Source organism: Microtus oregoni, unplaced genomic scaffold (assembly GCF_018167655.1).
Source record: "Microtus oregoni isolate MIOR12 unplaced genomic scaffold, Mior012 000053F_ref0000044, whole genome shotgun sequence".
Taxonomy (NCBI): Eukaryota; Metazoa; Chordata; class Mammalia; order Rodentia; family Cricetidae; genus Microtus; species Microtus oregoni.
The window spans coordinates 14,048,085-14,169,980 of record NW_024543829.1 but is presented as its reverse complement, the minus strand read 5'-3'; the positions used below and the strand labels follow the sequence as shown (position 1 = coordinate 14,169,980).

Genomic DNA, 121,896 nt, shown 5'->3' with positions numbered 1-121,896 from the left:
ATTGGGGAGGCTGAGGCAGGATAGATCGAGTTCAAGGTTACACGATGAGCCTCCATCTGGGGGGAGGGGGGGACCGGAGAAAGGGAGACTTGAAGAAGAGCGATTAAAGGTAAGATTTGGTTGACAGATTCGAGGCAGAGCTTCTCTGTGTATTCCTGGCTGTCCTAGAATTCACTCTGTAGACCAGGCTGTCCACAAACTCAAAGATTCCCACCTGCCTCTGTTTCCCAAGTGCTGGGATTAAAGGCATGTGCCACCACCCCTCGACACAAGATCTTTTAAACTCCACATGTGAACATCATCAAATGGTCTTCTGTCCAGGAAATGCTTGGGTTAAAGGAGAAGCGTCTTTCCCGCCCGGTTTCTCAGAACCGAGAGTGTGCTAGTGTACTACTAGGCACCAGAAAGCACTCCACAATCTTACCCCACCCGTGCCAGACATACCCAATAGAGGAACACTGAGTAGAGGATCGCGGTCTGGCCCACCCACAACCCATGCAGCAGTTGTAAGCTTTTAAAGCGTCTTCAGCTCCATGAAGACTGGACTACTCAGAGTTGCTGTGACTCTCCATGTAAGGAAGACAGTGGCAGTGAAGGACTGGATAAGAACCAAGGCCTGGAGAGATGGAACAGCCGCCGTTAAGGGTACTGGCTGCTCTTCCAGAGACAGGGTTTGATTCTCAGCAACATATGGCAGCTCACACCTGTCTGCAACTCCATTTCCAGGGGACCTGACATCCATGGCAAAACACCAATACATACTTAAAACAAAAAACAAATAAAAGAACCAAGACCTGTTGTTCAACTTAGAGAGCCTAAGCTTGTTTAGGCTCAGTAGCTGAGCTGCACCTTTCAGAGCACAAAGGCAGCCCTAGGCCAGCAGCTTCATTAGAGAATAAGCTAGAACACCTGAGGAGTTAACCAAAGACATCTTATTAAATATATGAGTGCACTGCATGTACACCTGCAGGCCAGAAGAGGGCAGCAGATCCTACTACAGATGGCTGTGAGCCACCACGTGGGTGCTGGGAGTTGAACTAGGTCCTCTTGAAGAGCAGCCACTGCTGCTGGGGCTAGAGACTAAAGGCTTGGATAGAAAAGGACATGGGGTAGGATTCACATGGGTCATCAGCAGTAATGGAGGAGGAAGGAGCTCCAGCAAGAGGTGGTCTGAACCAGTTCTGTGGTATAGCAACTACTACCAAAAAAGAACAAATATTAACGCCACCAAATCGTTTCAAGGTGTTTCAATGTTGTGGCAACCTTGTGACATGCAGACAGGTCAGGCAGGCTGTACTCTGGAGAGAAACTGTGTTCTCCTTCAATGATCTCCGTGCAGGTCTGGCTGGGCCACCATCAAGCATACCGTCATGAAAGCCGTCCTGGATCCCCACTTCTGGTCTCGGCGATCAACAACTCTGAACACATCAGTTCTTCTCAAACAGTTTAATAGCAAATAAACAAAGGAAGGTACCACACTTGGCAGATACAAAATGACTTTTTGTCCGTGTGTCTGTGCAATTAAAACAGATTTAGGTTCCCCAGTGGGACAAAAGGAAAAACACACAAAAAAGGGAAGGAGAGTCCTTTTAAACACATACTCCCTTGCTCCAAACTTTTAACAACTTTTTTTTTCATTTTATAATCCACTACACAAACTGTGATTAGGTAAGAAAAGCGACAAGGGCTCTTCTTGTCCTTTTTTTTTTTTTAAACCATTAAAGCAAAATCCATAATTTTCTACAGAGTACAACACAAGTTCACACACACACACAAAAAAAAGACATCTTTTGTAAATCAAACAGGAAAAAAGGAAAGCTCAAACAAGGTCAAGGAAAAGCATTTCTACGGCTGAATCACGACTTTGAGTTGATTGAATCCCGTTGTTGCTGCAGAACAGACTGTGCGTTTGGTCATAGTGGCAATTTTTTTCTCTTCACATTGTGAAATCACTTTACATTGTTTTCTAGTAGAAAAGGCAAAAAACTGTACAAAACCCCTAGTGTTAAATACAACGTTTGTACCAATAAAAAACTCACACAGGTTTGTCTCCAAAATGTAAAGTTTCTTTTTTTTTTCTTTTTAAATTATTCACAAAAAGCAGCTGGAAATCAGAAAGGCAGCTGCCGCTCCAGGGTCTCAAATCCATTAAAACCACTACAGAACAATTAAAACAATCAGAGAGAAAAGGAAAAAGAAACAATGTCCAACATTTGGCATTTGGTTTTATCCACAGGTTTTCCCAGAGCTCCTCTTGGAATTGAAAGCAAAATACATTGGCAAACACAGCTTCTCAGTACACAGGAAGGGGAGCCTCAGCGCCTCCTGCCGACAGAGGCGGCTCTGTGCAATCAGACTGTGGGACACAGCAGGCTCTCTCAGGCTAGGTTTAGGGCTCTAGCTTCAGTCCACCCCACACCACCACTTCCAGGACATTCAGGAGCCTATCTACAGGGTCCTCCACTTCCAGGACATTCAGGAGCCTATCTACAGGGTCCTCCACTTCCAGGACATTCAGGAGCCTATCTACAGGGGTCCTCCACTTGGCTGCCTTTTCTTCCAGTAAGATGGCCTCGAGCATAATATATTGGGCAACCTGTGGGGGGTCACAGAGCAGAAATTCTGCCAGAGCCCCTTCCTCATCACCTGGGCGTGGTTGATGCTAGTCAGTGCTTCAATAACCCACCCCTCCCCACCCCACCCTTGCTGCACCTTGCCACCCTTCCCTGGACTCTCCCTGCCGCCTCTGCTCCTCATAGACCTATCCTTGTACTCATCCTCTTCTATTCACATTCTTCCAAGTCCCCAAGACCCTGAGGCTGGATGGTGCTACAAGAGAAGAGGGTACGTTTCCCTTAGGAAACTAAAGAACTGGCTGGCCTGGCACCCGGGGCCAGTAGCTACTTGGCTCTTCACCCAATTTAAAAACAATTCTTGCCTTTACCCCAACTTTACTAGCTAAGTAAGAGCAGAGCTATAGTGAAGAGTCAGTGTGGGTGGTTGGTGCCCAGGGCTGTAAACAGTGTGAAGACTGTAGTATTTATTGTGCTTGTCACCTAGGAAAAGGGCAGGCAGGTGTATTGCCATTCTGTGTGGTTAGGAGCACAGCACCCTCCCTCCTCAGTGATTTAGCCTTGATGTGCTAAGCCTCCTGCCTACCCACAGCCACCTTTGGTTCTGCTTCTGCCTCTCTGGCCCCCCTGTACTCCCTGAGCAGAGCAGCCAGCCTCCTGGATGCCCCACTGAGACCTGGAGGCCATAAAGAGTGACAGTCTAAGTGCACAGGCAAACACACTCTAAGGGCAATAGAGGAGAAAGTTGCCACTTCAAAATAAAACAATACAATTGAGAAAAAAAAATATCAACCCCATAACAATTTAAAACATCTTCTTTGAAACCCCTTTAAATCAGTCAGTTTTTGCACAAACTATAGAAAACAGAGAGGTGAAGGTGATATATACGAAGGTGTGAAGAAACAGCAGGAAACATGCACGACTTGGTTTTTCTGGGCATAATCTTAGAAGGAAAGGAAAAATTCAAAACAAAAAGGCAAAAGCAATATAACTCCCCCCCCACACACAATTTCCAAGTATCACATTTTGCTGTGGAGACTGTAGGAATAAGCATGGATGAGAGCTGACTGAGGGGAGGGGCGGGGCAAAGGGACCCTAGGGCTCCTGCAGGGCAGCTTCAGGAAGAGCCACAAAAGGAAAACAAAAGGCTAGCTAGCTGGGGTCTAAACCTCAGCCTCAGTGAAAAGGTAATGAATGGGATGAGGGTATTTCAGGTGTTTTCTGCAGTTTAGAACTCAGAAAAACAAAAATTAATTAATAATAAACACATGCGGTCTCCTCAAGCCCCAAAACTATATCAGCAAAATGTGTTCAGGAGCCTCAAAGATTTTAGTGACATCGTTTTATTTCATTGTTCAAGTTGTCTTTAAAACTAAGCACACAGAGGAACAAAGCCTGGAAGCGGACTGGCTGTGTGTTCACAGAAATACAAACACCACACGGCATGTGCTAGCAGGGCTGCTCTGAGACAGTTACAAAGAATTGGAATCACAAAATCAAGTGGTTATCTTATGAAGTTCTAGAAAAATAGATTTTTTTATATTCAAATGCAGTTTAAATATTTTCCCTTCAGCAGTCGTTCTAGCAAAACCAATTTTGGCAGCACAAAAGGGGGGAAAAAGAAAGAAAAAAGAAAAAACAAAGAAAGAAACAAACATAATAAAATACACATCAGCATCAAAGGTCAACACAAGGTCAAAGGTGAGAGTTCAAGCATCAGAGAAGCTGAAGAGACAGGGATTTGGACGATGTACTTGACGCCACATCGACATGCTTTAGGCACAACGATGAACAAACGGCAGGAATCTAGAAAAAAAAACAAACCAGAAAGAGGGAGATCCACTGAGTTACACAGAGCAATACATCCAAACAGAGAGAGAACAGGACACTCACTGTGTGCAGCCCTGAAATGAGGAGGCAGGGAAGGGTAGGGGTAGGGAATGACAGGGACTTTTGCACATGCTAACAATGGACACAGGGAAAAGTTCAAAAGGACATGGAGGACACCAAGAGAACATCCAACTGCCAGAGACAAAAGGGAGCCTTAAGGCTTGGATTCCCTGCAAAGCACCTAACCCATCAAGACAGGGTGAGCAGGGCCTCAGCCTCTTTCCCACTACCTGGCAAGAACCGAGGGGAGAGGAAATAAAAGATGCTGACTAGAGTGGAAAGGAGATTATTGAGGGGAGAAGGACAGAGTTTCTTGCTCAGTCTTGGGATGACTCTTTGTTCCCAGAAATCCAAGCCCTAAGCTTCCACATAGGCCCTGGCCACTCATGTGGAACCCAGGAGACAGTGGTCAGGCTGCAGTGAAGGCAAATCAATGGCATGATATAATCCAAGACACAAACTACAGCAGAAAACACACTGGAAGAGAAACTTCCACACAACAGAAATGGATTGCTAAAGACTTCACTTCAGTCTCCACTGAGCTGAGCCCTTTCACATCAAGACTTAAAGGGAGGGGAGCAGCTTCTTCAACAAAACCATCTTTGGCCTGGGGAGAGAACTGTGCTCAAGGGCAGTGCTACCGCTGTGCTCATGTACTGGGCAAAGGGGGAGAGGGAAGCGCATGGTCTCACTAACCGGCTGCCTGAGCACACCATGGCTCTGCTGGGGCAAATGCTCCTTTTAGAGCCACAAGCAGGTATGGAATCTGGGGTCTGTTCCAAAGGTGAGGGTCGCTTGCACCTTTGCCTCTAAAATCATTAGTAAGGTGGTTTCCTAAGATACTAGAGCACGGGACAAATCCATGGACAAATGGTGAAATGGAAGGAAAGTGAGAGAAGCGGAAGGAAGGTGGTGTTCTGGTCCACGAAGAAGACAGAACAGATGGTTAGGGAGCACAGCACTGGCAGCACCCTATGCAACACAGCTCTCGCCTCTGCCGATTCACAGCATTAATGTTAGCCTTCCCCTTGGACAGGTTACCTGGGCTGCAAATGGTCACAGAAAGTCAGTAGTTTCAATCATACACAGCACCCCGTGTGTACAACAATCACATTCTGGATTCTACAAAATCCTGGCCTTTTCCAGAGATATAATTTAGGTAATAAATATTCTCCACCCTGGAGCTGTATAAAACCTCTATAAAAATAGAAACGACATTCTTGGTTCCAGCTGGTTGGGATTTAGAACAGTGCCTGCCCAACCTAGCATTTTTCTTTTTTTTTTCCTTTTTAAATTTTTGTATTTTTATTTTTTATTTTTTGCATTTATTTAAAAAAATCCCATCATTACCCTGGAAGCCTTTAGAACAATTTTATCTTGAAACACAGGACACTTTTCTCCCATTGCGCAGAATTCAAGTTTATGTGGTTCAGTTTAAGAAGTGTATTATTTCATGTCTGTTAAGAGGACAACAGACCCAACTTCAATGGGATAATCCAACACTAACAACTACTTGTACAACAGCAGGATGGTCAATCCCTGTATGCTACCTACAGGGACAGCATGACAAGCAGAAGTGTCTCCATCTGACTAAAAAACAGGCTAGCTCCTTTCTTCTAATCTCTGCTGTTAGGAGTCAAGACTTAACTTGTGAGGTTTAAGCTTTCAAGGAGCCAGGAACCCAAGCCCTGGCTGTGGATGACAGTCACATGCTTCTGGGGCTGCCTCTATTCAGACGCACATTCCCAACAGCATTTCCTGGAGCAGCAGCAGGGCCCAGAGGCTGTGGGACACTGGCAAACACTGGAGTTAAGACTGGTGAAAGGCAGCAGGGAACTAACTCTAAGCATGACGACAAAATGAACATGGGCTAATACTGAGGTAAAAGAACACTACAGGGCCTGTAAACGACCTGTACGCTCTTCTGTCGCCAAAGGCAGAGGGTGGGCTAGAGTGGCTAGAAGAGGCTTCTCAGACCTCTGGGGAAATACAACCTCTGGGATACCTTCCATCAGAGGCAGGAGTGCACTTCTGCACCTTCTTGAATACTAGGCTCTGCTCAAATACAGCATCCTGGCTTGAAGAGACCTTGACTCAGGTACATCAAGAAGCAGGTCCCTCCTCCCTCAATCAGAAGGCTTCTGATTGCTCTGCCTGTGAACACCCTTGTTGGCTAGATGCTGCAAGTGCTTCTTAGATCTGCCCTCATGAGAAAATTGTGGCTGGGGAAGGAGGCAATATTCCTTGTGATGAACTTCCACAGACTTTCTTCAAAATAAACTGCTGGAAATGGGCAATTGTCTAACTTCACACTGAAATAAACTAAAAATGACCTCTTTGGCTGCTTCCCCCAAACAACCACCAGCCAGGCAGGACAGTGCAGTAACAATGGTAGGCTGGGATGGCTAGTAATGGGTATCTCCATGTTATTTGCATATTTCAGGCTAAATTAAGAAGTACTTTATTTCCTAAGACTTGCTGACCCCATTTTAGGAAAGGGCAGAAGACATCCAGGACAGAAGAAAAAAAAAAAAAAAAAAAAAACCATAGGTGGCATAAGCTTAGCATTTCCACAGAAAGCAGCGACTTATGAAGGGGTCTAGATCCCAAGCCACCTCCCCACTCTGCCCTGTAGCTCATTAGACTGTACTCATCCTTGCACTCAGGTAGAGAGATTTGGGGAATCAATTTTCTGTTCTGCTCAGTCCTCTCTCAGTGGTTGGGGCACATTCTGATCATCTTTTAAACCATTTCCCCCTTCCTCTGGGTGGATTGGTATTGGTCCTTCTCAATATACTGGTTACAAACACGGCAAACTTTAAATAAAAGGAAAAGAAACAAACAAAACAAAACAAAACAAAACAAAAAAACCCCTCAGGATATGGCACCTAAACTCCAAAGTAAAACACTGGAAACCAAAGCACAAACTTGTCCTCTGTACGAAGCGACACTCCCACAGAAGGCAGTAGCTGAGTCTTCAGGGCAAGCTGTGCCTGCGAGAGTGGCAGGGATCAGGGTCCAGGGCTGTCAACACACAGCCTTAGGGCTTCGAATGATTAAGGGTGCTCCTCCCCCACTTACCAGAAGATCTTCTCACTCCAGTCTCAGAGGGGAGCACGCTCAGTAGGGCTTGCTGTCATTCTTCGAACGTTTGAGCTGCACTTTAAGCCTCTTCATTCCAATCTGAAAGCCGTTCATGGACTGGATGGCAGCTTGAGCTGAGACAGGATTGTCGTAACTCACAAAACCTGTGTGCCCAAATAGAAGCCTAGGTGAGGGACTTAAGAGTCTCAGCCCTCCTTATCCAAGACGTTAACTTATGTATTTAGTCTCAAGTCCCAATGGCACCCCACCTCTGGACCAGTGCTGTGAGCAGAAATCACCACCTCTATGATAGATAAAAGCCCAGAAACCCCAGCAGCACAGACATTAAGGGCCTCATTGAATAAATGGGCCCTCCTGAGACCGAGAAGCTTCTGTAAAGCAAAGGACACTGTCACTAAGACACAAAGGCAACCCACTGACTGGGAGAAGATCTTCACCAACCCCGCATCAGACAAAGGTCTGATCTCCAAAATATATAAAGAACTCAAGAAACTAGACCGTAAAAATCTAATCAACCCAATTATAAAATGGGGCACTGAGCTGAACAGAGAATTCTCAACAGAAGAAGTTCAAATGGCCAAAAGACACTTGGTCATGCTCAACTTCCTTAGCAATCAGGGAAATGCAAATCAAGACAACTTTAAGATACCATCTTACACCTGTCAGAATGGCTAAAATAAAAAACACCAATGATAGCCTTTGCTGGAGAGGTTGTGGAGAAAGAGGTACACTCATCCATTGCTGGTGGGAATGCAAATTTGTGCAACCACTTTGGAAAGCAGTGTGGCGGTTTCTCAGGAAATTCGGGATCAACCTACCCCTGGACCCAGCAATACCACTCTTGGGAATATACCCAAGAGAGGCCTTATCATACAACAAAAGTATATGCTCTACTATGTTCATAGCAGCATTGTTTGTAATAGCCAGAACCTGGAAACAACCTAGATGCCCTTCAATGGAAGAATGGATGAAGAAAGTATGGAATGTATACATATTAGAGTACTACTCAGCAGTAAAAAACAAGGACTTCTTGAATTTTGCATACAAATGGATGGAAATAGAAAACACTATCCTGAGTGAGGTAAGCCAGACCCAAAAAGAGGAACATGGGATGTACTCACTCATATTTGGTTTCTATCCATAAACAAAGAACATTGAGCCTATAATTAGTGATCCTAGAGAAGCTAAATAAGAAGGAGAACCCAAAGAAAAACATATAGGCATCCTCCTGAATATTAACCTTCATCAGGAGATGAAAGGAGACAGAGACAGAGACCCACATTGGAGCACCGGACAGAAATCTCAAGGTCCAAATCAGGAGCAGATGAAGAGAGAGTACGAGCATGGAACTCAGGACCGCGAGGGGTGCACCCACACACTGAGACAATGGGGATGTTCTATCGGGAACTCACCAAGGCCAGCTGGCCTGGGTCTGAAAAAACCTGGGATAAAACCGGACTCGCTGAACACAGCGGACAATGAGGTCTACTGAGAACTCAAGAACAATGGCAATGGGTTTTTGATCCTACTGCACGTACTGGCTTTGTGGGAGCCTAGGCAGTTTGGATGCTCACCTTACTAGACCTGGATGGAGGTGGGTGGTCCTTGGACTTCCCACAGGGCAGGGAACCCTGATAGCTCTATGGGCTGACGAGGGAGGGGAACTTGATTGGGAGAGGGGGAGGGAAATGGGAGGCGGTGGCGGGGAAGAGACAGAAATCTTTAATAAATAAATAAACAGAAAAGAAAAAGAAATTCTCAAAGAACCAATAACATTTAAAAAAAATAAACACCAAACAAAATTTAGCAGTACTCAAAAAAAAAAAAAAAAAAGTGAAGCTCAGAAAGAGGTCATGAGATCTGCTGAGGTCAAACTCAAACTCAGCTTTCTCTGAATTTGTCAGCAGCTTTCTTTCTCAGTGGCAAAACACTTAATTCCACCTGACACCAAAAGAGAAACCAACATACCAAAACACTTGCTCAAGTTTGTCTGCTTGTCTATGAAAACCTTGGCAGACACGACATTCCCAAAGGGCATAAACATCTGCAGCAGGTCCTGGTCTCCAAACTCCTGGGGCAGGTGATAGATGAACAGGTTGGCTCCCTCTGGACCTTTAAATATCCGTTGATTGAAAGAGGATCGGTGTTAAGTACACTTATCAGCCAAAGCCAATGGTCTCTCATTCCCATCCATACTAACGCTAGCAAAATCAACAAATTTATTCTTTGAAGGGAACTAAACAGATTCTCTAAATAAAAGGCAGGAAACCTTGCAGTAACTCTAAATCAGATTTCTTCACTTGCCTATAGCCACGTGTCAACTCCACGTGAATTTAAGATGTCCTTTGTTTTTTTAATTTGTTTTTTGAGACATGATTTTTCTGTGTAACAGCTCTAACTATCCTCAAATTCATAGAGATCCGCCTGCCTCTGCCTTCCAAGTATCAGGGTCAAAGCTGTTGTGTTCAAGATAGGCAGTCTTATTTCATTATGTAGCTCTAGCGTCCTGGAACTATGTAGACCAGGTTGCTAGCCTCAGACTCACAAGAGTTCTGCTTGCCTTTGCCTCAAGTGCTGGGATTAAAGGCGTGAGCCACTGTTCTTGGTTCATGAAAGGATGTTAAAGTCCCACCTTGTCAGAGAGGGTATACAGGGGTTAGAAAGAAGGTGGATCTGCACGTACGGTAGCAAAACAGAACTCACAAGGGAATTAGGAAAAGGTGTATAATGGGTTATATAGTCAAAACAAGTTTCAGTCTGTAATCCTACAACTCAGGAGGCTGAGACAGGAGGATCTTAACAAATTCAAGGTCTGCCTGGGCTCCATAGTAAGACTACTCTGCCTCAAAAGCAAAAACAAATAGGCAACAACAAAAATTAGATTTCAAAGCCAGGAGATAGTGTTGTATGCTTTGAACCCCAGCACTCAGGAGGCAGAAGCCAGCCAGAGTGAGTTCTAGTACAGCCAGGGCTGTTACACAGAGAAACCCTATCTCGAAATTAATTAATTAATTAGTTAGGTTTCAGAACTGTGCCTGGATACTAAATTTTTTTACAAATGTTCTCCCAGTATGGTAGCACTTCCAGCACTGTATAAACTCAAACTCATAGAGTGAATTTTGAATTTAACCATACCCAAACTGTATCCCAATAAAAAGAAAAGACATTTTAAAAATGTGCCTGTGCTTAGCCCTGAACTCATAGCAGAGTACATTTCACTCACAATGTGATTTTCTAATCAAGAGTGACTAAAACAATAAATGACAACCAGCCTTCTCCAGCCGTGTACGACTCCTAGTGGTTATCAAACACATGGCCCTTTATTGCCATTTCTGTGCCACTGTACTTTCTCCTACACATATACTTGGTTTGCTTTCTCACATCCTCTGGGTCCCGAACACTAGTTCACACACTAAAGCCAGAAGGCTACTTGTTGTTTTGACATTAGTGCCTAAATCTTATCAAGTTGTAGTTACAGAAACCCAGTCAACCCCGAATACTAAGGTGTTAGCAGGAACACTGTAGAAACTGTCTCCTAAAGGACACATTTTTCACTCCATCCAACCTACCAACATGTCAGTATCACATCTCAGTATCTCATGTATTAATCAGAAGGAAAAATGTCAAATAATACACCTAAAAGAGATGTGTACTTAGACAATCCTCTGATATATTCATAACCCAGAGAAGACTTCCTAACCAAAGAAGATTCTTTTTTTTTTTTTTTTTTTTTTGTTTTGTTTTTTGAGAGAGGATTTCTCTGTGGTTTTGGAGCCTGTCCTGGAATTAGCTCTTGTAGACCAGGCTGGTCTCGAACTCACAGAGATCCGCCTGCCTCTGCCTCCCGAGTGCTGGGATTAAAGGCGTGCGCCACCACCGCCCGGCCTAAAGAAGATTCTTGACAAAAGACCAGATGCAATAATTACAATGTCTGTTTATTTCTTTGTTTAAAAACTGAGCTTCATCCTAAAAGGATCCATAGGAATTCTGATCCACAACTCCACCCACTAATTGCAAAAGCATTGCAATTCACATTCTTTCTTGGTCTGTTCCTGGCCTTGGCTGGGAAAGTGTTAATCTGGCCACCTATATTCTGTTGCCCCAGACTTCACCTTCCAGTTCTGGTGCACTCACCTTCCTTCTGGCTTCCAGCAGCACCGATACTCTGCTGGGTCAATAAATTCTGGTTGTACAGAGTGGGGAGTGCTGCCGCAGCATATTGCTGGATACCAGAATATGCCTGAGTGAGGGCCTCCATGGTGCTCCCAGTGCCATTGGAAAGGCCACTGCTGCCGAGACCACCATTCAATGCAGCCATTCCTTTGTTGGAGGAAGAACAAGGTTAATATACTGGAAGGATTCAATGGATGCTGGAGACAAATATATTTAAGTTACTAAAAAATGGACCCCTCCCATGGTTGTAGGAGGTCCTTCTGTTTATGTGTTGCTTTCATTGGTTAATGAACAAAGAAATAGCTTTGTGCCCATGATAAGGCAGAACTTAGGTAGGTGGAGAAAACAGAACTGAATGCTGGGAGGAAGAAAGCAGAGAAAGAAGTTATGGAGCCGCCAGAGACAGACATGCCGAATCTTTCCTGGTAGGCCACAAACTCGTAGTGATATACAGACTAATAGAAATGGTTTAAATCAAGATGTGAGAGTTAGCCAGTAAGAGGCTAGAGATAATGGGCCAAGCAGTATTTTAATTAATACAATTTCTGTGTGGTTATTTCGGGGCTATGCTAGCTGGGCCACATAAGCAGCCTCTCCATGCAATATCTCCCCGCAAAGTTTGTCCTTTCATCTCCCTCTTAACTTCCACAGACCGAGACTAGTCGTGTGACTGGTTCCATTTCAAGATGCTTCACTGCTCTCCTCGTTACTGTTTTCTAGCATACAGAAGGACTGACAACATTTACAAATGCCTATGTCCATTTTTTTATTGTTGGCTATTCTATCTCTTCTTCATACAAAGTTGGAATATGGTAAAGTCAGCCCCAGATTGAGTAAATGCTAGCATTAAAATAGTATCCAACATTTACTGAACATATTCTGTGTGCCAGGCACTGAACTAATTGTGTTCATCTGCCCTTTACTATGCTCTCATTTGCTTGTTTATTCATTCATTAACTTTTTCTTTTCTTTTCTTTTTTTTTTTTTTGTTTTCGAGACAGGGCTCCCTTTGTGTAGCCCTGGATGTCCTGGAACTCACTCTGTAGACTAGGCTGGCTTTGAACACACAGAGATCCACCTGCCTCTGCCTCCCAAGTGCTGGAATTAAAGGTGTGCGCCACCAACACCAACTGACTCATTTAACATCACCTTCATAAAGTGTTAGTTTGCATTTTAAAATTTTGTGTGGGGGCACTAGAGGGATGGCTCAGAGGTTAAGGGCATTGACCGCTCTTCCAGAGGTCCTGAGTTCAATTCCCAGCAACCACATGGTGGCTCACAACCATCTGTAATGAGATCTGGTGCCCTCTTTTGGCCTGCAGGCATACATGGAGGCTGAACACTGTGTACATAATAAATAAATAAATAAATAAATAAATAAATCTTTAAAATGAAATTTTGTGTGGGTATTTTGTCTGTACATATGTGTATGCACCACAAGTATGCAGCGTCCATTAGGTCAAAAGGGTATCAGATTCTCTGGAATTAGAGTTACATACAGTTGTGAAACCAATCATGTGGGTGCTGGGAATCAAACTCAGGTCCTCTGGAATAGCAGCTAGTGCTCTTAAACAGCCGAGCCCTCTCTCCAGCTGCTCGTTCAACAACTTTTATTTTCTTTTTTGGTTTTTCAAGACAGAATTCCTCTATGTAGCCCTAACTGTCCTGGAAGTCACGCTGTAGAGCAGGCAGGCCCCAAACTCATAGAGGTCGGTCTGCCTCTGTCACACAAGCACTGGGGTTAAAGGCACATGTCACTTCTTAAGCACCCTCCACAGTATTCTATTACTCCCACATCATGGGTGAGAAAATGACTACTAGAAGGTGGCCCAAGGTTACAACCAGCTAAGTAGCAGAGTCTGGATCTCCCTCAGAGATAACAAAACCCTGATTATTTCTAACACCGGTACTGGGTTAGTTTATGATGTGCCATTTATAAAAGAAGCCAGATGACAGCCAGGGGCTGCCCATTACCTGCCAGAGAGCCCACGTTGAGGCCAGCTGTTGCTCCAGCTAATGTCTGCAGCGCTCCAAGTGAGGCTATGGGGTTGACAGAGTTACTGCTGCTGGAGCTTGGTGAAGACCCTGCTATTAGAAATCCAGGAGTTAAATCAACACTTGCCTTCTCTTGCCAACAAGAACCAAAGCACAAGAATGATCCAATCACTGAATCACTGAAACGACACCTGAGGGTGGCTCATGGGTAAAGGTGCTTGGCCACCAACCCTGAGTTCCATTCCTAGGCACACCAAGTGGGAAGAATCACCTGCTACAAGTTGTCCTCTGCTACACAGGTAATGTGGCATGTGCATATTCTCGCACTCACAAATAAACACATATACACGTGCATGTGTAGTATCATTCAATTTTTTATTTTACTTAAAATTGTATAGATGTGTAATATATACATGAGAATATAGACATGCAGAGGCTAGAAGTTTTATTCTCTGGAGTTAGAGACTGCTTTGAGTTGTCTACTGTGAGTGCTAAGAAGAAGGTCAGGTCTGATGACCAGTACATGCTGTTAACCACTGAACCACCACCTCTCCTGACTGAGTAATTTAAAAATTCTTAATGAAGAGCAAAAACAAACAAAAAAAGTCTAAAAAGGGCGTGATCCACAAATCTTTAATCTTAGCACTTGGGCAGCAGAGAGAGAAGGATCTCTTTCAAGTTCAATGCCACCTCGGTCTACACACCAAGTCTAAGACAGCCAGGACTCACACAGACAGACAGAGACACTGTCTCAAAAATAAAACAGGGGTTGGGTAGAGGAAGACACCAAGACGAAGAGCTCTGAATCTTCATTCCTAATACAATCCAACTGGATATTTGTTAATTCCTTTCTAAGATGCCATGCCCCTGCCCTTAGTCTCTGACTTCAGAGATCTGTCCAAGGAACACAATGCTCCCTATTGCCCCTTACCTGAACTGGTGAGGACGCTGAGGGGACTGCTGGATGTAGTGAGGGCATTGGTACCACTTGGTGTATTCTGAGCTGCACTAGCTGCAGCAGCTAGTGCAGCCAAATTCTGTAGCTGCATTGCATTTAACCCTGCAATATCCAGAAAAAGACATCAGCCAGCAGAGTAGGTGGCCAACATTAACTTCAGCAATGCCTGAAAATGGTCCCAGACAAAGAGGAACTATTCTTTGTAAGAATATACTTATTTTCTATATTTTCCATAATATACTATATAACTTCAAAAGATCTAGCTGTCATTCAGTAAGAAACTTTAAAATGCTGGGGTTCTAATTCAGTGGTATAGCACAAGTTACCACACATGAGGCCTTGGGTTCTCTCCCCAGCAGGGAGAAATGGAGAAAAATTTATAGCCACTTCCTTAGAGAAGAGCTTGCTAATCCAATAGCAATAGCACTTCAAATGAACAATAATACTGAGGTAGGCAAAACCGAATGAGGAGTAAACCTGTGATCTATTACAGGGCCAGGAGCTCAAAGGAACAGTGCCAAAAGCTATAGTAAATAAGTCCCTCTTACACACACACAGGTGGGAACAGATCTAGAAAGCTCCATGCTAGTAACAATAAGAACAGTAACAAGAGAATGAATAAAGAAAACACTTCTACTTTAACAGTAAATTAATCATCAGAAGAAGGTAGAAAAAAAATGTGAGGAAAAGAATTCTAAGTAAAACCTTGGTAATAGCAAGAACAAATTTGACTACATAGAAAAACCCTGTCTCGAAAAAAACTAAAAAAAGTCCAAAAATTTGAATTGTGTTGTGGATTTTGTAAAAAGTCTTACTAGAGGATGGACATATATCAGGACAGGAAACTGAAAGTAAAAACACCATACATTACAACTTAATTTCCCCAAAACAGAAAACTAAATTCCCTAGGACAAAACCAATCACTACTAAAACTTCAAAATGCACATCATTAAACATGCCCCTCTCTCTTATCATATATGCTTAGTTCTACCCCACTGCACAGGCACAGGCTGCTGTGGGACTACTCACATTCTGCTATTTTGCTATAAACCATGTTATTTATAATTTACATTTTCCATGCATCTTTTTTTTCAACACAGGGTTTCATGTATCTTAAGAGCAACAATAACAACAGCATGAATTCAGAAACACAAAAGCTCCTGAGTTCTAGCAGCGTTGATAAAGTTTTATACAAAGTCAATGAATGTTACTTTATCATATAGGGCTCCTGAGAGGTTTGTCTGCATCTGAATGGCCTAACCCTGGATGGTCCCTAAGGGTTCTTGGTCAATTTCCTTCCCCAACAGTGACTTAGAATAAAATCTACCAGACAACAAAAGAGCAATGCAGCATCAACTAACTAACAACAGGGCTACATAATAGAGACAAGAAATTTTGAGTGCTAAGATAGTTACCATATGTAATGAGTGAAAAAGTTTTGGCAGATATGGTGCAAAACTCAGACTGAGGCAGCTGTAGGTTGGCCCGTGCACTGTTGCTCCTCTGCAGCAGTGAAACACTTACCTCCCATTGGGTGAAGGCTGCTCAGGGTGTTGAGGTTCCCAGAGGAGGCAGTCTGCTGAAGGAGCTGCAAATAAAGCTAGACATTACACCAAAAAACAGAACAAGAGTGAGAGTGAGGGCTGGTTCTGCATCTGGGATAACTCTACAGCACAGCACAGCACAGCAAAGCAAGAGTGCAGAGGTCCCCAGAGAGAAGAAAGTAAGACAAGATCCCAAGCCAACAGACAGAAATACAAGGCTGATGACTACACCTGACAAGGGCACACAAGCTAAAGCCCGAATCCAGGAGACTGTTCACTGGAGAGTGAGTTAAGCTTAAGTCTCTGGGCAGCAGAATACAGCACAGCAAAGAACAAAAGAAACAGAGAGAAATAAACTAGAACTAAGCATCAGCACACCTCATGGCTTATAGGCTATTTTCTAGTTTCTTTCTCTCCCATGCTCTCCAAGTGAGGCCAACACAACATGTTCTTTAGGTTACAACCATTACGTTTATTTTATTATTATGTTGTTTGCTTGAGACAGGTTCAGACTATGTAGCCTTGGCTGGTTTCAAACTCATTATGTAGACCAGGCTAGCCCAAAATTTAGAGATCCACCCGTCTTTCTCAGTGTTGGGATTAAAGGTATACAAAACTACATCCAGCTTTCCACTTAACTAGTCTCAGTTATCAAACCGTATTGCATTGCAGTATTTCTGGCGCGTGCATGTATGTGTGGAGTCGAGACGGCCTTTCTTTTATGTAGCTCTGGCTGTCCTAGATCTCACTATAAAGACCAGGTTGGCCTCAAACTCAGAGAGCTGTCTCTCTGTTCCCTAGTGCTGGAATTAAAGGCATGCACAACCACATCTGGCAAGAAGTCATTTTCAAAGCATTATTCTGGTGGAAAACTGCAGTATCTCTCAACTTATAAATAATGTTTCCAGTACTAAGAAATAATTCAATCTACTGGAATATACACAACAATCTTTTACCTTTTTCCTATCTACTTTTTGTTTTGTTTTTTGAGACAGGGTTTCTCTGTAGCTTTGGAGCCTGTCCTAAAACTCACTCTGTAGACCAGGCTGGTCTTGAACTCACAGAGATCCGCCTGCCTTTGCCTCCCGAGTGCTGGGATTAAAGGCATGTGCCACAACCACCTGGCTTTCATATCTAATTTTAAAGATATACTAGTTAGAATAAATTAGTAGTTTGGAAATTTTAGAAATATGGAAACCAATGATTATCAAGTTAACTAGAACTCAATATGGGCCAACAGAAATATTATCTTTTCGGTTTCCATACAGAATCAGTATTTGAAAGAATGACTGCCATTAGTTATGCCTTTATGTGCACTTCCAAACTATCCACACAGAGTTAAGGTTTCACCATTTACAGCTTCAGAGAAGACCTTCTCTTTCTCTCTGAGACAAGATTTCAGTATGGCCAGGAACTCACTGTACATCACATGGTGGTGACCTAGAACTCATGATCTTCCTGCCATGGGCTCCCAAACACTGAACTATAGCCATGTGCTAATATGTCAAAGATGTCCTTTCCTTTGTGTCTCACAATTCTAATAATTCCCTGTGAGATTAAAGATGTCCTTTCCTTTGTGTCTCACAATTCTAATAATTCCCTGTGAGATTATTATTCACTATAATCTAAATAATAGATTAGCTGGATCTACTTTTAGACTCTATAACTAAGTCATTAACAGAGAAATCAATTAATTTACAATTTGGCAAATGCAACAAATACGTACCTACATTTCTCATTTAATAGTATCCATTTTATTTTTTTTTTTTTTTTATTTATTTATTATGTATACAATATTCTGTCTGTGTGTATGTCTGCAGGCCAGAAGAGGGCACCAGACCTCAGATGGTTGTGAGCCATCATGTGGTTGCTGGGAATTGAACTCAGGACCTTTGGAAGAGCAGGCAATGCTCTTAACCCCTGAGCCATCTCTCCAGCCCAATAGTATCCATTTTAATCTCGGGATCTTTCAGTCTGCTCAAAGATACATTTATCATGCTTTTAGGGAAGACTCATTAAAGACTGATGAGCTGAGTGGTGGTGGCGCATGCCTTTAATCCCAGCACAGTTATCTCTGAGATCCACATGATCCTGGTCTACAGAGGGAGTTTCAGGACAACCAGAGTTACTATATAGAGATACCCTGGTCTTGATAATCCAAAAAAAGGGGGGTGGGGGATGGTACCTACTACATCTTGTAGAGAGAGACACGGAAAATGATAGTGAACGGTGAAGTTTTTTTTTTTATGGATATCTCTTGGAGGCAGGGAAACAAGAGACATTTATAAATATTTATATTAAAATCATACTTTCACTTTAATTGTAGGAAAATCCTCAAGATTAAACCATAATGGAGACAGGTATGACTTAAATGACACTGCCTAAACTTCTACACAGAATCTCTACATGCCAAGTTGCAAATGACAGTTAGCTAGAGACAGCAGAAGAAACAGCTGGGAGCTTGCACAGTCTGCAGAAAGCAAACCACACAACTCACTGCTAAGTACTGGGGCCCCAGAGTGTTCAGACCAGCCAGGTTTCCCCACACAGATGCTGCGCTGATCTGCTGCATCTGCTGCTGGAGCTGCTGGGCCATTCTCTTCTGTTCTTTGTCCTTCTGGGTGTCAGCAAACTTGACCACCATGGGTGATGAGCAACCCTATGAAAACATCGAAACCAAACGGTCAAATTCCTTCTTTAGGGGCAAGGGAAATGGCGCAGTGAGTAAAAAATGACTTATTGCCAAGCCTGATGACCTGAATTTGATCCTTGAAACCCACAGAGTGGAAGGGAAACCAACCCCTACAAATTGTCCTGACTTCTATATGCATGCTGTAGATGGACAGGAACACATAGTGACGGACACATGGACACACACACACAGAAAATTAAAACAACAAAATTTTCTCTGGGGTTGGGGGAGGAAGTCATCCTTTTGGTTGATATGAAGGGTGCCTTATAATTTATACCACCCTCACTTTTTTGATAGATAACAATGGCAAAAGATTATTTCAAATAATCATTTTCTGTTTACTATTTTTAAAACAGGGAGGTCTTACCATGTTCCTACAATTGGTTCTTAGCTACTGGGTTCCAACTGTTCCTGTCTTAGCCTGAATCACTAACCTATAAGCATTCATCATATCTGGCTCTAATCTTTTAAAAGATTTACTTTTCTATATGTATGAGTGTTTTCCCTACGGTATTTATGTGCACCACACGCATTTATGGTGCCCAAGGAGGCTAGAAGAGGGTGTTGAATACCCTTGCAACTAAAGTTACAGATGGTTATGAGCTACCATGTGGATGCTGGGAATCAAACACAAGTCCTCTGCAAGATCATTAAGTATTCCAGACCACTGAGCTCCATGATCTTAAACTTAATATTTCAGACCTTAAGGTAGATTGATTATGTTTTGAGTTTCAGGGTGATCTGGTGTTGTACATGTTGCTAGACTTCGATAGGTTTGTCAGGCAAGGGATTTTCCTGGTAAAGGATTTTTCTCCTTCTCCAGCTGTCTGCTCCTTACCTCCATGGTTTGTGCTTGGTGCATTGCTTTGATAGCTGTCTGTGCCATGGTTCTTGTTGTAAAAGTCACAAATGCACAACCTGGCAAGGAAATAATCAATATTCATTTAGAGATTTATCTATCAGACATTGACTAAACGTTTAACTTATTGTGCATTAACTACCATGTTAGCAATCAAGTTTAATTATACTTTACAGGGTTTCACAAACTGGCACTAAGTGCTACCAAGTAACCACAAATAGGAAAGCATGATTGAAGGAGAAGAATCCCAGTTCATGCTAAACAGCAAATCCAAGGAGAAAATGGTTCCACTTTGGACATCAATATCCTCAGCAGTCAAGAGAAATTGAGAAGACAGAACTCCTTAAACAGGACTAGGAGAATACAAGAGTGACCAACTGGTTTGGGCATGGTGGCACACACCTTTAATGCCAGCTCTCTGGAGGGAAGAGACAAGTCTGAGGTCAGCCTGGTCTACAAAACAAAGCAAGTTCCAGGACAACCATCAAGGTTACACAGAGAAACTCTGTCTCCAAAAACAACAACAGGAAAGAATAGAGGAAAACAAAAGGGAGCAACAGGTGAGAGGAAAGACAAGGCCAATCTCATCTTCCATGCTGGTTCCATCTATCTGTCATTCACCAGTCCATTTAAATCAGAGACTGTAATTTAAGGCAAGAATCTTTTTTAAAAGCTATAAAAATGTACCACCTCGGCTTAAGCCATCAGGTCCCCGCAATATCCGGCATTCTTCAATCTGTCCAAATGAAGAGAACATGACTCGGATGTCATTTTCAGTACACTTCTTGGAAATCATACCAATAAACAGCTTCCTGTCTTCCACAGCTAAAAGAGTAAAACACAAAAGTCTTGGATATCATCACTAAAAGGCAGGTAGTATAGAGTCAAGAGCAAAGGGGCTGGAATCCTGGCCATGTCGCATATCATCCACCTCATAGATTTCTTTTCCCTCGTCTGTTTCCCCCCTCCCTCCTTCCCTTTCCTCCCTACCCCCCCCCCTCTTGTTTTGAGACAGGGTTTCTCTTTGCAGCCCTGGCTGTCCTGAAATTCACTCTGCATACGAGGCTGGGTGCAATTTCACAGAGATCACCCTGCCTCTGCCTCCCAAGTGCTGGGATTAAAGGTGTGCACTGTGCCACCACTACCCAGATCATCTTACAGATTCTAAGACACATTTCTTCCTCCCATAATTTCATATCAATGGCATAAAACTATATAACCTGATATAGTTATATACATACTATGTAACAACAATGGTAACTTAAATTATACATATATGGAAGCATTTGCATAAAATATGGAGAATTTGTGCTCTTGTTCAAGTTATTTCACCAATCTGTTTGATTAATAATAGAAAGATAGCCAGGTTACCTCAAAGGCTAATCTTGTAGGTATAAAAATGCAAAAGTTTCTTGCATTTTGTCATGTGTGCTTCCTTCTAGCAATACCAGGAGAAAGTTTTCACACTTGATGTGACCAGGGAACAGAAGTCTCTTCAGTGGGAACTTCCTACTTTTCCGACATTTAAAATTCTCCCTTAAACTGTGAATGTCAAGGATTAATGTCTGTTTGCCTGCCTCCCCCCCACACCTCTTTTTTGAAACAGACTCTCTCTATGTAGCCCTGGATGTCCTGGAACTTGCTATATCAACTAGGCTGGCTTCAAACTCAGAGACCCTCCTGCCTCTGTTTCCTGAGTGCTGGGTCATTTGTGTTTCTAACTGAAACTCTTGAGAATTCAAAATTAACATTCTAGCCTCTGAGCTTTTTACAGCATTGTTCTGTTGTATTTTGACTAAATAAACCTTAATGACCCATTTGCCATCCAATTTTAAGTGTATTCTACTGAGAAATCTGCATAATTTCCACAATTTCACTCAAGAAGGCACCAAGCATAGCTGTCTGTCAGTAACCCCTGAGACAGTCTGCCATTTTCTATGTATGTTTTTCCAAGCTGTTTTGGGACAAAGCCTCTGAGCTTTCCCGCTGAACTTTTTGTTTAACTCATGAACTAGTCAGACTTTCATTTTCTTGAAGCGTTCAGTTGTGCGAGTGAAACAAGGATTATTTGTAGAGCTTTCTGACCACCATCAACTTCAATTTTACTGGCTGTCATTATAATTTACTTCTGCAGATGACGTTTTAAGTTTGAGTTCATCCCCAGCTCCAAAGTAGCCTGTTGCTGGACTGCAGAATCCTGGCAACTGTACTGACCGTGGCCTTGTCCCTACTCAGCTCAGGAAGTTCTGTCCTAAAGCATTAGCAAGTCTCCTTTCCAACTGCTTCACTTTCCTTTTAAACCCTGTCCATAAGAATCCTAGGTTTTCTGTTTGTGAATCTGACTGTTTTTGAGATATAGTACCATGTGGCCCAACCTGGCCTCAAACTCCTAAATAATTCAAACTACATTGTATACTCCTGCACCTGGCTAATTCATCCTACTATGCAATATTTCTATTAACTCTATTTTTTCTCACTTATTTATCATAATTGAGACAAAGGAGACTTGTTGTTTTGTTTTTCATCAACAACAGCCCTGACTGTCCTAATTTGCTCTATAAACCAGGTTGGCCTCAAACTCAAGAGATTTATCTGCCCCTGCCTCCCAAGCGCCATGATTAAAAGTGTGTACTTCCACTACCACCCAGCTCAAAGGAGACTTTTATAGGACAATCCATTAAAAATATCTTAAGAATAGCCAACAGGGAAGAAAAAAAAAAAGAAACCTCATGTAGAACAGCCTTGATGTGCTTACTTACCGTTGTTCTTTTCACTGTCAGCAGGTTTCATCTGTATAGGGTGATGCATCTAAAAAGGAAACCCACTGGTATTATTCTCTAAACCCATTAGCACCTTCCTAAAATAAAAAGACTCTAAAGGGTATACCAAAACAACAGCCTTTAGAATTCTCTGAACTCATAGCTGCCCAATGATCTTACTTACAAAATACAAGAATAGACAGAACGTGAATCATAAACTTAAAATATGCAAGACTGTTGGCAGTGAGGACAACTTTTGGTTGATCTCTGAAATGTTCCCTTTATAGTCTCCTTTTCACAGCAATTACCTTTTCTCCAAATGCTTTCCACTTGGTGCTTGACAGGCACAAGCATGTCCTATGCACAAAAATGGAAACAATGCCATTTTTACTTTTAAGAGCCTCTTACCCCAGGGAGGACCTTCATGTTGTGAAGAGCATTCTGAGCTTCTAATGCAGCTTTACGGGTGTAAAATGTAACAAAACAGCACCCTGAATAAAAAAGATTTTACAAAATCAAATCAGTGCCTTGAAAACAGACAATTCTTACCACATTTCTATCACACTACTGCAGAACTTCAAGAGAGAAAAGAGTTTATTAAAACTCAAGAGGAGGAAAAGGGCATTATCTTTTTTTTTCTTTATTTTTCGAAGCAAGGTCTCTGTGTAGCCCTGGAACTCACTCTGCGGAGCAGGTTGACCTCAAATTCAGAAATCCACCTGCTTTTATACCCCAGTGATAAGATTAAAGGTGTGCACCATCCCATCAAAGGGCCAAATGCACCTGCTGCTGTGATCTCTTGAAGAGTCTAACTTTTCTTTCCATATCTATTTTGTAAGCTACTACCAACATATTCCCTACATTAAGCCTTTCTCAGTTGATCAACTATCTTGTTTTTTTGTAAATTTTTATTTATTTATTATGTATACAACATTCCTTCCATACCTGCCTGCATGCCAGAAGAGGGCACCAGATCTCATTATAGATGGTTGTTTAGCCCCATGTGGTTGCTGGGAATTGAACTCAGGACCTTTGGAAGAGCAGTCAATGCTCTTAACCTCTGAGCCATCTCTCCAGCCCCCGATCAACTATCTTGTAAGGCGTTCTGTAGCATCTTACTCTAGTCAAAAACCTCACGTGCTAATTTACTTACTATTTCAAGCATTCCATTCCTAGAATAAATGAGACATATCTGAGCACCTTACAAATCATCTTTTTGGATTAAAAAATATAGCTTAAAAAAAGAACGCCTTCCCCCATGCAACCACAGAAATACCCTGACAACGAGCAGATATATAGTATAATATAGGAATTAAAAATAACACCCAACTTGGAGTGATTGTGCCTTTGATCCCAACACTCAGAAAACAGAAGAAGGAGTTCTTGAGGTCAAGGCCAGCCTGATTTACACAGCAAGTTCCAGGTCAGTCAGAACTAACACAGAGAGACCCAGTTTTAAAACAAACAAACAAACAAATAGCTGGGTGGTGGTAGTGCATGCCTTTAATTCCAGCACTCGAGAAACAGAGGTGGGCGGATCTCTGCTAGTTTGAGGCCAGTCTTGTTTAGAGGGAGTTCCAGGACAGCTAGGGCTGTTACAGAGAAACTTATTTCAAAAAATAACAACAAACACAAGAGCCAAAAAAAACAAAACAAAACACCGGCAAAAACAAAAACATTGAAGCCCAGTTATTTGCACTGCATTAAACTCCTAGAAACCCTGGCCAGCAAGCCTGCTCAATGAGTAAAGTGCTTGCTGGTAAAGGCACTCCTGCCAAGTCTAACCTTAGCGTTTAATGTCTGTGACTCCCATAATGGAGAGAATCTAATTTCAACTTGCCACTGACCACCACATATATGAACTATAATAAAAATAAAAACATCTCACCTTTGCTCTGAGGAGGGTTTTGGCTCCTATCCCTTAGGATGTTGATTTCATAGACAGCACCATACTGTTCAAAAAGCTCCCTCAAGTCCTTCTCAGACCAGGTCCTGGGAACCTGGCCCACAAACATCTTGATAGCATCAAGATCTGGTTGGTCTGGGTGGTCCAGGGTGCCGTTCATTTTCTTTGAGCTGCATGAGATAAAGGGATAGGTTATATATATTGTGTACCAGAAGGGTTTTTTTCCCCCCTAAAGATTTGAGTACTTTCTGAAAATAGAAGGAGAAAATCGACTTCATTTACCACTTTCATTTAATTTATCTGAATTCTAGTTTGTCCACTTTACTAGATATCAAACTAAATTTGCCATTCTGATTAAGACATACTGAGCTTTAAAAAAACTGGCAATGCCACTTTTGCCTTGTCTACCATATAAAAATTCTCAGAACTGAAAAAGTGAAGCTCCCGAAGATAGACCAAGCTTAATAATATTTGAGTACAGCTAAATATAATAAATTTAGTTTTTCTTAAATCTTATTATTTGCTTATGTGTGATATGGATATCCACAAGTCACAGCATATGTGCAGAGGTTGGAGGATTACTTTTTGGAGTCAGTTCTATCCTTTCACTTTTATGTGGGTTCTTGGTTCTAGGCTTATGGGGCAAGTAATTTACCTGCTGGGGTTTCTAAATGTCTGTATAGCAACAAAAGACTAACGATTCCAGGTAAGATTCAGGACTCTAACATAAAGACACAGCTATTATACCTGGGTGTAGTGGAGCATACTCATACTCCTGACATTTGGGAGGTGAAGACAGGAATACCAGGAATACAGAAGAATGTGTTTGAAAACAACAAAAAAGGGATGGCTATCACTTCCTATGATTGATTATACAATTACCATAGAATCAAGCTATCCTCTTTTTTGTTTTTCGAGACAGTTTCTTTGTGTAGTCCTACTAATCCTGGAACTCACTCTTTAGACCAGGCTGGCCTCAAACTCACAGAGATCTGCTTGCCTCTGACTTCCAAGTACTGGGATTAAAGCGTGAGCCATCACCGCCTGGCCAAGCTATCCTCTTAAAAAGTTATTTTGGGTGCCAGGACAGGCTCCAAAGCCACAGAGAAACCCTGTCTCGAAAAACCAAAAAAAAAAAAAAAAAGTTATTTTGGAAACAAACAGGGAGACGACTCAGAGGTAAAATGCAAGTACAAGGATAGAGTGTGGAATTTTAGCATCCATAGAAGCCTGGCATACCAACCCTGGGAACAGACAAGAGGCTCCTGCGGACTTGCCTGCCTAGCCAAGTCTAGCCTAACTGATAAGCTATAGGTTCAGTGAGAGACACCATCTCAAAATAAATGAATGAATGAATGAATGATTGCAGTCAGGAATGGGAGAGCACACCTTTCATCCCAGCACTTGGGATCTACACAGAAAGCTCTTGGTCAGTCAAGGCTATTTTGTAAAGGTCTCAATAAATTAATTAAATTGGAAAATAAATCATGAAGTAGAGAGTGGTATAAAAAATACCCGCTGGCCCTCACACTTCCATACATGGGTATGGGTATATATATACCACATACATGCTGAAAAACTGCTCTGGAATAAACTGTCTTATTTGCTTTCTTTTATGACGTCAATTTAAAACTGATGGTGGAGGCTTGTGTATATACCTGTATTCTGTCCAGCACTAGGAAAACTGAGGCAGTCATGAAAGCAAGGCTACAGAGAAAAATCAAAAGAGGACAGGACAAAAGGAAGTGCAAAGAAGACAAAGAATAATAACGAGTTTTTAGTTTTTTAACCTTACTGTCCCAAAAGAAACCAGGCTTTCATGATTAAAAAAAGCTACCATTAAGCAGTAAATGACAGGTGTCACTCCTTACAACATGACCCTAAACACTTTATCAGCTTTAGTAGCGTTTTATTAAAATGTTGCTAATCATAATGTTTCTATTCCAGAGAAGAATAACAGAATGCCAATGGTATTCAGGATAGGTTTCAATAATAAGCTAATGGCTCTTTCTGCAGAGACAAAGGCTTATTCATTTATATTACATTAGAAGCTGCGACTCAATGGGCTTGTCCTAAGCATGGTTAATATACACAAATTACAACTTATCTAAAACTAGTAGAAACTCAGGATTCTAGACAAACCCCTTTCTGTCCAAATACTCTACCTCATCCTCATTTTGGGGGGAGGGATATATACTGGGAGGACTGATTCTAATTACATGCTAGGCAAGTCCTCTGCTATTAGACTGTATGTCTTCTTGTTACTTTTAGCCAGTCTCACTAAGTAAGTTGCCCAGGATAGCCCTGCACTTACTCAGTACAACAGTGGTCAACAACCTGTGAGTCATGACCGCTGGTGGGAGGAGGAGGTGTTAAACAACCCTTTCACAGGGGTTGCCTAAGACCATCGGAAAACACAAATATTTACATTACAATTCATAACAGTAGCAAAATTAGTTATGAAATAACAATGAAAACAATTTTATGGCTGGGGGTCACCACAACATGAGGAACTGTATTAAAAGGTTGCAGCATTAGGAGGATTGAGAACCACTGCTGTAGAGCATGGCTGGCCATGAACACTTTGACTCCCTAGTGCCTGAAACTATGTATGGGCCATAAAGGACCAGTTTCAAATTCTTCTCTATTTCTTCAAGTGTACCCCCCCCCCATAAACCAATCTTTCCCTTTTGTATACCAACTAAGCACCCCAGGAACTGTCTAGGTCAGTGCTATGTGAGCCACAGCTTAGAGATCCACAGGCAACTTTCACACTTAATCTTTAAGAATTCCCTTTTCACAGAAATCGGATTAAGCCATTATAGATCTATTAAAATTGATAAATACAAAATAAGTTAATGTATTATCTATTTCCATGATGGGGTTTCTCTGCATAGCCCTGGCTGTCCTGAAACTTACTCTATAGACCAGGCTAGCCTCAAACTCAACAGATTCACCTACCTCTGCCTCCTGAGTGCTGGCATTAAAGGTGTGCATCACCACTGCCCAGCCGCATTTAATTTTTCAAAGATTTTTTTTTTTACTATAATTTACAATGGAGCGAAGGATAGGCAGTCCACCACTTTGAAAGGCACTATCTAGGTGCTTCAAACTTTCAGAGAGGATCTACAGCAATCATGAACTACAATCATTTACTGACTTATTCCTGCTTCCAATAAACACCAGGCACTTAACTTATATAGAGCAATACACTGTTAGACATGGTAAACATTGGTAAATAAAAGCATGGTATAACAAATAAAAAGTAACTGTACATGTCTGAAAATGCCAAAATAAAACCCATCATTTTATGCTAATTTGGAAACAAAAAATCTTTATTTTTATTTATTTTAATACATAAATTAAGATTTATTTTTGTTCCATGTATGGATGCTCCAGGAAGGCAAAAGATATAGGTGCGAGGAACTTAACTTGGGTCCTCTGGAGGGCGGCAAACTCTCTTAACCTCTCTAACCCTAACAAGAATTTTTTTTTCGCCGGGCGGTGGTGGCGCAGGCCTTTAGTCCCAGCACTTGGGAGGCAGAGGCAGGCGGATCTCTGTGAGTTCGAGACCAGCCTGGTCTACAAGAGCTAGTTCCAGGACAGGCTCCAAAACCACAGAGAAACCCTGTCTCGAAAAACCAAAAAAAAAAAAAAAAAAGATCCAGTCACTAACTAGAGTGCCTGCTGTGCAAGCATGGAGCCCTGAGTTCAGATCCTAATACCCATGTAAAAAGATGGACATGGATCACTTCTTTATGATGAAGCACTTCTGTGACCCCCAACCCTGGAGGACAGACAGATGGATTCCAAGGTTCACTAATCTTGTCAGTCTAGCTGAATGAACTTTAGATTCTGCAAGAGACTTTCTCTCCAAGAATAAGGTGAAGAAATAGAGGAAGACATCTTAACATCAACTCTGTCCTCCACATGCACGCACACAGGTAGATAACGCACACTCGCACGATCAATCACAACCATGCACGCACGCGCACAGACACACGCGCGCACACACACACACACACACACGCACACACACAGCCCAACAATTTTCAAAAGATTTCATTATTCATTTTGTCACTCACCTGTCATTATTAGTTGATTTCACTTTGCGGATAACACAAACAGAAAAAATTTTCAGACAACAATCCATTTACCTTTTTAAGCAAGCATAAACCCACACCATATTCAAAATTTAACCATCATCCAGTCTCAACAAGTCCCCCAGATTATATAAATACAGTGCTATGGAAAAGGGGGAAGAGAAATACATGCAAATTTCAAGGACTTTAGAAAAAGCAGTCCATATTATGTCCCAGGTGTTTCTCTAAAGAGAACAAGACAGAAAATGTGTATGATATGTGGAAATAATTTTAACATGGATAGTGACTTGTCACTAGGTGCTAGAAAAAGCTATCAACAAAAGTTTCTAAGTCAACATCCTTTAACAGCATAACTAACAATATAATATTGTGAAGTAGTTGTCTTCCCAAAGGTTTGAGAAAATGTTATGGTTTTATTTTGCAATTATCTCCTTCCAGATGCTCCTCTCAGAAAACAGCTACCCACACAAATCAAAACAACACCAACACCACCATTATATTGGTTCTATGGAAGACTGAGCAACAATCTGCCTTGGAGAATAATACTAAACAAGTGAAAATACTAGACAGTCAACAAATCATTTAGCAAATCTCCTGAACTCCTGATTCCTTTTCTGTAGCCTGAAGCTCCCAATTGCTGGGATTACAGATACATACTACCACTCTCTTGCTATTCTAAATCTTAAATTAAAAAATTATATTTTTCTCTTAAAAAATATGAGGCAGGACAGGTGGCGTAGCTGCTTGCCTTTAAAACCAGCACTCACAAGGCAAAGGCAGGCGCCTGTGAGTTCAGGGCCAGCCTGGTCTTCAGAACAAGTTCCAGGATAGCAGAACTATGTAAAGAAACCCTGTCTTAAAAAAAAAAAATAATTATTATTTAAAAAAGTAAAACAATGCCAGACGGTGGTTGCACTTACATTTAATCCCAGCACTAGGGAGACAGAAGCAGGTGGATCTCAGTGAGTTCAATGCCAGCCTGGTCTAGTTCCAGGACAGTCAGGACTGAAACCCTGAGGGGGCACCAAATCAAACCAAATCAACAAACAAAACAAAAAACCTGGCAAGTCAGCTGAGAATGTGCACATCTGTAGCCCCACATTACTGGGCAAGCAGAGGTAGGTGCATTTTGAGTTTGAAGTCAACCTGGGCTATATAGTCAGACAGTCTCAAAAATAAAATGAGCCAGGCATGGTGGGTGGTACATGTCTTTAAAGCTAGCAGAGACAGGGGCAGGCAGATGTCTGAGTTCAAGGCTAGCCTCATCCACACAAAGAGTGCCAGGCAAACCAGGGCTACAGGGCTACAAAGTAGACCCCAAACACACACTCACTCCTCTCTCTCTCTCTCTCTCTCTCTCTCTCTCTCTGTGTGTGTGTGTGTGTGTGTGAAGAAAAAGTAAATTGGGGTAGAGAGAGAACATGAAACCAGGGAAGAAAAACAGCCAGTCAAGGGTTCCAATGTAGACAATTTGGAGAACTGCTTTTCTGTACAGTAGCATCCTGAGAAACAGAGAAGGTAGGAGAGCTAGAGGTTTAGGCCAACCCTTGGAGAACACCACCTTTCTTTCCTTTTGTTTGGTTTTCTGAGACAGGGTTTCTTTTTAACTTTGGAGCCTGTCCTGGAACTAGCTCTTGTAGACCAGGCTGGCCTCAAACTCCAGAGGTCCGCCTGCCTCTGCCTCCAGTCTGCGCCACTACCACCTGGGTGACAATACCGTGTTCTGAAGTGTAAGCAAATGAAAAGAGCTAGAAGAAGACTTCACCATGACCAGAGAAGAACCCAGGACACTGAGCAGAACAGGAATTGAATCTGAGCTCCCTGGAGCATTCAGGGCTCCTCACCACTTCTGTGTTGTAAAATTTTTTGAATCACATTCCCAGACAAAATTATTTTAGTCACAAATCACTGACTTAACCTCTGGTTTAAAGTATTGCTTTAGTGAAGAATTCAAGAGGTGGCAAGCCTTTATCCTGGGGCTGGGAATGTAGATCAGAGGTAGAGTACTTATCCAGTATGTACAAAGTCCTGGGTTTTAGTTCCAACACCTGCATGAACTCCCACAAACACCACTCACATGTCATCATAACCTCCATTCCGTAGTAGTATATTATTCATATGAAAGTAGATCTAAGGACATGGAAATAAAAGCTACTCATTGATGTCTGATCTAGTACCTCCCCAATAACAAAAGAATATTCAGTCCAATTATCTTCAGAAAGCAAGTTCTGGCCTATTTCAACTGAGTACCTCATCTGTACTATAGGGGCAACAAGTCAAAGCACTTAGCTTTTTTTTTTTTAAACAAAGCTTTGGTGAAGATGGGTCACAAAAACAGATGCAAATGACTTTAGTTTAAAAAACAAAACACTAAAACAAACAAACAAACAAACAAACTAGGGGGCTGGAGAGGTGGCTCAGAGGTTAAGAACACCTATTGTCTTCTGGAGGTCCTAAGTTCAGTTCCCAGCAACCATATATGGTGGCTCACAACCATTAGAGCTGGTGCCCTCTTCTGGCATGTGTATACATAATAAATAAATTAAAAAAAAAAACACTAACAATACACTCTGATTAATTCAAAATACCCGCATTTAACTTCAAACTTTTGCTTCAAACTTCAATATACATTAAAAACTAGACATCACACTTAAAATATAGTCTTGGATATTAACATAAAAACTAATCAGGATTTTTAAGTTCCAGGTGGTGTCATGCAATGGTGCTCTCCCAGAGTTTGTAGAATGGTGGACTGGTTCAACCCCTTCAAAGATAAGAAACCTGGGCTGAGGTTGGTAGTTCAGTTGGTGGAGTACTCGGAAACCCTGGGTCTGATTTCAGGGCTGTACAAACTGCAAACAAAGGCATCTGGCAATCATCACAAAGCTCAGAAGGCAAAGGCAGGAGAACCTATGTTCAGCAGCCTTACCTACACAGAAAGTTAAGAGGCCAGTCTGGGATACACACGAGGCCCTATGGAAAGGAAAGGAAAAAGGAAAGAGGTTGAATGGAGGGAGTGTAGCTCAGAACACTTGTCTGCTCAGCAAGCTAATTTCTAGCACAAAGAGAAAAGGCCGAAGAACAGGGGGAAGGGAACTGAATATTCAACAGGCAGTAGCAAAGCACGCGCGCGTGCGCGCGCGCGCACACACACACACACACCCTTCTAGAATGCAAAGATAATGAGCCACAAACTCCCAATTTTAACTAGTAATTTTAATTGAGATATGGGCATGCTTGGTGTGCCGAATCTCAGTAGTCATACTTAACTGTCCTTTTAACTACTGCTAAAATAACATTTTGATAATAAAGAACTGTCATAAAAAGACATCTAAATTACTATTTGAAGAACAATAGAGAAGGCTTATAATCCATTTCAAAAGAGCAATATGGCTAACTTAGAGACTCTCAAAACTATCTCAGAAAGTACCTGGCTATTACTCCCATCTGTGGGGGTGTGAGCTGAACAGTGAGCCTAACTTCAAAGATCCACACTAATATCTTTCACTGGGAATGTTCTCCCACTAACATTCTTGGCTTTCTACAAAGGTGCATTTACTTGATGTTCTAAGGTATTTTGAACTTGGTTAAAGTGATGAAACCAGGGAAAATGGTTAAGGTAACTGAAATAATACAGAATTCAGATTTTGATGGAAATCAGGGGTTGGGAATGGGACCCTTCTCTAGAAAGTTCAGAACTCATGTTTCCTACAGCCCCAATTCAGGGCCAGGCTAACAATTTGGCTAGCTAACAAGATCTTATATTTTTGCACCCACAATTTATTTGAGCAAACTGCCAATAAAAATTGATCTAATTTTGTTTTACCATGGTTTTTTTTTTGGTGAGGATAACCTAGTATTACTGAAATTACATGCTGAACTATATTTTCAATTAGTGAGGAAGTAGGAGGAGAAAATTAAGGTTCAGAATTATATTTCACAGGTCAATACACTATATAACACTATATATACAACACTAAGCAATGACCATACAGAAGCTTCAGAGTATGGCAATTAAAAACTAGCAAGGCATGTTGGCACATGTGTATTAACCTAGTACCTCAGTAGCAAAAGCAGAACATTATAAGGTCAATCTGAGCTATATAGGGAGATCCTGTCTCAAAAAATAGAACAGGAGCTGAGGATGATACAGTGCTTGCCTAATATACTCAAAGCCCTGGGTTCTATGTCTGCCAAAACTGAGCCTCAAGGCTCATGCCTGCAATCCCAACACCCAGGAAGTTACAGTTAGCAGGAAGGTCAGGAGTTCAAGGTAATTCTTCGGCTACATAGGGAGTTCCAGACCAGGCTGGGTTACATGAAACCCTGTCTCAAAAAAAATAAAAATAAGTAAATAATCAAATAAAAATAAACAAAACAACAAATAACAAAATACTCGATTCCCAAAGGATTATTTAATATTGCATACCCAACCCAAGCAATAGCCACCTTGGAATCTGTTACATGAGTAAACACTATTGTTTAAAGAGATTAGAGCCAGCACACTTGAACTGATGTTGCTAATCATACATCAAGTGTACCTTCATGCAAAGAATTCAGTTACATCCGGGAGGCAATCAACAGTTATGAGAATTAGACTAAATAATTAAGAAAATTAAATATGGGTTTTCTAATTTATTCTTTCTTTTAAGGGACCGGTTTCACCAAATAATAGCAATAAAACAGCCCAGTTCCCTCTGTTTATGATAAAAATTAGACAACAAAAATACTTACACAGGACTGGAATTCAAAGAGCAATGATCCACCATCATTTCTGGAAGGAAATCCAACTTAAACGCAGCCATCACCTCACTCTCCCCTTCAGAAGCCAATGATAATAACTTGCTGCACTTGTCTGATCCACAAATACACACAGCTTTAGCTTCCTGGGCCCCACAAAAAACACAAAGTGGAAATGGAGCTCAGGGAAACCAGTAGTAAGTGCCACAGAAAGAGGCAGGTCTGGGGAAGGGGCAGGGAAAGGGAGTATTGGACTAAAATGGGGATGCGACCATGTGAAGGGAGGCTCAGCCCAGCACACAATGAAAGTGCTGATGCACCAGGCTTGTTTTGTGTGATTTTTCCCTGGCGAAGCAGTACTAAGTGCACTGTCAGATAAATAGTGTGTCGGATTCATGAAGATAGTGTAGCCAACAAAGCAGAAGAAGTACTCTTGTTTCACATCCTCCAAAGTCCTCCCTGTAAATCAGTATTCATGATCCCACAAAACTAAAATTACCCGAAGGAAAAAGCAAACAGGCAAAACAAAATGACAAACAACAACAGCAACAAAGTAACCAACCAAGAAAAACAAAAAACAACTCACCACACTTTATGTGGTCCAAATATGGTTTTTAAAGAATTGGGTTGTTGGCCTTGGTTTTAAACTTAGTTTCCATGTGTCAAAGATAGCAATGAGCACAGTTCTTGAGTCCAAATTAACCCTATAACAGTCGCAAAAGGAACAGTAAGGCCAACAGAAGCAGACCAGAAACAAGCTGTTGTCAAACTGGCCATGTAAACCCTGTTTTTCACCAAACTACTTTTGAGGGAGTAGCCCTGTTCTCTTAAATAGTGTTGAGGGTAAAGTGATAAATCAGTTGCTCATCCGACAAGTCTTTAAAAAAACTCTGGTTCAGTATCACTTATTAGGGGGGGCACAGGCAAAATTTCTTTACTAATTCTCAATCTTAACTTGCCAGAAGTGAAAATAGAAATATTCTGTCTCATTCTTTTATATAAATAAATTAATCTATCTATCTATCTATCTATCTATCTATCTATCCCATCCATCCTCTGTCTGTCTGTCTGTCAAGACAGGGTTTCTCTGTATAGCTACCTACCTACCTACCCACCTACCTACCAGTTTTTCATGACAGGGTTTCTCTGCATAGCTTTGAACCCTGTCCTGGAACTCGCTCTGTGGGGGGGGCTCAAACTCAGAGATCCGTCTGCCTCTGCCTCCCGAGTGCTGGAATTAATCGTGTGCACCACCACCGCCTGCCTCTGTCTCATTCTTAATAGAATACTAGTAGATAAATTTTTTTTTCAGTTTTCTTCTGACCTTTTTTTTTTTTTTTAGATGGGGGTCTCACTATATCACTCTGGGTATCTATCCTGGAACTCACTAGGTAGACTGAGCTAGTCTCAAACTCAGAGATCCACCTGTCTCTGCATACACCACTACTCCCAGCATCTGTTAGCCTTCCTAATGAAACAAACAAAAAAAGGTGGTAATAATGAAAAAGAACTCCGTCTATTCAAGATACAAATTCAAAACAGAGGGGAAAAGAAATAGCAATGCAGGATTACTCTCTTCATTCTCTTACCCTCCTTCAGGCCTAGGGTGTAATAGTCCAATGGAAAACCTAGCTAGCATGTGTAACAACGTGGGTTCAATCCCTAGTTACAACAGGTGAAAACACTGCTGCTCAAACCAAGACTGATGAATGCACACATTTTTTATCATTAGGGCTGTCACTTCAAGTTCAGTTCAAGACACAGGAAACTTTGGAAAAATGTTATATTCAGCTTATAAAAGAAGTAAAAGGAAGTGGGACTGGTGTTACATTCCTGTAATCCCACCACTTGGAAAATAAAGGCAGAATGATCAGTACAAGGTGAGCCTCTGCTGCATAGCAAATTTCAAAGACAGCTAGGAATACAAAAGACCCGAGTGTCTCAAACAAACAGTCAAAAATAAACTGCTAAACCATAAAAGAAAGGACAGCTTGTGACAAGGTAACTTAAAATTTCCAGTCTGTTAACAATGGCTAATATCTACACCTGCTTTCTTAGGAAAGTGGGAGTTAAGTCTTCTCTCAAAGTCCATAGAGAACTACTACACTTCTACAACTGTTAACAGAGAATAATTTTTCTATTTGTCAAAAACTTGGGATATGAAGGTCAACTTTGGAAATGGAAATAGCAGAAACACTCTTCCAATTCCATTAAGAAGGAAGCACAAGTAAACATCTACTGAGAAAAGAATACAATTAATCCACAGTCTAGTTCACCAGTCATGTCAGATTGGATAGGACTGCTTGAGTAACTGGCAGGCTGTCCAATTTCTTCTTATAACATTCCTCATGCTATAAAACTTATGTGGCCCAAGAAATAATTTTGCAAGTCAAAGATCAAATTAGACTTTTTAGTTTGAGAATTCATTTAAATAGGAATCAAGTTATAAGGAATCCTACTGGTTGTTGCTATATTCCTATAATTCATTAGAGACATACAAATTCTAATTATGTCTTTACATTAATTAGAATCATAGTATCTATTAAAGGTAGGAGTATTAAACATTAGGCACTGACCAATGTATGAAAAGATACATACTCTTTACAATACTTTCATTAAGCCACTGTCTAAGAAAAACTGATTCCGGTCCCCCAAAATAGAACTCTTATTCAAAAGAATCCGGAGAACCCATTTAATGGAAGTTTTTATAAAGAAAACAGGGAGTGGAGGGCCTATAAGTCCTATACTTATATTAGAACTCACTTTTATGGGGCTAGAGAGATGGATCAGTGGTTAAGAGCACTGGCTGCTCTTCCAGGAGGGGGAATTCGTTTCCCAGCAACCACTTGGTGGCTCACAACTGTCTGTGACTCCAGTTCCAGAGAACCCGACATACAGACATATATGAAGGCAGAAACACCAATGCATATAAAACAAAAATAAATTATTAAAATTCATTTTGATATATAAAGTACTATTGCTTCAAAAACCTCTAATATGGAAATGCTATTCCATAGAGAAGTGTCTCTTTTAGGCAGGTCGCAAGTGTTACCTAAGTAAATTAAATTCAGTGAATTTGTGGGAAAAGAAAACAGAGAGATAATTTATAATTTATTGTTTTAAAGGATTGTAACAATAAGTGATAATAGAAATGATATGAATGCAAAAATACAGAAATTAAAAACTAAACATCAGCTGTTCACAGAAAATTGCTCTTAATTTTAAAAATCTTTATTTAGATATGCATGCATTAGAGATAAGGAGGTGGCAAAAATGGTTTAACTCGGGGTTTGCTGTTAAGAGAAGGTTTTAACTTTTCCTCTGTTTGCATCCTGATTCTTTCACTCTGGATATCTTATTTCCTCTTCCTTCTGTTTATATAAGTTTGTTTTGGTCTTAAATATTTTCTACCTCTTCTTTTTTTCGGGGGGGGGTCCTTATTCTTTGAGAAAGATTTCTCTTTGTAGCCCTGGCTTTCCTTAAACCCAGGGATCCATCTGCTTTCCACCCCCCCAAGTGGTAGTAAAGGTGCACACTGTTACGGTTTTTTGTCTCTTTAAGAGACAAACCACACCCACTCCCGATGACCCCTGCCCCCCCCCCCCCCCCCGCCGCCATCTTAGACCCTCTAAGGTGAGCCCGTGCGTGCCTGTGTGTGTCTCTCAGGCCCTTCTCTGACTCTCTCCTCTTCTCTTCTCCTTCTCCCCACCTCCTCTAAGTAATAAATATTTAATTCTATTCTGTACGATGTGTCTGTCCATGTCCCTTCTACCCACCGCTGGGAAACAGCACTGGGCAGTCCTGCCTGGATCTTGCAACCGCTCTGGGAACTGGCAGCCATCTCTGTCTGAGACTGGCTGCTCCCAGAGCCTGCTGCCTGCCTACTGCCACCAGGGACCCACCAACATTTTTAAAAAATCATAAAACACACAACCATGCTAGCTTTCCACTTTTTTTCTTTTAAAGTTAACAATGACCTAGCTGGGTGGTGGTGGCAGCAGCGCATGCCTTTAATCCCAACAGAGGCAGAGGCATGCGGATCTCTGTGAGTTCCAGGCTAGCTACCTACAGATGAAGGAGTTCTAGGACAGCCAGGACTACACAGAAAAACCCTGTTTTGAAAAACAGAAAGGGGGGGGGGTTACCACAGTAAACAAGAACAATACAGGTAAGGAAAACAAGACACTACAAAACAGCACACTCTGCATTTAAAGTATGCAAATGAATACATTTAGCATGAAAATGTAAAACTGAATTAGTAGAGAATTATAGTAAAAAAGCATGGCTGAGCAAAAATCGCCTAGGAGGCAAGTCCAAATGGCCATCTTTTACTTATTTATTAATTTTTTTTTCATTTTATTTTATGTGAAATTTGCCTACATGTATTGTGTGCCCCCACATGAATGCTTGGTGTCCATAAAGGTCAGAGGGGACATTGGATCCCTGGAACTAGAGTTATGGATGGTTGTGAACCACCATGTAGGTGCTGGGTATTGAACCCAGGTCCTCTGTAAAGCAACAAAGCCTGAAGTTTGGTTATGTGAGAATAGAAGAGATTATGAACTGACACTGCAGTCTAAAAAAAAAACCCCACCAACTTACATCATTAAAATTAAAGCTATATAAGGAAAACTGAAAGTGAAAATATTTACAAAATAGCCACAGGTCAGACTACTAAGTGAACTGTATATGCCTGACTCTCCACTAACTGCTGATCGTTAGATGACAAGAGAGATTCCGAAAAGTAACCAGCCAGAAGAGCTTAAACTTTTAACTTAAAAAATTTAAACTAGGGGGCTAGAGAGATGGCTCAGAGGTTAAGAGCATTGCCTGCTCTTCCAAAGGTCCTGAGTTCAATTCCCAGCAACCACATGGTGGCTCACGACCATCTGTAGAGGGGTCTGGTGCCCTCTTCTGGCCTGCAGGCATACACACAGACAGAATATTGTATACATAATAAATAAATATAAAAAAATTTAAACTAGAAAGAATTTCCATTTTAAAACTAGAGTACTTCTGTACCTGGAAAGAGGGCCTAGTGGCTTAAGAGTACTTGGGAAATGCTCTTCCAAAACACTGCTGATTGGTTCCCAGCATCCCTGTCTGGCAGGGGACTCAATGCCCTCTTCTGATCTCAGTACTTATATGCACATATTCACACACATCATCATTTTTTGAGTACTTTTAAAATAATAGAACACCGAACCCAGTACCTTACATATTTAAAAAATGCTGACCTGAGTCGTCAATTACCTCAGTGGCATCATACATTATTTTATTATTATTATTTTGCAAAATCGTGAGACTTTAGACCAAAAGTCTTTTAAGTTTGCAACAAAAGTCAGTTCTGAAGAGGAGTTGTGTGTTAAGTGAAAAAGAAAAACATTTTAAAAATTGCTTTAAATCTAAAAAGAAAGCAAATTTGGATGTATAAACTAATCTGCATGTAAATTCTCTATATAATATACTGAGAAAATATGACAAGGCAGAAGTAAGACTAACCAGAATTTATTTGTCTTTAATCATTTCTCTCCTTTTTGCTCAGTGCCAAGTACAAAGACTAACAGAAAGATCCTATTCTGAGATTAAATCTCTTGGATGGGCATTCTCTCTCTGTCTCCCCTCCCTCCCTGACTGCTCAAGAACTTGCTCTGTAGACCAGGCTAGCCTCTAACTTACAGAGATCCGCTGCACGTCGGGATCAAAGGATGTGCCACCATGCCTGGCTCAAAGCTCATTTTAAACATCAGCTGAAAGTTGGAGAATTAAAGTACTAAGTGGCTGAAAAGATATGTCACCAAATCGCACAACAAATAACAAGACCTGAAAGTTGAATTTCAGTACATTTAGGTAATCAGAACAGTCACCAGAATAATCATTTTTGTTTTCTTTTTGTGCTCATGACAGCATCTTCGGCATTCAGGACTGGCCTAAAAACTATGCCTGTGAGAATGACCTTGAACTTCTGACCTTCCTGCCCTCATCTCCCCAGTATCAGGATTACAAGTGTGCACAACCATGTTTAGTTTATGAAGTGATTGGGATAGAAACAACAGCTTCACATACTCTAAGTCCTCTGTCAACTGAGCTATATCTCTAGCCATCCCACATGGTATGGGACAGGAGGCTACAGAAAAGCTAAAGGATATAAGTCTCTGCAATTACTACCACGTTATTAATGTGGAGAGGACACTATCATTTCCCCCAAAGCAATTTTCCTGAATAGGTAGGTGTCAGGCATAAACCTTTTAAAGTTCCTGACTTTGTAAATGCATCTTGATGGTGCTAGGGTGGTGATGAACCACTAAAACCAAAATAATCAGAAGGTGGGGAAATAACTGCAAAAAAGAGGAACCACAAAACCAATTTGCCTTATTTTTAAGCGTTATTGAATAATCTTCCAAGTGGAGTCTGGTTTTCTAACAGCCCCAATTCCTACAAGATCCCATTGATAACCCCTTCCAGTTGGACTTTTGTCACCTATAGTCAGGGCACTGCTCAAAGTCATCAAGGACAATGTCTACCTGAAAAATCTAAGAATTTTGAAAGATCAAGCTAGACCTAGAACTATGAGACCTACCTTCTCTGAAAACTGGCTCTGCTTTGTTTTACTTTGCTTAATGTTATGTGGTTGAGTGTTCTTATGTGTGTGTACGCCATGAAGATGCTTGGTTCTGAAGGAAGCCAAGAGGGTGTCAGAGCTTCTGCAAAAGCAACAGGTGCTCTTAATCACTCTTCTTAACTAGCATAAAATTTATATATATATCTCCTGCCTGTAGGCCAGAAGAGGGCCCAGATCTCATTATAGGAGGTTGTGAGCCACCATGTGGTTGCTGGGAATTGAACTCAGGACCTCTGGAAGAGCAGTCAGTCAGTGCTCTTAACCGCTGAGCCATTTCTCCAGCCTCGACTAAGTATTTCTTTAAAAACAAAATTGAAATAGGGTTAATATATTATTCAGGCTGACCTCTAACTTACAATCCTCCTGCCTCAGCCTCCTAAATAGCTAAGATTAACAGTATGCTCTAAGTATCATATCAACTTAGTTTCCAATATTGGCAATAAAGTAATGATGTTTCCAATAATTATAAAAGCAAAACTTGTTCATACTAAAAGCAGCAGCAACAACAACAAAAACTTGTAAACAAGGCATGAGGGAACACAACTTTAATCCCAGCACTTCGGAAGCAGAGGCAAGCAAATCTGTGAGTTCTAGACTAGCCTTAGTTAGCTATACAGTGAGTTCCAGAACAGTCAAGCGTTATGTAGAGAGACCCTGTCTTGAACAAAAGAAAACAACAACAATAACAAAAAACTTGTAAAAAGCATTTATTTGAACCTGCCTATAAGCATCAAAACCTAGGGAGGAAAGCAGGACCTGGTGGCTCACACCTTTAATTCTAGCACTTGGTAGAAATATTGACTTAAATTCAAGAGCAGCTTGAGCTACAAAGTGAGAAAGACTCAAAAAAACAAAACATTATTCAAAGGGATCTGGGAATTTAGTTCAGTGGTAAACACAGGTCCAGCAAAAGCAAAGCCTGAGCCCCTAGTACCAGAGAGAAAGTCACTAACAAGAAAGGAACTCCCATTAACTAAATTCACAGCACTTCATTCAATCTTTTTTTTTCTTTTTCTTTTTTTTTTTTAAAGATTTATTTATTATGTATACAACATTCTCCCTCGATGTATGCCCGCATGCCAGAGGAGGGCATGAGATTTCAGTACAGATGGTTGTGAGCCACCATGTGGTTGCTGGGAATTGAACTCAGGACCTCTGGAAGAGCAGCCAGTGCTCTTAACCTCTGAGCCATCTCTCCAGCCCACTTCATTCAATCTTATACAGCATCATCGTTTAGGGTAGAACATCTCTAAGAATTCAGGTGTTATGGAAGATTATCTGCATGTTTTGCTTTGAAATGTAACCACAATAAAGGAGGTCCCAACTTTTATTGAGTTGATGAGTCTAGAGAGGACTAAGGAGTAGCAGTTACCCTGAAGAGTAGGGACCAAGTTAAATTCCCATTGCTAATGATGTTATATGGGATGTAAAGAATATGTAAGGGCCAGGGGTCATCGTTCCCCAAACTGAGAGAAACCACTTTAGAACACTACTAACCATGTAACTTACTCTACTGTCTCATACAGTATCCCTGATTAACTTTAGAACACTACTAACCATGTAATTTACTCTACTGTCTCATACAGTATCCCTGATTAACTTTAGAACACTACTAACCATGTAACTTACTCTACTGTCTCATACAGTATCCCTGATTAACTTTAGAACACTACTAACCATGTAACTTACTCTACTGTCTCATAAAGTATCCCTGATTAACTTTGAACTCACTATGCAGCCTAGGATGACCTCCAAATCTTGCCTCAGCTTCCCAAATGCGTCAAACACAGGCATCATGCCTGGCTCGTATATGACTAATTTTTAACAGGCATTACTTCTTCCACATTATACTAGGTATGAGACTTCTCAAACCACATGCTAGTCAGGAAATCTCTAGGACACCAAGAGCAAAAGGAAAGCCTGGCTTGTTAAGGCCCAAATATGAAAGTGTGAGGGACTTATAACAGGACCCAAGACCAAGCGCAATCAAAACACCCCACCAATTTTTAGCTGGAAGAAAGATAATAGAAAAGTCTTGCAAAAAACACTCTCCTTGGGGGCTGGAGAGATGGCTCAGAGGTTAAGAGCATTGCCTGCTCTTCCAAAGGTCCTGAGTTCAATTCCCAGCAACCACATGGTGGCTCACAACCATCTGTGATGAGGTCTGGTGCCCTCTTCTGGCCTTCACGCATACACACAGACAGAATATTGTATACATAATAAATCAATAAATATTTAAAAAAAAACACTCTCCTTTTCTGTTCCCTGTGGGTATCTACCTGTACACACATGTGCAAACAGACAGGCAATGATATGTCCAAACACACATACACACACACACACGAGAAAAATTCCTTCCTGGGCCAGTAAAATGGCTCACTGGGTAAAAGCACTACTCATGTAAGCCTAACAATCTGAGTTTTATCCCTAGAACTCATTAAGAAAAGTCAGTGAGACAGATGGCCAAGACTGGAAAATTACTGCGGACAACTGTTCCCACAAAGTTGTGTGTTGACAAGCCTGGAGTTCAAATGACAATGCCTCAACAAGATGGACAGTGAGAAATGATCCCCAAGAGCTGTTCTCTGACTTCACTATACAACTCCATTTGGCACTGAGGAACACTAAGTGAAAAGGGGAAGCAAATGTTCTTTTTCTATGATTTTCCTGTCTCCATGAGCAGCATTCTCAGTACTGGGCAAAGGAAAATGGTGGCTGCAGCAACTTGCATACAGTGGCTAAACTGAGGTATATCTCCTTCTGGGGAGAATGAGGCAATATCATTTTTCTATCATTCTAGTTTGAACACAGGGTTCCACAGTATGGAAGAAGGGAAGGCTCTAGAGAGGGTTCCTCTAAAAACAAAGGACTCTACCATCTGACTTCTCCATAACACCCTGCATCAGTCACTCAAATCTGGCGTGTTCTAAGGCTTCCAAGTCCTCTTTAATTTCACTGTCTTGCCAGAAAGCCAAACCTACTGAGTCACTACTGCTCTTCTCTCCAATGCATTTTTATTTCCGCCCACTTGTGAAGCTCATCAGGACTACACCATATGTTAGTATCATGTAGGCAGACTATGAATTTTTTTTTTCAAAACAGTCACAGTTGTTTTTAAAACTACCATATAATCCTAATTGCTGATGACAATATTCAGAATTATTATCATGCGCCCTCCCAGAAATGGCTTTATAATCATTTTTCAATATGGTCAGAGAATTTCTTCTTTTGTATGCATGCATTCATTCATTCATTCGGCAGGATAATGCTATGCAGATAAGGCATATGAGATTCTCCTGCCTCAGCCTTCCAAAGAGGCTGGAATTATGTGCTAAACTGTGTTGGCTTCACAATTCTTTTTCTCAAATGCAATTTCTTCAGATTTGCAATTCTTCAAATGCAACTTAAGAACCAATCTGGGTGAGTGAGCACTCAATTTCAAGACAGTCTAAGGCTATAAAGAACCTGTCAGAAACAACAGCAACAAAAGGGGGCTGGGGGAGGAGGTAACTGCTTTCATTTATCAGCGAGCAGGTCACTTCTAAGACAACAATCTAAAAACACACTCCAAGTATCTCTTTCTACATTATTTTTTGAAAAGTGAGTCCAATTATCTATGTGAGTTTGTGGTCAACCTGGTCTACAGAGAAAGTTTCAGGACTACAAGAGCTACACAGAGAAAACCTGTCTTGACTGAGGGGAGCAAAAAAAAGTACTGGGGTGCTGAAATGGCTCAGCAGTTAAGACCACTCACTGGCTTCTCTTCAAGAGAACCCAAGTTCAATTCCCAGCACTCACATGGCAACTCATGATTGTCTGTAACTCCAGTTCTAACACCCTCACGCAAACATCTACAGCGGCCAAAACATCAATGCACATAAAATAAAAATAAAAAATTTTCCCCCCACAAAAGTGGGTTCTGTTGTGTGTTTACTTGAGACTGGGTTATGCTACTCTGTCCAGACTGGCCTGAACTTGACACTCCTGACTGACTTCTTAACTCAAGATCTTCTTGCCTCAGCCTCCCAAGTGGTGAAATCAGTCATGAACTACCACACCTGGCTATTTGGTTTTTTTTTTTTAATCATCATCTCCTGAGACAGGGTTGCCCTGGCTATCATGGAACTCATTTTTTTTTAAGATTTATTTATTTATTTTGTTTACAGTGTTCTGTCTGCATGTATGCCTGCAGGCCAGAAGAGGGCACCAGATTTCATTACAGATGGTTGTGAGCCACCATGTGGTTGCTGGGAATTGAACTCAGGACCTCTGGAAAAATAATCAGTACTCTTAACCTCTGGGCCATCTCTCCAGCCCTGGAACTCACTCTTGTAGACCAGGCAGGCATCTAACTCAGGGATCAGCATGCTCTGCCTCCAGAGAGCTGGGATTAAAGGTGTGTGCCACCACCACCCGGTTTAAAATACCTGATTCTTATTTACCTGTCTAAAATCATTATTTGTGGTAACTGTTTATCATATCCTGGGTATTTTTGTTATTCTCCATGGCAATTACATGATCATACACAAATTCCTGTAGTATCACTTCTTTTGAACAGATCCCTCTGTTATCCTGATAAAATTCAGTTTTGAACCAGGCATTCCATTCCATGACCTTTCATCATGAATGCATCTGCAAGAGATGTATATAGTGCAGGGGGAAACTAAAGAAGGAAGGGGCTGGAGATACAGCTCAATTAGCACAGCACCAAACTACCATGCACAAAGCCCTGTCACTCCATAAACTCAACATGGTGACACATACTTATGACCCCATCACAAGAGAGACAGAATTAGAGGTAGGATCAAGGGTTGAAGGCCATCTTTGACTACATAATGAAAAGAAAAGAACCCCACTACATATGTATTGCAAATCTATGGTGCATCCTACCCCAGTGGTATAATCAAGGCTCTTTATTTTCCAGTTTGGGGGCTAACTTTGTGAACACTATTTTTTTTAAAATGTTTATTATTACTGAAAGAAGAAGCTACATGCCATGCACAAGTTTGGAAGTAGATGACAATTTTGGAGTTGGTTCTCTCTTTCCACTTTTACATGGGTTCCAGGAGGGATCAAACTCATTAGTCAGGCTTTTGTTACAAAATGTCTTTACTCACTGAACTATTTATCTCACCAGCCTCTTCTCTTTTTGAATATACTCACATATTCCAGCTTGCCTTTTACTCGCTATATATTATACCATGACCATGCATGCACTTCTTACTCTTCTATCCCTACCTCCTAAGTGCTGGAAGTATGGTCATTTGGCAAATGCTAAGCTTATGGGGTGCTAAGCAACTCCAGGGTTTCTTGAATGCTGGCTAAACACTCTACCGACAGAGCTACATCCCTACGTCCCCAGTAGTTTTGTGAAACTGTTAAACATTTTTGTTGGTGTTTGTTGAGACAAGGTTTCTCTGTGTAGCCTTGATTGTACTGGAACTCATTCTGTAGACTAGCCTGGCCTTGAAGTCAGGGGCTCCCTGTCTCTGCCTCCCAAATGCTGGGATTAAAGGCATTTGTCACCAAGGCCTAGCTTATTAAACATCTTTTTGTATTTTCTCATGTGAAAATGGTTACAGCTAGGGGGTGGTATACAGCTTTCCCAGCACAAGAGGCAGAGACTGGTGGATCTCCGCGAATTTGAGACCAGGTTGGTCTACAGAGCATGTTCCGAGACAACCAAGGCTACACAGAGAAATCCTGTCTTGCAAACAAACCAACAAAAAACGGAAAAGGGGGGGGGGAGGCAGGCTACAAACAGTATCTACAAGATGTTTGTTACAGAAAGACAATTATCACATGTACTTACTCATAGGTGGTTTTTAAACATAAAGCAAAGAAAACCAACCTAGAAACCACAATCCCAGAGAACTTTGACAACAATGAGGATACTAAGAGAGACTTACATAGACCTAATCTACATGGGAAGTAGAAAAAGACAAGATCTCCTGAGTAAATTGGGAGCATGGGGACCTTGGGGGAGGGCTGAAGTGGGGAGGGGAGAGACAGGGAGGGAGAAGAGAGAAATGTAGTGCTCAATAAAAATCACTTAAAAAAGATTCGAATGCACAACATGGAAAGAACTCAAATAAGCATTTGATACGGTTATTGTGGATGCTAAATTTGGTGTCTATGGAACATTAAGTTTCAGAAAGCTTTAATCTTTAGCAAGATGGTTATATCTCTTCAAAATGGTTACCTGAATAGAAAAAGGATACAAATAAGCAAATGTACCTCTATTTGTAGGAGATATGATTTTATACTTAAAAGACCCTAACTAAAGACTCCACTAGAAAACTCTTGGATCTGCTGTACACTTAGCAAAGTTAACAGGATACAAAACTCAACATAAAAAAAAAAAAAGCCCACAGTGTGAGGGTGTAGAGATGGCTCAACAGTCAAGCCCTGGCTGCTCTGCCAGAGGACCTGGGTTTAATTCCCAGCACCCACATGGTGGCCCACAACTATCTATGTAATTCTAGTTAAGGGTATAACACCTTCTTCTGGCCTCTCCAGGCATTGCATGCATGCAATGGTACAGGCATACATGCAGCCAAAACATTCAAACATATAAAATTAAAAATAAAATATCAGGTTCATGTATTGAGACATGAGAGAGAGGTAAGAAGGCAATGTTTAACTAATAGAACAGCCTCCAACTGGGCCTGTTAGCATCTAGGTATACAGTGTTTCGCATTATTCAATATTTGATCACAGGTCCCAAGTACATTTCTTTTAATTTTTTTTTTTAAGCTGGGTGGTTGGTGGCATGTGCTTTAACCGTAGCACTCGAGAGGCAGACATAACACAACAACACCAATCTATGTGAGTTTGAGGCCACCCTAGTTCCAGGACAGCCAGGAATACAGAAAGAAACCCTGTCCTGAATGCCCCCATTAGTGAATAATAAAACTTTTTATTTCATGAGTGTTTTGTCTCCAAGTAAATGTGTGCACCACGTGTATGCCCGTGAAGGTCAGAAAAGGGCATTAGATCCTCTGGTTGTGAGCTGCTACTGGGTGCTGGGAAATGAACCAGGTCCTCTGGAAAAGAAGCCAGTTCTCTTAATCACAGAGCCACTTCACTAGCCCAATTTCTCTTCTTCCTTGAAATTTATTTTTTAAAGATTTATTATGTATGCAGTGTTCTGTCTACATGTATGCCTGCAGTCCAGAAGAGGGCACCAGATCTTATAACAAATGGCTGTGAGCCACACAAGTGGTTGCTGGGAATTGAACTCAGGACCTCTGAAAGAAAGGGCAGTGCTCTTAACCGCTAAGCCATCTCTCCAGCTCCCTTTGAAATTTATTCTTCCCCTTCTCATCATCATATCAAAATAAATTTGTGGAAGCTTTCAAAGTGGATACACATAAATAAGGCCTGGAACTGGGCATGGTGGCACATGTGTTTAATCCCAGCACAGGAGGCAGAGGTAGGAAGATCTCTTAAATTCAAGTCCAGCCTGGTTTACAGAGTGAGTTCCAGGAGAGCCAGTACTACAGAGAAACCTTATTTTGAAAAAGCAAAATAATAACAGTAGTAATGAGAGTGGAAATTTATAAAACTCTTATTGTTTTGTTTTTCGAGACAGGGTTTCTCTGTCCTGGAACTAGCTCTATAGACCAGGCTGTTGCGCCACCACCGCCCAACATAAAATTATTAAAATACCAAAAACAGGTTGGGTGGTGGTGGCGCACACCTTTAACCCCAGCACTCAGGAGGCAGAGGCAGGTGGATTTGTGAGTTCGAGGCCAGCCTGGTCTACAAGAGCTAGTTCCAGGACAGCTAGGGCTGTTGTTACAGAGAAACTCTGTCTCGAAAAACCCAAAAAGACCAAAAACAAAGAGAAAACTATAACATAAACATGCTTCCATAATATCAGCTGCTAAAGCTGAGCTGTAAAAACCAAGCATTGCGAGTTGGGGGCCAGACTGGTCTACATGATAAATTCAAGGACAGCCAGGGTGACACAAGACCCTGTCTCAAACAACACAAACAACAAAGAGCTGTCACAGAGTTTAATCTTTAACACGAGCCCCCCTACATAGTAGTTCGTGGCATAATTGAGAAAACAATACAACAGGAAAATTTGATGGGCACTAAAAATGGCAAAGGGGGCGATTAAGCAAACACACTGCTACAGTCAGTATTTTAGAATGTCATGCGGAATACAGGACCCATGAGAGAGTCCCTACCAGACATAGTCTTCAAAGACAGAATATATCACTGATTAGCCAAAGAATTCTGCACCTAACTCAAGCCAGCTGCAGATAGAAGTTGCCCCAGTAAAGCTGTTTTTCCAGCATTTAAAGTCTTCATCTCTGAAGGAGCCAGTTATAACCACGTACAGCAAACTTTCTTGTTCCCCTCAGCTGACAAGTTCTGCCCCCAGCTCTACAGACTGTGACTCACAAGGATGAGGTGGGGGAAGAAAGTAAAAGGAATCAGTAAAACAACTTCACTTTAGATAAGATGATCAAGATTGAAATCGCCAATTAAGTTAAATAATTCATTAAAACAACAGAACAAGCCAACAAAGTCTTTAAAACTGTATCAACATTAGTAGCTTGGAAAACTGCCTGAAAGCTACAGATCATGTCCCCCTTTCCCTAAATAGGTGTGATATCACAAGGCCTTACAAGGCCTGTTAGGAAAAACTTTGCAAAGCACTGTGAATCCAGAACAGCAGAGGCAGCTGCAAAACCAGAAATAACCAGGCATTCTCCACAGCTCTTCTCAGCAAAAGGCCAAATAAGAGTCCTACTGTGCCACTCTCAAAGAGAGGAACACACACTCTTCAGAGACCTGGTTTTTCAGCCTTATATTCCATTTACATCAGAAAGTATGTTCAGTCCCACCTTTAAGACTGGTCTCTGTGATCTGTCTAAGGCACTTCTTCAGTGAGCCATGTTTCCAAGGTAATGTAGACTTCCTGACGCTAAACTCACCAGCCTGGCACCTGCTCTTCAAGAGGTTTTTTGCAAACTACAGCTCTGTCCTCCCCGCAGGCCCACATTCCTCAGTTCTCTACTGACAAATCTACAGAAACCAAACAAAAAAGGACAAACAAGTCAGTCACCTTTTACTTAAAAACCTTAGTCTTCCACAAAAAGCATACACAGACAGATAGACGCAGGTTAAGAACACAAACCAAGCCCTGGCTGAATCCTGAGCAGGTCTGAGGCAATGCGGATGCACAGGATAACTGCACTGCCTAGCTAGTGGGCTGCTCCTGCTGTTGCTGTACAAATATAGAAAGCTGCAAAGTGGAGCAGCAGCTTCCGCAGAGCGGCCTCTGCTCTGCACTCAGAGGGAGGAGCAGGGAACTGAGCAGCTCTACCCATACATGGTTGCTGAAAGGAGGACATTACTGAAAGGGTAATTACCTCTCACACATGCATTCTGTTCACACACCAGATAAAAACAAAATAAAAAAAAAAGGCAGAATCAGAGCTGGGTAGTGGTGGGGGTGCACTGCAGTGGCATTTCATTTGTATTTTAATAAATAAAGCAGACAGCCACCGGCTCTTACCACGACCTCAGTCCGAAAATGGTGATCCTGCCTCCAGGAAACCTCAGAATGAGACTGAGGCGAAAGCTGTCTCCTCCCGTTTTATAATCCTCTCTAGATCTGGGATTAAGCACGTGCACCTGGACTACTGCAGGGCTTCTAGGGTAAACTAGTGCGGCTGCTGGGATTAAAGGTGTGTGTCCTTGCTGCCTGGTCTATAAGGCTGGCCAGTGTGGCTGTTTTACTTTTCTGATCTTCAGGCAAGCTTTATTTATTAAAATACAAATGAAATGTCACTGCAGTGCACACTTTTACCCACAGTGCTCAGGAGACAGAGGCAGGCTTGCTCTGTAGATCAGGCTGGCCTTGAACTCAAAGACCTCCCTGTGCTGGAATTAAAGGCACGTGACACCACCAGTCAGGCATGACCTTTTTTTTCCGAGACAGGGTTTCTCCTTAGCTTTTGGTTCCTGTCCTGGAACTAGCTCTTGTAGACCAGGCGGGCCTCAAACTCACAGAGATCCACCTGCCTCTGCCTCCCGAGTGCTGGGATTAAAGGCGTGCACCACCACGGCCCGGCTTCTTAGGCATGACTTTTTTTGCATGATTTTTTTTTTAAAGTTTGAAAGAAATTTTAGACCATGACTTACTGAGTAGGATGATTCATCCTAAAGGGTTTACATATGCTAAAATATAAACCTCTGGATAATCCTTTATCAAATCCATTTAAATAAATAAAGTTTCTCACTTCTGCCCCCCACCTTAAGCATGTCATGTATCCGAGGCTACTATCCACTTGCTATGTGTAACTAAGGCTGGCCCTGACTTTCTGGTTTTTCCTACCTCTATCTTCTACTATGTCTTGCTCAGTTTTCTACTTCTACTCCTAACCTTAAATCAAAGAAGTAAAGTGGGAAAAGTGACCCATGCCTTTAATTCTATCTCTCAGAAGGCAAAAAGGATTGCTCAGAGTTTAGCAAGGCTAGCACAGGTTACAGAGTAAGATTCTGTCTCAAAGTCAAAAGAAGTAACACAAGACACACAGTGAGAGAGGAAAACCAAGACTAAAATAGAGACCTTACTAAAAACAAAGAAATTATTCTATTATGAGCAAGAAGAGCAATCTACAGAAAGAGGGTATAGACTCTATACCTCAACTGATGAAAACTATTAGCAGGGCATACGTACATACCTGCAATCTCAGCACTTGGGAAGCTGAGGCAGAAAGAGCAGGAATTCACAACCAGCCTTACCTAGACATGGAATTTGGGGCCAGCCTGGGCTCTTTAGACCCTATCTCCAGAAAAAAGGGACATCTTAAAACAAATACAAGGATAGGCATGGTGGCACAAGCCTTTAATCCCAGTACTCTAGAAGCAGAGGCAGGTAGTTTGAGGCCAGCCTGATCTACATAGCAAGCTCCAGAAAAGCCAGAACTAAATAGAGAGACCCTGTCAGAACCAAAACCAAAGCTGGGCATGGTGGCACATGCCTTTAATCTCAAGATTCAGAAGGCAGAGGCCCATCTGATCTACATGGTGAGTACAGGCCACCTGGAATCACATAATGTGGACCTACAAAACAAAACAAAACAAAACAAAAAAATGGCAAAACAAAACAAGACTAGCCTCTGTCTAAAACAGTAAGAGAAAAATGGGGAAAAAAAACACTTAGCAACTTAAGCCTTAACATTTTTGAGTTCTCATAGCAACCTAAGTCAATATGCTGAACAAACTGTATATAAAGCATATAACTGGAGACTTAGCTAGTAAATTCAAAATATGGCATATGTGCAATGTGGGCGACATTATTCTAAGAACTTTAAAATCTTCTAACTTTTATTTTGTAGCCCCAAAGATGGTATAATAGTCAACTATGGAGAAGGTACAAGCCCAAGTAAGAGGTGCAAAGAATATAAAAAGCGAAGAGATGAAAGACAAGAAAATTCACACTTCAGAAAAATAAATTCCAAATACGGTTCTCTTTCCCACTGTGAATCAACCTGTAAATGGAGGCTATAGTCAAGATTGCTAGTGGGGATGTGCCTTCATGTGGGCCCACTGGAAGAAGGCTTTAACAAAGACCAGAAAATATGGCAAAGACGGCTGACCCCACGGTAGTCTAGAGAAAATGGTGTTTTCTTTTCTCTTTTTTCCTAGCTTACAGCATATGGATGTTTAGAATTCAAACACTATCAGCTGGGCCTGGTGATAGAACACTGAATTCAATCCCCAGTACAGAAAAAAAAAAAAAAGGGGGGGGGGAACAGCCAGTTCCAGAGCTAAAAAGAAAGAACAGATGTGTGGGATTAGAAGGATCAAACTTGGGCTGGAGAAATGGCTCAGTGGTTAAGAGCACTGGCTGCTCTTCCGGAGGTCCTGAGTTCAATTCCCAGCAACCACATGGTGGCTCACAACCATCTGTAATGAGATCTGGCGCCCTCTTCATGCAGGCAGAATGTTGTATACATAATAAATAAATAAAATCTTTAAAAAAAAAAAAAGGATGGATCAAACTTTAAGAACAATGCAGCAGGGCTGGAGAAACAGTTTGCAGGAAAGAGCACTGGATGCTCTTTCAGAGGATCAGGGTTCAATTCCCAGTACTAACAAACATCTGTAACTTCAATTAACTCCAGTTCCGGAGATTCCAATGTCCTCTTCTGGCTTCCACAGACACTGTACACACAGCACACAGACAAGCAAAACAAACATTCTACACATAAAAAAAAAATGAGGCCCCAAATTCAATCCTCAGTACCCCCATTACCACTGAAGAACAACTTAGACTACAATGGCAGGAGTCAAGAGATGACAAGCACATCCTGTATTGCTAAGAAACCTATTAGAGTCAAAACGCTCAGTCCACCTACCTGCTCACAAGAACTCAATGAGAGGTAGACATGGTAAAGCACATCTGCCATCATTTATAATCACAGCATCATCCACAGATAGCACAGACAGGAAGACACACAAGTGTTCTAGGTCAGCCTGGAATGCATAGCAAGTCTGTCTCAAAAAGCAAAACAAAGCAAAAAGCCAGGGCTGGTTCAGGTGGCTTGACAGATAAAACAAACAAACAAACAAACAAAAGACACTTGCCACAAAAGCCTGAGGACCTGAATAAGATTCCAGGTCACTACTACCTGGTGGAAGAAGAAAACTGTCCTCTAGTCTCCCTTCAGCACGCACACACTTACACATACATACACACAAATAAATGTAATAAAAAGAGGTACATATATAGTTCCAGGTCAGCTAACTAGGGAGATTTTATGTCCAAAAGAAAATCCACTGGTCAAATAAGACTAATGATAGATATTTTAGAATTAGGGAAAGGAACACTTCAGGAAAAGGCTAGATTTAAGGTTCACAACCAACAATTAATGTATCCGATTATACCCTGAATACAAGAAAAGTGCTATGGTTTTCAACTTCCAAAATCTTAAAAGTTCAAAAGGCCAGACGTGACAGCACTTACCTATAATCTCTGCACTTGAGAGAGGAAAACATGGGGATCATGAACTCAAGGTCAGCCCTGGCTACAGAGCAAGTTTAAAGATATCTTGGGCTGGGCTGGAGAGATGGCTCAGCGGTTAAGAGCACTGCCTGCTCTTCCAAAGGTCCTGAGTTCAATTCCCAGCAACCACATGGTGGCTCACAACCATCTGTAATGAGATCTGGTGCCCTCTTCTGGCCTGCAGGCATACATGCAGACAGAATATTGTATACATAATAAATATATATAAAAAAATAGCTTGGGCTACAAGAGATTCTTTAAAAAAAAAATAGACAGTAGAAAACAAAATCCTGGATCAAACTCCAGAGCTGGATCTGCTGACACATGCACCTATAGCCCAATCAGTATTCTTGAAGCAGAAACAGGGGCATCCTAAATTGGAGGTTAACTGGGCTACATAAACAAGACTCTATATGTTTTTTATGGACAAACACTCTTAACTATTGATGTGCAGTCCTAGCCTCACTACATTTTCAGTACAGCAATCTCTATTCTATTGAAGACGGCAAAAAGCTGCCAACAGCATTTTCACTTTGGCTTTCTGTAAGACAAAAATAAATGCATGTTTGTATTTGCTTAAGTTACAAGATATAAATAACCTTGAATTTTTGTTTGTTTTTTGAGACAGGTTTCTCTGTGTAACAGCCATGGCTGTCCCGGAATTAGCTTTGTAGAACAGCCTGGCCTCAAACTCAGAGATCCACCTACAAGGCATGAGCCACCACCACCTGGTCAAACTCCATTTTCTAAATAAATGTACCTACTTTAGTTTTAATTTTTTTATTCCTGGGGGAGGAGGTTCATGTATGTCAGGCTGACCTCAAACTTCCTATGTAACTGGAGTTGACCTTCAATTTCTTATCCTCCTGCCTCAGCCTCCCACATACTAGAATTTCAGCTATATATCACAATATCCATCTAAATGTGCTCATATTTTAAACAAAGATAAAAGCGGTCAAACACATCACAAAAATAGAACAATTTGCCTGTTTGGTTTCTGATTCTGCATTAGCTATATTTCAGATCCAGGAGTAGTAATAGATACCTTTAGTCCCAGCATGCAAGAAGCAAAGGCAGGTAGGTCTTGGTGAGTTCAAAGCCAGGCTACACGGGGCATTCCAAACCAGAGAGAACCACACAGTGTGGGGTAAGTCTATAATTTTGACATTAAGGAGGGTACAGAGCAGGAAAAGGAATAAAGGCCCACCTCTACTATGTAGTAAGTTTGAAGACAGACTGGGCAACATGAAACTGGCTTAAGAAAAAACAAAACACTAAAGGCCTTTTTTAGAGAGTGTGCTCTTTAGTTCACAGTCATTTCACCTTATTAAGTTTATTAGAAAGTACATTAAGCTCAATATAGCATTTGTTCTCACATATTCCTCCCGAGCACTTATTAAAGAACTTATTCCAAATATGGCATTATCTTTTCAAAGTTGTAGGGTTTAGGCATGACATAACTCAATTCGTCTTACAGAAATTACCTGTCTTCTCAAGACTGACAAGCATGACTTGAGTAGAGATAAACTGTCTTAATTTAAAAAAATTTTTTTTGAGAATTATTCTGATCTACAGAGAAAAAAAAAAACAACCCAAAGCATCTAGCTTTAAGAAACACACACAAACGGACTTCCCTTACAACTCCAGCAGTAAGCACAGCAAGGTGGCTCAATGGGTAAAGGGAAAAGGGACTAGTCACTAAGGCTGACAACCTAAGAAGGAATCTATACTGTTGAAGGAAAGAACTCTCCCCAAGTTAGCCTGTGACCTCCATACTGACAACCATCATATGTGTACATGGCACATACATGCAAAAAGGTTCTACGCATGATCTCTCAGGTCTTTCTAACCTCCAAAACTGAGATTTCAGTATTAAAAGTAGAGCTAATGAATGGACAGAAAGCATACACTAGAAGGGAAACTCAAAAAAAAAGGTTGGCTGAAATTCTGCCTCTATGTGAACCTAAGTATGGCATTTCATTTTCCTCATCTTATTTCCTCAGTTGCAAACTGAAAGGAAAAAAAAATCTCTAAGATTTCTAACCCTCCTTTGCCACTCACCCAGTTCCCATTGATGCACCTTACCGCAATTAGGCAGCCTTTTAAAGCTTTTAGTTAACAGAACAAATAAATTAAACCCTTAAATTTCTTTTCTATTCCTGGTACACTGCAAATATGCAACATTATTTTATCAGTAGTTAATGCCATACAGTGCTTGATACTGGCTTTTCTTTGAACCTCAGTGACAGCTACACAGTGACAAGTTGTAAGCAAGGAGGTTGTTACCATGGAGACTCACTAGGATTCCTGGGGGTGGATCCAGCAGGCTTTTTTCTTATGTGAAAGCATTTTTTGATGTTCTCGATCTAGCAATTCAGAATGCTGATCTAACTTTTCTTCAGCACACGCATTTAAGTATTACCACATAACACACAATTCTGAATAAATACTTAATAAAATTATCATTAGCTCTTTCTTGAAAGACTCAAATATATTCAAGACTTAATCCTCCTCTGTTCATAAAAACAAACTAGGTGAAAGCCGGGCGGTGGTGGCACACGCCTTTAATCCCAGCACTCGGGAGGCAGAGGCAGGCAGATCTCTGTGAGTTCGAGACCAGCCTGGTCTACAAGAGCTAGTTCCAGGACAGGCTCCAAAACCACAGAGAAACCCTGTCTCGAAAACACACACACACACACACACACACACAACAAACTAGGTGTAGTGTGGTGCCACACTGCTGTAATGTAATCCTAGCACTAAAAAGGCTGATCCAGAATTACTTCCAGTTTACCTAGGTTATATAGCAAGATCCTAACCCAACTCCCCCAAACCCATCTCTTAAAAAAAAAAAAAAAGCCAGTCAGTGGTGGTGCACACTTTTAATTCCAGCACTCAGGAGGCAGAGACAGACAGATATCTGTGAGTTCGAGGCAAACCTGGTCTACAGAGCAAGTCCCAACACAGGCTCCAAAAGCTACAAAGAAACTCTGTCTCGAAACCGTCCCCTAAAAAAGTTAAACTGACATTTCAATATTTTCTGTTTTCATTTCTTTCCACACAAGCACAGTATCTATAAGTATTGGTATTATAATTAAGAGTTTAAAGTTCAACTTCAAGAGACTTCAGTTTTCCTTTATTATTGTTAGAAACATTTTCAGTCTGACAGATATTGTAGATACTGCTGATGTACATAATCCCAGTATTTGAGATTTATGTTACAGGAGTCTCAAAAAAAGAAGGATGGGGTTAAAAGACTGGAGAGGTGGCTAGGAGGTTAACAGCACTTGAGGCTCTTGCAGAGGACCTGGGTTTGGTTCCCAGCACCAACAAGAAGGCTCATAAGCCTCTGTAACTCTAGTTCCCAAGAATCTAATACCCTGTTCTGGCCTCCACAAACACTGCACTCACATAAGGTTCAGATACATACAGAGACAGAACATACATACAGGCAGAACTTTCATACACACAAAATAAAATTTCAAATACATTATAAAAATAAAACTCATAGATCTGTAACAAAACTGACTACACTACTGGGGACTGGAGAGATAGCTCAGTGGTTAAGAGGTCTGACTGCTCTTCTAAAGAACCCGAGTTCAATTCCCAGCACCTACATGGCAGTTCACTACTGTCTGTAATTCCAAGATCTGACAATCCCACATAGACATAAATGCAAGCAAAACACCAATGCACATAAGAAACAAATTATTAAAAAAAAAACAAAACTGTTAGCCGGGCGATGGTGGTGCATGCCTTTAATCCCAGCACTCGGGAGGCAGAGGCAGGTGGATCTCTGTGAGTTCAAGACCAGCCTGGTCTACAGAGCTAGTTCCAGGACAGGCTCCAAAGCCACAGAGAAACCCTTTCTCGAAAAACAAAAAAACAAAAACAAAACAAAAAAAAAACTGTTATGAAACATAGAGGTTTATGTTCAAATTCCAAGACTGCCTTCCAAATTGCTATGATAAACAATGGTGATAAAATCAGCAAGATTAAAATGCCACTCTCAACCAATATGCACTGAAATTCAGCTCCCAGAAGATCCATTCCTTTGGGCTGTTTTAGTTTTTGTAGTACTAGGAATTAAACCTAAAGATCTGTGTACGTTAGGCACACATTTTATCAGTTACATCCCTAGCCCATACTCATTTAATATTTGTATTTATTTACTGTGTATAGGTGTTTTGCCTACATGCATGTACATGCACAACATGCATGCCTGGTGTCAGAAGGCAGCAGAGGATCCCCTACAACTGGAGTTACAAGGGTACGAATCACTCAGGGAATGTTAAAAACTGAACTTGAGTCCCAGCACACTAAGCCATGCCTCCAACCCTCTTGTTAAAATTTTTAAGCAGTCTTAACTTTTCTAGCTATCCTTGAACTTGTGATCCTCATGCCTCAGCCTCCTAAACAGATGGAATTACAGAAGTGACATTATACCCAGACTGCTAAAAGATATCTTTGTTTTTTTTTTTTTTTTCAAGATAGTGTTTCTCTTTGTAACAGCTCTGGGTGTTCTGGAACTTGTGGACCATGCCGGCCTCAAACTCACAGTGCCGCCTGCCTCTGCTTCCCAAGAGACTAAAGGATTAACTTTAGACGATATCTTAACAGATCAGAGGTTGAAGAAATGGCTCAGCAGTGAAAAGTACTGGCTGCTCTTCCAGAGGACCCTGGTTTGATTCCCAGCACCCACATATCAACTAACAATAGTCTGAGTCTGTGACTCTGGTTCTAGGAAATCTAATGCCCTCTTCTAGTCTCTGAAGATACCCAGATGCACGTGGTACAAAGACAAACTCATAAACAAAACATTCATATGCACAAAAATTTTAAGTGGGAAGGTAGTAGAGCACCATCCTTTAATCCCAGTACTCAGGAGGCAGAGGCAGGTGGATCTCAGCTAGAGCCCAGCCTGGTCTACAAAGTGAGTTTCAAGACAGCCAGGGCAACACAGAGAAAACTTTGTATCAAGAAAAGGAAGGAAGGAAAATCTGCTCTATGAATGTAGTTTATTCAGAAGAACACAGTGCTCAGAATTCTAAAAAAAAAAAAAAAAATTGATAATTTGTAAGCTTCCTAGAACACTTAAGTTTTTCTACAGATGTCTCATCCCACAGCAGTTACACCAGACAATGAACTTAAATAATTTAAAAAAAAGCAGGGTGTGATGACACACATCTTTAATCTTAGCGTTTAGGAAGCAGAGGCAGGTGGATTTCTGAGCTCCAGGACATCCAGGGCCACACAATGAGACTCTCTCAGAATTACAGTAACAGTTCAAAGCAGTGAGATTTCACAGCAACAATCTGGAACAGCAAATCCACAAGGACATGAAAGCTAGAAAAGCACGGTGAAAAAATGTTCAAGAAGGGGCTGGAGAGATGGCTCAGAGGTTAAGAGCATTGCCTGCTCTTCCAAACGTCCTGAGTTCAATTCCCAGCAACCACATGGTGGCTCACAACCATCTGTAATGAGGTCTGGTGCCCTCCTCTGGCCTGCACCACAGATAGAATATTGTATACATAATAAATAAATAAATATTTAAAAAAAAAATGTTCAAGAAGCCAAGCAGTGGGGCTGGAGAGATTCCTCAGTGGTTAAGAACATTGGCAGTTCTTCCAGAGGTCATGAGTTCAATTCCCAGCAACCACATGGTGGCTTATAACCATCTGTAATGAGATCTGGTGCCCTGTGTGCAGGCATACAGGCAGACAGAACATCATATAAGTAATAAATAAATCTAAGAAAAAAAAAAAAAGGCCAAGCGGTGGTGGCACATGCCTTTAATCCCAGCACTCGGGAGGCGGAAGCAGGCAGATCTCTGTGAGTTCGAGACCAGCCTGTTCTACAAGAGCTAGTTCCAGGACAGGCTCCAAAGCTACAGAGAAACCCTGTCTCAAAAAACAAAACAAGAAAGAAAAAAAACGTTCAAAAAATACCCATATGTTCTTAAAAGCCTATCACTGATTTCAAATAGTAATTAATAATTTTAAAGACTAAATATAAGTATTACCAAGATATGCTAAAAACCAAAAAAGCTTGCTTTATTGTATAAATGTCAGCCGAGCAGTGATGGCACACACCTTTAATTCCAGCACCAGGAAGGTGGATCTCTAGGTTGGAGACCACCCTGATCTACAAAGTGAGTTCCAGAACAGCCAGGGCTGCAGAGAAACAAACCAATAAAAGAGACTGGGGCAGCTGACCCACAGGTGCAGGCATAGAGAAGGGCGGCTCAGACTCTGGTGTCTCATTTACTCAGCTAAGCTCTGTTGTAGCTCTTTCACAGGTTGTTTTCAGTTTCCCAGCTCCATCTATAACCAAATTAGTTTAGCAAAGGTCTATACGCTGTTTCTTTTTAATTGTCCTCAAAGCAGTGTCCAGGAGCTATTAAAAAGAAATAGCATACAATAAAAACAATCACTATATGAAAGTGTTTTCTCATGATCTCTCATAAACTTGAATGGAAACAGGAAGACAAGATCAGAGGATCGTTTAGTTTAATAGCATACAATCTAAAAACAAAAAGGAGATTCAGTCTACAGGATGTGAGAGGAACAAACTCCTAGGTCCTTCTTTGTTTTTATTAATGATTAACACTTTCCTTAGAAAATCCTATCTTGGCCCAGAAAAGCGAAAGAACACAGACTACCAGCTGTATGTCAAATTTTCTTTTTTCTTTTGCACTACAGAAAAGCCAAAACCGTGACTGTCCTGACCTTGTTAAAGTTGGTATACAACGGGACTGGAGAGATGGCTCAGTGGCTAACAGCACTGGTTGCTCTCCCAGAGGACCTGGGTTCAATTTCCAGCACCCACATGGAGCTTACAGCTGTAACTCCAGTTCCAAGGAATCCATCATCCTCACACAGACTCTCTACAGAAAATACTAGTGCACATTAAATAAATAAATCTAAGAAAAATAAAGGTTGGTATACAGTATGTTTCAAGATTATAGAGCTTCACAAAGCTTTTATATGCCACAAATTCTAAACAATGCAGAAACTACCTTTTAACAAAAAGCTGCCTACAGAGAAACTCCATCCTAGAACCCCCCTACAAAAGTTGCTTACATTATTGTCACAAAATTGCTTGAGGCTTTAAAATACTCTAACTTCAGGAGATAATGACTTAAAGTCATAGAATGTCAATGTTTTCTTCCTCTTCCTAGTCCTTAACCCTAAACTGTTTCAAACATAAAAAGCGACTCTACCAGATAATTTATCACTCAACAAATATTTAACTCTATGCAAGGCCCTGATATTAGTAAACAGGGGGACTGTATTTCCTTTGTGCACAGCATTCAGTTCAACACCATACACATACTACACCCGAGCATAAGGGAAAAAAAGCAAACAGACCATTTATGAATCTTCTCTTTGGACGTAATTTATTCAGAAAAACAAAGTGGCTCTCAACACAGTATGTATACTTACAAACACACTTTGGTCTAGTAACAAACATCTTATAGCTTTTTATAAATTACAAATCTATACTTTACTCATTGCATACAAATCTACTTATTTAATTTTAATTTCTGCTCATTAAAAGGACTTTTCAAAGGTGGGGTGTAATGGAACAAGTCAATCTCTATTTCAAGGCCAGCATGTTCTAGCTACATAGTACATTCCAGGACAACCAGAGCAACATAGTGAGAACCTGTCTTAAAAAATAAAAAAAAAAAAAGAATCTTCACATTTCTCTGGTCTTTCTACTTAAAAACAAAACAAAATAACAACAACAACAACAACAACAAAACCCACCCAAATTCAAAGGAAGACAATCAAATTAGAAGTGCTAAACTCTCCTTTTCATAACCTCCCTCATTAACATTCCTCAAAGAGAAAAACAACACTGACGTTCCCATTACAGATAATTTATGAAATTACTAATTAAACCCACACCATAGAGACTCCATCAACTGAGCACAAAGCCACTCATCCTCACCCTTCATTTAAAGCCTCAAGTGACACTCAACCTACATTACTGTGTTCCACTCAAACCATCAGTATTTAAAAGGACATAGTGGCACACACCTTTGATCCCAGCACTTGGGAGGCAGAGGCAGAGAGATCTTTGTGAATTCAAGGCCAACCTGGTCTACCAAGTTACAGGACAGCCAAGACTGTTACACAGAGAAACCACCCTGTCTCCGAAAAACAAAACAAAACAAAACAAAAGAAATAGGGACCTAGCAGGGGTTGGTGGCACAGGTTTGAAATCATAGCTACTACAGAGAACTAAGGAAAGAGGATTAAGAGCTCAAGGCCAGCCTGGAAAATTGTTGAGATCCTGTCCCAAAACAAGTAAAGGAAGAGCTTGGGATATTTCAATTAGGTATAGGCTTATCTACCACATGGGCAAGGCCCTGTGTTCCTTCATTATCACTAAAAATAGGGAGCTGTGGTATTTAAATGTAACTGGCCCATAAGCTCATAGGAAATAGCACTACTGGAAGGTGTGGCCTTGTTGGAGGCAGGCTGCCTTTGCTCAAGCTACTCTCTGTGTAACCCTCAGTTCACTTCCTGTGCCTGCATGCTGCCATGTCCTATTATGATAATGGACTAAACCTCTGAAACTGGTAAGTCACCCAATTAAATTTTTTCCTTTATAAGAGGTGCCCTGCTCATGGTGTCTCTTCACAGCAATAGAAACCCTAAGACAGGAAGGACCTAACAAATAAATAATCTTTTACTACATAAATAGCACCTGTGAAATACCCTTGAAAGTCTCTCATGCATCTAAAACTGACTCTATATTCATAACCAGTATTGATTAATCAGGAAGAAATCATCAGCTAATAAACGTCAAATGACTATAAATTCAAGTTGTCACCACTATCCTATTATCCTTCTACCCCTTGGTCCCTACAAGCCTTTTGCTCAGAAGGCAGTTGGAATAAGCCAAATAGCTAATAAATAGCACAGGGTTTTCCATAGTACTAACCCACTCCAACCTAGCTAACAGTCAGCAGCACCACCACCACCAAGACAGAATTTACCCCGGAAGAGAAGTGTATGACTACAGTGTGGGGAAAGGAGATTAGTGGAGAAGAGTGTATCCCACAAAAGATATAAGCACAAAGAAACCGGGAAAGGGCACAGTAAATTATCTGTACAAAACTACCAAAAATTTTAATATAGATATATATCCAAATAAAGATGGGTCAAAAAAAAAAAAAAAACCCAAAAAACCTGTCCACTCAGAGTAGACTATTAGCTACCCTACCTTATACATTATCACCAAATACCACATGTTCCTCTATCTCTGCTAGAATTTGCTTTCACTCACAGGAAACAAAAAAAGTAAGAGAGGGGGCTGGAGAGATGGCTCAGTGGTTAAGAGCACTAGCTGCTCTTCCAAAGGTCCGGAGTTCAATTCCCAGCAACCATATGGTGGCTCACAACCATCTGTAACAAGATCTGGCGCCCTCTTCTGGCTTGCGGGCATACATGGAGGCAGAATGTTGTATACATAATAAATAAATCTTTAAAAAAAAAAAAATTCAAAAAAAGTAAGAGAAACTAGCCACAGTTCCTAATCTGGAGATTCTTTTCTGAAGAACAGCAATGTTATGTAAGTCAAACAACTGACCTTACAAAAACTGAAGACAACATTAAAAACTGAACAGCTTGCCAGGCCGTGGTGGCGCACACCTTTAATCCCAGCACTCGGATCTCTGTGAGTTCGAGGCCAGTCTGTCTACAAGAGCTAGTTCCAGGACTGGCTCCAAAGCAACAAGAAACCCTGTCTCGAGAAAACAAAAAAAATAAATAAAATAAAATAAAAAAAGAAAGAAAGAAAAGAAAAAGGGAAAACTGAATGAACAGCTCTGAAAGCTGGGCTTTGGAGTAGCACTTTTACTACCCAACTTTAATTCCAGCACTCCTGAGGCAGAAACAGGCTGATGCCTGTGAGTTTAAGGCCAGTCTGGTCTATAGAGTAAGTTCCAGGACAGCCAGAGCTACAGAGAAACTCTGTCATGAAAAACCAAAGAGAAAGGTTGGGGGTGGGGGGGTGAGGGAGGTAGGGAGGTAGGGAGGGAGGGAAGGAAGGGAGGGAGGGAGGGAGGGAGGGAGGGAGGGAGGGAAGGAAGGAAGGAAAGGAAACCTCCAAGCGTAGAAGTAAATCTATAACAGCCCTAATAGAAAGGCTTGAGAGTTCAAGGCCAGCCTGAATCAGACCGGGCTACATAGGAAAACACTGTCTAAATGAGAAGAAAAAGAAAACCACCACCTATATGGCTACAGTAAAAAAAAATTAGCATTTAGCATTCATCCCTCTCAGTCTGTGAGATCCAAGTTTTTGTTTTTATGTGAAGGAGGGATGGGTGATGGTGGTGTTTTGAGCCAGTCTTGCTATGGAAATGAGATCCACCTGCCTCCACTTCCTAAAATAAATAATTGTTGTTGGGCTTTTTTATGTGTGTGTTTTGGGGTTTGAGGGGTGAAGGTGGTTGTGGTTGTTGGTGGTGGTGTGTGTGAGTGCGCGGTTTGAGATAGGATCTCACTATGTGTAACCTAGGTTGGCCTCAAACTCAAGAGATCTGCCTGTCTCTGCCTCCCTAGTACTGGGATCAAAGGCCATGTACCACTACACCCAAATCAAGTTTTAAAAGGGGCAGAAGAAACTGGCTGTCACCATACAAGTCTAGTGAGCTGAGTTTGACGCCCAAATCCAAATAAAGATGGAAGGAAAAAACCAACTCTATCATAGAAACCAGATGTCCTGATCTCCTTACTCAAGACCTGGCACAAATACAAACAATTTTAGATAAAGGTAAAGATTTTATCAAGAAAAAAAACTTTTGCTGGGCAGTGGTGGAGCAAGCCTTCAATCCCGGCACTTGGGAGGCAGAGACACGCGGATCTTTGTAAGTTCGAGGCCAGCCTGGTCTTCAAGAGCTAGTTCCAGGACAGGCTTTGAAAGCTACAGAGAAACCCTGTTTTTCAAAAAAACTTTTTAAAAAAGGAAAAAAACTTTTGCCATGGTGGAATATGCATTTAATTCCAGCATCAGGAGGTGGAGGCGGGTAGATCTTTGTGAGTCTGGTCTACAGAGCTGGTTCCAGGACAGCTAGGGGCTGCTAAACAAAGAAACCCTATCTTGTAAAAACAGGGGTGGGGGGGTGGGGTGAGGGTTAAAATTACCTAAAATCTAATCCCTAAAACTAAAAAAACTCACAGAGGGAAAAATTTATGTTCACTAGATTTGATAATAATGTAATGGATATGACAGCAGGCCAGATACCAAAAATGAAAAGGCAAGTTAGATGAGATCAAACTTAAAAACCTATGTGGTTCAAAGATCCCAATCAGCCAGGTAGGATGATGCACGCGTCTATAATACCAACAGGCATGTTTGAGGTCAGCCCTGGTGTTCTATACAGTAAAACTTTTAATAAAACAAAAAGCAGCCTATCAAAAATGAAAAGCGGCCGGGCGGTAGTGGTGCACGCACGCCTTCAATCCCAGCACTTGGGAGGTAGATCACAGGCAGATCTCTGTGAGTTCGAGACCAGCCTGGTCTACAGAGCTCGTTCCAGGACAGGCTCCAAAGCCACAGAGAAACCCTGTCTCGAAAAGCCAAAAAAAAAAGAAAAGCAAGCAACACCAAAGGGGAAAATATCTGCAAATCATCATAAGGAGTAAATTAAAGTAGTTCTTTTGCTCCTCATCATAACAAACAGAATCCAGGCAAGGGACTGGCTGCACCAGTAAATGACAGCCCACCCTGAAGACCAACTTTGATTTAAAGGTATAAACAGTGAGTGAGCACGGAACAGCCTATATCCCAGAGCTCAGGGATCAAATAGGAAGATCAGTCCCAGCTACACACTAAAACTTTGTTTCAACAATGTGTGTGCATGGGGGGAGAGGGGGACCCCTGGGCTAGCTCAGTTGGTAGTGTTCATCTAGCAGGCATGAAACTCTGGGCTCAATCCAGCAGCAAGTTATTATGTATGTATGTGGGTGTGTCACCCCAGCACTTGGAGACAGTGAATGAGAAGTAGTTCAGGTCATCCCTAGCTCTACCATAAGAAGTTAAGGCCAGCCTGAAATACAAAAGACTAACTCGAAATCAGAACAAAACCAAAAGGGGAGGTAGGGGCCAGAATATAACAGAGACCAGGCTAGGCTAAATAGCAACATCACAGACAAACAAAAAAATAGAGGCAAGAGCAGTGGGTCAGGGGTTAAAGGAACTTGCTGTTCTTCCACAGGACTTAGGCTCAGTTCCTAGTATCTACATGGCAGCTTATAACACTTGACTTCTTTTTTTTTTGTTTTTTTTTTTTGGCTTTTCGAGACAGGGCTTCTCTGTAGCTTTGTAGCCTGTCCTGGAACTAGCTCTTGTAGGCTGGCCTCGAACTCACAGAGATCCACCTGCCTCCCGAGTGCCACCACCTGGCCAACACTTGGCTTTTAAGGACACCAGGTACAGATGTGGTACACAGACATATGGGCAAAAACCATACATATAAAATAAAATAAATTTTAAATTTAAAATAAAGGCCAAGTTGTGGTTGTACATGCCTTTACTCCCAGCAGAAGCAGGTAGATCTGAATTTGAGGCCGTCCTGGTCTACAGAGTTAGTTCCAGTACTAAAAACAGAGAAATTCTGTCTCAAAAAAACAAAAACAAAACAAAAAAATGAACAACAACAATGACGACAAAAAACAAAACAAAACAAGGGGCTGAAGCAATGGCTTAGCAATTAATGGTGCTTTCTGTGCTCTTCCAAAGGACCAAAGTCCAAGTTCGGTCCCCAGTTACTTACACAGGACAGAGAGCTCACAACCAACTCTAACTCCAGCTTCAGGGCATCCAGCACCCTCTTTTTGCCTGCATGGGCAGGTACACACATGTGTCATACACAGATACATACTCATACACATAAACAAAAATAAATCATAAAAGCAAAATTAGTGTGGCTACTAAAACATAAAGTCCAACAAGATGACTCAGCAGGTAAAATACTTACTGCCAAGCCTGATGACACGAGTTCCTGGACCCTCTTAGTAGAAGAAAAAACTGGATCCCAAAAATTGTCTTCTGGCTTCCTTTCAACACTGTACCATGTCAAGCACACACCTACACATACATGTACAAATTTTCAACAAAATCACAGAAAAAAGTATTGTAAAGTACATAAAACTGGAATGCTTATCACTGCTGATGGGATTATAAAATGACAGAGTCGGTTTGTGAAGTTGCTCAGTTCGTGGAATACTTGCTTTACATACACAAAGCTCTGGGTATTGGTTCAATCCTCAATGCCACAAAAATCTGAAGAGGTGATGCACCTCTGACATTATAGCATCTGGGAGGTAGAAGCAAGGAACCAGACTTTCAAGGTCACCATCATATTTACAGCAGATTCAAGACTAGCCTGAGATACAATGATGACTTTGTAATTAAGAGCATTTCCTGCTCTGCAGGAGTTTAGTTCAGTTCCCTGCACCCACATCAGATAGCTCACAACAGCCTGTAACTCTAGCTCCAGAGGATCCAATGCCCTCTTCTAGCTTCTATGGGTACTTGCACACATGTGGCATAAATATTCATATTCTCTCTCTCTCTCTCTCTCTCTCTCTCTCTTTCTCTCTCTCTCTCTCACCCACGCATGCACACGTGCACAGCATTAGGCAGAGGCAAGCAGATCTCTGAGTTTGAGGCCAGCCTGGTCGACACAACCAGTGTGAGCAACATAGGAAGACCTTGTCTCAGAAAAAAACAAACACCCTGAACCTCAAACCATATCTGGACCTATGGACTCAAGCATTTAGGATAAGGGATGGTCAACCTATAAGCAAAAGAAACAAAAGAAAACTTGAACAGGCCAGGTGTATTTCTGTAGCAGCAGCACTCGAAGGCAGATCATCCTCATCTATACAGGAAGCTTGAGGCTGGCCAGGGCTACAGACATGGCAAAGATGGCACAGCAACAAAACAGTAACACCAAATTTAAAACCACTCAGTTGTGTGTTTTTAATGGATAAATTCTATGGTATATGAATTGTATTACAATAAAGCACTTTTTTAGAAGGCAGATGAAAGAACTTAATCAAATCCTTATTACTCACTGGTTTCAAGAGTACAGAGTTTTATGTTAGGAAGACCCAAATCCCTGGGCAGAGGAGCCCGTCTATGTATGACAGCTGTTTTTTCCCCAAGCTATCACGTTATCATGTAACAGCCTAGTTCCTTATTAGGTCAGGTCTCCCAGTAAAACAGAGTTAAAGAAGCTACAGTACAGTAAAAAAAAAAAGGGGGGGGCACTAAATTTAGTACCCACAGTCTATATTTGGCAACAGAGCCCTAATCATTTAAAAAAAAAAAAACACCCAATGGACATATATACAACAAATGTTAGGTCTCTGTTAATTCCCATCTTACTCTTCTGACCCACTCTTTAAGTAAAGGAGGATTTCTCTGCTCCTATACTGGAGCATCTACTAGCCTATCTCATGAGCAGAAAATATTAAATACAAGGCATTATTTAAATTGTGTCTGGGGGCTTAGAGGACCTGGGTTTGAGTCACAGTTCCTACACAGTGGCTCAAAACCATCTGTAACTCCACCTCCTAGGAGCCCCACACCCTCTTCTGATAACCCTGGGCAGTAGACACATGTGGTGTACACACAAGCCGGGAAAATAACATATGCTTAAGAATAAAATGTGGGTGGTAAAACAACCAAGCCAAGTGGGCGGTGATGGTACCTGCCTTTGACCCCAGCACCTGGGAGACAGAAGCAGGAAGGTCTCTGTAAGTTCAAAGCTAGCAAGGTCTACAAAATGGATTCAAAGACAGCCAGGATTATTACAGGCAAACTCTGTCTCAAAAAACCAAAACAATCAAACAAAAACAAACAAACCAAGCCTAATCCCTACTAGTAAGGCTTAAAACTATCACTGCCTGGTGAATTAATTACTCCTGTAATTCTAGCACTTGGGAGATAGAGGCAGGAGGTCAGAATTCAAGATGGCAGGGTTGGGAGGAACCATCACCTAACTGATCAGGATAAATCTACTATGGTAAATAATAAATATATATAAGGCAGGCAAGGGGACTCACATCCCTAACCTAGCACTTGGGCAGCTGAGGCAGAACTGCCGTGAATTTCAAGGCCAGTCTGACCTACAGAAAATGAGGCCCCTGCCCCCAGGAAAAAGAAAAAAGATGTGGCTAGGACAGCAATCAGTGGTACACAGCATGCCTATCACCTGTGGGAGCCCATGAGCTTCCTTCCCAAAACCACAAAAAACAACAAAAAATGAAAAGCTGGAGATAATAAAGACAAATTTTGGAAGATGTGGTAGTATACACCATAATTCCAGCACTTGGGAGGTAGGCCAGTCAGGACTACACAGGAACACCATCTTTAGGGGGTGATGGAGGTATAAAATTGTAAACTCACCCACCAAATTTAACCATAACCTCTGAAGGGTAAAATTTCAACCAGGCAGTGGTGGCACATGCTTTTAACCCTAGCACCTGGGAGGTAGAAGCAGGCGGATCTCTAAGTTTGGGACCAGTCTGGTGTAAAGAGCGAATTCCAGGACAGTCGGAGCTACAGAAAGAAATCCTGTCTCAAAAAACAAAACAGAAAGTTAAGATTTCTTCCTAATTGACTTACTTATACCTTTCATAATGAACCTGCAACTTCTGTATTAAAAAGAACATATGGGGCTGGGCAGTGGCGGTGCATTCCTTTATTCCCAGTACTTGGGCGGCAGAGGCAGAAGGATTGCTGTGAGTTCAAGACCAACCTGGTCTACAGAGTGAGTTCTTAGGCAGTCAAGGCAGTTACAGAGAGGAAACCCTGGGGAGGTGGGATATGATATGCCAGGCAACGTTGGCAACACCTTTAGTCCCAGCACTTGGGAGGCTGAGGCAGGAGAATCTCTGTGAGTTAGAAGCCAGCCTGGACTAAAAAATTCCACAACAGCCAGGGTTTCACAGCGAAATCCTGTCTCAAAAAATAATAAACCAAAAGAAAAAAAGGAAAATAAACAAATCATTCTGGTTTCAATTTTCACTATCAGCCCACATGTACATTCACAGGGAATTGGAGCTAACACCACGTGAGACGGGCACCAATTCCTAGAGAATTTTAAAAATTAAAATAAACTAAAGATCATAATGAAAGAGTTATCTGACCAACTACTAACCAACTGCAAAAGGATTTTTTATAACATAGTCTAACTTCAAGCCCAGAGCCCTTCTCATTCCATCATATCTTTAAGGGCAAATGAGCAGCACCATTACTCATGATAGCAACTGCTGCTGTGTTTAATTTTAAAAAAAAGAAACAATGTCTTTTAAAAGCACCAGTGCTAAACTGAGCAATAGTGGCGCACACCTTCAATCCCAGCACTCGGGAGGCAGAGGCAGGCCTGTGAGTTTGAGGCCAGCCTGACCTACAGAGAGAGTGTTCCAGAACAGGCTGCAAAGGAAGACAGAGAAACCCTGTCTCAAAAAACAAAAACATACAAACAAAGAGAGTACTTGCTATAATAACCTCGAGCAAATAAGTCACTTTACTTTTGAAGGGCATCAGAAAAGCTCTCTGTGATAACCCGTCCTAGCAAAGGTAAGAATGAATGACAGAAGTGGAGACCTACTCTCTAGAGCCAAGAGCCATTCTTAAGAGAACAGGTGGTTGAGAAGGAACCAAGAGGAACCAGAAGTTTGAGGGCTAAAGCAACAGCTGAGAATTCCAGCTTTGCTTTACTAAAAACAATCTTCCCAAAGTCATGCTTCAGAAGCCACGGTCTCACACAATAAAGCTAAAACACGAAAATTAAATCAGTGTATACAGCTGCAGTTTGTCCATTCTAACCTCCGTGATTTCCCAAGTACACTTTTTAATGTCAAAACCAGAAAGAAGTCCATTTGAAGATACCTTCATACACAGTAAGGATTTAAAGAGAAAATGAAACTGTGGAAAAGTGCGATTAAAACCTCTTCAACTCACAGACTCGAAGACTGCGAAGACACCTTTTAATTAAATGTGAAGTTCCTCCACGCACTTTAAAACTCATCAACAGCCTTTATACAGCATTAACTCTAAGGACCAGAAAGATTCCGCTTTGCTAAACAGGCAAATCTCACACTTTCCACCCGGGAACCAGTCCCTAAACCTATGAGAAGCTCTTTAAGAGCACATGCAATGGTCTAAGAGAGTTAAACATCCTGCCGGAACGACCAAAACCAAGACACCAACCGACTTGAAACCCAAAACCTGGTACCTCGCGAAGAATGCGCATTCAAGGGCTGTCCGCGCTCCTGGGTGCAGATTCGAGCCCGGCTACTAGGCCTTGCCTGGGAGAGCACCTGATGTGGGGGGGGAAGGGGGAGGGCGAGCCAAGGCGGATCCGGTGCGAGAACAGGGAGAGCTCCGGAGCTGGGAGAGAAGCGCTGCCTTCCAGGGGCGGGAATCTGGGGCACCCCAGGGGTGGGCACCAAGAACACGTGGGGCGACAGGGTCACGGAAGAGGCGTCTCGGGCAGACAGCTGGACGCTCACACAGCGGACCCACAGAGGAGGACTCGAGTGCGGTGCTGGAACCAAGCCCTCGGGGCCTGGAGAGTGAAGGCAAAGGGCAAGGGAGAGGGGCAAGGCCACGAGGAGGGCGGGTCTCCCGGGGAGCAGGGGCACGCGCCGGGAGGACGCGACTGGGCCCCGAGTCCCGAGCAGTAGGCGGCCTGGTCCCCGGGGTGCGGGGAACCGGGAGCGACCGCGCCCGGAGGGCCCTGTGACCCGCAGCTGCCCGAACCGGACCCACCCCGCGGCGCCTCCCTCCAGCCTCCCTCTTCCCTCCCTCCACCCCGCGGCCCGTTATCCTGCGGCCGCCGCACTCACCAGCGGCTGCACCTGAGCCTGCCGCTGCCTCAGCTGCTGCCTGCGCCTCCGCAGCCGCCGCCGCCTCGCTGCTGAGGCCGAGTCCCGGGGGAGCCTCCGCGTCCCGCCGCCGCCGCCTCTGCCGCTGCCGCCAGAGCAGAACACCCCAAAATGGCGGCACTTCCGGCACCTACCACCCGCGGGGAGGGCCGCGGAGGAGGGGCGGGCGGCTGGGGGAACGTACCACCGCGGCGCCGCCCGCTCGCCCGCCCGCCCGCCCGCCCGCGCCGACCCGACAGGAGCGCCGCGCAGGGGCGGGCCGGGCCGAGTGTCGGCGCTGCAGCGCCCCCTCTGGCTGAGCCGTGGAGGAGCAGCCGCTCCGAAGCCCTGGGGGCCGCGGGCGGAGCCCTCAGCCCTGGGAACTGCAGGGGCGCATCTCTTTGTCTCAGAGCTGTGCTAGAGGGAACTGAAGTTCTTGTCTCTGCGCACCGCACCTCCTGGACCTCTGGCGGGCAAGCACCGCTCCTTGGCTCTAAAAGTACTCATAAATAAATATCTGATAAGTGAATGAGCTGAATGTTGCTTGCTAGCCCTGGACACGGGGTACACTCTCCTTTTTGCACGCCAGCATCCAGGCAACTGCATCCAGGCCTTCCTTCTTTGCTGGTATGTGGAATGTGTGTTGCAGGCTTAATGATTTAGGGAAGTGCCTTGTACAGAGATCTTGATCAGCGGTGAGTGTGCGCAATCTGTCAAAAATCCCTGCGGCACCAGGAAGCTTATAAGTAGTTTATTAAGAGACTACCCAGACCAAACCTAATCTTCCTAAGAAAAAAACCCAACAATTTCTTTTTTAAAGATTCCATTGCCCTCTCACCCTTCTAAGATTCAGGATTCCTAACCTGGGTCTAGATGGATTCACATGGTACAGTTTGTTGTTTATTACACAAAATCTAGACAATAAAATGTGAGACAATAAAATGCAGATGGAGAGACAAAACTTAGTTCTAGGAGGTCCCGACCCCAGGCTCCATCAATTTACAAATTACTCATGGGGCCGGTGCACTTGGGAGGCAGATGCAGGCAGATCTCTATGAGTTCTAGGCCAGCCTGGTCTACAGAGCGAGTTTCAGGACAGCCACAAAAGCTACACAGAGAAACCCTGTCTCAAAAAAAAAAAAAAAAAGAAAAGAAAAGAAAAGAAAGAAAGAAAGACAGACAGACGTTGGGCGATGGTGGCGCACGCCTTTAATCCCAGCACTCGGGAGGCAGAGGCAGGTGGATCTCTGTGAGTTCGAGACCAGCCTGGTCTACAGAGCTAGTTCCAGGACAGGCTCCAAAGCCACAGAGAAACCCTGTCTCAGAAAACCAAAAAAAAAAAAAAAAAAAGAAAGAAAGACAAATTACTCATGGGTTGGCAACAATTTCTCTTTATCACTGGCTTCCTAGAGCAAATGATGTGTACACCCACAAATTCCAATTATATTCTACCTTGCCACACACACACAGCAGACCTCCAACCAGAAGCCTAAGTTTTCACATGTGCACGAACAATCATGGTTTGGTTTGGGGAGATAGGGTTCTCACTATGTCAGCCACATTGGACTTGAACTCACAGGAATCCTCCTGCCTCAACCTAATTATAAATGAGCACCATTGTGCTCTGAGAAATGTCCACCTTGTTAGTTCGTTCCTTTTTTTAAAAATATTTATTTATTTATTTATTATGCATACAATATTCTGTCTGTATGCCTGAAGGCCAGAAGAGGGCGCCAGACCTCTTTACAGATGGTTGTGAGCCACCATGTGGTTGCTGGGAATTGAACTCAGGACCTTTGGAAGAGCAGGCAATGCTCTTAACCACTGGGCCATCTCTCCAGCCCTTGTTAGTTCATTCTTATCTGACTTCCATATTTTATTTTATTTTATTTTATTATGTTTGAGTATGGGTGTTTTACCTGCTGATGTCTGCCTCACATGTATGCAGTACCTAAAAAGTCCAGTAGAGAGCTTAGGACACCCAGGAACTGGCGTTACAGACTGTTTGGAGTCACCGTGTGGATGCTGGGAATTGAACCCTAGTCCTCTTGGAGAGCAACCAAGAGGTTGACTCTTAACCACTGAGTCATCTTTCCAGTCCCAAATAAATGTGATTTTAAAAATTAAAAATAGTAACTGATGTTACTAAGGGTACAAAGGGAGAAAGTAATAAAGGGTTCTAGTAAAGTTATTCTTCACAGTTTTCAAACTTTCTGCCTTCTTGTCTTCGTGTCTTTTGGTTGACGGAAGTAGGGCTAGAAATGGGAAGTGAATGAGTGACACAGAGAAGCCAGAGCGGCTAGGAAAGGTGGAACCCCAGCAGCACAGACACTGAAACCAACACTTCAGCAGTGGGACCTCCTGAAACTAAAAACCTCTGTAAGACAAAGGATGCTGCCAATAGGACAAACTGCAGCCCATAGAACGAGAAAAGGTCTTAACCAGCCCCATGTCTGACAGGGCTGATTTGCAAAGTATATAAGGAACTCAAAAAACTAGACATCAAAAAGCAAATAATCCCATTTTAAAATGGGATACAGATCTAAACAGAGAATTCTCAACAGAAAAATCTCTCTCTTTTTTAATTATGTCTACAACATTCTGCCTTCATGTATGCCTGCAGGCCAGAAGAGGGCACCAGATCTCATTATAGATGGTTGTGAGCCACCATGTGGTTGCTGGGAATTGAACTCAGGAGGTCTGGAAGAGCAGCCAGTGCTCTTAACTGCTGAGCCATCTCTCCAGTCCCCCCAGAAGAATCTCAAATGACCAAGAAATTATCATTATTAATTTTTTTTTTGAGACAGGGTTTCTCTGTAGCTTTGGGACTCGCTCTGTAGCCCAGGCTGGCCTCAAACTCACAGAGATCCGCCTGCCTCTGCCTCCCAAGTGCTGGGATTAAAGACCTGCACCGCCACCACCCAGCCTGACTGAGAAATTCTTAAGGAAATGTTCAACATCTTTAGCCGTCAGGAAAATACAAATACTGTGAAATTCCATCTTACATCTATCAGAATGGCTAAGATCAAAACCACAAATGACTGTTGATGTTGAGGAGTATGTGGAGCAAAACACTCCTCCGTTGCTGAAGGGACTGCAAACTTGTACAGCCACTTTGGAAAACAATATGGTGATTTGTTCAGAAATTGGAAGTTCATCTACCTCAAGACCCAGCTATACCACTCTTGGGCATTGTACCCAAAGGATTCTCAATCATACCACAAGGACTCTTGCTGAACTATATTTATAGCAATTTTATTCAACCTGGAAACAACCTAGATGCCCCGCTACCAAGGAATGGAGAAAGAAAATTTGGTACAGTTACACAACGGAGTACTACTCAACTGTTAAAACCAATAACGTCATCGAGGGGTGGTGGTGCACACCTTTAATCCCAGCACTTGGGAGGCAGAGGCAGGCAGATCTCTGTGAGTTCGAGGTCAGCCTAGTCTACAAGAGCTAGTTCCAGAACAGGCTCCAAAGCTGCAGAGAAACCCTATCTCGAAAAACAAAAAACAATAAACAAAAATGACACCATGAGATGTGAATGCAAATGGATGGAACTAAAAAAGAAATCATCCTGAGTGAGGTAACCCAGACTCAGAGAGATAAACATGTTATGTACTCACTTATAAGTGTATATTAGCTGTAAAGTAAAATATAATTATGTGGCCAGGTGGTGGTGGCGCACGCCTTTAATCCCAGCACTTGCATTTGAGAGGCAGAGGTAGACAGATCTCTGTGAGTTTGAGGCCAGCCTGGGCTACAAAAGTTAGTTCCAGGAGGGCTGTTACACAGAGAAACACTGTCTCCAAAAACCCCAAAACTATATATTAATAAATATTTGCATATTAATATTGTATATAATATTTGTTTTTACATAAGTATAATGTTTAGATATAATATATTAATATATTTTTGCTTTATTTATTTATTTTTGGGTTTTTCGAGACAGGGTTTCTCTGTAGATTTGGATCCTGTCCTGGAACTAGCTCTTGTAGACCAGGCTGACCTCGAACTCACAGAGATCTACCTGTCTCTGCCTCCCAAGTGCTGGGATTAAATGTGTGTGCCACCACCACCTGACCTATTGCTATATTTATATTGTACTATTTATGATTATAATTATATAAAAATATAAATATATGTACTCATGCTGCAATCCACAGACCCACAGAAGCTAGATAACAAGGAGGGCCCAAGGGGAGATGCATGGAACCCCTGGGGAGGGTAAATAGAAGAGATCCTGTGGGTGGATTTGGGGCTGGTGGGAATGGGAACAGGGATCAGGTTGAGGGATGAATGGAGGGGAGAGCACTGAAAGAGATGGCTGGAAGGGGGTGCATTTCAGGGTCAGGTTGAAACCTGGTGCAAGGGAAATTTGCAGGACTCTACAAGGACTCAGCTAAGACTCCTAGCAATAAGGGACATGCAGTCTGAACTGGCCATCTCTTTCAGGCGAGACTTCTTCTAGTGGAGGGACTGGGATACCAACTCAGTCCCACAACCTTGATCTAAAGACTGCTCTGCCTATGGGACATGCTGGAGTAAGGGTGGTAGAGAGAGTGTGGGAGAGGCCGGCGAATGACCCATGCCGTGGGAGTGAGCCCACCTGACACTGCCTGGAGCTCCAGGACCCAGAGGTTAGATGGCCCAGAGATCTCAGAACCAACACTATTGGAGAAAAAAAAGTCAGCGTAATGACGCCTAGCGACATTCTGCTATACTCATAGATTGTTGCCTAGCCCATTCAAAGAGTCTGAACCAACAACTAGGGAGCCTGCATGGGCCTGACTTAGGCTCGCTACAAATATGCGACAGTTTGTAGCTTGGTACTTGTGGGACTCCTAACACAGGAGTGAGGGCTGTCCCTAGAGCTTCGACTGGCTTCTGGGAACCCATTCCTCATGCTGGATTGCCTTGCCCAGAGTTAATACAAGGTGAGGTGCTTAATCTTACCAAAATTTGATATATCGTTGAATAGGATTAAAAATAAGATTAGATACATTAAAAACAGAATGACAGTAAAAGGAAGGAAGGAAGGGAGGGAGGGAGGGAGGGAGGGAGGAAGGAAAGAAGGAGAAGCTGGGCAGTGGTGGCACACACCTTTAATCCCCTGGGAGGCCTGCCCCTTTCTCAACAGAAACTGAGAAGGAATGGATGAGGGAGGGAGCAGAGGGGAGGTGGAGGGAAGAACAGAGGGAGGGGAAACTACAGTCAGGATGTAAAATAAATAAATTAATTTAATTAAAACAGGATGTCTTCTATAAAGAACTTTTAGTTCCTCATCTTCACAAAAGAGAACTTTCCTCCACCAAAAAGAAATTCAATCCGCCGGGCAGTGGTGGCGCACGCCTTTAATCCCAGCACTTGGGAGGCAGAGGCAGGTGGATCTCTGTGAGTTCGAGACCAGCCTGGTCTACAAGAGCTAGTTCCAGGACAGGCTCCAAAACCACAGAGAAACCCTGTCTCGAAAAACCAAAAAAACCAAAAAAAAAAAAAAATTCAATTCAAAGAAGAAAAACAGAGGGAGGGATTGTTCCCTTTTTGTTCATGGATGAATCCGAAGTACTGGAAGAGCATGTGAAACATTGACTGTGTTGTCTTTCTCCCCTGGGTTTATGTAGTCCACACTGCCCTCAAACTCATTTCACAGCAGAGGACGGTCTTCTATTCCTGTTTCTTCTGCCTCTACATCCCAGTGCTGCTATAATAGACACGAGACACCAGAGCAGGTCAGCTTTTTGAAAACTATATCTTCATTGAAATGGCACACTTTTCTGAGCATCCTTGATGGAAAACACGGGTTACCAAACATTGAATAGGATTGTATTGTAGGTGCATTAAAAAAATGATAATAAAATAAAGGGATGAAGGAAGGAAGAAGCCAGGTGGTGGTGGCACACTCCTTTAATCCCAGCACGCAGGAGGCAGAGGCAGATGGATCTCTGTGAGTTAGAGACCAGTCTGGTCTACAGAGCAAATTCTAGGACAACCAGGGCTACGTAGAGAAACCCTATCTCAAAAAAACAAAAATAAACATAAGAATTCGAGGAGACAAATGGATCTCTATGGGTTCGAAGCCAGACTGGTCTACAGAATGAGTTCCAGAACAGCCAGGGCTACACATAGAAACCCTGTCTTAGAAAAAAAGAAGAGGAAGAGGAAGAAGAAGAAGAAGAAGAAGAAGAAGAAGAAGGAAAGAAAGGGAGGGAGGGAGGAAGAAAGAAAAAGAAAGAAAGAAAGAAAGAAAGAGAAATCGAAGACTGGAGAGGTTGACTCAGAGGTTATGAGCACTGCTGTGGATTATGCTCATTTTTAATACTAAAGCTGATTGACAGATAGCAGCAGATCAGAAAGCAATTGGATTGGACAAGACAGCCTGACATGCATGACACAGGGAGAATACTGGGAGAGAAGGGTGGATGGAGGGCAGTCACAAGAGACACCAGTCAGCTGCTGAGCAAGCAGGAGGTGTAGAAAATGAGGTTATGCGGCAGAATGAAGATTAAGAAAAATGAGTTAATTTAAATGTAAGCACTAGTTAGTAATAAACCTGAGCTATCGACGGAACATTTGTATTTATATAAGTATCTCTGTGTTTATTGGGACCAGGTAGTTGGAATGGGAAAACTCAGTTTACAGGTGGTACCCAATATGGGGCTTTAACCCATGACCCTGAGATTGAGAGTCTCATGGTCTACCGACTGAGGTAGCCATTTACAGAGCACCCATTTTTGGAGAGGACACAGGTTTGGTTTCCAGCACCCATATGGCAATTCACAATTATAACTTCAGTTCTAGGGTCCAATGCCTTCTTCTGGTCTTCTTGGAAACCATGCATGCATGTGATACAGAGACACACATACAGACAAAACACCCATATACATAAAATAAATAAATAAAATTTAAAAGAATAATATGCTGCTAGCTGGGCATGGTGGCACACACCTTTAGTCACAGCACTGGGGAGGCAGAAACAGGTAGATCTATGTGAGTGTGAGACCAGCCTGGTCTATACAGGGAGTTCCTGGATAGTCAGATTCATTGTGAGACCCCGTCAATCCCCCCCAATATAGACACTAAAATGTCATTTATACACTTTAGATAGTTGCTATATGAGTTTCACTGTTAAGTTTATTCCATGTTTCAGTTTATTATGAAAATGCTTACAGGGCGGTGGTGGTGGTGCATGCCTTTAATCCCAGCATTTAGGAGGCAGAGGCAGGCAGATCTCTGTAAGCTCGAGGCCAGATTGGTCTACAGAACAAGTTCCAGGACACACAAGGCTACACAAAAACACAAAAAAGCCCAGTCTTAAAAAAATAAAAAAAGAAACACAACTCAAAACAAAAGAATTATCTTCTTGGGGCTGGAGAAATGGTTCAGCAGTTAAGAGCAGAGGATACTTTTGAAGGGGACCCTAGTTTGGTTTCCAGCATTCACAGGGAGGGTAACAAGCACCTGTAACTCTAGTCCTGTGGATTCTAACGCCCTCTTCGGCTTCCTTGGGCATTACATCCAGGTGGTGCCAGGCATGCACTTAGACAAACACCCACGTGCGAGCTTGAACACACACATATACACACACAGTTGTTTTTTTTCTTGCTTTTACTCTTTGCTCTTTTTTAATTAATTTATTTTTATTTTATATAAATTGGTGTTTTGCCTGCCAGTATGTTTGTGTATGGGAACCAGGTCTGGAACAGTAGTTACAGACAAATGAATCAACTCTTCAGTCCTACTCTTTGCTCTTTTGGGGGCCTTCCACTCACCTCCCAAAGAAATACATGGAGACTTGTTCTTACTTATGAATACCTAGTCTGAGCTTGACCTGTTTCTTATCAGTTTTTTTTTTAAAGATTTATTTACTGTGTATACAGTGTTCTGCCTGCATGTGCACCAGCAGGCCAGACCTTACTACAGATGGTTGTGAGCCACCATGTGGGTGCTGGGAATTGAACTCAGGACCTCTGGAAGCTCTTAACCACTTGAGCCGTCTCTCCAGGCCCTGTTGTCAGTTTTTACCTTAAATTAACACATTTCTCTTCTCCTATGTATTACCTCTTGGTTTTGTGGTTGTTGTTTACCTTTCTTTTTTAAAATTTTATTGAATTTTTTATACATTTTTAATTGATATTTATTAAACTCTACATTTTTCTCTGCTCCCCTATGAGTGAGTACATGTGATAATTGTCTTTCTGTGTCTGGGTTACCTCACTCAAAATAATGTTTTCTAACTCCATCCATTTTCCTGCAAAATTCATGATGTTGTTATTTTTTTTCTGCTGTGTAGTACTCCATTGTGTAAATGTACCACATTTTCCTTATCCATTCTTCGGTCGAGGGGCATTTGGTTGTTTCCAGGTTCTGGCTATGACAAACAAAGCTTCTATGAACATAGTTGAGCACATGTCCTTATAGCACAATTGAGCATCCTTTGTATATATACCCAAAAGTGGTATTACTGGGTCTTGAGGAAGGCTGTTTCCTCATTTTCTGAGAAATCACCATACTGATATCCAAAGGGGCTGTAGCAGCTTGCATTCCCACCGGCAATGCAGAAGTGTTCTCTTTTCCCCATAACTTCTCCAGCATAAGTTGTCATCAGTGTTTTTGATCTTGGCCATTCTTACAGGTGTAAGATGGAATATCAGAGTTGTTTTGATTTGCATTTCTCTGATGACTAAGGATGTTGAACATTTCCTCAAATGTCTTTGAGCCATTTTAGATTCCTCTGTTGAGAGTTCTCTGTTTAGGTTTGTACTCCATTTTTTTTATTGGATTATGTGATCTTTTGGTGTCCAATTTCTTGAGTTCTTTGTATATTTTGGAGATCAGACCTCTGTCTGATGTGGGGTTAGTGAAGATCTTTTCCCATTCTGTAGGCTGTCGTTTTTTTCTTGTTGACCATGCCCTTTGCTTTACAGAAGCTTTTCGGTTTCAGGAGGCTCCATTTATTAATTGTTTCTCTCAGTGGTCTCCTGTGCCAATGCATTCAAGCATACTTCCCACTTTCTCTTCTATAAGGTTCAGGGTGGCTCTGGCTTTATGTTGAGGTCTTTGATCCATTTGGACTTGAGTTCTGTGCATGATGATAGATACGGGCCTATTTTCATTCTTCTACATGTTGATTCCAGCACTGCTTGTTAAATAAGCTTTCTTTTTTCCAATTGATATTTTTTGCTTTTTTATCAAAGATAAAGATGACGTGTGTTCGAAGATGTGTTGCTTGATATCCGGGTCTTTTATTTGGTTCCATTGGTCCTCCTGTCTGTTCTTTTTGTTTGTTTTGTTTTTTCTTTTTCTTTTTTTTTTTTTTTTGGTTTTTCGAGACAGGGTTTCTCTGTGGCTTTGGAGCCTGTCCTGGAACTAGCTCTGTAGACCAGGCTGGTCTCGAACTCACAGAGATCCGCCTACCTCTGCCTCCCGAGTGCTGGGATTAAAGGCGTGCGCCACCATCGCCCGGCTTGTTTTGTTTTTTCGAGACAGGGTTTCTCTGTGGTTTTGGAGCCTGTCCTGGAACTAGCTCTTGTAGACTAGGCTGGTCTCGAACTCACAGAGATCCGCCTGCCTCTGCCTCCCGAGTGCTGGGATTAAAGGCGTGCGCCACCACCGCCCGGCCCTCCTGTCTGTTCTTACACCAATATCAGGCTGTTTTCAGTACTGTAGCTCTGTAGTAGAGTTTGAAGTCAGGGATTGTGCTGCCTCCAGAAGTTCTTTTATTGCATAGGATTGTTTTGGCTATCCTGGGTTTTTTTCTTTTCCAAATGAAGTTGAGTACCGTTCTTTCAAGGTCTTTAAGGATTTTCTGGGATTTTTGGTAAGCATTGCATTGAATCCGTATTTTATTGATTTTTATTGAGCTTTACATTTACTTTTTTTTTATATATTTATTTATTATGTATACAATATTCTGTCTGTGTGTATGACTGCAGGCCAGAAGAGGGCACCAGATCTCATTACAGATGGTTGTGAGCCACCATGTGGTTGCTGGGAATTGAACTCAGGACCTCTGGAAGAGCAATCAGTGCTCTTACCCTCTGAGCCGTCTCTCCAGCCCCCTACATTTACTTTTTTTTTTTTTTTAATACAGGGTTTCTCTGTAGCTTTGGAGCCTGTCCTGGAACCAGCTCTTGCAAACCAGGCTGTACTCACAAAGATCCGCCTGTCTCTGCTTCCTGAGTGCTGGGATTAAAGGTGTGTGCCACCACTGCCCAGCCTACCTTTCTTTATAAATCTTTTTTTACCCCTTTGTTGTTGGCTGGGTGGCTAGTCCCTGGCGTCATCCTTGCCTTCTCTTTTTTTCTTGCTTCTTTTCTCTCTCATTTGCTCCATAACCTAGATTTCTCCTATTTATTCTCTCGGTCTGCCAGCCCCATCTATTCTTTTTCCTGCCTAGCTACTGATTGTTCAGCTTTTTATTAGATTAATTAGGTGTTTTAGACAGGCAAAGCACACAGCTTCACAGAGTTAAATAATGGCAACATCAAGGAGTGCAAAGAGGGGTGGAGAGATGCTCAGGTGATGAGAGCATTGGCTGCTCTTCCAGAGGACCTGAGTTCAATTCCCAACACCCACATGGCAGCTCACAACTGTCTGTAATTACATCTCCAGGAGTTCTGACACTTTTACATGGACATACATGCAGGCAAAAACACCAATGCACATAAAAAAATAAGATAATTTAAAAATTTTTCTCCCTCTTTTTGAGGGAGTAAGTCTCACTATGCCATCCAGACTGGTGATATTTATTTACATATTTATTTATATTTTCATTTTATATGTATGGATAACTTGTGAGCCAAGTGCCCTTGTAGTCCAGAGGAGGAGCTTGGGTCCCCTGGAACTGGAGTAACATATGGTGAAGAGCCACTGTATGGGTGCTGGGAGTCAAATCCAGGTCCTCTGGAAGAGCGCATGCTCTTAACCACTGAGCCACCTCTCTGGCTCCAAGGATGCTTGTCTTTAATTTTTGGACTCAAGGGATCCTCTTGCCTCAGCTTCCTAAATATCTGGAACTACAGGCATATGTGTGCCTGGTTTATAGTTATGTTAGAATTATATATTATTTTCTTTTGTGTGTGTGTCTGTGTGTGTTTACAAGACAGGGTTTCACTCTGCCGTTCTGGCTGGCTTGAAACTCACTAGTTAGACCCAGCTGGCCTCAAATTCACAGAGAGGGCCACTTATCTCTGCCTCCCAGGTGTGGGGGCCAGCCATGATAAACTAAGTATGGAAAGGTCACACAAAGGAAGTTCTTTACTTCCAACCATTATCACCTGCCACAGTAGAACTCAGCCATCTATCGATAAATTTAATAAGAGGCCTGAGTCTCAGTAGTTTACCCTGAAGCAGGGTTGCAGGAAGAACCACAAGCAGAGATTACCCGACCTCCACCCAAGAACGGACCATTCAAAGGAAATGCCTAACATTCCAACTGCTGTAGACAGGACCACCTGCCAGCACACATTCACCAGGACACCCCTAGACAAATGTCAGCTAATCAGAGGCCCTGAACCTCAGAAACCTCTCACCCCCACCTTTACTAATATAAAAACCCAATTCTAATTGAGCTCGGGGCTCTCCGGTTAGTCCAATACGTTGGACATGCAGAGAGACCGAGTTTGCAAACTTGATTAAAATAAAAGCTCTTTGTTTTTACATATGGGACTCCGTCTCCTTGTTGGCTTTTGCGGGGACTTTGCGGATTTGGGCATAACATTAAAAGCATGTGCCACTATGATAGGCTTTAATATTTTTTTAAATATTTATTTATTTATTATGTATACAATATTCTGTCTGTGTGTATGTCTGCAGATCATAAGAGGGCACCAGACCTCATTACTGATGGTTGTGAGCCACCATGTGGTTGCCAGGAATTGAACTCAGGATCTTTGTAAGAGCAGGCAATGCCCTTAACCACTGAGCCATCTCTCCAGCCCTAATATTTTTCTTCTATTGAAAAACATTGAATTCAGAAAAAAAGACAATAGGGATATGAAGAAATTTATTTTTCTTAATAGTTAATATATATTTTTCATACTACGTATACTCTGGTTTGGTCAGATTGGGTGGGGGATTAGGAAGTGGAAATTAATGTTAAGAAGAAGGAGAGTCGGGGCTGGAGAGAAGGCTCAGCAGTTAAGAGCACAGGCTGCTCTTCCAGAGGACCCAGGGTTCAATTCCCAGCACCCACAGGGCAGCTCACAGCTGTCTGTGATTTCAGTTCCACGGCAAAACACCAATGCACATAAAATAAAAAGAAATAAATTAGAAGGAAGAGCCTGAGTGGTGGCAATGCCACTAATCCCGGTACTGGGGTAGCAGAGGAAGGAGCATCTCTTTGTTGCGTTTTTTTGGGCCAGTATGCTCTACATAGCCAGGACAAGGCACTTAGGGCTACACAGTGTAACATGTTCTCAAAAAAGAAAGAGAAAGGAAAAGACTACACCGTAGGTTATCACGCAGGTTCCCTATCAACTGTTGCTCACCCCAGAACGGGTTCTTCCAGGGCCCCCTATGGCTTAGAGAAGCCTCTCTGCCTATCCTCCTCCTTGAGGAGGTGTGCACCCGGGGTCGCGCCGTCTCCCCCCCACCCCAGGTCAGGGGTGGCAGAGAGGACCCTCCGCCCTACGCAGGGTCACAGTCCCTACCCCACCCCCTGCGGCGCCTCTCCTCCGGAGCCATGGTGCCTGTCCCGGGAGCCGGGTGGCCTGGCCGGGACCGCGGGGACCCAGCTTCCGAGGGTCGGGAGGAGCCGGGCAGCCCGCAGTTCTCGTCCTCCGAGTCCTCGCGGTGGCTGGCCGCGAGCCCGGGGGCGGGCGCCTCGCCGCTGCGCTTGGCGGGGTGGGGCGGGATGGCGGCGTCCGCGTGGCTGGAGGCCGGCCTGGCCCGGGTGCTCTTCTACCCGACGCTGCTCTACACGGTGTTCCGCGGGAGGGTGAGCGGCCCGGCCCACCGCGACTGGTACCACCGCATCGACCGCACGGTGCTGCTGGGCGCGCTGCCGCTGCGGAGCATGACGCACCGGGTGAGGGAGGCCGCCGGGCCGGGCAGGGAGCGGGCCCCGGGCCTCGGCGGGCGCCCCGGGGCCCTCGCTGAGCCCCCTCTTTGCTTCGGCAGCTGGTGGTGGACGAGGACGTGCGCGGGGTGATCACCATGAACGAGGAGTACGAGACTAGATTCCTGTGCAACACCTCGAAGGTGAGGACCGGGGCCCCGCCGGCCTGGCGCAGGACTCGGGCCTGTGAAAGCTGGAGACGTTAGACGAGGAGGGACGCTGCGGGTAACTGTGTCTCCCAGACGAGTGTCGGGGACCTCGTCGCCCTTTCAAGCATTGAGTATGCGCATCAAGTTCATGGCTGCTGGTGGAAAGCAGCCGAAGTTGATAGGCTAGAACGAAGTCGAGCCTGGAGCTCTGGCGACTCAGGTGACTGAGGCAGTGTCTTTTGAGCCCAGGAGTTCAAAAGGGCCCCGGGCACTGTCTGAAAAAGGAGAGTGGAGCGACCTAACTCGGTGGGGGCGGCTCACTGCTGGAATTCCAGCTCTCTAGGCAAGAGGACAGATCGCTGGAAGTTACAGGCCAACGTCGTCTCTGTAACGAGTTCGTTGCCACACAGATCACAAGGAAGCGCTTCAAAATCGGGACCAGGGGTGCAATTCTTTATGCATAAAATTGTACACGTATATGTTAGTTTTATTTTGTTGTTTGTTTTTTTTTTTTTTGGTTTTTCGAGACAGGGTTTCTCTGTGGTTTTGGAGCCTCTCCTGGAACTAGCTCTTGTAGACCAGGCTGGTCTCGAACTCACAGAGATCCGCCTGCCTCTGCCTCCCGAGTGCTGGGATTAAAGGCGTGCGCCACCACCGCCCGGCTTTGTTGTTTGTTTTGAGACAGGGTCTTAAGTCTATAATGAACTTTATCTGATTATCCTGCCTCCACTTCCCAAGTACTGAGATTACAGGCATGTGCTGATACACCCAGCTTGTATTTGTAATTTTGGTTACTAACGTCAGTAACTAAAATTGTGTTTTATATGCCTTTCATTCATTCTCATTCAACACTTACTTAAGCACCAAGTATGAATTCGGCAATGTGTTAGCTTTGGAGATGTAGGCCTACTAAGAAAAGCACCTCCTTAAGAGGGAGTGTGACTTAGCTGGTGGTGGTGCACACCTTTAATTCCAACACTGGAGGCAGAGGCAAGGGGATCTTTGGGTTCGAAGCCAGCCTGGTCTACAGAGTGAGTTCCAGGGCATCCAGGGCAACACAGAGAAACCCTGTCTCTAAAAAACAGAAAAAAAAAAAGCGATGTGATTCATACCTGTGATATTAGCACTCTATACGGGTGGCAGGATCAAGAACTCGAGTTCAACGTGGGCTACATGAGCCTATGCCGGAAAAAATTACACAAATAAGAAAAGCACACCCCCAGGCACAGTGGCACACATTTAATCCCAGCACTTGGGGGACAGAGGCAGATGGATTCCTGAGTTTGAGGCCAGCCTTTCTATGAAGTGGATTACAGGACAGCCAGGGCTACGCAGAGAAACCCTGTGTCCAAAACCAAAACAAACAAAAAAACTTTAAACCGGGCAGTGGTGATACACGCCTTTAATCCCAGCACTTGGGAGGCAAAGGCAGGCGGATCTTTGTGAGTTCGAGACCAGCCTGGGCTACAAGATGGCTTCCAGGATGGGCTCTGAAGCTACAGAGAAACCCTGTCTCAAAAACAAAATAAAACAAAGAAACTTTTTTTTTTTTTTTTTAAAAAGGAGGACTCTTTATTATATATACTATGTCAATGAGTTATCATTGGAAAACTGCAGGGCAGGCTGGGGATAGATTTCAGCTGTTAAATGTCTGCCCAGTTTAAAATACAGACCAGGTATAGTGGTACCCAGGGGCAAGCCTATAATCCCATCACAGGAGGAAGAAGCAAGAGGGTCACCTGGGCCACATATGAGTTTGAGACTAACCTAGACTAGATGAGACCCTCTCTGGAAAAGAAAAAAAGGGGGGGGGGACACAAAAAAGCATGTCACTGTTCCTTGAATTTCCCCAAGTACCCTCACAAGATTTCAAGGGATCATTAGCTATAGGAATTTTCACTAATGTGGTCAGGTGTATAAAGCAGGGGTCCCTGAAGTTACACAGACAATTCGTGGTCTCTCAGTGTGAGGCATTGTCGCTTGTAAGAGCTTTTCCCTCCCACTAGCCTAGAGATAGAAATGTCCAAGGCAGCGGTGTCATTTTAACATGTCTAAGAGTCCTCTGGCAGCCCTGCTAAATAACAATTTCCCATCTCCAGCCCCAGATATTGTGACTCAGGACTCTGAGAGCAGGAGTCTGAGGATTTAACAGCTCTGAAAGTGGTTCTGGTTTGATTGATGTACAAGCAGAAATGTACTTTCAGGTTTTGTTACTCTGATTGCTGGAATTAACTGGCCTTCGTGCACTCAAGTCGCAGGGACTAAAAGTAGCGAGAAGCTAGGTGCACACCTGTCGTGTCAGCGCTCGGCAAGTGGAGGCAGGAGCACCAGCTCACTGGCATCTTTGACTACTTAGCGAGAATTGAAATCCAACCACCAAAACAAAGAACTTAGTAAGTAGCTAGAGTGTATTTGAAGTCTTAAACCAAAACTACACTTATCTAATGTGGCAAAGGCTTTGTTTCATCTCTCTAGTTACTTAATAATATCACACAAAGGCAGGTAGGTGTCTTTTGTTTGTTTTTATGGGGTGAAGGGAGAGCGAGCCTGACCTCCACCTCAGCATCTCCTCCTGCTCTAGTAATCCTAGAGGTGGGACTTTAGGCATAAGTCACCATTCCTGTCTAAAATGTGGTTTTAATTATAAGATAACCCTATTTTTTTTACTATGTACCCCTCAAAAATGATAAAAAGTTTTATGCACTTACGGCAAAATACAGTATCCTTGCCTACAATGGGGTCACTGTGTAGGGCCCAAATGAGGCTAAACACAGCTTAATAACATTATTTGAAGTGGTGTTGGGAATCTCGGGGTTCCATTTGCCGGGTACTACACCACTGAACTACATCCTCTGCCCCGTAATTTCTGCAGCTGAATTTTTTGTTTTGTTTTTTTGTTTTTTCGAGACAGAGTTTCTCTATACAGCTCTGACTGTTCAGTAACTCACTCTGTAGTCTAAGCTCTGTAACTCAAATTCAGAGATCACCTGCCTCTTCCTCCTGAGTGCTGAGACTAAAGGTGTGTGCCACTACTGCCAGCCAAAAGTAGGCTCTTTTCAAGGCATTTCTGTTTTAGGAAAGAGTCACACTGTAGTAAACACTGGAACTTGCTTGCTTTTTTGTTGCTCGGGGACCCCTCTCCAAACCTTTCACCTCACACCTCTTTGATTTCCCTTTCTGTGCTGGTGGAGCTGGTTTTAGGAATGGAAGCAAGCAGGAGTTGAGCAGCTACGGCTCAGCACAGTCGACATGACTGGGGTCCCCACGCTGGCCAATCTCCACAGAGGAGTCCAGTTCGTTCTCAAGTACCAGTCACTGGGCCAGTGTGTCTACGTGCATTGTAAGGCTGGGCGATCCAGAAGTGCCACAATGGTGGCAGCGTACCTCATTCAGGTAGGAGAAGGGTCCCTTGCGTGGTTCAGTATAGCATGCTTTACTGGCAGGTCTTACCGCAGAGAACTGTTACCTGTTTCCAGGAAGGTAGTGTGGCATCAGGCCGAACACCCAAGCTTTCTGCTTGCTTCTGGCTTTGCCCTTACTAATTGGGATAGATAAACGTGGATTTTCCTCTCTGATGCTGTTTCCTTTGCTTAAATGTGATAGGAAACTGAGAAATGAGAAGGTGTGTCGAAGTGCTTGCCTACAGCAGGCCTAAAAAAAAAAAATGAATTTTAAAGAATGTTCAACCCGCTGGGAAGTGGCACAAGCCTTTAATCCCAGCACTGGCAGAGGCAGGCCAGTGAGTTCAAGGACAGCCTGGTCTACAAAACAAGTTCCAGGACAGGCCCCAAAGCTACAGAGAAACCCCATCTTGAAAAAACAAAACAAGCAAACAAACAAAAGTTTTCAACACAGCAAAAGACTGGAAAGTTACTTTTTGTTTGTTTGAGATCACATGAGATAATATCTTGTTATGAGCCCTGACTGACTGTGAGTTCACTGTGGAGTTCAGGCTGGTGCCTATGCAAATGAAGCTTGCAACAATCTTCCTGCCTCAGCCTCCTGAGTGCCAGGATTACAGGCCCGCACCCTACCTGATCCAAACATTTGCTTTAAATTGGCAGGGGGCTACCTCAACCCTTGCTTTAAATAGCACATCAGGGGGCTAGTTCAATTGGTAGAGACCAGAGTGCAGGAGGCCATGTTGATCCCTAACACTGCATAAAACCGAGTGTGGTGACCCACACCTGTAATCCCAGCACTGGGAGATGAGGCAGAAGGATGAACTTGAATGACATCCTCAGCTACAGGGCTGTTATAAACAGCAGGTCTGAAAACCTAGTGTTACATACACTAGTGCTTCTAGCTCTGGTATTTCAGGGTAGAGCCCTGAACATTAGTGTTTGTTGTTTAATATTTACTTAGTGTGTACACAACTTTGCTCAGTAGTAGAATGCCTGCCCAGCATGTGTGAGACCCCGACTTTATTCCATGATACTGGAAAAAAGTTGTTGATTGGCAGTCAGGATGCTTTAAAAATATTTAGAGCCAAATGTTTTATAGTCCTTTATCATTCCCTGCCATCTTTCCCTTTCCAGCTTGACCCATTTTTGCATTAGTCTGGTTCTTGCATAGTACTTCCAGTCAAGTGGGTAGTTTTAAGAAATCCAATCATTAGCATAACCCTGTTAATGTGGACTATATGCCCACATTATGATTAAACTACACCTTTCATTATAACCATATAAAGATTCTGCTGGAAGCTGGGTGGCAGAGGATCTCTGTAAGTCGAAGGCCACACTACTCTCTGTAGCATGAGTTCTAGGTCAACCCGGCACATAATGAGACTGTCTCAAAAACGACCGGTGATCTCAGGAGGTTATTTGGGTCCAGAGGAGAACTGACCCACCAGGCTAGAACTGTTTTAATCCTGTTGAGTTCTAAATCAGTGTGTAACCTTACAATAAAAAGGTAACCCTCCTAAATTGAAGAAGTACTCATTTTTTTAGTTATGGTGAATTTCAGAAAAACATCTGCCATGTGGTTTTAGAAATTCATATTTGCGTGTCTTTGTGTCAGTCTCATGTAGTCTAGGCTACCTCAGTCAGTTATGACAGTGAGGATGTCCTCGGACTTCCGTCCTGTCTCCCCTCCCAGTCACGTTCCATTGAGGCTTGAGTCCAGTGTTCCATTCGGACTTGCTGACCATCTCGCCACCGAGCTCCATCCCCAGCCTACTTCTAGATATTCTTATTTAGATTGCAGGTCAATAAGGACACAGCAGACCTAAGAAATCTGGGATATCCGCTTCATGGGTTCACCTTTTTTTCACTATTTGACAGAGTAAAAATGAACAGGGTTGTAGGATTGGCTGACTGAAGTAGAAGTGCTCTCATGGAGCATGTCCTCTCGTCTCTGACCTCACAGTCTGGCGCTCCTGTGCTCATGGGATCCTCCAGCATTCCATACCCAGCAAAGGAACTTTTTTCTTTTCTTTTTTTTAAGTCCTAGACATTAAACCCAAGATATTTAAGCATGTTAACCGAATGCTCTATCATTAAGCTATATCCCTGGTTCTCTTTTACTAAAACATGGTTTCACTAAGTCATCTGGGGTAGCTTAGAACTCTTAGACAAGCTTGGAAGTGGTCCTCCTGCCTTAACCTCCTGGGTAACTGGGCTTATAGGCCTGCACTTCTCAGCCTAGCTGGAGCATAGTTTTCAAAGCCATTTAATATGGAGTCTTCATTTACTTGAAGAAAAAAAATTTTTTTTTAAAGATTTATTTATTAAGTATACAATGTACTGCTGGCAAGGAAGGCACCAGATCTCATTACAGATGGTTGTGAGCCACCATGTGGTTGCTGGGAATTGAACTCGGGACCTCTGGAAGAGCAGCCAGTGTTCTTACCCTCTGAGCCATCTCTCCAGCCCCCAAGAAAAAATTTTTAATTTTTTTTTTTTTTGATACAGGGTTTCTCAGTGTAACAGTCCTAGCTGTACTGGAACTCACTTTGTTCCAGGCTGGCCTTGAACTCAGAGAGATCCACCTGCCTCTACCTCTCAAGTAGTGAGATTAAAGGTGTGTGCTACCACCGCCCAGCTGGAAAAACATTACATATTGATTTTTTTTTAAATATTTTTTATGGTTTATTTAACTTTATTTTATGTGCATTGGTGTGAAGGTGTCAGATCCCCTGCAACTGGATCTTCAGACAGTTGTGAGCTGCCATGTGGGTGTTGGGAATTGAACCCGGGTCCTCTGGAAGAGCAGTCAGTGCTCTTAACCACTGAGCCATTTCTCCCTCTCCCTACATATTGATTTTATTTCTATATGCAAGTGTGTGTGGTCGTGCTATTCCATAGAAGTCACATGGAGGTCAGAGGACAACTTGCAGGAGTTAGTTCTCATTTTACCATGGTAATTCCTGGAACCAAACTCTGGTTATGGTTGTCAGGCTTGGCAGCAAGTATTTTTACCCAGTGAGCTACCTTGCTAGCCCAAGTCTTCTTAAAAATTAATTCTAAGAGTCCTTCAGTACCTGCTCATAGGCCAACACCGTTATACCTGCCCCTTTCTTTCTCGTTTGCTCACCTTCAGGTGCACAACTGGAGCCCAGAGGAAGCTATAGAAGCTATCGCCAAAATCCGGTCACACATCTCCATCAGACCTAACCAGCTGCAAATTCTCAAAGAGTTTCACAAGGAGATCGCTGCAAGGGCAGCCAAGAATAACTGACAGCATCGCTCATGCTGGCGTATCAAGAATATGAAGGCTGTGGATCACTAAGAACTTGGCTCTTCCCAAGTCAAAGGTGTAAAGGACAACACCCCACTATGCTGAGTAATAGATAATGTGCCTCCTTTGCCTTCCTTCCTGAAATAACACTGTTGGATGGCTACAGAGAACAAGATTGTCTGGCTAAATCTTATTTTCTTCAACAGGGTCAAGGAAATAGTAATTTTAACAGAAATCTATTGTGTATCTGATAATTTGTGTAATGACACCATAACAAAGACGTATGCTAGAAAAGGAAAGAATAAATACTCAGATCTGTTCTTTGTTACTGTCAGGATCCCAATTTCAGTTGTATAACTTTGCAAAATGCTTGCCCAGCATGTCCTAGCACTTATAAAAGTAAAAATAATCCTAATTTCCCTGACCCTGTGGGTCTCCCCTCTAAATGATGTATGGGGTGCAGGCAAGACCACTGACTCAGGAATGTCCGAGTGCAGAATCAGTTCCCTTCAGGAGTCAACACAGACACACACAGCACTTCAAAAACTTTTATTTGTATGAACAGTTCCTAACTCTTGAGTTAGCTTAGAGTTTTTAAAAGACCAGAGATAGCTATATTTGAGTCTGGAAAACAGTTTCTGCTATTAATCAGAAATAACTGTTTCTACTTTCTGGCTTATATCTGTTTGTATAAGCCAAAATCAAACCGAAGTTTCCTTCCTGACAGATAAGAAAACATTAGAAGTAGTGTCCTGAATTCTAGTGTTGCTTCTTGCTGGTGAAGTACATTTTTAGCTTAATCCACTGTCCTCTCCAAATCCTGAAAGAAAACTCTCAATACTTAATTCTTTGTGGAAAGTGACAGCTAGTCACTTTGATGGCTGTAGACAAACAGGAACAGGCCTCTTTCTTCCTGCATGGGAACCAAGGTGCTTCTATTAACACTGATCTGGTAAGGGGACGTTGTGCCTAAGTCTGAAAAAAGGCTGACTCTAAGCAGTCTGAAGTGAGGCACGGGATCACAGGGGATCATGGCAGAGTTGAAGCAACCATCTGAACAGCTGTAGTGTGAAAAGCCCTAAACAGAGCCCTACATGAGCCTGGGGATGGGCTGAGGCGCTGCCTTCCTCATCTATACCCACACTAACACATTACTCTGAACTGGGGGATTTCAGACTTGACGGGGGATGCGCAGAAGAGGGGAGGGCAAAGGAGTCAGCTGTTCCTCCCATTACTGTCTCAGGCCAACACAAACTGCAAATTGGTAAGCAGCACCTTAATGCCTCTTGTGACAGTTACAGCTGAAGTAGCAGGGTCCAGCTTATAGGTGTTGGCATCTCCCTTCTTATATCGATCCCTGAAGACGTAGATGCTTCCGTTACAGCTAGCAATCTTCCAGAGGGATGGGGCAGAGCTCCAGGCCTCAGGAAGACAGAGCCTGGTGAAACTGTCTAGAAGGGGATTATAGCACACCAGAGAGTCCCCCTCCGCTACAATGAACACCAGATCTTTATGTACAGCTGCATGCATGCGGCCCGCAAAGGGCAGTACATAGGGCTTCACGTGGCACTTGTCAGTCTCTGTGTCAAAGCACTGGATAAGTCGGGAAGGTTTGGTAAAGAAGTCTAGATCATTCTCCTCGCCCCCTAGTAAGTAGATGATTCCATTGAGGTTGGCACCAGCAGCCCCAGATACAGCCACCTCTAACTGGGTTGTTTCTGTCCACACATTATCACCTACCCGATAGTAGATGACTGCGTTGGAGAGGGTATCCTGAAGTGTCTTGCCACCCAGTGAATATATGGCATCTTTCCCAGGCACGGATACCAAGGTATGCTGGAGGCGGTCCCGGGGCAAAGGAGCACACCACTCCCAGTCAATGGTGGCATTGTTGCATTTCCACATGCGCCGTGGGATGGACCCTCCCACTACATACAAGTCTCCACCGTGCTTGCAGGCTGCAGTGATTTGGTGGCACAAGCTGTTTTGGCCACTTACACTGATGGAGTCATCTTCTGCACAGTGCAAGGACACGGCCAACGAATGGGTACGAGATGACTCTTTCCCGATAAGGTAAATGTGCACATTCTCCCCAATTTCCTGTTGGCAGAATTAAAATCCCGACATCAGCTCAGACAGGTACTGCCTCACACTCACATCCTGCTCCAGCCTCCTCTCTAGTTAGCAGTAACCATCCCAACTTTTTCTAATTACTTTCTTCTAAGCATTTTATGCAGGGGCAGAGAATCTGTTTTGGTTATCCCTGCAATTCAGTTTATTTACATATTTATTCAAATAAGATCTTGGTATGTAGCCCAAAGTGCTCATTCTTAGATCCTCCTGCTTTAGCCTTCAAGGGGATCACAGGTATGAACCACATCCACTCTTACTGCTTTTTTGTTTTTCAGTGTTGGGAATTAAACCCAGGATTTTATAATATAAGGCAAGCATCCTAGAAACTGAATTATATCCCTGCTTTTTATTATTACTATTATTATTAATGTTATACTTTTTTCTTTTTTTTCCCCAAGACAGAGTTTCCTTAGCTTTGGCTGTCCCGGAACTAGCTCTGTAGACCATGCTGGCCTTACTCAGAGATCTGCATGACTCTGCCTCCCAAGTGCTGGTATTAAGGGTTTGTCCTACTGCCGTGCAAACTGAGACAGGATCTTATACAGGCTACCAACTATGTAGCTGAAGCTGATCCTCCTGCCTTCATGTCCACCTCCCACCTGTTGAGCCAGCACATCTAGCTAGAACTGTTAACTCAATAAAGAAAACAGATCTTGAAGATAGAATCAAACCAGGCAGTGGTGGCACATGGCTTTAATCCTAGCACTCAGGAAGCAGAAGTTCGAGGTCAGTCTGGTCTACAAAATGAGTTCCAGAACAGATAGGAATGTTAACACCAAGAAACCTTGTCTCTAAAACAAAAAGAAGATAGCATTAGAGAAGACAGTAAAGGCTCTGTGAGTTTCAAAGCTCATAGACTGTTATCTTCTAGGGTCAGAAAATACATCCGACCTGTTTACTTCAAGACGGTGACCAATCAGTAGCTATCAAAAGAGGCTAGATCAGTGGCTTGGAAGATGGCTTAGGTGGGTAAGGGTACTTGCTGTACAAGCGTGAGGATCTGAGTTTGATCCTTGTGGCCTATGTAATAGAAGGAGAGAACAGACTTTTTTTTTTTTTTTTTTTTTTTGAGACAGGGTTTCTCTGTGGCTTTGGAGCCTGTCCTGGAACTAGCTCTGTAGACCAGGCTGGTCTCGAACTCAGAGATCTGCCTGCCTCTGCCTCCCAAGTGCTGGGATTATAAAGGCGTGTGCCACCATCGCCCAGTGAACTGACTTCTTTAAATTGTCCTCTGACCCCCACACATACACCAAGAGATACACATTCTCCCTGCCAAAAAGAACAAAGACAAAAAATGGCCACTGAGGGCTGGAGTGTACAGAAATTATGGCACTCCCAATCCTTAAGAAATGCGCCTCACCTTCAAGCTGCTCCTGAGTGACTCCGCAAAAGCCTCTCTTTCTTCTTTATTGAAATTGATCCAGGCTTCTATTGCCTCTGTTGGGTTCTGGGAGCACGGAACCCCATCTGCGAAAGCCAAAGGAAAAGCGGGTCAATGACAATATTACTGGGTTTCATTTTATTTTTATAATTTTATGTGTATTGGTGTTTTGTCTATATGTGTTATGGTATCAGAAGCCCTGGAACTGGAGTTACAGACAGTTGTGAGCTGCCACGTGGGTGCTGGAAATTGAACTTGGGTTCTCCAGAACAGCAGCCAGTGCTCTTAATTGCTGAGCCATCTGTCCAGCTCATGTTTTTGTGGTTTTTTTTTTCTTTTTGTGTGTGTGTTTTTGTTTTTTATTTTTCTAGACAGGGTCTCGAAAAACAAAAATAATTTTTTTTTTACATGGATGAATGCTTTGCCTGCACATGTCTGTGCACCACATGAGGTTTGTGTTCATGACCATCAGAAGATGGCATCAGATGCCCTGAAACTGGAGTTACTGATAGTTGTAAGCCACCATGTGGATTCTGAGAATTGAATCCTGGTCCTCTAAGAGTAAGAAGTGCAAGGGCAACAAGCACTCTTAACTGCTGAGCCATCCATCCAGCCTCACCAATAACAATCCTAACGGGCTCTCAAGAGGAACCACAGCCGGTAGTCATGCATGCCTCCACGCAGCTCCCTCTTAAATCACACACACAGGCTTATGAATACCTGGACTTAGCTTGGCTTCTTTCTTGCCAGCGTTTCTTAACCTACCTTTTGCCTCCGGGCATTTCTCTATTTCTGTATACTTTCTTTACTTCTTTCTCCATGGCTTGCTGAATAGTTGGTTGGCTGGTCCCTGATGTCTTCCTCTCCTTGTTCTCTTGCTCCTCCTTCTCCTAGGTTCTCCTTGTATTGATACTCTTGCCTGCCAGCCCTGCCTATCCTTGCTTCTGCTTTGCTACTGGCTGTTCAGCTCTTCATTAAGACCATCAGGTGTTTTAGACATGCACAGTAACACAGCTTCACAGAGTTAAACAAATGCAGCGTAACAAAAATCATACACCTGAAAATAATATTCCCCAACATAGGTCCCAATGAGGGCAATCCCCTCATAAAAGGGGGGAGGGGAGCAGTATCATAGCAAAGCCAGCAAGTGACAGTCAGATCAGGTTTGGTGGTATTCAGGACTAGGTATGAGAGGTCAAGAAGTGTCAGGAGTGGGTCTTCTGTCTAGAGTTAGCCTGGGGGTCCAGGGTCACTGCAAGGGCAGATAAGCTGAGCTGGGTCTCCGGGGGGCTGTGCAGTGGTCGGGCGTGGGGTGCTTGGCTTGGATGCAGGTGCAGGGGGATTAATAACCTGGTTGGGGCCTATCACAGCTCTGAGGGGTGATTGTATTCTGTGGATGGTGAAAGTCAATTCCAGATCATGGTCCCTACGGTAGAGCAGTAAACCCCAAGCCTTACTGGCGGTCCAGTCAGCCTTCTTGCCTGCCTCCAGCAGTTGTCCAGGGGTGACTGGGGAACAACCACAGGTGACTGACTCGGCTGCTCTCATGCCCCCTGCCCACTGAACAGTGACGAGCGTGTGTGTGTGTTTGTGTGGACCAGTTAATCCACTGGGTGGACTCACATTCCCTGACACAATAGGCATCTTTCCAGCCCCCCCACCCCCGCATTTGTTTTGTTGAGCCCTGGAGTGGGAGTGAGCACAGCAAACATAGAACCCAAGGGATCTGGTGGCCCCACACCCCGCTAGGGAGTTGCACCATACCCAGGGAAAGGTTCCTGATCCTGAACCCAATTCCAACCACCAACTAATGAAAAGAAAAAGAAGACTGAGCATGCTTCCTGTCTGTGCTCATAGTACCTCAGACCACGTACTAATGGACTGGTATCTAAAAGGCTATTGGCTGAATGAAGTCCCACAACAAATCTTAGCACTTGGGAAGTGGAGGCAGAGAGATCTCTGTGAGTTCAAGGCCAGCCTAGTCTACAAAGCGAGTTAAAGGACAGCTATGGCTATGCAAATAGACCCTGTCTCAAAAAAAAATTAAAAAAAAGACTTGAGCCACTTTATTAGACCACCATTATTATATGTATTTTTTTATGGATGTATCCAATTACATATATATGAAATTAACTTGAAATTGCCCCACCACTAACATTCTGCAGTGCTGTGATCAAACCTAGGGACTCAAGTTCACCAGGGAAATGCTCTATGAGTCAGTCACATAAACTTGGGAGTTCTGAGCCAGACTACCCACTGAAAAATCACTCTTGCATAGCTGGGTATGATAAGCCTCTCCATGAACTTACCTGAGATGATATCAGTGAGCAAATGGTGAGGCAAGTGGAGAAACTCCTCTGTGCTCTGTAGCTGGGCCAGGTGGGTCTTGGCACAGTGCTTGGCAGCAGTGTAGAGCTCAGGATCACTGTGCCTGTCTGCAAGCCACATCACCTGAAGGCAGTTTCCCACTTGTACTGTGCGTGCCAAAAACCGAGAACATTCCTCAAAGAGAGATGTCAGCTGATACATGTCTGACACCTCATACATTTCCTGCAGCTCATCAGCTCGAAGTTTCACGGTCCCATGGTATATATAATCAACCAGGAGCTGGAAAACAGACTCACTGACATCTTGTAGCACAATCACCCGGTTGTGAGCCTCCTTCAGGTTAGAAGTGAACATGGATCGGAAGAAGCAGCTCTGAGCTGACAGGACCAGCCGGTGGAGCTGAAACTCTCGGCCTTCCACTGAAATGGTGACATCAGCAAAGAGCTCCTCCTCTAAACACAGTTTCATAATTCCCTGAGCCACTCGGCCTGAGTGAGATCGGTCTTTGAAAGTATAGTTCACAAAGTAGTTTTCATCCATGGACGCTCCCGGCTCCTCTGGCGACTCCATGGCAGCCAACTATCTGCAAAGCAATACTGCCCTAAGTATCCGAGTAATCCACAGACATTGTCCATGAACTCAACTGTTCAACTCAAGACAGGAGAAGGGGAAACAGGAGCAAGGCGGGTCTAGCCTGGCCTTATTCCTGGTACTGCCAACATGATCTATGACATTCCTTCACCCAAATTTTCCTGCAGTGGGGCCGCTCCTCCAATGAAATCGATTAAAGTTCTATCTCTACTGTTTTTCCTTGATGGAAAATCAGATATTCCTGATAATGATGTAACAAAAGACTTGGGACTTTGGTCAATTGGTGAAAGAGAAGAGGAGGAAGCCTATTTTAAAAGATTTTCTAACCAAATAGTTTGGATATATAAACTATTGAGACTCAGAGGAAGCATGATTAAGCAAAAGACGAAGAAGAACAACAACAACAACAACTAAATAAAGCAAGACATCCAGAGTTCTGGTGGTTAGACTCTCTCCTTGCGTGGACATAAGACTGCAGACCCTCCGATATGAGGCCTGGGCCTGGACATCATTACTTCCATCTTTATTCTTTTCTGAGCTGCCAATTCCGTACTTACCCACTCGCCCCAGTGAGTTCCTAAATAAGCTCCAGAGAGCCCAGCCGTCTCCCCGGCCGGGGGCACAAGTAAGTCCATAACCCTGTGCAATCGACCGCGCCACCTAGAATCGCCTAGGAAACGGTCTCCAAGGAAACCGTCGTCTTCCCCGTCCCCCCCCCCCCCCCATCAAAAGCTCGAGAGCGGGGGAGCAGCGTGGAACTTAGAACCCAGAATGCCCACCCTTTACCTTTCTCTCACCCGTCCGATTCTTTGCTGCTGCTTCTCTTCGGCCTCTGCTGTACCGAGCTAGAGCCACGTACACCTCCACGGGTTTCCCCACCTGCGGGTCTTTCTTACCTGCGTTACCTCCTTTCATGCCAGTGCCCAGATCCGGAACCTCTGCTTCCCGCCCCGCGTCTGCCCGGAAGAATATTCAGTGCACATTTCCACTTCCGGTCCGTGCCCTTGGTGATCCGTGGCCTGTGTGTTCTTGGGCTTATTTTGTTTCCATCGTAGGAATATGGCGGCTGCCGCAGCCAGGGTCTGGTGGCGTGGGCTCGGAGGGGTCGCTTCCGTAGCCAGGGGTGAGCAAGGGGGACAGCTGAGACAGCGGCAGAGGCGCGCCTAACACGGAGACCTCTCGGGTCTCACCCGCCTTTGTGCCTTTTATGTCTCTGTGCAGGGACTGGGCGACCCTCAGTGCTGTTGCAGCGGGTGAGGAGGGAGAGCGCGGCGTCTGATACGCGCCGTAAGTATGTGCGGATAGCGCTTGTCTCACCAACGTTAGCAGGGGTTTTCATTGTTCTGTCAAATATTCTCCTTGCTCTGGAATGCCTTCCCTCCTGGGAAATCTCTGCTTGTCCTTGGAGATTGCTATGGTCTCCACCTTGCTGTTAGAATTGAGCACTTCCTGTGCCCTAGATATTTGTTTCCTTCTCATCTTGATTGTCCTTTGCCCGTTTTCATGACTGTTTTTCTCCGATTAAATTGTCAGCTCTTTGAGGGCAGGTAACAAAATTTTTGAGACCCGACCCGAAGTCCATAAATAATAGTAGCTCACATCAATCTTGTACTTACTGGGCACCTTAAGGCTTTGCGCCTTATAGTGAATCATTTCCTTTGGACTTCATAACAGCCTTGTGAGATGCATAGTATTTTACTGTTCATACTATAGATCAGTCCAGATAATTAAAATTTTTCAGTCACAGATCTAGTGAACGACAAAACAAGTCTTTGGAAAGATACTTAATCATTAATTCTTTGTCTGTGATGTGTGTGTGCTCAAGTAATTTAGTGATCATGTGAATTTTATGTTCAGTCAACAGAATCACGATTTCTGGACATTGATTTTCTTGTAGATACACAAAGGAACTGGGAGCAGTGTGTGGGCAATGTGAAAATCTTTCCTGGGTTCTTCAGCCCTGAAATTTTTTGATTAAGAACTTGGTATAAGCAGGTGCCAATGAGAGAAAGAGAAACAGAAGTCTGAATCCCATCCTTAAAGAGTTCTGAGTCTGATAGACAGGCTGACATTGTTGCTTCTTGTCAAGTACAAGAAATCTGAGGAACAGCTGTGAAACAGTGTAGAAAGAAAGACCCCACTACATAACAAGAGTCTCTGTGTACTGTGAAAGAGAAGTGCTGTTTCCCCCTAAGTGGTTTTTGTTTTTTTGAGACAGGGTTTATCTGTAGCTTTGGAGCCTGTCCTGGAGCTAGCTCTTGTGGACCAGGCCAGCCTCAAACTCACAGAGATACGCCTGCCTCTGTCTCCTGAGTGTTGGGATTAAAGGCGGGTGCTGCCACTACTGGGCTCCCCTAAATTTTGATCACTTCCTAATTCCTGGAAGGTACTTTGCACCTGTGCCTTTAAGATTCTTTTCGGGAGGGCATGGCTCAGCAGTATTTAAGGGCACTGGTTGCTCATCCAGAGGACCCAAATTCCCAGCACCAACATGTCAGTTCACAACCATTTATAACTCTAGTCTCAGGGGTTCTGACATTCTTCTGTCCTCTTTGAGCAACAGGCACTCGTGTGCATAGATATATATGCAGGCAAAACACCAAAACAAAAGTAAATACTTTTTTTAAGTCCAAGAGACTTGAGGCAGGACCGGTTGTTACCTTTTTCTTTTATACTTTTTTCTTTCCAGCCACTGTCAGACCACGGACTGATGTGACCCACAAACAGCTCTCAGCATTTGGAGAGTATGTGGCTGAAATCCTACCCAAGTATGTCCAACAAGTTCAGGTAATACTCATTGTCTTTGGGTCTGGGTTAAGAATCCACCCCATTGTTTATTTCTTCACCTTAAACTAGTGGTTCTCAACCTGGGGGTTGTGACCCTCCCCCCCTCAGAAAACACAGATATTTACATTATGATTCATAACAGTAGCAAATATTACAGTGATGAAGTAGCAATGAAAATAAATTTATGGTTGGGGGTCACCACAACATGAGGAGGGTCTCTCAGCATTAAGAAGGCTGAAAATCTTCCAGGACAGCCAAGGATACACAACAAAATCCTATCTCAAAGAACCCCCCCCAAAAAAACAAAACAAAACAAAAAGTTGAAAACCACTGCCTTCAAACAGTGACTCCTGCAGAAGCTAGCGACATTTCTGCTGTCTACAGCACCTTTCCATGTCTACAGGTGACCTGCTTTGATGAGTTAGAAGTCTGCATCCATCCTGATGGGGTCATCCCAGTGCTGACCTTCCTCAAGGACCACACCAATGCACAATTCAAATCTTTGGCTGACATGACAGCAGTAGATGTCCCAACTCGGAAGAACCGTTTTGAGGTCAGTTAAATGTGAGGTTTGGGGCCAGGATAGCTATAGCTCAGTTGGCAGAGTACTTTCCAAGCATACACATGACGCAGTTTGCTCCCCAGCACTGCTTAAAAAATACGCGTACTGGTAGACCTTGAGTCCTAGCACTTGGGGAAGTGAGGGTGGGAGGGTCACAAGTTCAAGGCAATCTACTGCTGCACAGGGAGTTCAAGGAAAACTAGGGCAATATGAGATGAGATGCTAACTGAAAAACAGAAGAAGAGGTTTGGGAGCTAAAGGTAAGAAAGGACATAGATGATTTCCTGAGTGACAGCTTCTTTGGTCACCAGAGCCTCTGTAGTTTCAGTGTCAGGCTGAGTCACACAGATCATAGCAGAATTTTTGTCTGTTTTTGTTGGCTTCCTTTTTTTTTTTTTTAATTAATTTATTTATTAAGTATACAATATTCTGTCTGCATATATGCCTGCAGGCCAGAAGAGGGCACCAGATCTCATTACAGATGGTTGTGAGCCACCATGTGGTTGCTGGGAATTGAACTCAGGACCTTCAGAAGAGCAGGCAATGCTCTTAACCGCTGAGCCATCTCGCCAGCCCCTTCCTTCCTTCTTTTATTTTAACTTTTTTTTCTGTTGTTTTGAGACGGGGTCTAACTATGTTAGCCTGGGAACTTTTCAGCTTAGATGATCTTTATATATCTGCTCACTAAATAGTCACAATGCTTGGCTCTGCTTGATTTGTTTTCCTTCCTTCCTTCCTTCCTTCCTTCCTTCCTTCCTTCCTTTTTTTGTAGCTATGGAACCAGTCCTATAATCCTTGAACTCTCTCCGAAGATCAGGTTGGCCTTGAACTCACAGAGATCTGTCTGCCTCTGCCTTCTTAGTGCACCACCCACACCCAGCTCTGCTTGATTTTTTAAAAATTAAGTTTATGCTGGATATGGTGGCACATTCACACAGCTCTTGGGAGGCAGAGGCAGGCAGATCCCTGTGAGTTTGAAGCCAGTCTAGTAATACAGGTTCCAGGACTCAAAAAAATCTACATATTTAATGTTATACACACATGGTGGGGCATTGAACCTACAGGCTTATACTTGCTAGTCAAGCACTCTACCATTGAGCTATATCCACACTGGGGATTTGGTTATATGGTTCAAGAGGATCTTTTGTGACTGGCTTTGGACTTTTTTCTGTTAGCTAGTAAAGTTATAAGATCATACAATATTAAAATAGGAGAGGCATACCTTTAATCCTAGCACTTGGGAGGCAGAGGCAGGTGGATCTCTCTGAGTTCTAGGCCAGGCTAGATTACAAAATGAGTTCTAGGACAGCCAGGGCTACATAGACAAACCTATTTTGAAAAACCAAAACTAAACAAACAATAAAGACTGATGCTGCCGGGCGGTGGTGGCGCACGCCTTTAATCCCAGCACTTGGGAGGCAGAGGCAGGTGGATCTCTGTGAGTTCGAGACCAGCCTGGTCTACAAAAGCTAGTTCCAGGACAGGCTCCAAAACCACAGAGAAACCCTGTCTCGAAAAACCAAAAAAAAAAAAAAAAAAAAAAAAAAAAAAAAAAAATAAAGACTGATGCTCTCACCCAGACCTCATCCTATAGCTACCTCGTTCCTCTAGTTTTTTCTCTCTCTAGGTTGTGTATAACCTGCTGTCTCTGCGCTTCAACTCTCGGATCCGTGTGAAGACCTATGCAGATGAGCTGACACCCATTGAGTCCATAGTCTCTGTGCACAAGGCAGCCAACTGGTATGAGAGGGAGGTGAGTTATTGGTTGTAGTGGGCCCTGCCTCTGGGCCAGAAGCACAGCAATTGTTTGTAATCATGGGGTGTGGCGCAGCGCAGCTCCTTGGCGCTTGGCCCTAATGGACAGATTGCCGAGAGCTGTTCTTTCCTAGGTCTGGGACATGTTTGGAGTTTTCTTTGTTAACCACCCTGATCTAAGAAGAATCCTGACAGACTATGGCTTCGAGGGACATCCTTTCCGGAAGGACTTTCCCCTCTCTGGCTATGTTGAGGTAGAAACCTTAAAACTGGGGTAGCAGTCATGGAGCATGGTGGGAATATGATATGATCTGTAGATTATGATGGTTTAAGAGCCTGTACTGCAATCCTAGTTTTATTTTTGTAATGTGAGGCAAGTTATTTGATTTTGCCATGGGACTGTTGTCTTTTCCTTTCCTTTTTTTTTTCTTTTTTCTTTCTTTCTTTTTTTTTTTTTTTTGGTTCTTTTCAAGACAGGGTTTCTCTGTAGCTTTGGAGCCTGTCCTGGAACTAGCTCTTGTAGACCAGGCTGGCCTCAAACTCATGGAGATGGAGATCTGCCTGCCTCTGCCTCCCGAGTGCTGGGATTAAAGGTGTGCACCACCACCACCACCCGGCTGAGACAGTTTTCTCATCTGCATAATGGAAAAATAAGAATTTAAATAGGTAGTGGCATTAAGTGACATAAAGCCTTGTATATTGCAAGTGTTAAAGCTGTTATCGTAATGATTTTTTCCTTTCTTTTTGAGACAGCGTTTCTCTGTGTAACCACCCTGGCTGTCCTGGAGATCAGGCTGACCTTAAAATTACAGCACTGGGATTAAAGACATACGCTACCACTACCCAGTGGTATTTTATTTTTTAAGATTTATTTTTATGCCAGACGGTGGTGCACACCTTTAATCCCAGCACTTGGGAGGCAGAGGCAGGGGGATCTCTGTGAGTTCTAGGACTCCCTGGTCTCCAGAGTAAGTTCCAGGACAATCAAGGCTACACAGAGAGCCCCGTCTTTAAAAAAAAAAAAAAAAAGAAAGAAAGGAAGGAAGAAAGAAAAAGAAAGAAAGAAGAAATTATATTTATGAGTATGAGTGTTTTGTCTGTATGTATGTATATGTGTGTCTGGTGCATGTGGAAGCCAGAAGAGGATATGCCACATCCCCTGAAACTGGAGTTACAGGTGGTTATAATTCACCATGCCAGTGCTACGAATCAAACCTGAGTCTTCTGGAAGAATAGCCAGTGCTCTTTTTTTTTTTTTTTTTTTTTGATTTTCGAGACAGGGTTTCTCTGTAGTTTTTGGTGCCTGTCCTGGAACTAGCTCTTGTAGACCAGGCTGGCCTTGATAGCCAGTGCTTTTAATGGCTAGACAATATCTCCAGTCCCTTATTGTTGTTTTTTTGTTTGTTTGTTTTTGTTTTGTTTTTTGTTTGAGACAGGGATTTCTCTGTCCCGTCTCTATCTTCAGGCCTGTCTATCCTAAACAACTCTGTAGACCAGGCTATCCTTGAACTCACAGAGATCTGCCTGCCTAAGCCACCCGAGTGCTAGGATTAAAGGCTGCGCCACCACCGCCTGGCTTGCATTTTTTAAAGGAAAACAACAAAGGTTTTGTTTATTTATTGGTTGTTTTCTTGGGGGGTTGGAGGACAGCTGCAAACAGAGTTTTATTGATCAAGGCAACCTTAAAGATAGATAGATAGGTTCTGTTCCTAACCTCTATCAGTAAAGAATTGTAGACATGAAATTTTCAGCCCTCAAGCACACCACAGTCGGGTGGTGGTCCATGTTTTTAATTCCAGCACTTGTGAGTTCACAGCCAGCCTGGTCTACAAGAGGGAGTTGGGACAGTCATGGCAACAAAAAGAAACCCTGTCTCAAAAAAAAAGAAAAACCGGGGCTGGAGAGTTAGCTCAGTGGTTAAGAGCACTGCCTGCTGTTCCAAAGGTCCTGAGTTCAATTCCCAGCAACCACATGGTGGCTCACAACCATCTATAATGAGATCTGGTGCCCTCTTCTGGCCTGAAGAACAATGTATATCTAATGAATAAATAAATCTTTAAAAAAAAAAAAGAAAAACCTTACTGAGGGTCTGGTATACTAGTATATTCTTATAATTTCAATACTAGGGAAGCTGAGGCAGGAGGATTGTATTAAGGCCAGCTTGGGCATGGCAAGAGCCTATTAAATGGGTGGGGAACTGGAAGATAGCTTAGTAGTCAGTAAAGTGCTTTCTGCACAAGCATGAGGACCTGAATTTGGATCCCTAACATCCATGTAAAAAGGATGGATGTAAACCAGGCATGGTGGTACATGCCTTTAATCCCAGGATCAGGAGGCTGAGGCAGGTAGATCTCTCGAGTTCCAGACTAGCCTTTAATTCCAGCACTAAGAGGCAGAAACAAGCAAATCTCTGAGATGAAGACCAACCTGGTTTACAGAATGAGTTCCAGGACAGCCAAGGCTACATAGAGAAACCCTGATCTCAAAAACCAAAAATAATATAACAACATGTATGTGTAACCTGGAGCTTATTAGTCAGCCAGCCTAGTCTAGTCATTGAGCTCTAAAAAGTAAGTATAAGGCCAAGGAGATGGCTCACTGGGTCATGCACTTAAAAGAAGACCTCAGTTTTAATCCACAGAACCCAAGTAAAGTAGGGCATAGTAACTCACATATGTAATCCCAAGTGTTCCTGCAGCGAGGTGGGCAGTGGAGACAGGAGAATCCCAGGAAGTTCATGTGCTAGCCAGCCTGTACTATAGCCACAAACATCAGCACATGTAACACACATTATACAAACATGAAGCATACACATTAAATAAATAATGTGGAAAATGACCAAGAAAGATACTTGATGTTGACCTCTGATCTCCAAATATGCACATATTCAAGTGAACATGTAATGTACATTGTACACACATGAAAAGAAAGGATGGCCACTGAGGAGGGATCATAATTTCAGGCATGTTATTTATTAGCACACATGAATTTTGTTTTGTTTTCTTGAGACAAGGTTTCTCTGTAGCTTTGGGGCCTGTCCTGGAACTAACTCTGTTAGTTCCTTGAACTCACTGAGATCCGCCTGCCTCTGCCTCCCAGATGCTGGGATTAAAGGCGTGCGCCGCCACCCCCATTGCTATTACCTTTTAAGGTGTGTGTTTGGGAGAGCAGTAAGTCTGCTAGCAGATAGTTCAGAGCTTCAGATGTGAAGTGGCAGCATGTGAAAAGTAAGGCCATTTTGAAATCCCACACGTTCATTTACTGCACTGTGACCACATGGGTAATATGCGTGGAAGTGACTGACAACTGTAGCGAGTACTGAACAGAAGTCAAGGGGAGAGGGAAGGGGACATACAAAATGGCTCCTCGGTCATTAGTTCTAACTTTTGCTCCTACAGCTACGTTATGACGATGAAGTGAAGCGGGTAGTAGCTGAACCAGTGGAGTTAGCACAAGAATTCCGCAAGTTTGACCTGAACAGTCCCTGGGAGGCTTTCCCTGCCTATCGTCAGCCCCCTGAGAGTCTCAAGCTTGAAGCTGGAGACAAGAAGCCTGAAGCCAAGTAGCTTGAAAAGCTGGATCCCAGAAGAATGCCTCATCTATGGTTGTCTGTGTAAATAAACTCCTAAGGTTATTCATTGGCTGGCTTTTTGAGAAAGGGTTTCTCTGTGTAGCTCTACTGGAACTCCCTCTGTAGCCCAGGCTGGCTTTGAACTCAGATCTGCTTGCCTCTGCCTCCTAAATGCCAGGATTAAAAGAGTGCACCACCGCCACTGCTTCTGGGTATTTTAAAAACATTTATTTAGTGGGGGTGGCAGCATATGTGACGGTCAGAGGATGATTGGCAGGAGTGGTTCTCCCACCATTGAGTTCTGGGAATTACACTCAGATCATCCAGCTTGGCAGCAAATGCTCTTTCTGCTGAGCTACTCCCCCAGTCCCTCATGATCTTTTTTTTTTTTTTTTAAATATTTATTTATCATGTATACAATATTCTGTCTGTGTGTATGCCTGCAGGCCAGAAGAGGGCACCAGACCTCATTACAGATGGTTGTGAGCCACCATGTGGTTGCCAGGAATTGAACTCAGGACCTTTGTAAGAGCAGACAGTGCTCTTAACCAGTGAGCCATCTCTCCAGCCCTCCCTCATGATCTTTAATGGGTAGAAATGGCACTGACTCAGGAGAGGGGTGCAGGGGTTGGAGGTGTTCCCTCCAAATTGGTCTATTTAATGGAGCTGTATGCTATAGCAGTAGACACTGTGATCTGTAGGCTTCTGGAGCTGTAATTCAGTTTTCACAGTCCTTAGGGTTTAGAATAGGTGTGGCATGGTCTTTAGTGACAACTGAGGGCCTTGAAACTACTGAAGAAAGTCCTTATCTCAGCAGACTGTGTGGGAGCAGCTGATAGATCCAGGGGTCTGGGTGGGGCCAGAACCTCCATGTACTGTCATCCATCCAAACATCCACAGGGTTCTATGAGCCAAGTGCAGGAGCTATTTCCTTTTTTTTAATTGATTTTTATTGAGCTCTACATTTTTCTCTGCTCCCCTCCCTGCCTCTCCCCTCCTCCTTCAAACCTCCCCCAAGGTCCCCATGCTCTCAATTTACTCTGGAGATCTTGTCTTTTCTACTTTCTACTTCCCATGCAGATTAGATCCATGTAAATCTCTCCTATTAGTGTCTGCATTGTTGTCTAAGTTCTCTGGGATTGTGGTTTGTAGGCTGGCTTTCTTTGCTTTATGTTTAAAAACCACCTATGAGTGAGTACATGTGATAATTGTCTTTCTGTGTCTGGGTTACCTCACTTAAAATGTTTACTAGCTTCATCCATTTTTCTGCAAAATTCAAGCTATCATTTTTTTCTGCTGTGTAGTACTCCATTGTGTAAATGTACCACATTTTCCTTATCCATTCTTTGATCCAGGGGCATTTCGGTTGTTTCCAGGTTCTGGCTATGACAAACAAAGCTGCTATGAACATAGTTGAGCACATGTCCTTGTGGCACGATTGAGCATCCTTTGGATATATACCCAAAAGTGGTATTGCTGGGTCTTGAGGAAGGTTGTTCCTAATTTTCTGAGAAATCGCCACACTGACATCCGAAGGGGCTGTACCAGCTTGCATTCCCACCAGTAATGCAGAATGTTCTCTTTACCCCACATCCTCTCCAGCATAAGTTGTCATTAGTGTTTTTGATCTTGACCATTCTTTCAGGTGTAAGATGGAAGAGCTGTTTACTTTTATGCCATCCATAGGGTTCTATGAGCCAAGAGTAGGAGCTATTTACTCTTAAGCTAAAGGAATCTATCAAGCTTCTGGACTAGTACTACAAAGTTGTCAGTAGAGTTATCAGAGGCATTTGGGAGCCACAGTTCATCTATCTGCTTTCCCGCCCAGCTCTGCACGGCTAGCTTTACCCAAAATAATTACATGGAAACTGTATTCTTTTTTTTTTTTTTTTTTTTTTTTTTTTTTTTTTTTTTTTTTTGGTTTTTCGAGACAGGGTTTCTCTGTGGCTTTGGAGCCTGTCCTGGAATTAGCTCTGTAGACCAGGCTGGCCTCGAACTCACAGAGATCCGCCTACCTCTGCCTCCCGAGTGCTGGGATTAAAGGCGTGCGCCACCACCGCCCGGCGAAACTGTATTCTTTTAAATATTGCCTGGCCCATTAGTTCCAGCCTCTTATTGACTAGCCCTTACATATTGATGTAACCCATTTCTAATAATCTGTGTAGCCCACGAAGTGGCTTACCAGGGAAGATCTTAACCTGCGTCTGTGTCGGGTGGGAGAATCATGGCAACTGCCTGACTCGGCATCTTTCTTCCAGCATTCTGTTCTGTCTATTAAGCCTACCTAATTTTCTGTCCTATTAACCAATGAAATCAACACAAAACAGAAGACTCTTCCCCCATCAGCTTCCCAAGACAATGCTGCCTCCCCCAGCTACTCGAATGCTGGTTTGTTGGCTCTGTGTCTGTCTGCTATCTAGCTGGAGAACTGGACTTGGAGCTGATGCTTTTGGCAGCTGAAGGAGCCCTGGAGGCTGGGCTGGACTGGGTGTCAGGTTGGATTAAGTGTCCTAGCTGGCTTCTAGCAAGATGTTTTCAGTGTGAGAACAGATAGTAAGATAGCATTACTGCTTGAGATGTGTCCCTTGGTAGGGTCAAGCTCGATCTCTTATTAACTCAACAGCCCATCCATCTGAGCAAGAGTATGATGCTACTGCAGAAAATGGAGAGTCCCCATCTTGAAGGGGTGAAATTAACCCCCAGGTGAATGAGGCCATAGCCAGCCCTTCCTTACACAGCACTGAAGACTGACACAAAGGAATGAAGTAGCGTCCTGTCGTGGAAAGTTGGATGAAGGAGCACAATGCTTCTGGGAGGACAGAGTTAGAGGACATGCTGGGACTTTACAGTTCCTGCTGTGTGACTAGTCCAGAATCAGGCAGAGGAGGAACTGTGGGCCAGGGGAGAGCTATAGTGGCTGATGGTGTAGAAACTCTATGGAGATCAGTTTCAGTGCTTACTGTTGTTCTGGGATTCTACCAGGGTGTTGTGCTAGCCATAGTAGTCAGGTTGAATTTTTGCCAAGATGGGAGTCAGAATGGGATGCACCGGGATAAGATTCAAGCCTCAGAGGGTGACCACCAGCATGCATATATGTGCAGTTGGAATAGGGGAGGGGACATGAGATGGTACCCACACACTGTTTTGTTAAAGATGCCTCCTGGGCAACAAAACTTTTCTGCGAGGCCAGGTGTTCAGAGTGATGGACAGCAGGGATCCAGTTCCCCTTTACTGCCTCAGGACTGTCCATGGACAGCATTGTCATGGAAGGTAGCCTGTAGGAGCCAGAGGGCCAGAAGTGATGCTTGAGGTCATTTTTCTTGGCCTGGATCATGGAGTTGCAGGGTCCAGGCATCCTAAGTTCAGGGTTTGGAAGGGGACTAAAGTTAGACGTGCCTGTGGTGGGGACCAAGCAGCATGGGTCTTCCCAACTCCTTGCCCACTCTTGCTCACATACCTGACACCTAAGGTCAGCCCCACCCCTAAAATAGCTCCCCATGCAGTTCTGGGGGCGGGGCTGGAACCGGACATCATGGGACAACTGTACATCCAGGATTAGAAACCAGGATCCACACATCCAGGTCATCGACTCAGGCTCCTCCCGCAGCAACATGTGCCCAGTGACTTGGAGGGTGCTAAGCCATAGTTAGAGCAACTCCAGCATCTTCAGGAAGGGCTCCTCTTAGCATCTGCTTCTTTTTTTTAATACATTTTTTTATTGTTATTGAGCTCTACATTTTTCTCTGCTCCCCTCCCTGCCTCTCCCCTCCCCCTTCAACCCCCCCCCCACCAAGGTCCTCATGCTCCCAATTTACTCAGATCTTGTCTTTTTATACTTTTTACTTCCCATGTAGATTAGATCTATGTAAGTCTCTCTTAGTGTCCACATTATTGTCTAAGTTCTCTGGGATTGTGGTTTGTAGGCTGGTTTTCTTTGCTTTATGTTTAAAAACCACCTATGGGGGGCTGGAGAGATGGCTCAGTGGCTAAGAGCACTGGCTGCTCTTCCAGAGGTCCTGAGTTCAATTCCCAGCAACCACATGGTGGCTCACCACCATCTGTAATGAGATCTGATGCCCTCTTCTGGCATGCGGGCATACATGAAGGCAGAATGTAGTATACATAATAAATAAAATCTTTAAAAAAAAACACCTATGAATGAGTACATGTGATAATTGTCTTTCTGTGTCTGGGTTACCTCACTCAAAATAATGTTTTCTTACTCCATCCATTTTCCTGCAAAATTCAAGCTGTCGTTATTTTTTTCTTAGCATCTGCTTCTTATAGGCCCATTATGTGTCTATCAGCTCCATGGGGCTAGTGAGGCTGAAGAGGGAGGTCTTTGTCCTCCTGGCACAGAAAACACTTTGGGACCTGTGCAAGGGTTTCTGTCCCCAGAGCCATCCCCCTTCATTGGGATCCTGACCCTTCCCTTTCACTTGGCATTTCCTCTTCTCATTACCCTTTCCCTACCCTTGGCAGGGACTTCAGCAGGTTCCTGTGTCTTCCTATTCTGATCTCTAGCCTAGCTTGGCCCCTGGATGCTGACTACCCATGCTCATTCCTATTCTATTTTACTTCATAGACCCAGCTAAGGCCTGGGTTTAGGCATAAGCACAATGCAAAGGGCAAGACTGGTAGACAGTGGTTACATGTATGTATGTCCAGAGGTCAGGATTGAAAGTGTGTTTAATACATGCTAAAAGCAAAGCAACCCCTAAATAAATTCATGTCAGATCCTCTAACTCCTATCCTGGCAGTGCTGTGAAATACGGAATGCTTGTCACCCAGTCGTACACTCATTTCAAAGCTAACCAAGAATCTACGGTCTCTGAGACTGCAAAGTCCCCATGTGGACTGGGAGCATAGATTGGTCTTCGATGGCTCTAATTTACAGGAGTCAAGGGAAAAGGTAGGGGAACATTACCTCTGTGGAGAGGAAAGAAAAAAGTTTTCTTTTGTTTCATCTCAAGCCTCACATGTAACATCTTAGAGTAAGGAATAAAGCTGGGAGAAGCCCTTCGCAGAGAGACTGGTTCAGGCAGTGTAGGGTATGTATGTGTATTCTGTGTAGCTCTGTTCTGGCCTCCCAGAGCCTGTCTCATTTTTGTATCTACGAAAACTTACTCTAACACATGTTTTGACCACATCATTCAGCCGGTTTTGAGAGGGCAGGAGGCAGGGCAAGCAGGTATCAGCCCTTATCTCAGTCCCATGCCCTACTGGAAGAAGGAACATGCTGTTTCCTTGAGTCCTGTGTTCCTACTGGGTCAGAGTAGTGGGATGTTCCTTGTTACAGAGAGGCAGAATTTGGGCCTGAAGAAGAATGTCATTTGTCAGTGAGAAGTCAGAGGGATGCACTTGACACAGATATGAAGGGGAGACTTACTTGAATTTAGGAGAATATGCTTCAAGCTCTGGTCATTCTCACAAAGCCTGACCCCCATCTAGGCCTTATGGGTTGTCCTAGTCTGGGTTGTTCTGTCCTTCCCGGGGAGAAGAGGAGGCAAAGGCATCACAGTCAAGACACAGGGCAGGGCCCTAGGGCTGACAGAGGCAGGCCCATTTTATTGGAAGAGTCGAGGCGCGTTGAGCAGGTTGTTATGCTCGGGCTGGTGAGGCGTTCGGGCTGCGGTCCCGGCTCGGCATGCACACCCCACGGCCTTCCCGGGTTCCTCCAAGCTGAGGCTCAGAGCTCGGGGGGCTTGAGAGCCGGCGGGCCGGCGGCAGCGAGGTCGGGGTACACCAGAAAGCCTGAGAAGGTGATGTACTTGCCGTGGTTGCTGTAGGCGCCATAGCCATCATGGTCGTGGCTGAGCAGCCAGACTGCGTCGCCGCGCCGCAGCGGCAACATCACGCTCTGGCTCTGCATCTCGCGGCGCCTCGAAGCGCCGTCGTCGTAAATCATGGCCTGCACCTCGTCGCGGTTCTTCATCAGCTTCACCGACAGCGTTTTGCGCGGCAGCTTGCCCAGCGTGAAGGAGAAGAAATAGGCGCCGGGCAGGCGGCAGCGGAACACGCCGGCCGCCGCGTCGAAGTCGCCACCTATGTTGACCAGCTCGGTGTCGAAGGCCAGCGGCCGGTGGTGCGGCCCCGGGCCAGCATCCGAGCCCACCAGGCTGCGCGTGCGCGCCGCCGAGAAGGCGGAGCGCGGCTCCGGGGGCGCAGCTCCGCGCGCAGGCGCGTCGGCGTCGGCGTACACCAGGTAGCCGCTGAAGGTGGTGCCGGGAGCGCCCAGCGCGTATTGCGGAGCGCCGTGCAGCCTCAGCCACACCGTGTCACCGTAGTCGAGCTGCAGCATGGCGCTCTGGCTGGCAGCGCGCCGCGCGCCCGGCCGCCGCTGCTCGTCGAAAGCCAGCGCCTGCACCTCGTCGCGGTTGCGCACCAGCATCACCGACAGGCTCTTGTGCGGGGCCTTGCCGGCCGTGAAGGAGAAGAAGTAGGCGCCGGGCACGCGGCAGCGGAACCGCCCGGTGGCCGCATCGAAGTCGCCCCCGATGTTCACGTACACCTTGTCGAAGGTCACCGCCATTTCCGACGTGCCCTCCAGCGGGGTGGTGCGAGCCGCAGAGAAGGCTGACCGCAGCTCTGGGGAGCCAGGACCCGCCGGGCCCAGTGCCCAGCAGGCCGCCGGGCTTAGCAAACCCAGCAGGAGCAGCAGCATAGCACCTGGGAGGGGAGAGAAGACCCGAGCAGGGGAGAAGGGTTGGACAGTGCCTGCCTCCACCTGTAATTTTTCTTCCTAGCCTTGCTCTTGACCCATGACTTGCGCTGTTTCTCTTCACTAGGCCAGTACTTCTCACTTAAGGTGCTTCAGTGCCGGCTGGAAGGCTTATTATAGCACCCATACTTGTTGCAAGTCTACTAGCATCTTTCGCAGTCTGATTAGCTGACTAAGAGTTCACATATTCAGAATCACTGGATTAGGCCAGGCCTTCTCCAAACTTTTTTTTTTTTTTTAAAGCTTGAGAATCCTTTTGCAAATAGGGCCTGGTGCACATGCCGCAGACATGTTGACCTGTTCTGGTTAATGAGGCCCGCAGCCCTGTCCTCTCTCCTCCGGGTGTTAGGGAGGCCTAAGTTTCCTGTAACCAGCACCTGCTTTCCACTGCTTCCCCTGTGGTTTTTCTCCTCTCCTCGGCCCACCCTTCACAATAAACACTGGCTCTTTGTATCAGTTTCCACCATGGCAACGTTTTAACTCTTACCTGGGAATGATCCGCGAGAGCGGCTCTCTCACCCGTTCCTGACCTCTGACCTACTCCAGAGTCCCACCGGATCTCTGGACTCCCTTGGGTCTGGCCCTACGAAACAAGGTAACAGTAACAAGGCACTGGAGAGATGGCTGAGCAGTTAAGAGTGTTAGCTACCGTTCCCAGCACCACATGGCAACTCACAGCCACCTGTGATCTGGTGCCCTCTTTTTTTTTTCTTTTTTTCGGTTTTTCGAGACAGGGTTTCTCTGTAGCTTTGGAGCCTGTCCTGGAACTAGCTCTTGTAGACCAGGCTGATCTCGAACTCACAGAGATCCGCCTGTCTCTGCCTCCCAAGTGCTGGGATTACAGGCGTGCGCCACCACCGCCCGGCTCCTGATGTCCTCTCTTGGCCTCCATTGGCAGCTGGCATACATGGTACACAAACATACATGCAAACAGAACAGCCATAGTCAGAATTGTATTTACTCTTTAAGGGCTATAACTCCCTCCGGGCCTTTATGCTTGGAGGCTGGTTCCTGTGGGAAGGAGGGCACCATGGCTGCTGAGGAAATGGAGAACAAAATAAAGTCCCGGCAGGGTTTTGGCAGGATGGTGAAGTCATCAGCTTCATTTGGTGGAATGGAGTGGACAGACCCACAGTGCTCTGACACTGAGTCACACCCCAGTCACCTTAGGCAATATTTTTTTTAACTCTGAGTAAGACTTCATCCATATAAACAGCATGACGGAGGACCTCACACAAGCTTGTGGTAACATACCCAGACAGCAATTGTGAACAAGGTCTGTATAGGGACAGACCTACCCAGGTGTCCAGACACTTCTGTTCCTACCCCAGGGAAAAGTGACCTGATCAAGTTCTTGACCTAAGGTGTTAGTCTCAGTAAATGCTTGGTGGAGGCATTACCCAGTTCCTGGCGTCTGCTGTTGGTGGGGTTCCACCATGCTCTGAAGTAGGGCAGAGGTTTTGAAGCTTGAACACCCAAAGGTTCCAAAGTGGAGGCAAGTGGGAAAGGAGCCTAGAGGCAGCCTGAGACATGAGCTTTTCTGGGAAGTCCCTGGGAGCGTGTGTAGCCTTGCATCTCGGCTGAGGGCTGGAACTAGGCTGCGTTCCACGTCCCTAGCTGCTGGAGCAAATGCACTGCCCTTTAACTCTCACAAGAAAGACCTCAGGTCCAGGGGCCAGCCAAACACTGCCTCCTCCCAGGGGGTACTTTTTTGGTTCTCAGAGATGTCCTCTGGGTTACCTGGTGAGGAAGGGAGGCGTGGTGAGACCTCCACCTGCTAAGTGTCTAATCTATTCCTTTTTACAAACTATTTTAGACATTACAGATGAGCCCTCTCCCATCTTATGGATGAGAAAGCTGGTGCTTAAACAAGGGGTACAGGTTTTGGCTCAAGGTCATCCACGGAACACTAAGCTTTAAACAGAGGGTTTAAATTTCAGATTCGGTGCTTTTCTCTACTAGCTTTCCTTCTTACACAAAGGCATCTCTCCAGCCGATACATTTCCTGCCTCTGACCCCTTTCGCAAAACCAGAAGGAATGAGTGCTAGAATCTCGAGTGAAGAAGGAAGCTTAGCAAGCAAGCAAGCAAACAAAAGCAAGCAAGACCCGCTGTCGTTTTGTCTCCTGGAGGGTGGGTGTGCTCCCCCCCCCCCCCCCCCCCCCGCCCTGCGGCTTTCCTAGCAATCTGCTCTAGAAGCTCCTGCCCACCTCCTGCCAAGTCTGGGAGATCCATCAGTGCCAAAGGGTCTTCCCCCTTTTCATACTCTACTGCACGTGTCCCTGGACCCCTTTGACAACCCCTTTCCCCAGCAGGTCAGTGGGGGGATGGGAAGGTGTCAGGTGGGTGTTGGAGCTCCAGCGAAGGAAATGGCTGCACAAAGCTCTGTCCAGGTAAAGCTCAAAATAGTCACCTTCAAAGAGAAAAACTGGGACAGAGAGAGAGCTGGGCAAACCCAGAGTCCTGGAACCAATGGGGAAGGTGCAGCGATGTCAGGCTGAGGGCATCTTCAAGCCCCAGCACCTTGCTCCTGGTGTCCCAGTTAACCCCGCTCTCAAGCCCCGCCAGAACCCCCTCCCTTCTAGCTTCCTTGAAAGTCCTGCATCCTTTTAAGAAGGTGAGCCCCGCTTTTACAGAAGTAGCCAATTAATCTTTTCTCGTGGGGGAAAAATATCCCAGAAATGGGTCCCCCTTTTCCGTGAGACCTGCCCTCCACCCCTCCCTTTGGAGTAAAAGCCCTTGAGCCTCTTTTATGAAATAGCGCCCAGATCCTCCTTTCCAGGAAAAGGGACCCGGTCCCTCGCGCCTCCCGCCGGCCCTGCTCACGTAGAAGAGAAACCTACGCCCCCGCCTCCTCCGGGCTGCCCTCACCTGGTTCGGCTTCGGTCGGAGCCAGCGATCCCGCTCCTCGAGGACGCCGGGACGCGCGCTGGTCGCCTGCGCTGCGGCTTGGCCCGGCCTGCGTGGGTGGCGGGGTCTCGGGCGGCAGCGAGTGGCTACCCCGGCACAGGGAGGCGTGAGCGATGGGAAGGACAGCAGAAGCTGAAGCCGAGAACCGCAGGGGCGGGGAACAGGGGAGGCGGAGGAGAGAGCGGAGGACGAGGGAGGGGCGCCGAGCAGCGGGGCCTGGGGCACGGCAACGAGCCTGCGCCGAGCGCGGGACCCTTCCTCACTCGGGGTCTTAGAGCTTTATCTTCACGGTGCAGAGAGCAGGCGTCATTTATCCAAGTTAGCAGATGGGGAAACCGAGGCCACTGCAGAGGCCACACTAGGGGTGGCTCAGGGCATCCTACAGACCAGCTTTCCAGCTTGTATGTATGGGGGAGAGAGGATGCGAACAAGACACGGACTGGGCTGCAAGGAGAGAAATGGGTGAGGTCTTGTGTACGACAGACTTCCTGGCTGAGTGGCCTTGGGGAAGGTCTGAGGGTCAATGTCCTTAGTAAAGAAAGATGAAAATGCCCCACTTTTCCTTCCTCAGTCAGAAAGTGCTCTGGCGTGCAAACAAGGCTGGGGAAAAACAAAGCTGCAGACCATCAGTTAGCACACCAGTCCTCTGAGAACAGGGTCCTTGCAGTCGACTGTTTTTCTGGAAAAGCGTTGAGAAGGCCGATAGGAGGTCCCTGTACGTGGCCTGGACACCCTGGCACTGACCTAGGAGTCCAGCAAGGCCTTGGAGCTGGGATCAGCATCTGCTCCTGTCACACTGACAGACACTCTGTATAGGCTTTCCTAATGGAACTCTATGTGGTCACCTGGGGAGTGACTGCCTTCAGGATGGTGGTCTAGGGCAGCTTCCCTGCCTAAACAACAGAATACTGATGATTTGATGTCTCAAAGTGTTAAAGCAATTGAGTTGTCCTTTGTTAATAAAGTCTTTTGTTACATTCTCCCCCACCTCATCTGTAAGGAAAAATCAATGCAGGCAGATTTCAGTATTCACTGGAACGCCCTCCTGATACTATTCTAGATACTATTCTATGGTTTCTGTTCTTTTATTTCTCACACGTCTCCGTGTTCTTTACTGGTATTTCTAAATTCCCACACCTCTACCCTGGCAAGAGGTGTTTTTGTTGAGGCCGGTCCCCGACAGTGATGGCCTTGGCTTCAACATCCTCCAGGGTGCTGGGAAATGAAGACCTAGACCGTCCTTGGGTGCCAGTGAGGAGGGCACAGGTCTGATAGCCACACGAATGCATGCACAGGAGAGTTGGGCGAGACCAGGAGCTAAGCTGTGACAGCTGTGTCCCTTGACACTGGACCTTCAGCAGGGGAGTCAGGTCGCCCTTCTGAACCTGATTCCTGTTGTGTATTATTCTTTCAGGTGTGTGACTTCTGTTTATGCTGTATTTGTTTAACTCTGGGAAGCTGTGTTGCTGTGCCTGTCTTAAACGCCTGATGGTCCTAATAAAGAGATGAATGGCCAATTCTGAGATCAGGAGCAAGGGTAGGATGGGGCTGGCAGGCAGAGAGTATAAATAGAAGGAGAAATCTGGGCGGAGAGAGAAGAAAGTGCAACCAGAGAACAAGGAGAGGAGGACATCAGGGGCCAGTCACCCAGCCAGCCGCAGAGTAAGTAAGATATACAGAAATAGAGAAAGATAAAAGCCCAGGGCAAAAGGCAGTTGGGATAATTTAAGATAAGAAAAGCTGACAAGAAACAAGCCAAGCTAAGGCTGGGCATTCCTAACTAAGAATAAGCTTCCATGTGTGACTTATTTGGGAGCTAGATGGTGGGCTCCCCCCCAAAAAAAACAAAAGAGTAAAACATCACACAACAGATTCCAGTGGTGGAAGGTGGGAGAAGGGAAAGGCAGGACAATTCTGAGGGCTGGGACTGCCTGGGCCTGGAAGACATTCAACACTTAACCAGAAGTACTCTCACCAGAGAAGTCAGGAGAGGGGTGGAGGGGGAACAGCACATCAGTAGGGGTTCTTAAGGGTCTTGGGAAGGGTGAGGCCAGAAAAGGATGAAGGGGAGGAGTAACACTAGAAGATGGTGGGTATGGGGCAGTCAGGAGTGGAAGACCATAGATACCAGATCAGAGGGCAGGAATAGATGGCAGGAGGGCTCAGAGGAAAGAGCCCAGGCTAGGATGTCGTCCTCACTTGCCCCTACCTTGTGGGTCACACTGGCAGTGCTCTGCCCCTGCTCAACGCCTCCCCAAGCCTGGATGTTGCCCTACCTCCCATTTGTGTCTCTCCTGGAGCATTCTTGGTTGTGCACTTGAGTCAGGTCAGAGTTTTGGAGAGCTAAGACCCTGGAGGAACCCTCAACTGACTAGGGGCAGGGACTGCAGCTTCCTGTTCCTCGTGGGGACTTTCCTATGGCCAGCTCCAAGATGTGTTCTAGTGGAATCAAATCACTCCTTTTGTGACAGCTCGGCCGCATGCACATGGTTTGTGTCCTCTTTCCCCTCCTAGGTGCACCCTATTTCCTGAGAGTACCTCCTAAATAACTGTTCAAACCCAAATATTCTGTTTCTCTCTCTCTCTCTCTCTCTCTCTCTCTCTCTCTCTCTCTCGTACCCACAGAGGCTAGAAGAGGGCATTGGAGTCTCTGAAGCTGAAATTACCATGTAGTTGCGCGCTGCCTAGCATGGATGCTGGGAACTGAACTCTGCATGTGCTTTTAACCTCTGGGCCACCTTTCCAGCCTTCAAATTAAATTCTTTTCTTTTTGTTTGACTGGGGGTCTTCACCCCAGTCCCCTGGCATCCATTTTGAAACGTTGGATGGAAAGTTCCATTTCAAAGCTCCCTCCCCTGGGAGTTGCCTCAGTCCAAACTCCACCTCCGAGAAAGCTCCCTCCCCAGGGAGGGTCAAGACCACTCCCATAGGCTATTTAAACTGCCCCCCAGAGAATGAACATGTGGTCTCCCCTTTTTCCTCTCTGCAGGAGCGCTGGCATCCATTAAACCTGGACATCTTCTAATTCATTCTGATCTGGTCTAATTTGGATTATTACATCGGCAGAGAGGTATGTCAGTAAGGAAAATACTTAACACTTTTATTTTTGAGACAAGATTTTTCTGTGTATCCCTGGCTATCCTGGATCTTGTTCTGTAGACCTTGCTGGCCTCGAACTCACAGAGATAGATCCACCTGCCTCTGCCTGGGATTAAAGGTGTGCACCACCACTACAGACCTAAATCCAGTTTCTTCTCTCAGGGTCTGCCTTCAGGAGAACCAGACTAAGACACTGGGTAAGTGTGTGCCTGGGATTGTGTTAAATGCTTTCACAATGATTGTGTTAAATGCTTTCACAATGATTATCCCATTTATTTTTCTTATCACTCTTAAAGTAGATGGCGCTAAACTAATCTTACAGAGGAGGGAATAGAAATGTTAAGGCGTGGTCTGGCTCCGGAATCTAGAGCTGCAGCCTCCCTTACTCTTGTCTTCCCTGGGCTTTATTTTTTTTCCTGGAGTGGGGAAGCAGGATAATGTCAGACTTGAGAGAAGCAGTGAACCCAGTCTCTCGTGCAGCTAACCACAGTCAGCCAGAGAGGACTAAGTGATGTAAGCAGACATCATTGTGGGACAAGGAAGTGGCTTTCTCTGTGTCCTGGCTAGACACACTAGAGTCATTGGAAAGGAGGGACTCTCGACAAGGTGTGGCTGCAGGCAAGCCTGTAGGGTGCTTTCTTAATTAGTGACTGATGTGGAGAAAAGAGCCCATTTTGGGTGGGGGCACCTGTGGTTGGTGGTCCTGGATCAGCAAGAGAGCAGACTGAACTAGCCATGATGAACAAGCCAGTAAGCCTCACTGCACCATGGCCTCTGCATCAGCTCCTGCCTCCTGGTTCCTGCAATGATAGGCAGTGATATGGAATTGTAGGCAAAATAAACCCTTTCCTCCCCAGCTTGATTTTGATCATGGTGTTTCATCACAGCAATAGCAGCCCAAACTACGACACTTACTTTCTCATTTCCCATTTTGATATGGAATTGTCTGTAGCCGGGGCTAGCCTCAGACTCCACATAGTTGATGACCACGAACTCCTAGCTGTCCTGCCTTCATCCCAAGTGCTGGGTGTCTATGCCCAGCACTCAGAAAGTGATTTTAGCTATTTATTTTGATTATTTTATTTTTTTACATTTGATGTGTGTGTGTGCACACGTGTATGCTCACACACACATAACCTGGTGCAAATGTGGAGGGCAGAGTACAACTTGAAGGAGTTGGTCCTCTCCTTTCCATTTCGTGGATTCTAGATTTCAGACTCAAGTTCTCATCAGTCTTCCTGGCAAGCCATTGCACTGGCTCACAGAAAGTGCTCTTAAAGGGATTGACTTTAAAGGGACAGATGCCAGGTCCCCTCCTTTTGCCCTCCTCCTTTTCTTTTCTTCCTGGAACATGGGCATGAAGGACAGTGGTCACTTTAACAGTGAAGTGTTGCTAGGTGAGTACCCAGGAAGAAGCTGAGATGAACAAGCCCTAGACCTTGCCTCAAGGAGACAACACTTTAGTGCAGTAGTTCTTTTTTTTTTTTTTTTTTTGGTTTTTCGAGACAGGGTTCCTCTATGGCTTTGGAGCCTGTCCTGGAACTAGTTCTTGTAGACCAGGCTGGTCTCGAACTCACAGAGATCTGCCTGCCTCTGCCTCCCGAGTGCTGGGATTAAAGGCGTGCGCCACCATCGCCCGGCAGTGCGGTAGTTCTCAACCTTGCTATTGCTGTGACCCCTCAATACAGTTCCTCAAGTTGTGGTGACCCCCTAACCATAAAATTATTTTTATTGTTACTTCATCACTGTAATCTTGCTACTTACTGTTTTGAATCATAATGTGAACTTCTGTGTTTTCCAATGGTTTTAGGCGGCCCCTGCGAAAGGGTCCGTTCATCCCCAGAGGGCCTCACCACCCATTGCTTTCGTGGGACCATAAGGTGTGGACAAGAAGAGCTCAGTGCAGGACAGAGTCACAAAGTGCTGTGGGCCCTCAAGGCGGATTTCCAGCTGTGGTGGGACATCTGGGAAGGTGTCATGAGGAAAGCCATTTCCACACAATGACAAGGGTGCCTTGGTGAGTGGAGGTGGAGCTGGGGACATCAAGGGTGAGACCCAGTTAAAGTAAGAATCTGAGCAAGAGTGTGGAGCAGGCACAGACAGCAGCTGGGGGAGGGAGCTGCACATGAGAACAAAGAGATGGGGACAGAGGAGAGAAGAAAATCTATCAAGAATAAAATGGTGGATGTGTCTAAATGAATTTGCACTATGCAAGAAAAGGGGGAAGCGACAGGAGGGATTAGGAGACTCCATGATTGCCAGAGAACACGAACACACAAGCGCACAATTTAATTAGCGTCTTGGCTTGCCAAAGGATTACAGGAGAATTAGCAGAGCTCAGGCGCCTAGGGACCTTGCTGGGAGTTGAGAGGAAGTTAATGAGAGAGACGACAACATGCCCCAGGGAAAAATGAAAGAGGACACTGTCAGTCAAGCGGGGAGCTGCCGCAGGAGAAACAACTGTCAGGAGTCTCTGTCTCCCTAGCAGATTGCAGACCACCAGGCTAGAGAACAGGTCTGGCTCCTCCATAGGGCTCCTGTCCTGTGGCCCATTTCAAGTGACCATTCTCTGAGTACTGTAAGTCACCTCAAGCAGGGAACCCTGTGAGTAGCTACAAAGGTCAAGTCTGCCTTGGCCGCTTTCCCAGGAGGGCTCAAAGGCTCAAGCACCTACAAGATAGCAGAGCTGAACCCCTGGGCTCCATTTTCAGGTGAGTGGAAAGTGACCTCCCCTTAACTGGATGTGACAAACTTCATTTTCCAAAGACTGTTAACAGTGTCTGCTGCCCCGCCCCTTGCTCCTGCAGTGATGCTATCATGCTCAAGAAAAAGGAGTTATATCAGGTCATAAAAGGGGGACTGCTTCTACCTGTCTTTCTCTCTTGGAGTCTAGCCATCCCGTCCTAAGAAAGCCAAGCCCTCAAGAAAGGGCCCCATGTAGATGTTGCGGCCTATAGCCCTCGTTAGGACCAGCTAGATAATTTACAGGGTCTAATGCAAAATGAAAATATGGCATTGCTGTTCAGAAACAGAGTTTATTTATTTTTTTGTTGTTGTTTTTTTTTGTTTTTCGAGACAGGGTTTCTCTGTGGTTTTGGAGCCTGTCCTGGAACTTGCTCTTGTAGACCAGGCTGGTCTCGAACTCACAGAGATCCGCCTGCCTCTGCCTCCCAACTGCTGGGATTAAAGGCGTGTGCCACCACCGCCCGGCTCAGAAACAGAGTTTAGATGAGAGAAGGAAACCAGTCACAGAGCAGACTGTCAGGCCTGAGGCATTCCCACTCCCAAATTCTGGTGACTGGATAAAAGTCAGCATTCCT

The 121,896-nt window shown here is 43.8% G+C and overlaps 6 protein-coding genes across 17 annotated transcripts; 3 read left to right on the top strand and 3 right to left on the bottom strand.

Annotated features, from left to right (window-relative positions):
• Positions 1 to 1,431: 1,431 nt before the first annotated feature.
• Positions 1,432 to 70,983, bottom strand: Celf1 (CUGBP Elav-like family member 1). Of its 9 annotated transcripts, none has more exons than XM_041637511.1 (16): positions 70,832 to 70,887; positions 33,884 to 34,001; positions 33,292 to 33,443; positions 24,437 to 24,624; positions 22,957 to 23,039; positions 22,549 to 22,597; positions 20,480 to 20,614; positions 19,769 to 19,848; positions 18,736 to 18,897; positions 16,219 to 16,294; positions 14,668 to 14,796; positions 13,716 to 13,829; positions 11,703 to 11,888; positions 9,537 to 9,680; positions 7,545 to 7,711; positions 1,432 to 7,456 (listed from the first exon to the last, which is right to left on the bottom strand). In XM_041637511.1, exons 3-15 carry the CDS (start codon positions 33,360 to 33,362, stop codon positions 7,584 to 7,586), a joined length of 1,545 nt encoding a protein of 514 aa, XP_041493445.1. In that variant the 5' UTR covers positions 33,363 to 33,443; positions 33,884 to 34,001; positions 70,832 to 70,887; the 3' UTR covers positions 1,432 to 7,456; positions 7,545 to 7,583. The 9 variants fall into 9 exon arrangements, with proteins under 9 accessions (XP_041493445.1, XP_041493447.1, XP_041493448.1 ...); XM_041637513.1 differs by having other exon boundaries at positions 1,432 to 4,379; positions 16,219 to 16,282; XM_041637514.1 differs by having other exon boundaries at positions 1,432 to 4,379; positions 13,716 to 13,826; positions 16,219 to 16,282; positions 70,832 to 70,880.
• A 12,395-nt stretch (positions 70,984 to 83,378) lies between these two features.
• Positions 83,379 to 91,122, top strand: Ptpmt1 (protein tyrosine phosphatase mitochondrial 1). Its single transcript, XM_041637635.1, has 4 exons — positions 83,379 to 83,882; positions 83,975 to 84,055; positions 87,263 to 87,454; positions 90,602 to 91,122. The coding sequence occupies exons 1-4, from the start codon at positions 83,538 to 83,540 to the stop codon at positions 90,737 to 90,739; spliced, it is 756 nt and encodes a 251-aa protein (XP_041493569.1). The 5' UTR covers positions 83,379 to 83,537; the 3' UTR covers positions 90,740 to 91,122.
• Positions 91,123 to 91,273: 151 nt separating this feature from the next.
• Kbtbd4 (kelch repeat and BTB domain containing 4) lies at positions 91,274 to 98,180 on the bottom strand. Of its 4 annotated transcripts, none has more exons than XM_041637584.1 (4): positions 98,069 to 98,180; positions 96,563 to 97,164; positions 94,233 to 94,339; positions 91,274 to 92,839 (listed from the first exon to the last, which is right to left on the bottom strand). In XM_041637584.1, exons 2-4 carry the CDS (start codon positions 97,149 to 97,151, stop codon positions 91,979 to 91,981), a joined length of 1,557 nt encoding a protein of 518 aa, XP_041493518.1. In that variant the 5' UTR covers positions 97,152 to 97,164; positions 98,069 to 98,180; the 3' UTR covers positions 91,274 to 91,978. The 4 variants fall into 4 exon arrangements, with proteins under 4 accessions (XP_041493518.1, XP_041493515.1, XP_041493516.1 ...); XM_041637581.1 differs by having other exon boundaries at positions 97,959 to 98,105; XM_041637582.1 differs by having other exon boundaries at positions 97,970 to 98,096.
• Ndufs3 (NADH:ubiquinone oxidoreductase core subunit S3) lies at positions 98,140 to 105,910 on the top strand. Its single transcript, XM_041637586.1, has 7 exons — positions 98,140 to 98,295; positions 98,394 to 98,459; positions 99,862 to 99,959; positions 100,363 to 100,512; positions 102,149 to 102,274; positions 102,411 to 102,530; positions 105,675 to 105,910. Exons 1-7 carry the CDS (start codon positions 98,232 to 98,234, stop codon positions 105,840 to 105,842), a joined length of 792 nt encoding a protein of 263 aa, XP_041493520.1. The 5' UTR covers positions 98,140 to 98,231; the 3' UTR covers positions 105,843 to 105,910.
• Positions 105,911 to 108,069: 2,159 nt separating this feature from the next.
• Fam180b (family with sequence similarity 180 member B) lies at positions 108,070 to 110,272 on the top strand. Its single transcript, XM_041637481.1, is given in 3 exon segments — positions 108,070 to 109,532; positions 110,119 to 110,180; positions 110,182 to 110,272. Coding segments are annotated over 3 exon segments (537 nt in total). The 5' UTR covers positions 108,070 to 109,148.
• Positions 109,994 to 115,850, bottom strand: C1qtnf4 (C1q and TNF related 4). Its single transcript, XM_041637642.1, has 3 exons — positions 115,439 to 115,850; positions 113,056 to 113,151; positions 109,994 to 112,516 (listed from the first exon to the last, which is right to left on the bottom strand). Exon 3 carries the CDS (start codon positions 112,509 to 112,511, stop codon positions 111,537 to 111,539), a length of 975 nt encoding a protein of 324 aa, XP_041493576.1. The 5' UTR covers positions 112,512 to 112,516; positions 113,056 to 113,151; positions 115,439 to 115,850; the 3' UTR covers positions 109,994 to 111,536.
• Between the last annotated feature and the right edge of the window lie 6,046 nt (positions 115,851 to 121,896).

What these genes read in the sequence shown, in the direction of transcription:
- Celf1 (XM_041637518.1), bottom strand. Translation starts at nt 33,362, where the DNA reads ATGGCTGCGTTTAAGTTGGATTTCCTTCCAGAAATGATGGTGGATCAT. An exon ending in ACATGAAGGTCCTCCCTGGG is followed by an intron (nt 22,598 to 22,956) that starts GTAAGAGGCTCT and finishes TTTCCTTTTTAG; the next exon opens with ATGCATCACCCTATACAGAT. An exon ending in TGGGGCCCCAGTACTTAGCA is followed by an intron (nt 16,295 to 18,735) that starts GTGAGTTGTGTG and finishes TGTAATGTCTAG; the next exon opens with CTTTATTTGCAGCTCCTTCA.
- Ptpmt1 (XM_041637635.1), top strand. Translation starts at nt 83,538, where the DNA reads ATGGTGCCTGTCCCGGGAGCCGGGTGGCCTGGCCGGGACCGCGGGGAC. An exon ending in TGCGGAGCATGACGCACCGG is followed by an intron (nt 83,883 to 83,974) that starts GTGAGGGAGGCC and finishes TTGCTTCGGCAG; the next exon opens with CTGGTGGTGGACGAGGACGT. An exon ending in TGGCAGCGTACCTCATTCAG is followed by an intron (nt 87,455 to 90,601) that starts GTAGGAGAAGGG and finishes GCTCACCTTCAG; the next exon opens with GTGCACAACTGGAGCCCAGA.
- Kbtbd4 (XM_041637584.1), bottom strand. Translation starts at nt 97,151, where the DNA reads ATGGAGTCGCCAGAGGAGCCGGGAGCGTCCATGGATGAAAACTACTTT. An exon ending in GCTCACTGATATCATCTCAG is followed by an intron (nt 94,340 to 96,562) that starts GTAAGTTCATGG and finishes TGGCTTTCGCAG; the next exon opens with ATGGGGTTCCGTGCTCCCAG. An exon ending in CACTCAGGAGCAGCTTGAAG is followed by an intron (nt 92,840 to 94,232) that starts GTGAGGCGCATT and finishes TTCTGCCAACAG; the next exon opens with GAAATTGGGGAGAATGTGCA.
- Ndufs3 (XM_041637586.1), top strand. Translation starts at nt 98,232, where the DNA reads ATGGCGGCTGCCGCAGCCAGGGTCTGGTGGCGTGGGCTCGGAGGGGTC. An exon ending in CTCGGAAGAACCGTTTTGAG is followed by an intron (nt 100,513 to 102,148) that starts GTCAGTTAAATG and finishes TTCTCTCTCTAG; the next exon opens with GTTGTGTATAACCTGCTGTC. An exon ending in CCAACTGGTATGAGAGGGAG is followed by an intron (nt 102,275 to 102,410) that starts GTGAGTTATTGG and finishes GTTCTTTCCTAG; the next exon opens with GTCTGGGACATGTTTGGAGT.
- C1qtnf4 (XM_041637642.1), bottom strand. Translation starts at nt 112,511, where the DNA reads ATGCTGCTGCTCCTGCTGGGTTTGCTAAGCCCGGCGGCCTGCTGGGCA.